At 36.4% G+C, this 128,639-nt stretch overlaps 9 protein-coding genes across 11 annotated transcripts; 3 read left to right on the forward strand and 6 right to left on the reverse strand.

Annotated features, from left to right (window-relative positions):
* Window positions 1-3,693: 3,693 nt before the first annotated feature.
* Window positions 3,694-8,312, reverse strand: LOC130243115 (zinc finger protein 501). Its single transcript, XM_056475172.1, has 3 exons — window positions 8,258-8,312; window positions 6,821-6,937; window positions 3,694-5,084 (listed from the first exon to the last, which is right to left on the reverse strand). Exons 1-3 carry the CDS (start codon window positions 8,310-8,312, stop codon window positions 3,694-3,696), a joined length of 1,563 nt encoding a protein of 520 aa, XP_056331147.1.
* Window positions 8,313-11,958: 3,646 nt separating this feature from the next.
* trim109 (tripartite motif containing 109) lies at window positions 11,959-21,049 on the forward strand. The gene is made up of 6 exons (XM_056475342.1): window positions 11,959-12,583; window positions 14,694-14,789; window positions 14,897-15,130; window positions 16,269-16,360; window positions 16,917-17,032; window positions 20,534-21,049. The coding sequence occupies exons 1-6, from the start codon at window positions 12,134-12,136 to the stop codon at window positions 21,037-21,039; spliced, it is 1,494 nt and encodes a 497-aa protein (XP_056331317.1). The 5' UTR covers window positions 11,959-12,133; the 3' UTR covers window positions 21,040-21,049.
* A 5,116-nt stretch (window positions 21,050-26,165) lies between these two features.
* On the reverse strand, window positions 26,166-56,448 carry rusc1 (RUN and SH3 domain containing 1). Of its 3 annotated transcripts, XM_056474951.1 has the most exons (12): window positions 56,293-56,448; window positions 52,160-55,274; window positions 45,962-46,960; window positions 43,046-43,165; window positions 42,872-42,948; window positions 41,195-41,212; window positions 40,796-40,970; window positions 40,364-40,469; window positions 40,199-40,245; window positions 34,341-35,097; window positions 32,492-32,656; window positions 26,166-30,712 (listed from the first exon to the last, which is right to left on the reverse strand). In XM_056474951.1, exons 2-12 carry the CDS (start codon window positions 55,179-55,181, stop codon window positions 30,547-30,549), a joined length of 5,652 nt encoding a protein of 1,883 aa, XP_056330926.1. In that variant the 5' UTR covers window positions 55,182-55,274; window positions 56,293-56,448; the 3' UTR covers window positions 26,166-30,546. The 3 variants fall into 3 exon arrangements, with proteins under 3 accessions (XP_056330926.1, XP_056330928.1, XP_056330927.1); XM_056474953.1 differs by lacking the exon at window positions 45,962-46,960; XM_056474952.1 differs by lacking the exon at window positions 41,195-41,212.
* A 1,967-nt stretch (window positions 56,449-58,415) lies between these two features.
* On the reverse strand, window positions 58,416-68,585 carry fdps (farnesyl diphosphate synthase (farnesyl pyrophosphate synthetase, dimethylallyltranstransferase, geranyltranstransferase)). Its single transcript, XM_056475749.1, has 10 exons — window positions 68,467-68,585; window positions 67,882-68,031; window positions 65,669-65,809; window positions 64,567-64,647; window positions 64,192-64,314; window positions 63,760-63,848; window positions 63,544-63,616; window positions 62,590-62,667; window positions 60,179-60,313; window positions 58,416-60,080 (listed from the first exon to the last, which is right to left on the reverse strand). The coding sequence occupies exons 1-10, from the start codon at window positions 68,467-68,469 to the stop codon at window positions 59,880-59,882; spliced, it is 1,074 nt and encodes a 357-aa protein (XP_056331724.1). The 5' UTR covers window positions 68,470-68,585; the 3' UTR covers window positions 58,416-59,879.
* Window positions 68,586-73,423: 4,838 nt separating this feature from the next.
* LOC130243083 (uncharacterized) lies at window positions 73,424-80,570 on the reverse strand. The gene is made up of 2 exons (XM_056475133.1): window positions 80,423-80,570; window positions 73,424-76,289 (listed from the first exon to the last, which is right to left on the reverse strand). Exon 2 carries the CDS (start codon window positions 76,274-76,276, stop codon window positions 74,210-74,212), a length of 2,067 nt encoding a protein of 688 aa, XP_056331108.1. The 5' UTR covers window positions 76,277-76,289; window positions 80,423-80,570; the 3' UTR covers window positions 73,424-74,209.
* Window positions 80,571-81,176: 606 nt separating this feature from the next.
* Window positions 81,177-89,887, forward strand: si:dkey-85k15.6 (uncharacterized). Its single transcript, XM_056475485.1, has 3 exons — window positions 81,177-81,225; window positions 87,580-88,064; window positions 88,144-89,887. Exons 1-3 carry the CDS (start codon window positions 81,215-81,217, stop codon window positions 88,653-88,655), a joined length of 1,008 nt encoding a protein of 335 aa, XP_056331460.1. The 5' UTR covers window positions 81,177-81,214; the 3' UTR covers window positions 88,656-89,887.
* A 7,968-nt stretch (window positions 89,888-97,855) lies between these two features.
* Window positions 97,856-106,721, reverse strand: zgc:162509 (uncharacterized protein LOC553299 homolog). Its single transcript, XM_056475134.1, has 2 exons — window positions 106,621-106,721; window positions 97,856-100,247 (listed from the first exon to the last, which is right to left on the reverse strand). The coding sequence occupies exon 2, from the start codon at window positions 100,232-100,234 to the stop codon at window positions 98,159-98,161; it is 2,076 nt and encodes a 691-aa protein (XP_056331109.1). The 5' UTR covers window positions 100,235-100,247; window positions 106,621-106,721; the 3' UTR covers window positions 97,856-98,158.
* A 588-nt stretch (window positions 106,722-107,309) lies between these two features.
* LOC130243573 (uncharacterized) lies at window positions 107,310-112,845 on the forward strand. Its single transcript, XM_056475791.1, has 4 exons — window positions 107,310-107,479; window positions 111,587-111,619; window positions 111,700-112,184; window positions 112,266-112,845. Exons 1-4 carry the CDS (start codon window positions 107,469-107,471, stop codon window positions 112,775-112,777), a joined length of 1,041 nt encoding a protein of 346 aa, XP_056331766.1. The 5' UTR covers window positions 107,310-107,468; the 3' UTR covers window positions 112,778-112,845.
* Window positions 112,846-120,529: 7,684 nt separating this feature from the next.
* On the reverse strand, window positions 120,530-121,148 carry LOC130242723 (transmembrane protein 100-like). Its single transcript, XM_056474604.1, has one exon. It carries the CDS (start codon window positions 121,045-121,047, stop codon window positions 120,628-120,630), a length of 420 nt encoding a protein of 139 aa, XP_056330579.1. The 5' UTR covers window positions 121,048-121,148; the 3' UTR covers window positions 120,530-120,627.
* Between the last annotated feature and the right edge of the window lie 7,491 nt (window positions 121,149-128,639).

Consider the following 128,639-nt stretch of genomic DNA (forward strand, 5'->3'; position numbering starts at 1 on the left):
ACCTCAACCGACCACTCACCTATCACACTCACCTCCTCAGAAGTCTACACCGCACTGAGTCGGATCAATGTGCGAAAGGCTGCTGGACCAGACGGTATCCCTGGGCGCTAAGCATGTGCAAAACAGCTCACTGGGGTATTCACAGACATTTTCAACCTGTCGCTTAACCTAGCCACCGTGCCAACATGCTTAAAAACCACCTCTATTGTGCCAGTGCCCAAACACTCCAGCCCAACATGCCTGAATGACTACTGCCCTGTAGCACTCACACCCATCATCATGAAGTGCTTCGAGCGGTTGGTCCTGGCACATCTGAAAGACTCTCTGCCATCCACACTGGACCCACATCAGTTTGCCTACCGTGGCAACAGGAGCACAGAAGATGCCGTCTCTATAGCACTGCACTCTGTACTCACTCACCTGGACAATAAAAACACTTATGCACAAATGCTGTTTGTTGACTTCAGCTCAGCATTCAATACTGTCATACCCTCTAAGCTAATGATAAAACTTAGAGACCTGGATATCGACGCGTCTCTCTGTAACTGGGTTATGGACTTTCTGACTAACAGACCTCAGAATGTTAGATCAGGCCACATCTGCTCAACCACCATCACACTCAACACTGGTGTACCACAGGGCTGTGTGCTGATTCCCTTCCTCTACTCCCTTTTTACCATCGACTGTAGGTCTGTGAACAGATCCAAAACCATCATCAAATTTGCAGATGACACCACAGTGATTGGTCTAATCAGCAATAATGATGAGACTGCCTACAGGGAGGAGATACAGCATCTGGCCACTTGGTGCACTGACAATAATCTGCTCCTTAACACCAACAAGACCAAGGAGCTCATTGTGGACTTCAGGAAGGGACGAACAGGCTCACATGATCCCATCCACATTAATGGGATGGCCGTTGAGCCTGTCTCATCCTTCAAGTTTCTGGGGACCCACATCTCAAAGGACCTTTCCTGAACCACCAACACCTCCAGCCTGGTCATAAAGGCTCACCAGTGCCTATTCTTCTTGAGGCAACTTAAGAAGGACCAGCTTTCATCAGCCGTCTTGGTGAACTTCTACCGCTGCACAATAGAAAGCATCCTGACCAACTGCATCACAGTCTGGTATGGAAGCTGCTCTGTTGCTGAGCGTAAGGACTGCAGCGGGTGGTGAAAACTGCCCAACGCATCACAGGGACTACACTGCCAGCCATTGAGGACATCCAGAAGAAACACTGTCTGCGCCGAGCACGCAGTATTCTTAAGGACACCTCTCACCCTGCTCACAGACTGTTTTCTCTCCTGCCTTCCGGCAGGCGCTTCAGGCTCCCCCGGACAAAAACCAGCAGACTGAGGAACAGCTTTTTCCCCAGAGCTGTCTTCCTTTTGAACTCTGCCCCTCACTGACTCTTTTGCCCCCCCAATACACCCCCCACACTCCTCTAACTTATACTCCTCACAATCACTGCACTATTTAACATTTGCACATTTAAAGTTTGCACATATTCATTGCACTGATTCACTTATTTGAACTGTACATACTCACTGCACATGGACATTTGTAATTGTTTATCTATCTGCCACTCCTGATTATTAATAGCATCCTGTACATATATTCATTTATTGTAAAATCTGTTCATAGCTAATACAACTTGTATATAATGTTCATAGTACATCCATCTGTAAATATTACCATAGTTTTTCTATAACTGCACTTTATAACTTATACCTGTATCCTGCATTTGCTGCTATTGCACTGCTGGTTAGACCGAAACTGCATTTTGTTGCCTTGTACTTGTACATGTGTAATGACACTAAAGTTGAATCTAATCTAATCTAAAATCTAAAAAAAAGTAGATTTTTCACCATAGGTGCCCTTTAAGGCAAAGTTGACAGTGAAAATGTCATCCAATTCCGCTGTGAAAAAGGTCTATTGGCCTATTACTATTAAACACGACTTGAAGCGAAAATTCCAACAGACATTCAGCAAAATTCGCGCCCTGCGTCCTCTTCTGCGCATGCGCTGTTTGTTGTTTAACATTAGATGATAAGTGCCAAAATTCTTTAATATAATGGTGCCACCCACTGGCTATACACACTAATTTAAGCAGATTCAAATTAGGGCAGGAATATATTAAATTACAGTAATATATATGATGTATCCTATAACTGACATAATTTGATCCTTTTAAAAAAAGAATAACAAACATCTAAAACTCTTACCAACCTCAACACTTTTAAAGGATAATGTAAAAATATCCCAGAAAATAAAGCTTGAGAACCATTTAAACAAAAGAATTTTCTTTACTCTACATTAAAGTAGCTAAAACTATAATCATAGACGTGATAACAGTATGGCTCAATGCTCCATGCTAGTATTTTCACAAGTGATCATCCGACTTTGGAAATATGATGCAACCATTTATTTTATTCTAAGTAGTTAAGAATTGTTGGTATAAATCCCCCAGACTTTAATAAAAAAAACTTTAGTAATAAAAGGTATTACTTTTTCATGTCAACAAGACAGGATTTGCAAAGAAACCGGACTTGGAGGGATACAAAGTTAGCGTTAGCTCTACTCAGTGATGGAAAGAGTACTGCTTGATCATACTTAAGTAAAAGTACCATTACTTGCCTAAAAATGTAGTGCAAGTAGAGTAAAAAGTATCGGTTGTAAATATTACTCAAAGTATGAGTAAAAATTAGCCCTTTCAAAAGTACTCATGAGTAGTGAGTATTACACTGTTAAAAACTGATGCGTTTACATGTAATTTGTGGATGTGTGTAAACGTAACATTCTGTAGTGCATTTAGTTATTGCCCAGCAGGCACACAACATCATAAGACGTTAATATTAGGTTAGATTTAGGTCGTGATGTCAGGTGACCAAAATTCAACGTCTAGCCAGCGTCTAAGGACAATGTTATTTTGATGTCCAATTTTGTTATTTTGATGAGAATGTCAATAGTGGTAATGTCCACACAACGTCAAGCTGTTACATCATTAGACGTTGATATTTGGTTGGTTTTAGGTTGTACGTTGGACTATGACATTGGCCTGACATTGAGTTCTGACGTCAACTCGATTTTCATTTCCAAACAAAATGCAATAGCATATTTATTTATTACCTGAATATAAGAAACAAATATAATATTTTACAGCTTCTATTGTTCAACTAGTGTGCAATCAGAACACAATATAATGGACATTAGTAAACAAATGCCATGAACACGTCTTACAAACATACATTAAAAGATACATTTACTAATTATTATTCACACTGTAGGAATTTCTTGTAAAACATATTAATTTCTGAATTAGGAACAAGCTTTTCTAGTTCTCAAAGCATCTCACTAAAATGACACTAAAATATATCACATGAAAACTCAGTAATGTGCAGTTACTGATTAACGTCTTACAACTCCTATAAGTTTAACTACACAAAGTAGTGGAAAATCAGAACACAATAAAAAAACTTAAAATAAATGAATTGAAATTATTCTAACAATAATAAAAAGAAAATGAAAGATTTTAATTATTTACATTACAAGATTTTTTTTGTGAAACTCATTAGTTCCGTAATCAGCAATAAGTGCTTCTAATGTAGTTCTCAGATCATTTCACTACATTCAGACTGACATTTTTTCATCTCAGTGTTTTTGAATGAATTTGATCTGAAAACTAAACAATCCTCACCGTGACGACTTGCATATCTTCATGTGTCTGAGAAGATTTGATAAGAATCGAAAACTCTTCTGACATGGAGGACAGTAGTAAGGCTTCTCTCCAGTGTGAATTTGCTCATGTGATTTCATTGTTGAAGATTGACTGAAACTCTTGTCACAATATGAGCACTTGTACGGTTTTTCTCCAGTGTGAATTCGCTCGTGTGATTTCATTGTTGAAGATTGACTGAAACTCTTGTCACAATATGAGCACTTGTACGTTTTTTCTCCAGTGTGAATTCGTTGGTGCCGTTTCACATTGCCAGCAGTAGTAAAGCTCTTCCCGCACTCTAAACACACATGATCTCTCTTGTCACTGTGTGTTTTCTGGTGCCTATTACAAACAGCATGACGTGAAAATCTCTTTTCACAGAACGAACATGCATAAGGCTTCTTATCTGAGTGAACTATCATGTGTTGTTTTAGACTTGATGCGGACATAAAACCATGACCACACTGAGTGCAGGTAAACGGCCTCTCTCCAGTGTGAATTCGCTCGTGTGATTTTATTGCTGAAGATTGACTGAAACTCTTGTCACAATATGAGCACTTGTACGGTTTTTCTCCAGTGTGAATTCGTTGGTGCTGATTCAGATGACCAGCTGTAATAAAGCTCTTCCCGCACTCTAAACACACATGATCTCTCTTGTCACTGTGTGTTTTCTGGTGCCTATTACAATCACCACGACGTGGAAATCTCTTTTCACAGAACAAACATGCATAAGGCTTCTCATCTGAGTGAACTATCATGTGTTGTTTAAGCTTTGATGCTGAGGTAAAAGCATGACCACACTGAGTGCAGGTTAACGGTTTCTCTCCAGAGTGAACATTTAGATGATTAGTAAGCTTGCTATTTTTTCTGAAGCTCTTTCCACACTGAGTACAGTAGTAAGGCCTCTCTCCAGTGTGAATTCGCTCATGTGACTTCATCTTCAACGAATCACTGAAACTCTTGTCACAATATGAGCACTTGTACAGTTTTTCTCCAGCGTGAATTCGTCGGTGCCGTTTCAGATGTCGAGCTTTAGTGAAGCTCTTCCCGCACTCCAAACACTCATGATCTCTCTTTTCTTTATGCGTTTCCTGGTGCAGTTTATAACTGTCGAGCCATGAAAAACTCTTTCCACATTCAGTGCAGACGTACAGTTTCTCTCCAACGTGAGTCTCTATGTGCATGTCAAGTTTCACTTTTTTTCTGAAGCTCGTTCCACACAGAGGACAGATGTGCGGACGTTTTGTCTTTGTTCCTTGAGTCTCGAAGTTACGTTTCTCATCCTCACCATGCAGGTCTTGTTTTTGCTCATTCATCTCGATCTGGTCTGAAATAAAGATCACGTCAGAGAAGGAGCAGATCGATCCTTATTTAATAATAAGGATTATAGAGATTAAGGTGAGTCTTTTGTTGATGGTTTGACTTTTCTTTAAAACTTTAGCATTTATACAGCCGCTTTTGTCCCAGAAACAAATCAAAATACTGAACTACAGGAGAAATATGTTGTCGCTAATATCTGAAGTCAGAGATGCTATACTGCAGCTAAAAACTGTTGTTTACACATTTGACTAAGATGCACAGAGGTCTGTGTGATGAACATGGTCAATTCTGTAGATATATGGAAAAGTACTGTGAACAACTCAGATGAAGAGATGTGGAGGAACACTTTTACATGTCGAAAGCTATGATAGAGTGTGTGCTGCTGCTTGTGAGACCCTCTTTGAAACAAAAAACTGACTCACTCCCCTTCAGGCGCAACACTTGCAGGAGAACTCAGCAGTTTATCATCAGCATTATATCAATAATTTTTTCTATAGTTGGCATTAAAAGGAACATAGAAATATTGTCTTATTAACAAGCAGCAGCTAAATGTATCTGAACACAGGGTTGAAAAGCCTTATTTTTCATAAACCGTGTGGTCGTGAATGCATTAGTTTCAGAATGTTCTGCAGCTACAGTAGAAGTTTTACATCACGTTGTACATGCTCATCTCAAAATTATCCATCTGCATTCACACAGAGCAGAACTCTGGGAATTTGCTGGTAATACTACAAATTCTCTTTCTGGAAAACTGGTGAAATGAATTTACCAGTATTTAAAAAAAAAGTCTGAAGTGTGTATGTGTGAAAGAGTGTAACGCCACGCCAGCAGAGAGAGCCTTTAATAAAACTTCTGCATATGAATTCTAACACAGCCTCAGCCTCCACATTACAAAGAGGCTGTAGACTTACACAGTATGTTCTTGTTCTGCTATTGGTGTTGATGGCAACTGGTTTCCAGCATTCTTTAAAATATCTTCGTTTGTGTTCAGTAGAAGAAAGAAACGTTTAGGCATAGATAAACCTTTTAGGTATGGTTTTCTTCAGTAGCACATGAAGAAAATTCTTAGATGAAACTGTGGTTAATTGTCGATTCCTTTAATGCAAGTAGAAGAGGGCGATAAAGCCTCAAAATTATTTTAAGAATATATGCGAGAACAATATTTCTGATAATATAAAAAAGGAGCAGTTAAACAATGTGTTTAATTTGATATTTCACTCACATGATTAACTGTTGCTCACAGATAACATTCATAATTAATGTTCATAAATTAATGTCAAAAACAGCATGTGTAGTTCCATGAATTGTATGTACAATACAGGTTATAGACAGTTTATAGGCAACAAGTTGTTTTAATTGTAGTATGGATAGTTGTTTGTTAGTATTAAATATTCGTGTCTGTTTTGTTTTTCTTCATTTACATTTATTTAATACAAGGCTGAAGGCATAAAATTACATGTTGATTATCAGCACAAAATAGCATTAAATAAGACCAGAACAGACTGTATGAAAAGGTATACTCCATACAATTTTACACCAATCAAGGGCAATCACAGTGGAGATTCCTGAATTTAAACTAATTTCCATTGAGTTCTTGTGTCGACTTGCATGTGATTTTACATAAAACATATTTTTTTAAGACGTTACATAATGTTACCTGTGAAACATCTGAGGAAGAACCAGTCACAGGGTTTTTGATAGATTGTGAGGTAAACACTGTTTCAGTTTTGTTTGAATTCATTTATATAAAACAGTAATAAAGAATCAAGAAAGGAGACCAACCTGTTTGTTCTTCAGCATCTTCATGATCCATTCTGGAAGATTCTGGATCTCTCCGATCGTCAGTTTGCTCTTCAACAAAATCCGTCTTCACCATGGAAATGCTTGGAGTTTTATTTCCTGTAGGACAAAATGAAAATTATATGAAAAAGTATGATGGAATACAAAAGGCTGGCCTGATATGAAATTTAGCAAACTCTAATTGAGAGAATTGATTCATTCTGACAGATTATGGTTATGATTTTGGTCTCTTTTAACTTTGCTATTTTCATTCATTGATTTTCTTTTCGCCTTAGTCCCTTTATTAATCAAGGGTCGCCACATTTGAATGAAACGCCAACTTATCCAGCATATGCTTTACACAGCGAATGACCTTCCAGCCGCAACCCAACACTGGGAAACACCCATACACTCTTGCATTCACACATGCACATTATGGACAATTTAGTTTATCCAGTTCACCTATATCACATGTCTTTGAACTGTGAAATTCAAAGACAATAAACTGAAAATGTATATTTTTTATTTTGCCAACTATTTATAAATAGTTATGACACCGCTCAGATAACTGAACGTAAACTACCAATAAATATCAGATGCCAAAATTTAAAGAAATAATTGTACAAAAAACACTAGCAAAACATCTGTTTGGTTACATAAAGCACTGAATGTTGTATTAATTATTTTAAAGAAATGCTCTGACAACTTTTTACAGTAAATCTCCACACATTTTATAGGCCTACATACAGTAAGACTCACATTTCGGTTATATTAATTATAATTTTTATGCGTTTGTATCATTATATTTGGTGAATAATTATCAGATTAACAATGGGTTTTGTTATCATTTCGCAATGACCAGCAACTTCGCCCAGAGGGCGCAAATCAGCTTTGAAAGCTAAACTAGTCTGGAAAAAACAAAGCTTAAATTTTCTGTTTGGTCATTGATATTTATTAGCGTCTATGTTTGATTACTTCCCAGCTTACTGCTAGCAAAGTAGTGTGCAATCAGAACAAAATTTAGCGAACATCTGTAAATAAATACAGAAATAAATTACATATAGATGTATTCAGAAATAATTAGCCCTAACCTTAATCAGGAACAAGTGCGTCCAGCTTCACCGTCACGAGTTTCAACAACTATAGATCAACTTTTGCTCGTTTAAATGTTCTTGAATGAAAACTAAACTAAACTTCAGACAGACATGGAGGACATATAACCTCTTTTCTATTGTTTCTGATTATAAAAAACGTATTTAACACTAAAAGTGTTGAGATCTTTGTAGATTATCTTTACAGGTACAGGTACAGTTTACATTTTTCACTATTAATATTAAAACCGCTTGGCACGTTTTTTTTTTTTTTTTTGTGAAATATTTTTAACATTAAAAAGAAAACTTACAAAATAGAATTCAGTCCATTTTCATCATCCCTAAATACCTTTTTCATGACGGTTCTTGTCAAACATTTGACGACATCCACCGAAATCCTTCATAGATTCGTCGATTACTATTAAACACGACTTGAAGCGAAAATTCCAACAGACATTCAGCAAATTTCGCGCCCTGCGTCCTCTTCTGCGCATGCGCTGTTTGTTGTTTAACATTAGATGATAAGCGCCAAAAGTCTTTAATATAATGGTGCCACCCACTGGCTACACACACCAATTTAAGCAAATTCAAATTAAGGCAGGGATATATTAAATTCCAGTAATATATATAATGTATCCTATAACTGACATAATTTGATCCTTTTAAAAAAAGAATAACAAACATCTAAAATTCTTACCAACCTCAACACTTTTAAAGAATAATGTACAAATATCCCAGAATATAAAGCTTGAGAACCATTTAAACAAAAGAATTTTCTTTACTCTACATTAAAGTAGCTAAAACTATAATCATAGACGTGATAACAGTATGGCTCAATGCTCCATGCTAGTATTTTCACAAGTGATCATCCGACTTTGGAAATATGATGCAACCATTTATTTTATTCTAAGTAGTTAAGAATTGTTGGTATAAATCCCCCAGACTTTAATAAAAAAAAAAAAACTTTAGGAAACTGTTTGGTCAGAAATAGTGTGTGTAGAAAAATGTGCAGAAATGTATGTAGAAATTGTGTGTACGCTGCCATTTTAGATTGGTATAAACTGGTATAAATATTTTTTTACATTAGTCCATAACTCTGAGGTCAAACACAGGATGACATAGCAGTGCAGCTATCTCGGCCCACCAAGGTGCATATGGGACACACATACCAGAAACGTAAATGATCAAAAACATAAATACAGTGAATAAAAAGTATTTCATCCCAAAAAATGTCTTAAATGGACTGATGGGGGATTTCTGTGAGTTGTTCAGTAAAGGAGTATGTCATTCATTTGGTTCTCAGATTTTTGTTCTTTATTAGAAACATTTTACAAACTTTCAAACACTGCCATTGTCCTTGTCCTCAGCCCAATTGAACCTACAGTTATCATTCACATCAGTTGATTAAAAAGATGAAATTAGAAATAAAGTCTACAAATAAATTCTGCAAATAATACAAATAAATGTACAATTGTGCCCATTTTTCTGTCAGTACTGTCACATTTCCATTAAATTTAACATAAAATGTGTTCAATACACCTTTAAGGCTATGACTTGGAGGTGGCATCATTTGATGGAGAAGCAGACAGTGATCAAGGTTGCCTTCTATCATTGAACTGTATGATTCTATGCTTGCTTTGTATGATTTTTCGAGGACGACAAACTTAAAGGTCGGGCCTCGTAACATTTTTTTTTCTAAGTGAAAATGTATGTTTTTGATAAAGTGTCCCATATGTCTCAGTATTACATTATCATATCAACAATATGGGATTTGCAAAGAAACCGGAATTAAAGGGCACATAGTTTACCTCTTTTTTTATGATTTAATATTAATATTATGGTTCTTCTGAGTGTGCCAGTTTAGGTTCAGTTCAAAACACAATTCAGATTTTTTTATTATAATGTGTTAAAAAGTGTCATGTTGGGGGCGTGTCCACAGTTCGCTGATTTAGGGGTGTGTTGCTTCACATGTAAATTAGTTTCGGCTTCCCGCCCAACGTAACAAGGGGGCGGGGCCATGAGCTCACCCGCTCTGTGTTTGCAACACAGACAGGCAGCCTGAGAGAAGGAGCGAGAGTGAGAGGATCAGCATTCACTCGTACATGTACGACTCGGACACAGACCAAGCAGAGAGTACAAAATCATATGTGTCTTTGTACAGTTTTACAGCCAACTGTGTGCTAGTTTCAAGTGCCGAGCTTGTACACAGAAACTAATAACCACGCACACTGAATTAGCTTTGACCGAGGCACCGGATGCGCCGCTCGAAGCCGCGACACAACACACCAGAGACTCTCTGTGGCGCGGCAGAAACATGAAGTGTCCCAAATCGTTGCGCCACGCATTTTTGAACTGTAAACATAGGTTTCTGCAGCGGTCCGCGGCGCCCAGCCGTCGACTTGAGTGTACCCTGATAGAAACCTATGTTTAGAATTCTAAAACGCATGCTAGTTAAGATCACAGGGAGCTTCTGGGATCGCGAGAAATGCAAACGGCTGAAGTATAAGGTAGACTCAATGAGAAGTACACATGTTTTAAACCTACCTAAAGATACAACCAATAATTCCGATTAGAGCGATAATGTGAAGAATATTGCTCTTGTGTTGAGCCCAATGAGCCTTGCATCTAAAAATAGAACAAGGGTGTTCCTTTAGTGATATCGCTTCGACTCACGCTGAAAATGGTGGACGGGAATCAACAAACTGAGGATATGATGACGTGCCTTTCAATCAATATTGGTGGGCGGGGGGACCGCTCCCCTTCGTAAAGTTGCGGTCGGTTTGAAAACCGCTCCAATTAGTCCACCGTTTTTTATGTTGTTAAATTGAAAAAAAAGCACTGGGTATGCTTATATCACCCCAATATGACGGTCTATACACCATACATGCACATATGTCTGTCCAAACAGCTTGAAAAGTTCTTTTTTACCATAGATTTTTTACCATAGGTGCCCATTAAAAGATCTGTTCCAACTATCTCTGATACAGCTGCACATCAAGAAGAACTGATACACTTAAATGAAGAAAATAAAAGCACTGTTAAATAAATGCTTGTATCACCACAGCTGCACAGTGTCAGTACAACTATAAACAAGAACGCTTCAATCTTGCAACAGGAGTCCAGGTTTGTGGTTCTTGAAGCAGGTTTATTTTTTACAGTAACATAATAGATAGGCAGTCCAGGAAAATGTTAAGGGTGCTGTACACTCACGGGGGTGCCAGAATTGGAGGAAGAAAAAAAGTGTAACTTCCACTATTCTTAAAACTAGTTGGTATTATGACTGGTATTATGGAATAAGCTCACATTCATTTAACTGCAAAGCCAACCAAGCAGTAGTAGTAGAAGTAATAATAAAAAGAATAATAGTAATAATAATAATATAGGCTACTTTGATGCCTTTTACTTTTGCCTGCTGCATCGTGGTCATTTTTATTTTTATTTTTTATTTTTTGATTGGTCAACAAGCGCAACATGTCAAAATGTCCCAAACTGTCTGGTACGCAGGAGATGAAATAAGAAGAGAAGAGGAAAAATGCAACACAGTGGACTTTGTAAATAGCATTTGTGTGTGGCTCATTCATTGTTTTAATAGGCTAAATAAATTCCACAACAAATCAAATAACCATTCAGAAACTTCTGAAATCTTAACTTTGGTATTTGTTGCTGCTTTATTATTGCCATTGTGCTGTGTTTATCTGATATCTAATGCTGGGTGTTATTATCTGAAGTGACATGCCCGAACAGTGGGTGCTGAGAACCTACTTTAAGTGGTACAGTAGGTTGCACAGGCACAAAACAGCTAAAATTCCTTCTGACCCAAAAATAGACATTTTCAGCCAGGTATAATAAATGATCTGATGGGTATTTTGAGCTGAAACTTCAGTCACATCATGGAGACACCAAAGACTTGTTTTATATCTTGTAAAAAGAGGCATAATAGGAGCCCTTTAAATGTGTCTGAGGCCAGCGACAGGATTTATAGAAGGAAGTTCATCTGTGCCTGGAATCAAATGGCCTCCTTTATTTAGCACAGTAGGACAAACATGTGCTAGTCAAGTATGGGCAGAGGAAGAGCTTAAAACACACTCCTGCCCCTGCACATGTGATGGACATGTGTTGTCATTTGTCTCTGCAGCTGTTGGGACAACACCTCATATCCAAGCCCCCCGTGCCAGAAAGTGTTTGGGACATTTAGGAGTCACAAGCAGCCAAACAAGTAGCTGTAATGGAGTCTCGGCTGTCGAAACAGATCCAGTGCTCCGTGTGTTTGGGAGACTTTACAGATCCAGTAAGCCTGCTCTGCGACCACACGTTCTGCCGGCAGTGTATAAGCAATCATTCCCAGAGCAGCCGATTGAGACTCTGTCCAGAATGCAGGAGACCCTACACCATGTGGGACCTCCGTTCCAACCGAGTCCTGAGGAATATGGTTAATGCCGTAAGGGAACACTTGAGCGAGCAACAGGCGCTCCAGGACATGACTGTAGGAGCTTCTGGAGTGGACGCCATGAGAGTGTTTGAGGAACCGGAGAAGTTGGTGTGTTCAGAACATCAGGAGAGACTCAAGCTGTTCTGCGAGACGGATCAGAAACTGGTGTGTTTGATCTGTAGGGACGGCGAGAAGCACCAAGGACACATGTTCAAACCTGTGGAGGAGGCAGCGGAGCCAAGAAAGGTCAGTGAGGACTGAAAAACATCACAAACTGACTGAGATACGTTCAGGAGGTTAATGCTACTCAGATTGCAGGTCACTTCCAGGTCAGGAAAAGGAAAGCCCCAGAAGTTTAGTTGGTTTCTATTTTGGATGTATCTAATTTCACATGCATATACAAGAAGAAGAGATGACATCACTAACTTTACAGTTCCAGGGGCGTAGCGGACATTTTAGAAGTTGGGGGGCGGGGGGGCGGGGGGGGGGGGGGGGGGTGGGGGGATAGCTGTATGAAATCCAAAGTTTACGTTCTTAATTTCTAAATGGTCTGTCTTTAAAAGTGAGGGGGTTGTTTTTTTTTTTTTGTTTTTTGTTTTTTGGCTACTTTGTACTTGTACTGAGTATAAAAATATAAGCAACTTTTACTCTCTACTTGACTACATTTTTGATTAAATATAGGCTACGTACTCTTTACTCAACTACATTTGAATGGACGCTTACCGTTACTCATTACATTGTGATTGTGCACAAGTCGGCATCTTTATCTACCACGGCTAATTTGTTGGGCGGACGAGGCGATATCGCCATCTGCAGGGTGCTGAAGGCACAGTATGGTATTTATGAGCTAAATCACATGAACGTGAATTAGCAGCTTGCCTAATACCAGGTGTTTAATTAGCGACATGGCTGCAGCCAGTAATGAAGCCGAAGTCGGCACGTCAAGCAGTGCCAGCACTGATGACCATCCATGGCCTTATCTAAAGAAATGTTTTCATTTGCCGATATACTACAGAATGGCTCTTACAGGATGTCCAGGCCATAAACAGCTAAAATAGGTTTCAAAAACTTTGAGAATTAGCTTTTGTTTAAGCTGAATAAAAATATTGCCGCCCTCTGAGACTGAGAGGTGATTCACATAAAAGTCAGCTCTGAATGTTATTTTACTACATTTTACTACTTTTTTTCTTTTTGGAAAAATTGTTTGTGCCTTTTTTGAACATTTGAGTTTAACTGACACTTTTTGTTCTATTTTTGTTTTCATCTATTTTGTTCTGCCATTTAGAAACATTGGGGTGTTAAATTTAATTTCTATATCAGGAAATAAAACCTTTCTTGGTGTTCTTTGAGCCTACATCAATATGAGTAAAATACTTAAGTTCTTTTAAATTCGGATACTTTTACTTTTACTCAAGTCTTATTGGAATTGGTGACTTGTAACATGTAATGGAGTAATTTTTACAGTAAGGTATCTTTACTCAAGTGTGGTTTTCAGGTACACCTCTGTACCTAAAAGGTTCATATTAATACATCAAGGGTACATATTAGTACCTAAAAATTACAAAAGTGTTCCTCTTAAAATCTTTAGGTACTAATATATACTTTTGAGGTACCAATATGGACCCTTCAAGTACAAATGTGTTCCTTTTGAAAAGATACCACCCCAGTGACAGCTTGCGTACCTTTATTTCTGAGAGTGTAGAAACAGAAACATAGTTACAATATCAGAGATAGTTTAGAACAGAGAATCAGAGGAATTAAGGAAAAGTGAAAGCAGTATTTTTTTATAACACTTTAAAAAAATCAATGATCATTGTTTGTTCACGTCAGTAAATACAATAACTAACATTAACCAACAGACCATAAGACTATCTCTTGATTTTAAAATGAGGTCAAGCAGTACAAATGGGGGTTGAGGCTAATTTAGGATGGGTAAATGGTGAGTATTTTTTTCATTTTTGCATAATCTCTTTAATTATTAAAAAAAACAGCTAAGAAAATAAACGTACAAAACGTTAATTTAAAATACTCAATAGACATATTTCATTTCTTACAGTATGTTATAAAGTTTTCAGTTATATATCTCTTGGTTATTAAATTATTACAAGAATGTTAAGGGACTGTACAGTAAGATTAGAGCATAAAAACAAGAAACCCTAAAAACAATAATCCCAAGTGTGAACATATGTAAAATATTGTAGAGTAGTTATTACAATTCTCAAATGCATAATTTTACATGTGATACTCAATACATGCCTGCTCAATGTCCTGTTCTGTGGGAAGTTTGTTGTAGATCTGAGATTGAGAATCGCTGTTTTGAGAAATGCCTGAAATCTGAAATCCTTGTGTGTTGTAGAACTTAATGTTGGAGCCTCTGAGTTTCCTGACGAAGGAGAATGAAGAACTGCAGGCTCTTGTCAAGAAACAGACTAAAGAAATCTCTAAAACTGAGGTGAAAAATACATGGCACACAAAAGAGTGAACAATCATGCAGTCCATCTAACAACTCCATAACGTCGCACAGAAGTTCACAACTCTCAATGACTCTTGTTTTCTCAGGAAAGGTCCCGGCAGCTCTCTGCACACATCTCTGCTCAGTTTGAGGAGATGCATCAGTTCCTGAGGAAAAAGGAGGAGGAAGTGAAGAAAACATTGAAGAAAGAAGAAAAGGATTTGATAGAAAAGATGAAAAGAAACAGAGCAGAAATAGAAGAGAAGCTGAACGATGGACGAGAGAAGGAAGGGATTCTGCACTCAGTCTTTGACACTGATCAGCCAGATGGATTTCTGCAGGTTTCATTCAAACATTTGTATTCAGGACAATTACAATTTTGGATGCTTACAACTTTTAGGCCCAGAAGGAATTTGTTCTGTTCTGTTCTGTTTATTTATTTACTTATGTAAATGTGTGTAAATATATATTTACTAAACTATTTTATATTCAAATTATTCAATTGAAACTTTACCCTGAGTACTTTCCCTTTACTTAAGAATCTTTTGATTTAATTACAATGAAAGAAACTAACAATCAAAGCTTTCAATAAAAAATACTAAACTTCATATACAATTTATACTAACACTATTTAAATAGTATATTACATAATACTTTATTAAAAAAATATTTTTTTTCCCACCTTTTGGAAGATTTCGAAAATGATTTAAAAATGCTATGCAGAATTTAATCATTATGTGATTGAATATGATGGTGCCAACACAGAAAAACTACAACTTTTGCATCACAGATGCTTAAAAGATTACTACAATGAGAAAGTACTCCTAAAAGGTGCATAATGGGTCCCTTAGAATATTAATATGTAACATTAAAATACATCTATGAACCTTTTGAGGGTAAATATTTCTGATGGTAAATACAATATCCCAGTTATTAGCTATTGTTCCACTTGGTACAATTTTTCCTTAAAGTCCCCATTAACCGGAAGCTGAGGCTGTTATTTTTCCTATCTTGATGCAGTTCATAGAAACCAAATTTTACATGACACAACAGTGGGCGTGGCTTGTTTTTCTATGGCGAGCTGATTGGATGTTGTAAAGAAGGCAAAAGTTGTTGGGGAGAATTAATACAACCTAAAGACTCCTAACAGTTTGTTGTCAAAACTGACAGTTGGAGCAGCTTAATTAAATATGTTAGCCACGCCCATTTGCTAAAATATACGCAATCTGACAATTTAACTGAAACCAAACAAAGATTTCAATTAAAATGAGGGAAAACTATTTTTTTCTTAATGACATGCACAGATTTGTTCACCACAAAACTAGTAAAGTGAGCTAACAAAATCATATGGTTAGTTTTGATTTCTTTAGGACTTTAAGCTAAGAACATAGTTGTGTTGTTTATGTAACACTGTTGATGCAGTAACTGCAGATATCTATTTAATAACCCTTTACTTTGTATATTTTTTCTCTCCTTTAGTGGTGGACTGAAAAAGGACTGGAATTTGTTGAAAATATGAAAGAGACGGAAAGCTTTGCTGAAAATATTGACAGCGCTACTCAACAAACTAAGTATGTAAAAATACCATACAGTAATGCTTTATTAGGCCTGTCACGATATCTATTTTTTGTTGTACAGTATATTGCACGAAAATATATTGCGATAAACTATATTATTGTCATTTTTAAACTATTTTATGCCACTCATTGCCAGAATAACAGTATAATAGCATCACAATGCAAGTGCACTCTTTCAAAGAACACATCGTATTTTATTCTTAAGAATATTTCATTCAATTATAGTCATTTTAACAATTGAATAATTAGGCATTGGAAACAGAATGTAAAAACGTATATCCTAAAGAAACAAATAATAATAAATTTTAACAAAAAATGCAAAGTAAAAAGTGACAGAGGCTGTGATATCTGCTACCAGATCTATTTTCATTTGTCAGGCACCCACATGAAAATATACTATAGTAATTTATAGTAATTAAATATATATATTGCATCACCAAAATTGATTGAGGTCTTGTCCAATTGTTGTGCGATAAGTCAATATATTGATTATTGTGACAGGTCCACACTGTAAATATCCCATCAGTAAATATCATCTCCTACATTTCAGGTTCAAATCAACAGTGAAAAGTGTGAATTTAATAGCTAATTCTCTGTTCCTCGGACTTCATGAGACTCACTTGCAGTTTATTGTTTGGAAAGAGATGCTGGGCTCTATCAAACCAGGTAAAAAGATCACTGATCTACACTGACAACACACGCACTGTTACACTAACCAATTCATTAAGTACACTTTATGTATTGTACACAAACTGTGTCGGAGAGACATGAACCTGCCTGCTTCCTGTTTAGATTCAGCAGTGTTGTCAGAGATTTGAGAGGGGATTTTTTATTGGATACAGCTGAAGTCAGAATTATTAGCCCTCCTGTTTATTTGTTCCCCCAATTTCTGTTTAACGGAGAGAAGATTTCTTCAATACATTTCTAAACATAACAGTTTTAATAACTGATTTCTAATAACTGATTCATTTTATCTTTGCCATGATGACAGTAAATAATATTTGACTAGATATTTTTCAAGACACTTCTATAAAGCTTAAAGTGACATTTAAAGGCTTAACTAGGTTAATTAGGTTAACTAGGTTAGGGTAATTAGGCAAGTTATAGTATATCGATGGTTTGTTCTGCAGACAGTCTGAAAAAAATATATAGCTTAAAGGGGCTAATAATTTTGACCTTTAAAATGGATTTTAAAAAATTAAAAACTGCTTTTATTCTAGCCGAAATAAAACGAATAAGACTTTCTCCAGAAGAAAAAATATTATCAGACATACTGTGAAAATTTCCTTGCTCTGTTAAACGTCATTTGGGAAATATTTAAAAAGAAAAAATTAGAAGGGGGGGCTAATAATTCTGACTTCAACTGTACACATGTAGCTATAAATATACAAACAACAAGGCATCGTATGACCAGGATCTTAAAATAGAGTAAAAACTCACGTCTCAGACAGTGCTGACTGTAAACAGGAAGCAGTTGGGTTCATCACTTTTTGGGGTCCCCTGGCATATTTTTGTTGTGGTCTGCAATATTTGTAGCATCTTTCTGTATTTGCTGTTTCTGTATGTGTTGTCAACCCAATGAAGAAGTTTTCTAGTTTGATAGTGTTTTTCTTGAAGCATGTGTTAAGAAGCATTGTTTATGGGGTTCAGTTTGGTACTAGCCGGATGTATTTACTTTAAATAAGGGTGCGTTGAGTGTATATAAGTGAGGTTTATTAATAAACTAATTTCGAGAGGATCATGTGCTTATGATTTATCACAGCCGGTCTCGTATTAAGCTAATCAGTATCATCCAATTATATGAGCCATAAGCTACTATAAATAACCACAGTTTTCAGTCCACTTTATCTTCGTTTGGAAGAAACCCCCCTTTCTCCCCATTCTCCTCCTTCACTTCAGATCGGGCGGCACGGAGGCCCAGTGGTTAGCACTGTAAGCCCCACAGCAAGAACACTGCCAACCCTGGTCCTGCCAGGTCGGTGGGTGTTTCTGTGGGGAGTTTGTATGTTCTCCCCGTGTCCGCGTGGGTTTTCCCCGGGTTCTCCGGTTTCCTCCCACCATCCTAATATATACATCATGCATAACAATGAAGCATTTGTCTAGCCCCCTTTTTTCCTCACGTGTTCCCTTAGCTACTGCAGATGGGGAGTTCTGAGATCCACCGAGCTCAGGCTCCCCTCTCGCTCTGCAAACGGGAGGAAGCCCCGGGCTCGAGGATCCCTTGAGCTCGGGGCTCTCTCCCGGGACAGCATGCCAAACAAGCTATTGATGAATCATCAGCTAAGTGTGAACTTGAAATTACAGTTATATGGAGAAAACCAAAGAAAAAAATATTTGGAAACTAAAAATTCTCATTTATACTGCATTTAGCTGGTTTGGGTTTTAGTTAATTTAAGTTATTTATATTTGTTTTATTCTGTACAGGTTTCATAACATTTCTTTCGTATTTCAATTATCAAAATAGCTTTTTAGAGCTTTTCCACCCAAAATTTGCAATTGGTCAAAATGTTTTGATCATATTCCACTCTAGGGATAATTTACAGTTTTAACCCAAAAATGACCAGTCTGTCGGAGTCAGAGATTAAATTAAAGAGAAAGTTTACTGAAGATAGTTTGCAGTCTCATCAGCAGAAGCCAACTTCAACACTCACAAAAAGTTTGTAGGCCACTCTGCTTACAATCTCAAAACAACAACAATTATACTCTCACATAATGTCATAAACTTCATCATACATAGGAAAATTTCCACATGGGTGTGTGCGTACAATACTGAATGATATTTCAAACATACAAAATTCAGACAGCCACTAGGCTGTTCAGAGCTGACCCCAGACCTGTGAAATGGTCCACAAAGGAATAGAACACACACACACAAAGTACAATCTGATTCTTACCGAAGGCTGAGTGTATTCTCAGCCGTCTTATCAAAACCGGTACAATCTACATACAAACTGGAAGCTTACATACTACACAAAGTCTATCTTGCACAAAAAGGAAATCACTTCAAACAGAATTAACACATAAAAATGACAAAGTCACTTTAGACAGCTCAACAAATTAACAATAGGAACAATTGTTTCCAGTCATTGGGTCCTGCAGTTCCACTCAAGAGGTCTCCATGACCAATGACTAGGCCCAAACAGAATCTGCGAGCGCAGAATTCCGCAAATTTTCTGCAGAGTTCCGCAGATTTTTAGCCCATCATTTTTTCTGTTTACTTGAGTAAATGTGTGTAAATCTATATTTATTCAGTTTTCTTTTATTAATTACAGTAATAATATTGACAAAAATGAAAATGTTCATCTGATTTATGTACAATGCAGTTTGTAAAATAATATTTTCTGTCTTTTTGTTGAGATATTATATGAGAGACTTGCTAATTGGATTTGCATTTTAAACATTAAATAAAAGTTTAAAAGATATTATTTTTTATTTCACATATTGAGGTTTTAGTTATGATACTCTCAAAATAATTCCGCAGAAATCCGCAGATTTTTACCAAAATTCTCAGCAGAAATAGCAAAAAACGTCCGCAGATTCTGTCTGGCCCTACCTATGGCTTGGTTTAGTAGCTTCTGAAAATACCGTTTTGAAAGACAAAGATAGGGACACAGACACTTCAAACGAACTTTCTTAAATTAGGTAATGTTTAAATTTATTCATCCGTCAAAAAATTATTTTGAAGATTAAATACTTATTCAAATAACTATATTAATAAAGTAATGAAAAGGATAAACGTTAAAGGATTTGAAGACAGAAATTCAACCCCGTCGCCACCTAAAATTGCTTTCTTAAATGGATAGTTCACCCCAATATTTTAATTCTTTATTATTTACTAATACTCTGCTTGTTCCAACCCTGTTTGATTGATATTCACAGTAATTTTTGTTCCTACTTTGGATGTTAATGGCTGTGTTTTTCCAGCATTATACAGATTATCTTGTTTTGTGTTCAACAGAAGACAGAAATTCATAGAAGTTTAGAACCACTTAAGCATGAGGAAATGATGAAGAAATGTTCATTTTTGGTTGAACTATTCTTTTAACTTATAACATAGTTATTATTTTGCTTAAAAATAAACAAAGATGTCTGAAAACATTGTTATTCTGATCATTTTGCATTAATTCGAAATGTATAAACCGTTAACCTTTCGCTATCTTTCAATAGTCCCTGATCGTAATGTGATTCATGACTGTCATGACCCGTACCTGAGGGTCTCGTCTGATGGACGCAGCGTCATCCGCACTTCCAAAAAGGGGATTTTCTTGCGTCAAAAAGACTACAGACCTCTGGCCAGGACCCACAAGACCTTCCAGTCAGGCCAACACTATTGGGAGGTGGACGTTGGAGCAAAGCTAGACTGGAGCGTGGGCTTTGATGGCGGTTGTATAAGCAACCTAAACAAGGACATTGGGCTTCACCTTAAACATGACCAAGGTTACTGCATTAAAGAGTATGAGACGGTGACAGAGATTGACCTTACAGTAAAACCACGCCGGATAGGGCTGTATCTAGACTGCGACAGGTGTCAAGTTTGTTTTTATAATGCAGAGGACATGACTTTACTGCACACCTTCACATATCCTTCATCCATACCTTATTCGCTCAGTCTCTCGCCTGGAGCTTATCTCGCAGGGAAGAACAGTGATCCACTGATGGTGACCTGGAACTGAAAAATGTTACACACTTGTCCTTTGACCAGTTACACAACTGGTCCATTTATGGTTAGTAAAGTGAACTTAAATGATGATACAGCAGTGTTTGAAATAAATGTTAATGGCTGCTGTGTTTACTTGCTCTGTTTGTTAGTGGATCATTTGCTATATTTTTGGAATATTTGTGACAAGCACTAGGGAATTTTACTTCATTTTTCATTAAAAAAAAAAAAAAAGAAGACAATTCAATTCATATAGCGCTTTTTCTATGTAGATTGTGTCAAAGCAGCTTAACATAGTTCTAGTAAAGTCCAGATTTCAGAGTTGAAGTTCAGTTTAGTTCAGTTCAGTTTGGTTTAAATTTGTCTGCTGAAAGTTCAAACACTGAAGAGCAAATCCATCAATGTGAAGCTCCACTAGTCTCAATCCAAGCAAGCCAGTGGCAACAGTGGCGAGGGGAAAAAAACACCAATTGACAAAGTGAAGGGGAAAAAAAGCCTATAGAGAAACCAGGCTCTGTTAGGCACGACCATTATTTTTCTGGCCAAACTTCCTGTGTTTAGTTGCAGTGTAGGCGCCGGAGGCTGAAGAAGCTGGACGTCCATCGTGGAGAAGTGCAGGTGTGAGTGGGATCAATGCGGGTACAGGATCAATGCAGGGACTCGTCTGTCACTGGGGTCTCATGCACTCCATTCCTCCATGATCACCACAGGTCCTGGTCCAGGATTATGGATACCTTAGCATAATTTCTCCACAGGTCTTGGATCGCATCAATGGGGCTGCATAGACTCTAGGGGCCTCGGGATGAATATCCCCAGGTGGAAACGGAGAATAAAGACGTTAATTAGCGTAGCTGCTGTTCATAGTGTATTTAAATGAGATGCAAACATGGAGTGTTATAAATGAAAATAGTATATGTAAACAAACATGTACATTTATGTAGCACATTTATGCATCATAGTGTTATGTGATGCATTGAGTGTATGCTTTACTAAACAGATAGGTCTTTAATCTGGTCTTGGACTGCGAGAGTGTGTCTGAGCCTCGGACATTATCAGGAAGGCTTTTGCAGAGTTTAGGAGCCATATATGAGAAGTCTCGACGTCCTTTACTTGACTTTGCTATTCTAGGTACTACCAGAAGCCCTGAGTTTTGAGATCTTAAAGAGCGAGTTGGATTGTAGCGAGACAGGAGGTTGGTTAGATAAAAAGGATCTTGATTATTTAAAGCTTTATATGTAAGAAGCAATATTTTAAATTCAATACGAAACTAAACAGGCAGCCAGTGTAGGGAAGGTAAAATTGGAGTGATATGATCATACTTTCTAGACCTGGTAAAAACTCAGGCAGCTGCATTTTGTACTAGCTGAAGTTTGTTAACAGAGGATGCTAGGCAAACAGAGCATTACAGTAATCCAGCCTAGAAGTCATAAAAGCATGGACTAGCTTTTCTGCATATGAGATGGATAGCATACTTCGAAACTTAGCAATATTTCTCAGATGAAAGAAGGCAGTCTTTGTAACATCGGATATATGATTTTCAAAAGTTAGGCTGCTGTCTAATATGACACTCAGATCTTTTACAGTAGAGCTAATGCTAACTTTGTATCCCTCTTGCAGGTCGAGTTGTGAGGTCTGCTGTGTACAGGATTTAGGCCCAATAAGTAATACTTAAAAAAAAAATACGTTTTCTTTTTCCTTTAATATAAAAAGAAAAATATGGAAGCCCATTTCCAACATAAGCAGCAAATTAAATAAAAATAAATAGAATAATATAAATTTAGGGGTGACGCGGTGGGTAGCACTGTCGCCTGACAGCAAGGTCACTGGTTCGAGTTTCGGCTAGGTCAGTTGGCATTTCAGTGTGAAGTTTGCATGTTCTCCCCCACGATCACGTGGGTTTCCTCCGGGTGCTCCAGTTTCCCCCACAGTCCAAAGACATGCACTGTAGGTGAATTGGGTAAGCTAAATTAGTGTATGTGTGTAAATGAGTGTGTTGGTGTTTCCCAGTGCTGGGTTGCGGCTGGAAGCCACTGCGTAAAACATATGCTGGATAAGTTGGTGGTTCAGTCCGCTGTGGCGACCCCCAATTAAACTGAAAAGAAAATGAATGAATGAATGAATGAATATATATTAAACAGCTAAATATATTTAATAATACAATATGTGAATTAATAATATATTATATTAAATTATATAATATTTCATCATTGTAATAAATGAAGTTGGTAAACTACTTTGTTATAAAACTTTAGAGAATTTATATTTGAATTTGAAGAGATCAGATGCAAAAACCTCTGCTGAATTTTCCTCTGCAACGAGCATTTTTCTCAGCCTCTTGTGTTTATGTTGAGTTATTTCACGTTAAAAGCGATGAAAATAATCTATTCTTTCCCATAAAAGTGAAATTACTGAAGCTATACATACAGTAGGAGCCTAAAAAACAACAAATTTTGGAATACATTTCCAGATGGCACAGAGGTTTTTGTATCAGGACTTGTCATTTGTCAAAGTTTTTTTCCTACCTTCCTACATTTTATGTGTTGTGATTTTTTTACCATTTACAATTATTATGGAATGTCTGACTTTGTAATGATGTCTAGTTTATGCACTACGGGATTGTTTCATATTACAAATTTTTGAAATGATAGACAAACTCATTTTCTGTAATAAAATAAATATGTTCTTGCAATAATCCTGTTTTTACAGTGTATTCAATATGGGCTGTTCTGCAAAACTGAAAAGTTTCTTCTTGTGCCCCAAGAGGGCAGTGATGCACATTTTCATTGAAATTATTTTTATTTGTAAAACATTTGTGAAGAAGGATTGAAACTCGTGAAAAGTTTAAAAAAAATGTGTGAAATAAGATCTTTATCAATCCCAAAACTACATGTTTTAAATTGCTTGATTTTGTTTGTTAATGGGTAAATAATACCTTTAAAACCTGAATACAAATAAAACACAGTACGCTGAATTTAACCTTTTAAAATGTATTTATTTAATAAATTTTGTATGATAATGATGGATGGTAAAGATACATCCTTTCACTCCAGAAAAATCAGTAATAGAGCTGGCACAATGCATAAATGTGCACTTATTTAACCATATACACGTCTCTGTTTCCTCATTACAAATGCACATGTTTGGTGACTCAAACACAAACAAACGAATGTTTCACAATACACACATTAAATTAACAAAACATGCAGTTAAACAGACCTATTGTCTCTTCTGAGTGGTGCTGAATAAACTTATTATCCGTCTGTCTTGATTTTTGCATTCTGACAAGCTGTAAATAAATAAAAATGCTTTTTTTTTTTTTACTTATTGAACCTTAAACTTGAGAAAATAAGCAAAATACATTTAATCGTTGTTATCTAACTTGCATACAATTACAGTGCATCCAAAAAGTATTCATAGCTCTTCGTGTTTTCCACATTTTTTAATGTTACAGCCTTATTCCAAAATGGATTAAACTAATTGATTTCCTCAAAATTCTACACACAATACCCCATAATGACAATGTGAAAAAAGATTTTTTGAAATTGTTGCAAACTTATAAAAAATAAAAAACCTGAAAAATCACATCAGTATTCACAGCCTTTGCCGTAAAGCTCTAAATTGAGCTCAGGTACTTTCTGTTTCCACTGCCATTCTTGAGATGTTTCAGCAGCTTAATTGGAGTTCACCTGTGGTCAATTCAGTTGTTTGGACATGATTTGAAAAGGCATACACCTGTCTATATAAGGTCCCAGGGTTCACAGTGCATGTCAAAGCACAAACCAAGCATGAAGACAAAGGAATTGTCTGTGGACCTCAGAGACAGGATTGTCTCAAGGCACAAGGCTGAAGAAGGTTACAGAAAAAATACTGCTGCTCTAAAAGTTTCAATGAGCACAGTGGCCTCCATCATCTGTAAGTGGAAGATGTTTGGAACCACCAGGACTCTTCCTAGAGCTGGCCAGCCATCTAAGCTGAGTGATCGGGAGGAGAAGGGCCTTAGTCAGGGAGGTGATCAATAACCCAATGGTCATTCTATCTGAGCTCCAGCGTTCTTCTGTGAAGAGATGAGAACCTTACAGAAGGACAACCATCTGTGCAGCAATCCACCAATCAGACCTGCATGGTAGAGTGGCCAGAGGGAAGCCACTCCCCGTCAGGAATTTGACAAAAGGCACCTGAAGGACTCTCAGACCATAAGAAACAAAATTCTCTGGTCTCATAAAACTAAAATGGAACTCTTTGGAGTGAATGTCAGGCGTTATGTTTGGAGAAAAGCAGGCAGCACTCATCATACCATACCATCATCCCTACAGCGAAGCATGCTGTGGGGATGTTTTTCAGCAGCAGGAACTGGAAGACTAGTCAGGATAGAGGGAAAGATGAATGCAGCAATGTACAGAGACATCCTGAATGAAAACCTTCTTCAGAGTGCTCTTGACCTCTTGGGGCGACGGTTCATCTTCCAGCAGGACAATGACCCAAAGCACATCACCAAAATATCAACGGAATTGCTTCACAACAACTCAGTAAATGTCCTTGAGTGGTCCAGCCAGAGCCCAGACATAATCCTATTGAACATCTCTGGAGAGACCTGAAAATGGCTGTACACTGTCGCTTCTCATCCAACCTGATAGAGCTTGAGAGGTACTGCAAAGAGGAAAGGACAAAAATTCTCAAAGACAGGTGTGCCAAGCTGTTCTGGTTTGTTTTTCATCTGGATTTTACACACAGGATTTACATAACAACAAGGAAACAATGATGTTTGAGACTCACTGTATGAAATTTCTATGTACTCAACTCTTTATATTGAACTATGCTTAGTTATGTCCTGTTTTTCATTGTATGCCACATTGAAAGTCCCAACTCACCCGAATCTGAAACACCTTAAAACATTCATAAAGAAACAAAAATAAATAAATAAACAAATCTAAATCTATTCTAATTTAGTGCTTAAATCAAGCCTTCTGAGAAGAAACAATCACTATGATGAAAAGGTTTTATTTAGGGCTTTATTCACATATGAACTTTGCCAAACGAATGAATTTTTGCATACCAAACAGGTCATTGGTCATTTTAAAATGAACTAACCCAGTGTTAATAAGCCCTACAAACAAATATCATCATAACCACACTTACACACTGTTCCTTTTAATGTTTTATTGAGTATATTTACAAACACCAACATGCATAGAGCTGATTCACAGGGAATTACAGAACTCAAGAGTTGGTACAGTACATATAATGCTTTAAGTGTGCTACTAGCGATGGGCAATACCACACAGAACTACGCAACTCATTACCACACAAAAGAACACACACACACAAGAAATAGATAGATAGAGAGATAGACAAGAGGAACAGATAAAAAGCAGATTAACTGGTAGAATTAACCACAAACAATAAGTACACTATATTTAAAATGCAACATTTCTTTCATCAAAAACATACTAATGATAATCAGATGTCACAATTAAAATGCACAGTTATAATGAACTGAATCTGAAATAATAATATAACAACAATGTCAAATAAAATGATATTAAGGTCATGCATCATTGCAGTTTGCCCTGTAAGGAAAGACTATATGACACAAAATATGATTTTGTTTTCTCTCTACTGAACCCCTGCTGCTTGCTTAACTCTGTAACCTTAAAATTTGGTTATACTTTTCTTTTTTTTTTATACAGGGACTTGAAAGCTAAATTACAAAGCTAAGTTCTACCATAGATTTTTTTTTAAAATATGGCTTCTATAAATCATACTCTAAAAACTGCCACAAACTGTACCTTGACACACTCATAAATACACAAATTCCAGACATTATGTTTCAATTTTAAGCTTTCATACATTATACATACAATAATGTGAATGCTCAGTGCTTTATGATTTTCCTGCTACTGTATCCAAATGCTTTTCTGCTATTGAATGTAATTGTCCAGAATGTGCTGTTATGAACAAAAGTGTTGCATCGACATGTTAATGTGGCAAGATTCATAGTTCATTATTTTTTTAGCAGCTGTGCTGAAAACAATATCAACTTGAAGTATGATAAACATGGATACGGCACATAACCATTCAGAAGTGGCAAATACAGAAAACTAATTTAAAGGGCCCCCATTATGTTTTTTTTTTTGAGATATTACTTTTCAGTAGTGTGTAATGTAGCTGTCGGAAAATGTAAAAGTTACTATAAAATGAGTTATTGGGCCCTATCGTACACCAGGCGCAATAAGGCGCAAGACATGTTTAGGGTGATTTGCTACTATTCTCCAACCAGCGCAACCGTAATTTTCCCGTTTTGCGCCGTTGTTTAAATAGCAAATCCATTTGCACCACTTTGTGGACTCATGGGTGTGCTGGTCTAAAAAGGAAGTGCGTTATGGCGCATTGTTGGCGCATAGCTATTTTGAGAAACTGAAATGGACTGCGCCACTGACCAACTGAAAGCAGGTCTAAAGTCCAGCGTAGAGCACGCTGGTTATGCACCTATGCGGTCCAAAAGCTTACGCATTGCTTAATACACACAGGATGTACAGCAATACACAAATATCTTTACATTTGCAAAAACTAAAGGATTAAAATGTTACAAAAAATATTATTTTTTACATAAATAAAAAAAACCCTGTCTCCATTTCTTCATGTCAGGGGGCTCTTTTCAGTTCATTCATGACAATTTGCATTTGTATAATATTATTAGTAGTAGTAGTAGTATTTATTATGTGCTCATTTATATTTGTTTAATAAAAACAAGTTTAGATTTGTCCACCTGTTTGGTTTTGGAGACGTATGTGTCACTATATGGAGCATAAGAACAAGAAGTGTGTTTGGATATAACTCAGTTTTTTACCACACTTCGTTAATATTGTTCATTTGTTCCTTTGCTGGAAATTAGAACTGAATTTAGAAATAGTTTTGAAACAAATCTTCGCGCTTAACAGAGAAAATTAAATATGTAGGCTAATGAATGTCTTCAGTGGAGTGCGTACAACACCGTTTCCTGACTCCACAAAAGTAAAGGAGTAAAGTGAAGAGTAAAAGTAAAGAGAAAGAGGAATAGGCCGAATGGAGGAGGCTCGTTCTTTATCCTCGCACTGCAGATGGTTTGTTTTACTGTTTTCTTGCCAGTGAAGCGTTCAGTTTTTTCAAAGTCCACCATGTAAATAGCAAATGCACCATGGCGTGACGCAACAGACTCTTAAAGGGAATGGGAGATGAGACTGCTCAAAACACACCCATAACTCATTAAGAGAATGAGCACAATCCTTTTAGATCATGTGCCGTACGTTTCCGTCCTTAAAATAGCAAAAGTAGATTCGGACACACCCTTAATGCTTTTGTGCCATTCGCTTTAGATTTTGCACCTAGATGGTTCAAATAGAGCCCAATATCCCCTAAATTAAAAAATTTTTATAAATCGCAGCTTTATGTTCTGCACAAATCTAGGCATGTTTATAAAAGATTTGCCTAATATCAGCCTGCAAACTATGTCTACTTAAACACAGTAATGTTAGCTGAGGCCTGGAAGAGTTAGCTTCCTGTTGTCAACAGGTCAAAAGGATGCTGTTGAAAGTGAAAGTGAGTACACTTTGTATGCAGCTCAAAATGATGAGGACCCAGGCTCAAATTGATATAATAAATAATTGAATCAATTGTAATTCAGATATGTTATGCACACTGCAAACATTCGACTAATCATTGCAGACTGGGTCATTTGACCAGTCAGGAATAGAAGGCTCTTGAAAATGTGGGGCTTAGTGTTGAATGGATGAATGGATGTAAACCTGTTGAAAGAGACCAAAGCTGTTTCCCAAATGACATACTATACACTATGAACTACACAACAGTGTAGTGTAAGCTATGAGTTGGAGCATCGTTTCAACTTTTAACAGTTGTTGAAAGTAGTGATATAAATTACCAAACTACTAAATAGCTCCTGTCAGGAGTAAAGCCATTCACCAATGGGACCTCATCATCAGATAGCTCCTCCTCTTCCACTACATGAGCAAATCTGCAGCCGCTGAGTGCATGAACTGTTCAACATTTCACACTTTTTTTATCGGTTCAAAATGTGCATCATCCAGTGATTTTAAGTGCACTTATTACAGTGTGAATGCACTACTTATACTACAAAGTGACGTAGAATAGTGGATAATTATGCGATTTGGAACACACCTCAAGAGACCAAAAAAGCATAAAAGGGGCACTTTAAATCACCTTTCCTTCTGCATCCACCAAAATCATGGCTTATATCTTTAACATGAAGCATTTGTAGTTTAGCTGAATGTATTCGTGCTCACAAAGTTTTATTGATGATTACCTGACACTTGCTACACGCATTCATACACATTCATGCAGGTTTAGTATGAAAACCCCCTGACAAAGCATTATACTGATGCAGAACATCCATTCAAAAGAAAATCATTGATGCTCTCAATCATATATACGTTTTCCCCAGCAACAAGCCTCATAAACAGTACAGAACAGAATATGCATAGTCACTATCAAGCTCATGGTGATACAGATCTTACCACATTAGCCATCACACAGTAAGAAATACAAAAGAATCATCTACACACTATCACGCTAATATATTTGACTGTTACCATTGAGAGTTACAATAATAACATTAAGAGAGTAATAATAACGGTCTTCAAAAAAGAACTTTCTTTTTTCTGGGAGGTGAGGTAATAAAGGAGTGTATATTAAGGAATCTTCAGGCAACACCAAGAACTCATGTATTAATTGTTTGGTGTATAATTCAGAAGTATTCATTTTTTGGGGGGAATAAATTGTCAAGCAATTAGTTTATAGATTGATTAATCAGTAAACCCTTATTAAATAGCTTGATTATAATTTAAAAAATCCAAAATATTAATTGTATAATAAATAAATCAAGAGTTATCTTGAATAAATCTTCCATTTATTTGCTAATGCAGCCCCAAAGTTACCAAAACTCATGCCTTTGTACTAATGAAGTCATGCTTATCTTTACAACACATCGCTGGGCTGATGATAGGACAAGAAATTTATGGGGTTTTACAGATGTAAAAAAAGCTGCATATGCATATTGGTTGTTTATTGAACCTAAACGTATAATGAAATGCTTTTTATGAATATACAGTTTCTTCTATAACTTTTCAGTGAGCTTTTAAGTGCATTTCTGGCCAAGCTATTTTTTTATGGCAGAACACCTAATAATAAATACAATATAATGATTTTATTTCGTGTTAAACTTGATTCCTAAGTATTAGCCATTTCTATTTCTTGTTTATCTGTCTATCTATCTTTGTAAAATCTAAATATATATATTTAAGATTTATACAGTAATTCATAGTGAGTTATTTCCTATATATATATTTATATATCACAGAAAATATTCCAGACATCACAAACCAGGCAATGAGAGTCAAAGAGAAACATTAAACACGGCTACTAATAACTACGTCTATATATGGTCTTGTTTTCCGTATATGTGATCCCCTGATATTCCTTCACACAAACATACAGGCAGAATAAAGATAAGTCACATGATAAGTGAAGCATAACCAATGGGAACAAGGCCCTCTCGGTGACCTTGGCGACATCGAATCCAGTCGTGGTCGACACCCCCCAACAGAACAAGCTCCTCCCCCTTCCTGAAGCTCAGCTCGGCCCCAATGCCAGCGTGATCACACAGAGTTCTGACCACCCTAATAAACCAGAAAACAACAGTCAGAGAAAGAAGGAATTGTGCTTTATGGGTCTGTCAACAAACACGATTGTTAAAGATAAACCAAATGTAAAGAAAATGTAGTGTAACATTTTAATTGTACCATAGAGTGCACTGATTCTATGATATCTACACAGTAGATACAGCCTGGTCCATAAATATTTTGACACCGACACAATTCTAACATTTTTGGCTCTATACACCAACACAATCGATTTGAAATGAAACTAACAAGATTTGCTTTAATAGCAGACTTTCAGCTTTAATTTGAGGGTATTTACATCCAAATCAGGTGAACAGTGTAGGAATTACAACAGTTTGCTTATGTGCCTCCCACTTGTTAAGGGTCCAAAAGTAACTGGACAAATGGCTTCTGAGCTGTTTCATGGCCAGGTGTGTGTTATTCCCTCATTATCCTAATTACATTGAGCAGGTAAAAGGTTCAGTGTTCATTTCAATTGTGCTATTTGCATTCGGAATGTGTTACTGTCAACTCTCAAGACGAGATCCACAGAGCTGTTACTATCAGTCAAGCGAGCCATCATTAGGCTAAAAAAAATAAAACAAACCCATCAGAGAGATGGCAGAAACATCAGGGGTGGCCAAAACAACTGTTTGGAACATTCTTAAAAAGAAAGAACGCACCAGTGAGCTCAGCAACACCAAAAGACAGGGTGTAGGGTGTGAAAAGCGGGTGGGGAGATGTGGGGGGTTTATAATTGGGCCTCTAATAGTAACTCTGGGGGCCCTAATATTGCGTAGGCCCTTATGGCCCGTTTCCACTGAGTGGTATGGTATGGTTCGGTACACTTTTTTGGCCATTTCCACTGTCAAAGGGTGTCAAAACGCAAACCGTACCGTACCACTTTTTGGGTAATTGTTTTAATCTCACTAGCAATTGTTGAGACCAATCAAGCGCTGCTTTAATAATCCTGTGTAACTTACTGTATAACTTAGCAGTTGGTGTTTTGTTCCAATTGGCCCCTTTTTAACCTGGATTTTACACTCACAGGATTTACATGAGAATGAGGAACCAATGTTTGAGGCTCACGGTGTGTCATTCTCATTACTCAATTTTCCCAAAGGTAGATGCAGATTTTCATTCTATGGAATTTTTAAACTGCATTTTTAAAATAAAGCACCCGATTTTAAAAGAAGCTGCACCACAGGAACTAGGAACAATTTAGTTATGGAAACTCCTTCCAGTGGAACTAGATTAGCTCTTACTTCACTGAAGGGTATAACCCAGCACAACAGGAACTACCAGTGTTTAAAAAAAGGTATTACATGACATTAGCATTGAGAAAGCGAGTGTTAGCAGCATTTACCTTGTGACCTTTATTGTGTTTTCTTCTTTATTCTCTTTGAATTCTGTAACTTGTATGTCTACAGTCAATCTCTATTACAATGAAACCCATCAAATGTAATGAAAACAGCTTCAATCACGGCATTCTCAGAGAATTTTCAAGTTATTGTTCTTAGAATTCTCTGAGGTTTTAATCATGAAAAATGTTCTTGTAATGGTCCAAAATTAAATACAAATTTAGAGTACATTGTACAGAGTACATACATTGTTCTTTATGCATTTCTGAATAAATAAACAGACCAAAATGAACATAACTTCACTGACATCAAATCACTTTACTTAAAAGATTTTTTTAAGAGGCAAAAAAGTATTTCAATATTATTCGGCTAAAATGCATAAAGGGAAATCTGTTCAGAAGAACACGAATAACCTACTGGAAAGTGGAAACTTTACCTTAGGGGCTTTGGCTGATCTCCGGGTTCATTAATATTTTCATTCTCATCTTCCTCCTTATCATTGCTTCTCTGAAGCTCTCTTTTCTCAGGCAGAGAACCCTGACCAAGATTTACTATCCGGGAAAGGACGGATACACCAGGGGAGAGCCACTGAGATGGGCGCCTATGTGAGAGAAATAGCACAGAAGACAAAATCTGTAAAACCTAAATAAACCTAATTCACCTATTCACATAAATAAACCTTCAAAATCTGAAACAAACTAAGCTAAGCTAAAGTAAAAAAAAAAAAATTAATACTGGGATGATAAACAGATGTACAGTGATTCGTGGATCGATGTTTAGTTTGTTGGAATGCATCGCGATTCTCTCTAAAATTGATTCTGAACTTATTTTTACCAGCAGGTGGTGCTATTGGCTCGTTTTTAATTGTACTCTCGAGTAGATGTGCTTTCATGTTCTGTGAGGCCCTGTCCATGAGAACTCAAAGTATTTCAAAACCACATATTGCGGTTTGGCTGTTCTTCCAAATGCAAACCCCGTACTGGGTCCCTGAAACTGAGATTTTTGGTTTCTGAGATTTTTTGATCATCCTCACCAGCATTTTCTTTGTGTGACATCAGATTGTCTGCCATTGTTTACAAGACATGCAGTTGAAATTAGAATTATTAGGCCCTCTTTGATTTTTTTTAAATATTTCCCAAATTATGTTTAACAGTGCAAAGAAATTTTCACAGAATGTCTGGTAAATATTTTTTCTTTAAAAAAAAAAGTCTTATTTGTTTTATTTCGGCTAGAATAAAAGTATAATGTATAGTAATTTAATTATTATTTTTGGCTGGAATAAAAGCAGTTTTAAAATGATTAGCATCTTTAAGCTATTTTTTTTTGATTGTCTAAAGAACAAACCATCATTATACAATAACTTGCCCAATTACCCTAACCTGCCTAGTTAACCTAATTAACCTAGTTAAGCATTTAAATGTCACTTTAAGCTGTATAGAAGTGTCCTGAAAATATCTAGTAAAATATTATTTACTGTCATCATGACAAAGATCAAATGAATCGGTTATTAGAAATGAGTAATTAAAACTATTATGATTAGAAATGTGTTGAAAAAAATCTCTCTGTTAAACAAAAATTGGGGGAAAAATAAATAGGGGGTCTAATAATTCAACTAATAATAATAATTCATACTTCAACTGTACATCTGTGCAATGGCCAAAGTAAGCAAATACTTCTGCTAATAATTGTGCTAACAGTAACATGTATACTGATACAAGTACAATTATTCCACTTAAAATCAGAACAGAAGAATCAGTGTGTAGTGCTATGCAAGATGACAGCCAATCCGAGTCAATAATAGCCCCTTTTTGAGGCTTCTGATAGACCAACATGACTTTGCCACCTGTTGCATTGGCATGCTCTTGACAGTGGTTCATATGGCGTTTTTCATTTTCTTGTAGATGAAGATTTTTTAAAACTGTGCATGTGTGGACAAGATTTTATTTTTAAAGTGAAGGAGGAAAAACTCAATTTACAAAAATAACCATGTTCCTGTGGACAGGGCCTAAGTGGTAAAATGTACCACAGGATTACTGTAAATACAGCTCATTATGAACACTCTTAATTCACTTAAACATTTTCATTAATCAATAACTTTATTAAAGATTGCTTTATGTTGAAGTGGTATGTGACCGTGTGGCTGTATATACAGTAAAGCACCATCTGGTGTTAAAAATTAAGCTCAGAATTGATTCAGAAGAGAATCGCAATGCATTCAGAATGCATGTCAATGAAAAATTTCTCGATTCATAATGCATAATTTCTTTTGAAAAACATCATCAAACCTGGTGGTTGGTGGGTTGTTGGGACTCTTAGAAGCACCAAAGAGCCGTCCGAGACCCCAAGGAATAGCAGCTCCACTATCCCACAGGGAAAGATCCTCTCTAGGTTGCTGCCTGTTTTCAAAAGGGCTTTTTGGGTTTGCTGAAAAGCCTGTCTTGAAATCATCTGGTGAGTTAGGACCATTAGCATTCTCGGTAGTGGTGGCTAAACCAAAGTTCTGCCCTAAACGCTCCCCCAAGCGCATAACTGCCCCCCAGCCTTGCTGAAGAGCTTGGCCTGCTTGCTGGGAAAGACTTCCAACATTAAGAGGTGCAGAGATCTCATTCCCATTAAACCATGATAATGGCGCATCAGCTTCCTCTTTGTTGACGCCTGATGACAGAGAAATTGGATTGCGATATGCTGACACATCAAGAACGTGACTCGAGAAAACTGAATTAGGGTTGGTGTCCAAACTCAAACTGTGGTCTTGTCCTAAGATGCTTCCAGTACGATGGACACCTCCATGGAAAAGGCCCTTGGGTGACAGGTGGAAGCTGAAGTCTTCATTTGGTGGGCTGTATATGTCAGACGTGTGGCTGGCTGGGGTGAGAGCTGGAGAGGAAGGGTCTAGATGATGATGCTGAAACAGCAGGTCCAGGTTGAAGGTCAGCAGAGATAGAGGCTGGAGCAGGAGGAGAAGCTCCTCAAAAAGAGACTGACAAGAAGTGAGTGACAGACGCATGAAGGAAGTGGGCCGATAAAAAGTTTCCAACACATCTGCAGGACAGAGAGAAAATGGAGTTGATTGTCAGACAAAATAAGAATTTTGATACAGTAAATTACAACAGATCTCATTTCATGCATTATATCCACACCTGTGGAGTTTTAATTTAACTTCACTTAAGGTTCATTTATCATAGTCATCTTCTCCAAACAACTTGAGGACAGTTTCAGAAGAGCGGTTACTATCTTGCATTCCAAATAATTATTGCTCGATGAAATCCTTAATACAAGATGGCTGACAGCTAAAGCCATGTGCGAATATAGTCTGTTAAAAAAAATTATAAAAGCAAGTCAATTGTGGAAAAAAAAAGTATTTGCAGTAAAATATGATGAAAATATTAACATTTAATTGTTTTTATTGGAGCGACGCAGTGGCGCAGTAGGTAGTGCTGTCGCCTCACAGCAAGAAGGTTGCTGCTTTGAGCCTCGGCTGGGTCAGTTGGCATTTCTGTGTGGAGTTTTCATGTTCTCCCCGTGTTTGTGTGGGTTTCCTCCGGCTGCTCCGGTTTCCCCCACAAGTCCAAAGACATGTGGTACAGGTGAATTGGGTATGTTAAAATTGTCTGTAGCGTATGTGTGTGAATGAGAGTGTATGGGTGTTTCCCACTGATGGGTTGCAGTTGGAAGGGCATGCGCTGCGTAAAACATATGTAGGATAAGTTGGCGGTTCATTCCGCTGTGGCGACCCCAGATTAATAAAGGGACTAAGTCGAAAGAAAATGAATGAATGAATGAATGAATGTTTTTATTGGGACATGTGAACATCAAGCAACAGTGGAGTCATTGCAAGTCTGATTTCTGTAACCTGCTAGTATATCCTTTAATTGTTTTTCAAATATCTGATGATTTGTCTCATGTTTCAATTAAATATACGTTTAACAAATACACCAACAAAAATAACCATTTAGGGCTTTTACACGAAAGAAGATTTTTTTGTGTGCTGTAATCTTTTTTATCCATTTCAGATGTTGATGTACTGTAACTGAGATGACTCAGCATGATGTCAGATGAGGATGAAATCATGATAAGTTGTTACAATCAGCAGTGAATATTTTGCCCATATTGCTAAAAGGCGCATTGCATGTGTTATTACGTTTATTGTTTTGATGTTTTATTGTTGTTATATTGTAATATAAATGTTCCTAAAAACTGAGCTGACATAAATAGCATAACATGCCATTAAACCCCCAACAAAATTCCATATTGTCAACTGTGAATTTTTTTTTAATCTTTTTTTTTTTTTGTATAGGTTAAATTAAATAATGTTAGTCCAAGTAATTTCTTTGCCTACAAACATTCCTGATTTACTTCAAGATATACCCTGTGATTGTACACAATTGATGTAAACTTTGTATAAAAAATATGAAAATTGCTGAGTGCTACAGTACATACAGTAAATAAATGTGGCAAATCGCAAAGCTTGTGAAAACATCCAAATCATTATAATCCTATTTTCTTCCCTAATGTTTTCAGTAATTTTAATTCAGCATGTTTGTTTTACTACTGAAAGTAAAATGTGCAGCACTTCCTGTACAGTATTTGCATTTTAATGTTGCCTTCAACGTCCCAGTCGGGAACATTGGGTTATTGACTTCATAAATTCTATTTTGAACTTTTTTTACTCCTAAATGAAGAACATAAAAGAACTTCACTTACAAATATATGGGTCTTGATGAAGGCTCTGCAGGTTGTTAAAGACTGAAAATGACGTTATGGTCATTTGTTAATTATGTTAATTATGGTTAACATAAGCTCAACATGTTTTATTTTCTTACATAATATACATTGCTATTATTTACCAAGTTGTCATTGTTTTGGGCTGTTATGTCTTTAACAGGGCATCTGTGCAGGTAATGGGAACTACTAACACGGGAACTTCTCACAGCAATTAGAAATTTTTTGATTTAGTGGCTAATTCATATGAATTCGTACGATCTCATTTGTACAATTTAGTATGATCTGCTCATCACCCAATTTAGGATTTAGGTGGATTTAGGTGCCACATCTCAACTATCATAATTAGCCTCAACTGACAAAACATAAAATAGTTATGTTTCCTCATGAGATCAGACTGGAACTACAGTACTATATGTAGTTTGTCTTGTTCATTTTTACAGCCTTGCTCAAAGAATTCTAATAAATTTTTGTTTTAAATTCTACATTTTAGAGCTGTCAGAAGCTTAGTGTAGTTAATGTCAAAGTCACATGTCTGTGATATAGTTCATTTATGGCCAAACCTTTGCTTTTTACTTCTATCAGCTGCATTTACAGTAGGCCTTAAAATTAATAAACCTTAATTCTTTTAAGATTATCCTGATGAACAAAATATATGAGAATCATAGACCTTTTGTGGTCACAGTGCTTAAACTGACATTGCGTTCTCTAGGAAATCTCCTACTTATTCAACTGAACAGGTTTCCTACTTCAAATGAAGCTGTGAGCACAAGCTTGTGGTATTCGAGTGTTTTGTTGTCAGAAAAAAAATAGAGAACATGGAGAACACCAGCTTTATTCTTGCCCATTACTATAGCAAAACAGCCAAACATGTAGTGAAGTTAATGCATATTGAATAAAAGCCTCTATTTTGTTAAAATGATATAAACATTCACATTATCTGCTATTCAGAATTCTGGACAATTCTGGAATTTCACATTTTAATGCCAATTTCTTTGTTTATAAGATTTTTAAGACTTCACGAGTGTTTATGTATAAATTATGACAATAATAATTTGGATTCTTATGCCAATAATTCAATAGAAGATGGAAATATATATAGGGATATATATAGGGTTTTGGTTGAGGGAACTGGAGTGATGCACAATACTGGGTTTGGCTATAAAGATACATCCCTATGACAGTTTACAGCTATGTTTCCATTCACTTATTTTAGTCAAATGTCAAGAAAGATGCGCATGCATTTTGAAAATGTGCATAAAATGCTTTTTGCACAACATCAACAGTGTAAAACAGCTGTTTTGGTCATTCTAAAATGCCTTATCCAAAATCCATCATCACAGTGCTTCATTACTATTACCCCCAGAACTGTCTTGAGTGTGTTGTCTTCTGAGGCTCAAGTCATTTATTATAGACAAAAAACACTCACGCAACAAGTTCTATTTTTCTTTTTGATATTTGGCAGTAGTTTATCAGAAAGTGAAGATATTGTTTTCTTTGAATGAAAACACTGCATTATTTGCGAATATTTTATGCAATATTTCTGTTTTGTGCATACATTTAATTCAGATTTTGGATGGAAACCAAAACCCCATTCCAGAAATTTGCCAAAATGACACATTTTGCATATCTCCTTAGTCAAACACCTGGTTTAACTCATCAGCTCATTAGCAGAGACTCTAAAGACCCCTGTCTGACACAAAGGACGCATGTGCTGTGTCCCAGTTCACCTAATTATAATATGCCCTAAAAGTATGCACTCTTCTGTGAATAAAAGTAGAAATTTTTCAGTGTGTAGCAGAAGAGTAGACAAAAAGCATAAAACTGTCTTTTTAACACACTCTGGGGTATAGTTATACACATCCTGATATGCTACCTGGACTATCAAGCACCTTGTCACAGTAAACCTCTTAAAATTTGTATTTAATGTCCTACTGTATTGGAGAGAAAATCAGTAGCATTGATCCGCCAATTGTGGACAAAACACAAACAAGCAAAGTTATCTGCCAATGGGGGAAGCAAAATAATCTTGTTTTTCCTTTCGACATAAGATTATATTGCTTACCCCATTAGCAGATTATTTTGCTTGTTTTAATAAAAAACTCACTTAATTTTTGCATATTATTTAATAAAACAAGACAAAATGTTTTGCTTGTCTAGAAAATGCTTCTTGATTTGTGGATTTTTAGATATTCGGACTAGAAACAAGACAAAAAATCTAAGTAAGAAATCATTTTTTGCAGTGTATGTACTGATCCAATTTTTGAAAATCCACCAGGAATAGACAATCCTGGTACTTTTGGCATACTCCAAAATGTTATGCTGTGAGACACACATTAATTTCACATACTATTTATGATGGATAGTACACTGTAATGCAGGGATGCAAAATGTGTTGATCTGGTGTAACACTGTAGAACATAACTGAAAACCATTGTTTATAAGACCAGTTTTTAGCTCAGCTGCTGCTTCTTAATACCATTTTTGATGAATTTGAAATTATTTTTAAAAATTGTTACAATTTCAGACCAATTTTTAGACAGTTACTTACAAATTTCTTTCTGGTCTAAAAATTAAAAATAGCCTAAAGGCATAGCTCACCCCAAAATCTCATCTTACTCATCCTCAAACATGTATGAGTTTCATTGAAGCCAAAAGAAACCGAAAGTCATTGAATTCCATAGTGTGTGTTTTTCCACTATGGATGTCAGTGGTTTCTGGTTACCAACTTCTTACCAAGTTCTTTTTGGTTCATTGGAAACTAAGAAACTCCATAATAAAAGATCTCATCTCATATTCGTCCGCTTATCCGGGGCCGGGTCGCGGGGGCAGCAGTCTCCAGAGAAGAGAACTCCAGACTTCCCACTCCCCAGACACTTCCTCCAGCTCCTCCGGGGGGATCCCGAGGCGTTCCCAGGCCAGCCGAGACATAGTCTCTCCAGTGTGTCCTGGGTCATCCCCGAGGCTTCCGCCCGGTGGGACATGCCTGGAACACCTCCCTAGGTAGGCGTCCAGGAGGCATCCGAAACAGATGCCTGAGCCACCTCAACTGAATTCTCTCGATGTGGAGGAGCAGAGGCTCTACTCCAAGCTCGTCCTGGGTGACAGAGCTCCTCACCCTATATATAAGGGCCGATTGTATCCGAGATCTTGTCCTTTCAAAAGCTCATGACCATAGGTGAGAGTAGGAATGTAGATTGACTGGTAAATCGAGATTTTTGTCTTTCGGCGCAGCTCCTTCTTATTTACCATAATGGACCGATACATCGACTGCATTACTGCTTATATATAAAAGATATATCAAAAAATGTAATAATAAAGATCTGAAACCACTTAAAATAAAAATGCTAATTTAAATTTTAGAGTAAACTATCCCTTTAAGGTGTATTTTTCAGCAATACCAGTAAATGTCAACACTTACCACTGCAGGACTGCAGATGTGAAAGCCAATAATCCAAAAGCTTGATACTGCATGACAAATTAGATGAGGGTGATAATAAATCAGATGAGAAAAAGATACAGTCAATACACACAGAGGTCAACAATAAAATAATTCGATTTTAGGCTGTGGTAAGTTCTATCTTACTTGAGAAGGCCAAACAGGAAGGCGTTGAACCTGTGCCTGCTCTGCCTCAGCTGATGAAGACCTGCTACTTTAGTCTGAAGGCTGTGCAAAGCCTGTGTGCTCGGGCCTGAAGGACAAACATAAATGACATTATCACTTCATCTGGCATCAATGGCAACAAAACGAATGTTCACAATTTACTAAAGTCACGCTAATGCTCCTGAAAATACTAGACAAGGAATATAAGCAGCGAAAAGAAAGAACATTGAGGGAGAAAACGGAGGAATATTTAAAGACTGGAAGTATGACAGAGATCGGTGAGTCAGTACTGCAGGGATTCACTGTGCCAGAACAGAAGAGAATGAAACAGGCCTCAGGATGAGAGATTGTGAAAGAGAGAGAGAGAGAACGAGTGATATAATATCAAACGTGATGTTTATGCCAGATGTCTACCTGGCTTGGTGGAGGCCTGAACCAAACCCCAGGGTGAATTTGGCCTTCTGCCTGCAATGAGGTCACTCTGGTGGGGCTTGAGTCCATCACAGAGCAGGCTGCGCAGGGCTGGGCAAAGGCACTGCAGTACCAGACGACCCAGAGAGGGATTTACACTGCTGTCTCCAGAAAGGCTCTGTCAACAGAGGTCAGGAAAGGGAAACGGAAGACAGACAAGAGGCAGAGAAAGAATAAAAAAAATGTGCAAAGCAATGGAACAACAGAAAACGTGATATAGGATAAGGTGATTCAAATGAATTTAAAATAGAGATGAAAATAGGAGAAAGAGGTGAAAAGGTGCATGAGGTTAGTGTGCAAATAAGTCATTCGCAAAGCTCATCGTCATGAACTTCGAAGTACCTTATCTACTGAGTGAAACTGGAGAAAGAAAAAGGTAGAGATAAGCCAAGTGCATGAAAGTGGCATGAAGATAGAAGGAAAAAAACAGGTACGGATTTACTCTCTTTATTTGTTCTATGTTTTTTTGTTCTGTGGAAAAGTTTTCAGCAAAATTGAACAATGATATTAACCCAATAATACAAAACATTTTATTTTAGTTAAACGACGGTTTCCATATATTAACCATGGTTTTGAAATAAAACTGTAGTTAAACAAGTGGTAATCAATATGCCAAAAAACATAGTTACTACATTTGTACCATAATAAAACTATGGTCAATTTGGGTAAAGGCTTATATTAAAGAGCCCCTATTATGGGTTTTTGAAACTGACTTTCCATGCAGTGTGTAACACAGCTCTAAGTGAATAAAAACATCCAGCTGAGGTTTAAATCTAAAAGTGCAATGTGTTTACAACTATTGATTCTTTAACAAAATAGTCGGTCAAATAAATAAATCATGTTGGGTTCGGATCTTTTGCTTGAATGCATCGACGTCAATACGGTACATCACCAAATATGAAGTACCGGATCTGGTAAAACGTGAATGCGCCTTTCCCTTCAGACACTAGCTGAGCACGGGGATTACGAGACTGATCGTGACATGAAGATCACTGACAGATGGAGATTCAGCTGCTGTGAATAAAGGGTTAAAGTTCATTTTCCCAACAACACCACAGTATAGCCAACCAAGTGTTGTGTTTGTTCCTTTCGTTTCTCTGATTTATGATACATTAATCTACACTGCTTCGCAGGACTCATTGGCCGTTTGCGATTGAAGGAAGGAGCAGCAGAGACTACTAATGTATGGGACTTTGTCAGACTTTTACAGGGACTTCGTCAGCAACTGTTACAGTTCATATGGATTAGTTTCTTCTTCCTTCAGATCATAACATGTAAGTGTCATTAAAATTGTTGCCTTGTTTTGTGTAGTTTGCGGCTTGTAATCATGTATCTATTAAACACCAGATCAGTGCTTGTACTGTATTCCTCAGGTCAAATCTGTATGGGGTTAATCACATATTGCATCCAAAACCACATCGAAAACAGATATAAAGATACAGATTTAAATGCATTTCTGAACTCGCGATCCTCTGCCATTTGTCTTTGCTATGGCCACCATCAGCTGTTTCTACATATGTGGCGTGGTCAATTTTCAAAATAGTTTAACTGGATTAATACTGAATGTGTAACATTGTTATTAGTTGGGGTTGTGGTTAAGAGTAAAGTAATATGCTGGTGTTTAACTGTATTGCTTTAATGCATTCCTGCATTGGGCTCTCACATACTCTGTGTGCTACTTCATAGCCTTGGTGGGCATTTCGCGCGGTACGCAGTCGACCAATCACAACAGACTGGGTCATCATACCAATCAGCGCAGATTAGCCTCACGCAAAGGAGAGGTTTGGGAACAAATTAATTGCTGAACGAATCGTATGAGAGTCGTTGGGATAATTAGGTATAAATAAATGCATATTTTAAGACAATGAAAGTGTTTTTTGACCTTGCATGCATATCAGCCTGATATTGGAGACCCCAAAAACCTAAAATATAACCTTTGATAATGCAAAATAGGGGCTCTTTAAACTAAAGTGGAACTAACAATGCCAATTTGAAAAGTTAAAACAGCACAACACTTACCTTCTGAACAACAGTCCTGGATGAACTGAACTGAGCCAAAATGGCCTCCACTGCCACACTGACTGAATTGACAAGAGCTTTGTGACAGAAACACATTAAATGACAATTATTTACAAAAGCAAAATAAAAAAACAATAAAACACTTTTTAACAGTAATCGTATATTCTAAATTACTTTTCTTTTCTAGCAGGCATACAGAAGACAGCCCTTCAGCACTCATTGAGGACCTCACATCCTCTCCCATCCAGGCCCCATTCTTCTGCTCAGAGCCGGCAAAAGAGAAGCTGCGGACAGCTATTAAGAGGAAAAACAGCAGGGCGGGGTTAGAAACTCGATTATTAGAAGATCATTGTATTACAGTTGATCTTGAGCCATCCAGTGCAGTACAAGATAGCAGCTTGTGAGGAACGTGTATAGGTACAAATATTCATGAATAAATGATGGAAGTGATTTATTCATTTGAGAAATATTTGGATTTACTTTGACATATATTGGTTGGCCTCATGCATTACTATAAGATAAAGGAAAAACAAGACATGCTGAGAAGCATTTTATAAAAATCATTTTCAAATGAACTAAATATAAATGTTAGGTTAGAAGTACAATAAATTACATAAAGGCCATTAAATCAAGATAAAATGTTAAACGAGAGCAATATGAATACATCTATATTTAAAAAAAAGATTTATAAAGCTACACTATGTAACTTTTCCCCTCATCGACAACATTTACATCATCAATAAATATTTAAAACATGGGAATTTTAATTGGTGTACTTGTCATGAGCTTTATTATTATTATTATTCACAATATTTTAGCGCTGCAGGATCAGATTTTATGTCATACATTTTAAATGTTAGAAAAGTAGTTCAGACACTACTAAAGAATACAGTGCATCCGGAAAGATCCTAAGACTTCATCTTCCAGCAGGACAATGACCCAAAGCACACCGCCAAAATATTAACAACTCTGTGAATGTCCTTGAATGGCCCAGCCAGAGCCCAGACCTAAATCCTATTTAAGATCTGAAAATGGCTGTACACCGTCGCTTCCCATCCAACCTGATAGAGCTTGGGAGGTAGTGCAAAGAGGAATGGGCAAAAATTCCCAAAGACAGGTGTGCCAAGCTTGTGGCATCATATTCAAAAAGACTTGAGGCTGTAATTGCTGCCAAAGGTGCATCAACAAAGTATTGAGCAAAGGCTGTGAACACTTAACAATTAAAAATCAAAAACGTTGTCATTATGGGGTTTGTGTGTAGAGTTTTGAGGAAATAAATGAATTGAATCTATTTTGGAATTAAAAAATGTGGAAAAAGTGAAGCACTATAAATACTTTCCAGATGCACTGTATGCAGAGAAAGCTGCATAAGCAGAGTTTATATAGTTCACAATCCAGGTATCTATACCAATTATTGCTTTGGCTTATTTGCCTTAAAGCTTACTAGCCAAAGTTCTAATAGTTTCCAGCATTTTGACCTCGAGCCATAAAATAATCTGTGCAAAATAGCACAAAAACCACTCACCACCTTGGAATGATCAAGGTCTGAGATGTCGAGCTTTTGTAAATTTCTTATTTACAAAAACGATATGGAAAACAAGTCTCTTTTATGTATGAAAATGGCCAGACCCTAAATGCACTATATCAAAAATCTCTCAAATTGAAAAGATTTTTTGAAAAAGGTCAAATTTAGATTGAACCATATAATTCTAAAAAAATATGGAAATGATTAAATGATTTCATTAACTGAAGCTTTTAACAGTTTTTATTATACCATTAGTATACAATAAATCTCCTCCTTTTCAGGCATAAAGCAAAAACTCTGTAGATCAGCTTAACCAAATGTTTATTTTTGTAGTTAAGACCTCATAAATTAAACTGTTTTAAACTGACCTTCAAAGCTGTACACTTGTATAACATTTTAAAATTTAAAATATCTCACATTTAAAATACTTAAGAAATTTGCTATATTAAGCAACAATAGAAAACATTTACATTTCATCTTACTTAATGTAATACAATGCATCTAAATCAATCACTTAATTTTGTTTATTATTATTATTATTATTATTATTAAACTCTGCATTTAAAAATGTACATCATCTTCATAGAGATGCATCTCTTAATTCACCTAATGTAAATATACAGTTGAAGTCAGAATTATCAGTCCCCTGTTTATTTTTCCCCCAATTTCTGTTTAACAGGGAGATTTTTTCAACAAATTTCTAAACATAATAGTTTTAATAACTAATTTCTAATAACTGATTTATTTCATCTTTGCCATGATGACAGTAAATAATATTTGACTAGATATTTTTCAAGACACTTCTATACAGCTTAAAGTGACATTTAAAGGCTTAACTAGGTTAATTAGGTTAACTAGGCAGGCTAGGGTAATTAGGCAAGTTATTAAATGACAATGATTTGTTCTGTAGACTATCGAAAAAATATCACTTATTCATTATTTTATTTCAAAACAGCATTATAATCATCCCTATCTGCTAGTGTCAAGAATTTAACATGGATGAATAATCAATCTGGGATGATTCTGTTTAGTCATCTTGCGTTCGTTGAAAGTCTGATTGGCTCACAGGCAGAATCTTATAAAATCAAGTTTACGTTTGTCTGTTCTCTAAATAAAAAAGTCCCAAAATGTGCAGAAGTTATCATAGAATAAAAACATGAGAGTAACTCAATTATCTAATTCCAAACTCACATTATAAGCAAAAAACAAAACAAAAAAAACGCAAGTAATTTTATGAATCAACCACTGGAGGGCTACAAGTTACCCACGTAGTGTAGCTTTAATTTAATTAAATTTAATATGGACATATTTTATAATAAAAAATTGCAAATAAAAGAAAACAAAATAAAATAAGCCATAATTTATCACAATCAGAAACACATTCTGAGGTCATCATGCAACAGACAACAACATATTTCACATTTTCACAAACACCGAGAGTGCTATAATATAAACAAGACATGAATGAGACACATCGGCAAACAGACATGATGCTTTAGAATCAAAGAATAGTAGAAAGAGGTGGAGGACGAAGTGAGAGAAATGAGAATGGGCTGATCTCTTACTGAAAGTGAGCGGTGGTGGACTCTGCAGAGAGTGAAGTATGGGGACCGGTGGCTCCCGCACAGGGGGTTCAACAGGGGGGGTGTACAGATAAGGGTAATAAAGGGGAGCAGCGAGGGCGGGAATGGTGTGACTGCGAGGGAAAAGGGGTGAACAGAGACGGGCAACATCTGTGCCAGGAACTGGAGGCCCGGACCTGTGGGGAGGAGAGATCGCACCTACGGGGGACAGCCGTGGTGGGGCGCCTTTATGCAAGGGACAGTTTTTAGGGTTATAAAGGTAGTAGGCAGGGAAAGATACAAGTTTGTCCTGTTTTGTGGGTTCACTGCTGTCAAAAAAGGGATTGTTAGTTAGTTTTGAATCATTAATGCGGTCCGAGTTCAAATCGAAAAGCGAGTCGGCTTCTTTATAACTGGATTTATTCGCATTGTGCTTATTTTTGAGGTTTCGCATTGTTATGTAAGTCTGCATGTCAATGTTTTTGTAAGGCGTTATGTCTCCTTCAGTGAGTGTGTTAATGTCAGTCGGTGGTTCAGGGTCAGTGAACAGCTTCAGGGGGTTTCCTGAGTATCTGCTATCACTGTAGAGTGAACCGTCATTTCTGACTGAATCAACTTCGTTATTATACACGGGACAGAGGCTGTTTTTCGCGTTATCAGGCTCATGCCCACAGACGTATAAAGAATCTAGAAAGCTGTCAGCATGATAACAGTGGTGATACTGAGAATCCATGCTACTGTTGAGGCCATTTTCTTGTTTACAGAACAAAAATGTATTGTTTTCCAGGCCGGCGGAGTACAGGGAGTCACTATAGTAGTGTTTGCTGCAGTCAAAAGTGGAATTTATGCATAAGGGATTCGAGATGTTTACGGAACCCTCATAATGGGACATGGCGTGATCACTGGTAGTGTCAGCATGATAAAACTGGGAGGCTTGTGACAGAGAAGCAGAGTGCAGGTAATAAGGTGAGGTCAAGGAAAGGGACAGGGGTGGTGAGGACACTTTAACAGGAGCATTATAGGTGCATTTAGAGTGAAGAAGGCATTGTAGGGTGAAGAATTTATGAATGTATAACATGACAGATTCAGAATGGAAAGAATGGGAAAGGATGGTAAACCAGCAAACAGTGAAGAAAGAGGGAGAAAAAAGAGAGAATGGGAAAATGTTAGTGTCATTTTGAAGAGAGAATGCACTTATGTAAATATGATGAAACATGATAGAGAACTCATTTAGACATTCAATACGTAATATTTAAGAATTTTCTATGTTGTAAAAATCATACTCAGGGGTGGATTTAACCAATAACAAGGTAAGCAGCCGCTTAGGGCCAAAGGAAATCTGGAGGCCCCCAATTATACCTATATATATACCTATATATATATATACCTATATATATATATATATATATATATATATATATATATATATATATATAGATATATATATATATATATATATATATATATATATATATACATATATATATATATATATATATATATACCTATACATATATATATATATATATATATATTTTTTTTTTTTTTTTTTTTTTTTTTTTTTTTTTATTATTATTATTTTTTAGTTATAAATTCATTTTAAGATAACTAATCCTTTAAAAATGTAGAGATTGCATTAATTTAAAATGTCGAAAATAAAATTGATATAAAAAAACAGCAATATACATAATTAAATATTAATTAAACGTTCAAAGGGTGCATTTCAGGACTTGGGCCTTATGGCTGGAATTGTTTAGGGCCTCAAAATCCCTAAATCCGCCCCTGATCATACTAACATTAGAACTTGGCTGAACATGCCATAGCCTATGAGGAAAATGTTTATCATTCACTGTATAAAGATGACAAAATAATAACACACTTGATATGATGGCATGTTATGAAATGCTGCTTAAAAAGTTTCACAGGTCAGAACAGGCTAAAAAAAGAGAATAACAATTTCAGCTTATAGAAATAAACACAAGTTATATTATAATTTCAATAAATTTTCAAATCCAAAAACTCATTAAAACTAATCAGTCAAGTGCACACATTTTCTTTTCTTTTACCTGCCAGGGCTTGGTTTTCTTAACTTTTCGATAGAATACTGATACTTTGAATTCAATACCGGTTCCTGAACGATACTTTTTTCCTATACCATTTTTTGCAGGTTGTTTAGTTTTTATTGTTATTATATATATATATATATATATTTTTTTTTACAAATACTTTGAATTCAATATCGGTTCCAGAACAATACTTTTTTCGCAATACCATTTTTTTTTTTTTTTTTTAACAAGATTACATATTACAATGCTCAACATATATAAGTACACACAAATCTATCTAATTCATTTTTAAATTCATATTTTAATAGAAAGCTATACAATATTATATTTGTGCATATACATTAGATTAGTCAGTATTGAAGCCTAATCTTGAGCTAATCTAACAAAACAACTTACGATAACGGTCCAAAAACTATAACACCCAAAATTATATGTTATAGAAAAATATTAAATACTAATTTTAAAAAGAGGAAAAATCAAGAGAAGCAATTTTAAAAATTTAGTTGAAAAATTCTAACTTGTAACTTATTTTTGCAATATTTTGCTTGAATTTAATTGTATTATTGTTCAATTTCTATATATGTTTGGTGACTAAAATATTATTTCAATAAATATATCTGTTTAATCAATCTGTTTTGTTTAAATGCACCAAAATACATTGCCTATATTCACTGAGAAATGGATATAAATATTCGTCATTTCCAAAATGGGGTGTACTCAATTATGCTGAGCACTGTATCTTTCTATAAGTTTCTATTTGCAATAGATTTGCCATCATACACACTTGGTTTGCTAACATTGACAAGAGTTACCCATCTCATTAAAATTCGGTACTAAATGACAAGACATTTTTCAATATGAGGCAATTCTGTCAATGCCTAAAAAAGTATTGAACTCGATACCCTGACCTAATAACTGCACAAAATGAGTGCCATATCCTTTAAATTTGTATAACTAAAACAAAAATCCTTTCAAAATATATATACTTCTTTTCTATGGAGGTATACAGTGTAAGCCTATCAGCAATACATCTGATTCCTCACCAATCAAACAACAACGGGTAAGCACGAACCCTCTCTCACAAAAGCTGCACTAGGATCACATTTCACCTGCAATGGCAAAGACCTTGACATACTGAAAGCACTTTCAGACATAGAACACTGACAATCACCTTCTGATTCGTAATAGTGGACTGCCTGTTGCAAAAGCCTAACAAAACTGAATCATACACTATAAACATTTTACACTTCATTAGGCTTCATTAAACAGCAAATATCACTTGAGTATTATCGTTTGCTTGCATGAAAATCATTCCACTTTACCTGAACTTGTGCTGATATCTCTCTCTCTCTCAAACGTCTCACTCCAAAGTAATATTGACTCAGCATTTCCTCTTTCTCTGTTGCTGTGTTGTGATTGGTGTAAAGGCCTGAGTCATACCTTTGCTACACTTAAAGGCATAAGCACATGTTCTTGTGCTAACTAGAAAAATACATGATTCACCAAATAGCAGTTTGCTAATAAAAACACACACAACTTAAAGAAATAAACACTAAGTGTAAAAATCGTGAATACTGATATTCATGAAAAAGGATTAGTGCTAATTAGCCAAACCATGCTTTTTAGCAGAGTTGTGCGATAAGCTAACCTTGTAAACCAAAATGAGGGCTTCCTCTAATGTATTTCCTACTCAATTTACAGGCACATTAGAGGCCATTTAAATTTGATGTCAAATGTGTTGTAACCCGATACAAGCAAATTTGCATTTTCCATTGGGCAGATAAACAACAAGAATAAGAAATAATAAGAAACGAGCACTGCAAAAGTGAAAGGGGCAATTGGAAATAATGAGGAGAGAATAACAAGCATAGGAGAATCAATTTTATAACTGGAGATAGCAATGCATGTCAGAAAAATGACAAAGGAAGGTTGAGGAGAGTGGAAAAGAGGTGTGTGGTAAGCATCAAGACTACTGTATAAGCAGGGGCGGACTTAACCAATAAGCGTGGTAAGCAGCCGCTTAGGGCCTGGGGGAATTAGGGGCCCCCGACCAATGCCAAGAAGCCCATAATAATCATAGAGCTCTTTTATACATTTTCTACCATATGTTGTAAAATCTATCTATAACTGTAAAGATTTTGACGTTATTACTTGTTTTGAATAATGAATGAATAATGTAACATTACGTCCGTACACCATATGCGTGAGGCTTGAGCACAGCGTTTCAATTAAAGACTCTGTTAGGCAGTTTTGCCAACTTAAAAACTTTTCAGACCCTTTTAGCACCAAATTTTAAGCGATTAGCGAATGTTTTAGGTGTTACTGAAGATTTTTAGAGACTCTCATGTGCCTGTGCTGTACCGATCCTAACGTTACTCTTCGAACAAGCTACGGGTGATGCCACACAGCTGTCTGCAGCATTGAGAGCAGATCATTCCTCTGCATGCCGATGGCAAACGTTTTAGCACTGGGACTGTGAGGTATTTCCCTGGTACTGTCAAACCGATCCGCTTCTTCACTGTTTTAAATGTCATAATTTAAATGGAAGGTTTATTCTTTTCTTGCTGTTGTTCACAATCACAGAGATTTTAGTGACACCAGTCTGCCAGCGATCAGAGTAGAGGCAGGTAGTGTGCATGAGTGAGAATTTACAGAACATTTGGGAAAAAAATTTTAATACGACCAACAACAAAACACAGCTTCCTCCGCGATCCTGCTGTCTGGCCAAAACAGCTGTCAGGTCATGAGCGCTGTGAGCTTCTTAAGAGAGGTTCTGTTCACATTACATTTCCCAGTGAAATGGCTACAGATTCACAAACAGCAATTACTCAATCAATATGAAAAATGGTGAAATTATTAGTTTGATGGATTGTGAATTAAATTTGTTTAAATGTTTTTTTATGTATAATTACTATTCACAAAAATCTAATCTCAAAAATGGCTAATAAAGGGCGACACGGTGGCGCAGTAGGTAGTGCTGTCGCCTCACAGCAAAAAGGTCGCTGGTTCGAACCTCGACTGGGTCAGCTGGCGTTTCTGTGTAGAGTTTGCATGTTCTCCCCTCGGTTGCGTGGGTTTCCTTTGGGTGCTCCAGTTTCCCCCACAGTCCAAAGACATGTGGTAGGTGAATTGGGTAGGCTAAATTGTCTGTAGTGTATTAGTGTGAGTGAGAGTGTATGGATGTTTCCCAGGGATGGGTAGCGGCTAGAAGGGCTGCGTGAAACATGTCCTGGATACGTTGGTGGTTCATTCTGCTGTGGCAACCTCAGATTAATAAAGGGACTAAGCCAAAAAGAAAATGAATGAATGAAAGAAAATGGCTAATTAACTGTACATTGGGGTGGCCAAACTTGGTCCTTGAGGGCCGGTGTCCTGCAAAGTTTAGTTTCAGCCCCAATCAGACGAAACTGTGATAGCTAATCAAGCTCTTACAAGGCTTTCTAGAAACATCTGTGCAGCTGTGTTGAAACAAGTTGGAGCTAAAATCTGCAGGATACCAGCCTTCCAGGACCGAGCTTGCACAACCCTGTGTACGTAGTTTGTGAACTTGTTTTTTTTACTTGTGATTTTTTTCATTTATTTGTGAATTTTTATAAATATACATATATTATACTTTTTGACAAGCAGTTTATTTTTCAAAAATGCTAGTGCCACCAAATCACTAAGTCCGCCCCTGTGAATGAGAATATTTTTGATGGTATGGTTATTTAGGTTTTGAAAATCTCGTTCTTTTGATTTCATTTCAGATAAATCACAAACGAGTGCCTGAAAAAAAAGAATGTTGATTGAATAAAGTATAAGAGAATGTGTGGCAGGGAAAGGAAGAGAGGATGAGAGAAAAGGACTTGGCCTGCTGAGAGGATGAATAATTAAAAGGCTTTGTGACATCATGAGAAACAACACAGCATTAAGCCTGCTGCATTCTGAGATTCCCTCCAGTCTTGCTCTGCTGATTCATCTACCCATCTGCCTGTGTGATTCTCATCTTGGCTCACCACTTTCCATATCATCAGATCATTGTTCTTTTATTCTCTTCTTAATATACCACTGAATTTTGCTATTTATGATGTGGATGAACTCTCTAAGACAGAACATGTCAGGGGAAAACAAATATATTTCTGAAATGCAACTTTACCTGTTGTCCTGGACTCCAAAGTCCACGCTCCATCTGCCATTCCCCTGACTTCCAGGTCATCTTCGTTTTGAATCTTTTTGGTGTGAGCAGCTTTATCACCACAAATAGTTCTAAGGCTGCCTTCACTTACTGATGAGCCAATGTGTTGGGAGACTTTGGGATCGGCTCGGCAATCATCTTGTATATTCAGGCGGCACATTTCCCTAAAGAGGGACAATGAGGCAGGAGTTGGCGGTGGCTGAAGAAAAGAGGCTTGTGCTTGGGAAGTATATTCCCAGCCATCTCCATCTGTCTTCTCTCTTCTCCATTTGAGGTTGTACAAGAAATCAGGGTCTGGGGTGATGACTGTTGGATCAGGTTCTGGTTGAATAGGAGCTGGTGGGGAGCTCTGTTTGCTTCTATTGCGTAGTTCTTTAAAGGTGGTGACTTTTGGGCCTGAAAATGATCCTTTTTGCAACATGCCATCATTGGATGGTTTTCGCATATCAGGAGGTGGTGGCTCAGCATCTGGGGTAAAGGCTATTAGCCAATCAAATCTATCAGGTCGAGATGCATTGGCAGGTAGAGTGCATGGCTTGAGAGGGGGAAGTTCAGGAGGATTGGAAATAACTGGTGGGCAAGGGGGTAATGGTCGTGGAGGTGGAGGAGGTGGAGTGTCTGAAATCACTGAAGTATAATCAAAACTTCCAAAGCTCACATTTGGGATGCTTGTATTGCTAAGATCAGTGCTGTAATATGAGTTGGGAGATCCAATACCACAGCTGCAGTTTTGGTTACAGTTTCCACCATTTCTCTTTCGCCGTCTTGCCATTTCTGTGAAGGATGTTGTCCTGTATGCTTCTTTCTGTTCGTCCTTAGAAATCTCATTTTCACTGAGAGTTTCTACCTTCTGTATATCTTTCCCAAATCTGGTTTCCTCCCTCAATCTGCAATGTAACCGCTTATCCACACTGTCTTCCTTGTGTGCTCTGTTTACACTGATTTCTCCAATTTGTGAGACATCAGACATTGGCTGCTGTTCATTCTCCACAACTACGTCTACACAAACACCCAATTCAGGACTAAGTTTAAGCAATTCAGCTTGGGTGAGGCCTGCTAGTGCAAGCAACTTTCGGATTTCCACATCCAGAGCATGAAAAGATGGAGGCGGTGGGAGTGATGGTGGAGGTGGGATAGCTGGGGGAGAGGACATAGCAGGTGGTGGTGGCAACGGAGGAGGTCTTGACGTTGGAGGTGGAAGGGATAGAGGAGTCTTTTCTCTTTCAAGCTCAGCAAGTCTTTGAGCCTCTAGTCGGGCTTTATGACGTCTTCTTGGTGGAGGGATGGGTGGTGTGGGGGAGGAGAGAGCAGGTCTGTCTGTATTAAGAGAGAAGTAGGGCACAGGCTGTGATGGTGGAGGTGGAAGGGCAGGAGGTTTCAAGGCTGGGGATGAAGATGCCATGGAAGGAACAGGGACACTTGTGGAAAAAGAAGTAGCATTATTGGTGGATGAGGCTGAGAAGGTATGTCCACTGATGTTCTCATAAGTGTGTGATCCCTGCTGCACACTTACATGCCTTGTTGGAGGTTTTGGGGGCCGGGGAGGAGGCTCTAATGGTGATGGAGCAAGTGAATCAGAGGAAGCTGTTTCATCAAGGTCAGAAGGAGCTGTCAGATCCACCCCCGCATCAGAAAATTCCTGGGAGTCACTTGATTTGTTGCTTTTATAAAACTTCCAAGGAATGTCAATGTTGCCCATTTCGTCCAAAACTCCAGTGATATCCTCATCGCCAAAGTTAAACCCTTCTTCTTGAAGTTTCACAAAATAAGCCAACTTCACTTCTTTATTGACCCTCTGAAGCTTCTGCTGGTGATCCAATCTATCTCTGAGAATCAGTTCTCCGTCAAGTTGCCAATGTGCCAGCCTAACAATGCGGTAGAACAAATCCATTTTACCCAACTCTTCTATCGAGTCTAAAAAATGGAGAAGATCCACTTTAATACATTTTTCTTCTTCTGAAAACTTGCTCTCTGTGTAGTCAGAAGGAGAGCAAGGTGCTGATGGATAGCCTTCATCAGAAGAGCAAGGTGATCTTGCAGAAATGTTGAGATCCAATGGTATGGCACTGGACTGAAAGGAAGGACAGCTGGAGAGTGGGGAACAAGAAGATGGGTAGCATTCAGGGGCCTCTTGGTCCTGGGATGACAATGAAAATGTATCAGGGCAGTCACACTCCAGATCTGAGCAGCTACTAATGGATGTGGAAGAAGATGAGGTAGAAGATGTGAGAGAGAAGTCCAGCATGGATTCTGGGCAATTGCAGCAAGAAGGGACAAGGGTATCATCATCATCTTCATCGTCATCTTCATCATCATCCCCATCACAATTGCCATTGCCATTCACATCAACCATGCCAATCACATTTACACTGCAGTCATCATTTTTTAGGTCATCGCCCTCTTTTTTATCCACATTACCATTTTCCTCCTCTTTCTCCTCCACTGGGAAAGGTAAGTCATCAGGTTGTTTTACTTCTGGCTTACACTTATCATCTTCAGTTTCTTGTTTTGGAAAAGGCAACTCATTCGGAGGAGACGGTGGCGGTATCTTCATTTGTTGCCTGATGTTTACAGTGTTATTGTTGTTATGGTTGTGATTAAAAAGGCTGTTGCTATCCTGAGGTGAATGGCCATCACAGCACAGACAAGGAAGGCTGGGCTCATTGCAATTTGGATCCACAGCCGGGGCTACGTTTGATACAGCACGCCCACTTTTTGGTTTTGAGACTGCTGGTATTGCGTGAGCACCATTCCTTACTGGCCGTGTCAGTTTGGACTGAACCACTGGGGCCCGTGCACCTTGACCAGGGCCTTTTAACCTGGAAGACTCAGGTGGTCCCCGTGTGCCACGACGAGGGGATGAAGATCCTGTGTTCATATTTTTGTCCTCTCTCTTAGCCCCTTGACTTGGTTTTGGCTCTGTGCGCTTATTGTCAAACCTGCGGGTGCGTGGGGGCACAGAGGGACGAGAGGAGGGGTGCATGGTGGAATAGTTTTTATGTCCTGATTTTTAAGTTGATGCTTTTCTTAAAAGTTTGTAAACATTTGGGGATCACATCCTGGATATAATTAGTGTCTGAAATATCAAGAAAAATACATTTTGTTAAGAAATACAAAAGTAAAACAAATGCATCAACTTAATCGAGGAGTGGGACATAAATTTAATATTATTTAATATATTTCGAAAATAATCTATAATTTTCCACTGCACTGATATTAGATGATAACACTGATATGTTTTATTATTTCCAGTGTGTCAGAGCATAATATAATGTGTCAGAGCACACACACACACACACAATTCTGATGAACTTGAACTGAAACACAGCATCTGTATGCACCAGTTTATTTGTAATCTTATGTAGACACGAGTACTCTCAGTACAGACGTTTATATCTAACAAATATGTAAAAATATGAAATCTAGTAACATATGCACTCCTTTAAATGCATTTTGGTATTCTTGTCCTGACCTCTGATGTGCATATTTGGCAATTTTCACGTTATTTACACTACACACTAATGATCATGCATAATGAAGACATATTTTTATCTACTCCACACGACAGAAGATAAGTGATCTCACAAAATGTGAGTTAAACATTTCCAAGTCTTTTTTATCCGCTTCAAAATAACATGTTCTTGCGGGAGAAATGTGGAGCAGAAAATCGTATCCCTGACTATGGCTGTTTCCGCTCTTCATGAACACCGTGGGCAATGCACTGCTCGCGCCCAATGTCCTTGGATACAGAGGATGTAAATCTAGGCCTAGCACGATATTTAGTAAATAAATGCATGAATCGTCTAAATACATATTAGAACATCACACATTTTACATTGCTGTAAATTATCGTGAATTTTGGACTACTGTAATCTTTCTAGAGCATATAAAAACAACAATATGCTAGGACGACACCTCCTCCGCGGACTTTAATATAGGCTAATGTATCGGTGCAGCACAATACAATTTGGACATTACAACGTATCAGTTTATGATGTATCTTCAATGCATTGTAAAATACATTTATAAGAAAAAATGGGAGTAAAATGAAACGCACAGAATGGAACAGACAATATAATACATAAGACACCTACCTAATTTGCGGAAGGATATTAATGACGCATTCTTCTCGATCTCGATCCTTATTCCATCGCATAAGCCATGATTCTGAAATAATAATAAGCCGTTATTCTCCTGTTTCCTCCTGTCTATCGCTCTGTCATCCAGCCCTCCTCCTCTTCCCTCTCACATCTCCTCATCTCATCCCGTCCCCGAGACCACACCCCTCAGCAGCATCTCATCTCATCTCGCTGCTGCTGCTTCACATATCAAGCTAGTTTTCACGACAGACTCGAAAAACACAATCGCATATTCTGCCATTGTTTTTTGATTTTTAAGGGTATAAACTCACAATTCTGACTTTTCTTTATTTTTTTTAACAATTGCTAGAATTGCTTAGACTATCTCAGGATTTATAAACGTGCAACTGCGGAGAAAAGTCAGAAATTGGTTTTCAAAGCTCTAAACTGAGAGTACAGTCCCATAGAGACCCTTAAAGCTAAATATCAAAATTTCGAGATTGAAAAAAAAGTAAAAATTGGACAATGTAACTGAATTCTGAGAGGGAGTGAATTGCCATTTGCATATAGGAGAGTTCACCCTAAAATGAACATTTGCTCACTATTTATTCCCTCTCAAGTCATTCCAAACATGAGTTTTTTCTTCTTCTGTTGAACACACAGAAATATATTTTAAATAAAAGCTGAAAACCTGTAACTATTGACTTCCATAGTAAGAAAAAAACAAATACTGAGCCATGTTTACAACATTCTGAAAAACATCTTCTTTTGACAGAAGTAGCTCATAGAGGTTTCAAACAGACACAACCAAATCGGTGTATAAATGATGACAGAATATTTATTTTTGGGTGAACTATTTAAACTTTAAATATAATATAATGCTAATAATGCTAATTTAATATAAATTTTAGAACTACATTTATATATAGTTTTCAGAATTGCGACTTTGTGTCTTGCAATATTAGCTCACAATTGAAAAAATAATAATGAAGCAACCTGCATTTAAAGTTCATCATTCAAAATGGCAAGATCTGAACTCTGAATTCTGTCTTTATGGTTGCAATACAAATTGTGAGATATGAACTCAGGTCTGAAAAGAGCTTCAAATAAAATATACATAAAATAAATGTATAGATGTTATATTATATAATATTATGTTGTGCTCAGCATCCCCTCACAAATCTATATTTCAAATTAATAGTTTTAATAGGAAGCTATACAACATTATATTTGTGCATATACATTAGATAAGTCAGTACTGAAGCCAAATCTGGAGCTTATCTCACAAAATAACTTATGATAACTGGCCAAAAACTAGTACGCCCAAATGTATATGTTATAGAAAAATATTAAAGTCAATATTAAAAAAATATTAAAATCAAGAGAAGCAAAAAATTGTAATAATTTTGTAGGTTGTAGATTTTTTTTTGCAATATTTTGCTCATCTTTATATTTCTAAATATGTTCTGTGACTAAAATATTATTTTAATAAATATATATGTTTAATAAATCTGTTTTGTTTAAATGCATTAAAATACATTGCCTATATTTACAGAGAAATGAATAAAAATATTCATTTTCAAAATGGGCTGTACTCAATTTAGCGGAGTACTGTATAATATATAATAAAGATGCAAATAAATGTATTTTTTTCCTCTCCAAATTGAGTCCATGAAATCTCACATTGAAGTTTATATTTCAATGTTCTGATTGAAAATCGACTTTGAGAATTCTAAAATGTGCAGGAAAAATGTCTGATTGTGAAATACAAAAAACACACAATTTCATAATTCATTTTCAATGGCAGAAATGGACATGCATACTATAATGCACTCTATTATGCATACTGTGTAGACCATTTCAATGTGGTGAAGTCATTGGCCCAAGAACATTTACGGCTTGTTGACAAACTATTTTATAACTACAACAAGAGGCATTTTAATCATACCTTAACAATAAATCAGCTATCAAAACATTATTTATCAATATGCAGAACTTTTTGGATTCTCGGAAGCTATAGAAATTAATAATGTAAAATAGGAAATACGTTGGTCTATAGTCGCTGTACAAAACACCTCTTAGACACACACACGCACGCACGCACACACACACACACACAAAAGTGAATGATAAAAGCATGCTGAATCTAATCTTTATTTAAAGCACACTGAATATCTTTCTATAATCCATACACAGCAATGATGATCACTCACTGAATGTGTGAGAGACGTATATACAGTTGAATTCAGAATTATTAGCCTCCATTTATTCCCCCCCCCACCCCCACCCAAATTGCTGTTTAACAGAAAGACGATTTTTTTCAGCACATTTCTAAACATAATAGTTTTAATAACTCATTTCTAATAACTGATTTCTTTTATCTTTGCCATGATGACAGTAAATAATATTTGACTAGATATTTTCAAGACACTTCTATACAGCTTAAAGTGACATTTAAAGGCTTAACTAGGTTAATTAGGTTAACTAGGCAGGTTAGGGTAATTAGGCAAGTTATTGTATATCGATGGTTTGTTCTGTAGACTATTGAGATAAATATAGCTTAAAGGGGCTAATAACTTTCACCTTAAGATTGTTTATAAAAAATTAAAAACTGCTTTTATTCTAGCCAAAATAAAACAAATAAGACTTTCTCCAGAGGAAAAAATATTATCAGACATGCTGTGAAAATTTCCTTCCTCTGTTAAACATCATTTCGGAAATATTTAAAAAAAGAAAAAAAAAATCAAAGGGGGGCTATTAATTCAGACTTCAACTGTATGTATCTGGTGTAGTGTATAAGCGTTCGGTACAATCATTCGGTTCATAACAATAAACAGTAACACTTTACAACTCAGTCTCATTTGTTAACATTAGCTGCAGTAACTAACATAAATTAATATTAAATGTTTTTGTTTCTTTGCAGCATTTGTTAACTAACAAATGAGAGCTGTAAGATTAAGAAATGATTAATGACTATTGTTCATCTGTGACTAATTTGGTTAACAAATATTCCCAAATGTAGACATAAAGTGTGACACACAAGAAAAGAAGCAAACAGATAGAAGGATTCTGAATGAACAGCAATCCCACTGTGTTCCAGGTGGGCAAATATTTTATATAAAAACACTCTTTCAATGAATGTGTGCGTCTAGATGCCTTCAGCAGTTGGTTTTCAGCCTTAAACATATGATGTATATCCTTTTCCAACCATGCCCTAAACATTCTAGATCTCCTAGTGATGTTGAAAAGACAATACAGCAGTCAATCAAAATATATTTTTCATACACATGTACTCCAATTAAAACACTGACAAATGATGTGTTGTCCATGTACGCTGTTTGCAGTAAACTGCATCATACTACAGTAAATCCACAATTTATTGCATTTTTGCTGCACTTAAAGAGGAAAAACACAAATAAGTAACATAAACTAAACTACTTCTTTCTTGACTTCTTGAAAGTATATTTAAAGTGCGGTTAAAATCTATTACATCCATATTTATTTAACTATTAAAACCCCTCACTGCATATTTTGTTGACCCTAGTCTACGTATCTAAAATACCCGGTTTCATTGAAGTCCTTACAGTTTCTTGCAGCCCACCTCATTTGTTCCTCTTGTATATTTTCTTGGCAAAATTAAGAAAAACAGCATGAGGCAGATTCTTAGCATGAAGCTGGATCAGTTTTTGCAGGCGGTGATAGCTCTCCTCCTCGTGCTGATGATATCGCAGGGGCATTTCCAGAGTATCATACAAAGCCTTGACCCTTTCAACACTTTCAGCATCACTACGGCCGTAACATGCCTGAGGAAATAAATGACAGCGCAAGTCAGAAAACTGTCAAGTCTAGCATACTGCTTGCTCATATTTGTTTGTCATTCAGCCGTCATACACTTTCTGACCTCTAGCTCTGCCCTCTGTTCGGGTGTCATGATTCCCAGTGCCTTCACCACCAGCCAGCTGCATTTATTGTCCTGGATATCTGTGCCAATCTTTCCAGTCACCGCAGGGTCACCAAAGCAATCCAGGTAGTCATCCTGTCAACAACACACATGTTGTGAAGGCTTTGGCATATTACAACTACAACAAAAAATCTGGGCTCTCGCTTAGAAAACTCTGCATAGAAACTTTCCTAAAAGTGAATGTATGCCACTAATGATTATGGCCTACATGCTGATTTAAACTGGCTGAATTTAGTCAGTATTTCAGTTAAGTATATATTCTCTTACAGCTGCGAACATTCATGTCAAGTTTGTTTGACACAACCTTTGTTTGGGAAGTGAAAGCTTTGTGTGTACGCTAAGTTAATAAATGAGACCCCTGATACCATTGAATAGGGCCAGAAAAATCGGTTTTATTATTTATTTTTCACAAAACAAATAAAAATCATGTGTTTACATTTTTCTGGAATCAATTTTCATTGATTTATTTATTATTGACACTGTATTAATGATTTAAAAAAAAATCCCATTTTATTAATCAGAACAAACAAACTTAAACTTGATTTTATAAGATTCTGCCTGTGAGCCAATCAGACTTTCAACGAACGCAAGAGGACTAAACAGAATCATCCCAGACTGATAATTCGTCCATGTTAAATACTTGACACTAGCAGATAGGGATGATTATAATGCTGTTTTGAAATAAAATAATGAAAAAGTACATCCAGTTGAAGTCAGAATTATTAGCCCCCCTATTTTTTTATATTTTTCAAATGATGTTTAACAGAGCCAAGACATTTTCACAGTATGTCTGATAATATTTTTTCTTCTGGAGAAAGTCTTATTTTAGCTACAATAAAAGCAGTTTTTAAAAAAACATTTTATGGTCAAAATTATTAGACCTTTTAAGCTAGCTAGCTAGCTAGCTAGCTAGCTACATACATACATACATACATACATACATACATACATACATACATACATACATACATACATACATACATACATACATACATACATACATAGATAATTAGATTTTTTTGCTAGTCTACAGAACAAACCATCATTATACAATAACTTGCTTAATTACCCTAACCTGCCTAGTTAACCTAATTAACCTAGTTAAGCCTTTAAATGTCATTATAAGCTGTATAGAAGTGTCTTGAAAATATCTAGAAACATATTATTTACTGTCATCATGGCAAAGATAAAAAATTATTAGAGTTATTAGAAATGAGTTATTAAAACTATTATATTTAGAAATGTCTTGAAAAATATCTTCTTCGTTGAACAGACATTGGGGAAAAAATAAACAGGGGGCTGATAATTCTTATATATACATTTTAGTAATCGATGTAACAAAATATATTTTCTTAGAATTTTGTTTTTATGTATCCGTGTGCATCACATGTGCATGATAAATCTATAATACCCATATATTATGCCAAAACAAACTTTTATTTTGGATATTAATCTTTGCCCAGCACTATTTTACGGCTTGCATAGTTTCATTATTAGGAACTGTATCAAATATGTTTTGCTTAAATTCCACTTCATGTTTAAATTTAAACAGAATTTTCTAAATTATTATGTAAAGAAGCAACTCAAACTCAAAACAAAACAAAAAAGTTTGACAGGCTGTTGTGAAGAAGCTTGAGCAACTGGGTGTACATAACTTACTAATAATTTCCTTAAATAAAATTATACAATTTTGTTCATACGTCTTCATATTCTCATTTAGTTTGAAAGTGGACCCTGAAAACACCACAATCATCCTTAACAGACATGCTCTTTTTTTTTCAGAGATTTAGTGGTTATATTTCACAGACACTCTTCCATATTGCCAGACTTCATGTACAGTTGAAGTCAGAATTATTAGCCCCCCTGAATTATTAGCCCTCCTGTTCATTTCTAATAACTGATTTATTTTATCTTTGCCCTGATGACAGTAAATAATATTTGACTAGATATTTCTTAATTAGGGTAACTAGGTAGGTTAGGGTAACTAGGCAAGTTATTGTATAATAATGGTTTGTTCTGTAGACTGTTGAAAAAAAATATATAGCTTATAATTTTTTTTAAAGGGGTGTTTTAAAAAATTAAAAACTGCTTTTATTCTAGCCGAAATAAAACAAAGACTTTCTCCAGAAGAAAAATTATTATCAGACATACTGTGAAAATTTCTTTGCCCTGTTAAACATCATTTGGGAAATATTTAAAAAAGAAAAAATAATAATCAAAAGGGGGCTAATAATTCTGACTTCAACTGTAAATATTCTTTGCTATACAGTAAATTCCATTTTCACTACTGAATTTATGACAGAAAACATTGAGCCCTACTTGAGAATATAAGTGCTGATTTAAACCAATACCTGTATCTGAAAGAACTCTCCCATCTCGAGTAAAATTGTTTTAGCATTGTGGTGTTCGATCTCATTCTCAATGCCAGCCTGTAATAAATGACACATGATCACAAACAGAATTATTTAAAGTTCAAAACACACACAGCATCCATTTGAGAGCATTGGCACATCATCATTTAGCATTATTAACTGTACACATTATATTAATAATATTAAAAGTTTGACATGAACATTTGACAGTACCTTGAGTTTCAAGTAACCGATATGTGATTTGGGATACAAATAAATTTAGTTCATCAAGAAAATTGTAAACAGCCTCATCTTACATATACAACAATCTAACTTATGCTTTATATGTCATTTACTGTGAAAAAATAATAATAAAAAAAATAAATAATAAAATATATATATATATATATATATATATATATATATATATATATATATATATATATATATATATATATATATATATATATATATATATATATATCCCAGCATGATTCCATTAACGTTAAAACCATGTAAAACCATGGTAAGACGATGAAAATCCTTCTAACCTGAATAGTGTTGCACAATGTTTCGGCTGTTCTCTTCATCAGCGTGATGGAGAATTGGTTTTATTTGGCTTTAAATTGTTTTATTTGTGGTTCATTTTGGACAGCACTGTAATGTACTCAACTGGTCCAGCAAAACACATTCACTTTAGCTCAGTCATCACTCTTTTCTTTGGATCAAAGCTCCTTAATGATCCAGGTATATACTGTAGCACATGGTTCAAACTAGTAGTAAGCTTTTATTTAGCTTTTTATATGTGTCAATGCTACAGAATGTCACTGATTAGTGGAACCAGCGCTATTTATGTTATTCTGATAAAATTGTCTTACTAACAATGAAAAAGGTTGCAAAATGACAATTTTATCAGAGTTTAAACACCTGCAATTTATGTTATGAAAAACTCACCATGTACATAGCAGCAGCCACAGGAAGATAAAAGGAGTAGAACGCTGTCTTATACTTCACAATGGCTTTGTATCTGAGGTGAAGACAAGTAAGTTAATCAGTTGTTAATCAGGCCACAACACTGTAGTAAATTAGCATAAAAAGTTTGTATGGCAAAATTATAGCTACTTCAGAGCCAAAGTGAGGCCTCTCTTTCAGCATTACAGACAATCTCACCTCTCCATCGTAAAGCGGTTGAGGTCTATTTTATGTGGAGGTGCTGTCATAAGATCAAGAGCTTGACCCAACTCGGTCTGAAAAGATGTCTTGAAGAAGAAGAAAAAGAACCAAACAAAAAAGTTTCAGTGCACCCTAGTTAGAGTCTATAGCAGGGGTGTCCAAACTCGGCCGGTGTCCTGCATAGTTTAGCTCAAACTTACTTCAACACACCAGTCTGGAAGTTTCTAGTATACCTAGAAAGAGCTTGACTTGCTGGTTCAGCTGTTTAATTGGGGTTGGAACTAAAATATGCAGGACACCCCTGGTCTACAGGATAAAAACAATATGTAACTAATATGGTAGAATATGCATGTTGTGGACATTTGTATCAGCAAGCCAAGTTTAAATGTCCATATATGTGCTCAGACTAATGAAGCATTTGTTTGTTACCTCTGTAAATAGTTCAAGCAGATGGACATAGTAGGGTTGTCCTCTGCAATGTCTGCGAAGAAGACGGTAAATCGAGCCCTCCAGAAGGAAAGCATCATTAATAGCATCCAGACCAATAGCTTCCTGACAAATACAAAAAAAAAAAAAACATAGATTTTTGCTGGTTAGTCACAAATGAAATACTCTATATAACACATTTCTCCTATACTCTACTGTGATGAACATAAGCTTGCTGTTAGATCACTACAGCTTTGACTGGAATATATTTATTAATTACATTTCTAGTCAATGTACACATTTATCAATATGCAATCCTTTTAATGCAATTTTAAAGCGTCATTAGTACATTTGTCGAAGCAAACACAAAATAATCACCTTCTTATACCAGCAGGGTTGACCTCTTCTTGTCACGGATGAATCCATGATGTCATCAGCCACCAAGAAAAAAGCTTGAAGCTGTGGAGAAAATCAAATGTTTTCAAGACATTTTCCTCTCTTTCATTTGATTCACAACCGACCTTACGAATCATGACAAATAAATGATGTAGGTTTGCATGTTCTTTTTCCATAATCAGCCAGTATTCAATAATGCACAGGATGGATCAGACTTGTTATTAGCTACTGAAATAACCTAAGAAATGTTATTTATGTTAGAATGTAAGAATTTTTATTTATGCAAGGCAAAATGCCCACATTGATTTCTACTATAATTGCCAATTCCATTTTTTCTTTTTGATGGTTTTGTTGTTTTGACTGACTGGATGGAAACAGTGCTTTATTCACAAATGTGTCATGCAACATTTCAGATTTGTGCACAAGTCTAATTTGCACAGATGGAGGGAAACAGCTAATGTTGCACACTTCTGCATTTCATTTTGCGTTTCATCATTTTATTCTACATGTAATAAAAAATAAACGAGATGCAAATGAAGATACAAATAAAGGTTGTGGGCCCTTTTCATTATTTCTTTATACAATTTAGATTATACGAAATTTTGGTAAGACCAAGGTATGTACCAATCAATTGTCAATATTAACTAGGGGTTTACTCCCTGCCTGTTATTAAAATATTGGCTGTTTATTAGTACTTCTAAAGTACATATTCTGCATGATCTTATGCCACGTCCCTACCCATTTAAAGCCAAATACTAACTTAAGAACTATTAATAAGCAGCAAATTAAGAGTTTGAGGCAAATGTCATAGATAAAGGTTTGTTCATAGCGAGAATTGTACATCAAAATATTCTGATTATTGTCAGAATATTTAGACGTGTAGATCATTTCCAATGTCAGTCGCTACAGTTAGATTCTAAGATTGATAAACTGCATTTGAAGTAATAAACTCAAAAATTATTTAGTACACCAGAGTGGACTGAGAGAGCTTAATCATTTGGTATTACAAATCATTTGGAGTACAAGCACCTGCTATTAAATAGCACTGGCCTTAAGTTGATTAAATAGTAGCAATTTTACACACCAGTTCAATGCACCATCCAACCAAAAGAGCTCGATGAACTTCCTCAGTTGGCAGCTCAGATGGAGACACCAGCTCCCGTAGTGAACCAATCACAGACAAGCCTCGGTTTCTCTTGCCTCCAGGGGCATTGTACTGAAGAACCTAGAAGAGGCAAAAGACACTTAAAAAAAAATAAGTTTAAACTATTCATTCATTCCTTCAGCTTAGTCTTTTTATTCATCAGGGGTTGCCACAGCAGAAAGAACCGCATATAAATTTTTTTTTTCCTGCATATGTTTTACACAGTTGATGGCCTTCCAGCTGCAACCCAGTAGTGGAAAACACTCATACACTCTCACATTCACTACGGCCAATTTAGTTCAATAGTATTCAATTTGCCTATACCGCATGTCTTTGGACTGTGGGGGAAACTGGAGCACCCAGAGGAAACCCACGCCAACACGGGAAGCACATGCCAACTCCACACAGAAACGGCAACTGACCCAGCGGTGACTCGAACCAGCGACCTTCTTGCTGCGACGCAACAGTGCTAACCACCGAGCCACTACGTCGCCGGTTTAAACTTTAATAATAAAATGAATGAAAGAGGTCCGTTTGTTGTACTTGGATTACTCAACTAGCTGGATTCGATTATTGATGATTTGACACAATCCAGGAAAGTTTCATTCTTCAGAACTTATCCTGAAGTTGTTGTCATAGCAACAGCAGTTTTGTGCAATGTACTTTTAAACACGTTTTTATTTTTTGACGCACACTCATTATCTTTCGGCATGGGACCTCTTTGTTTCTTTTTCTGCATTTAGTTTTGTGAGTTATAATTTAACAAGCAATGTCAATTTATGCTTATTATTTTTCAGTCCATGAACTTGATACATTTGGTAGGAATTTGATCGCAAAACAAACTCCTGACATTTTATAATCATTTTTTTTTTAAATTGTCAACTCTGCAAGACATTGGCCCTCCAGAACGGAGTTTGGGTTAGGCATGGGCCATATAAGTTTCTGACGGTATGATAACCTTGGAAAAGTTTTTTTTTTTAATGCCACGGTATTGCGATTACTGCTCTAAAATAAGTTTTTTTAAATTTCAGGGTAAACCAAAAAACTAAAATCCTTTTTGAACACAAACCCCATTGAACACAATATATACATATATTTTAAGAAACATTTATAATATTTTAGAGCAGTAAACATGTCAGGCTAGATAGTTTAAAAATCATTGATTTCTGCTCTCTTCATTAGTTTCAAAAACACAGAACACATAAAAAATACATGAAACAAAACCTTACATATACCTTGGGAATGATATAACAGGACATTTTAGCGATATTAAAACCTTGACTTTTTTTTTTTTTTTTTCAAACTGTGGTAAACCTTGAAACCGGTTATTGTCCCATGCCTAGTTTGGGCACCCATGCTTTAGGTAGTATTTCTTTGAAATGTATAATAAAAGACAAGGACAATATTCTCATTCAGAGATTTCTGGGGGGGTTTCGGAAAAGGAATAGCTACATAATTTACAAAAATAATGCACACGCAACACTGAGCTGTAATATGCTGGTAATTTGATGCAGCCAGGGACGCAGATGCTTCTTAAATATTAAAACACAACATTTTAGATGCAAAGTTAACTTAAATTGACAGATATGTTTTATGCCACATGATTAAAGAAACTTGATATTTTCCTGAAGAAATTCAACTCTAAAGAAACCTATATAAATCGCTAGATTACTCTTTACTATGGATTTTACATAATTTTGCTGACATGGCTGATAACTGAAAATTAATCAGGTGATGTCACGCTTCTGTGCTGACAGCCAAACCTTGCATTGATGACCATTATTTCGAGAATCAATAGATCAAAACAATCACAAGCACACATATCTGCAAATTGGTTCTTCCCACTGAAGTTGCATAATTAAAGTTAACAATTAATCAATTCATTGGGAAATAATTTCAATCACTCATAGGAATTTGTGGATAACAATATAATCACTAGTTTCAAGCTAACCCAGATAATCCCCCAGTTTTAAGGGAAAGACATTTTCAGAACATTGTAGATACATTGTCTGTAGGTATCAAAAAAATAACTAACAGAAAGATGTTCTGAATATGTATACAAAACTCATGGCTACAGAAAAGTTGGGATCAAAAATTTGATTAAATCTTCTTTATGTGAATCCCTCAGATGAGGCTGTGACGGTTTACTCTACCTCTCGGAGTCTGTTGAGGGCATCACTGAGAACTGGATCAGTGAAGTCCTGCTCTGTAAGTTCAGACACAAGCCTTTCAAACTCTGCATCGAAGAGCTGAGGGTCCGACAACATTTTCTTCTGGACACCGTTACTGCAACTGCTGTCACCCTGAAGTGATGGAGCACACATGAAGTCAACATATAGACAGAAATACAGGAGCAGGCTCACATTCGACAATATTACTACTGTGTCACTTTGACAAAAGTGAAAACAATATTTAGAATTATCCTCACAATATCATAAACAGAAAAAGCATATGGTAACATTACAACTATTTACAAACAACACTTTAACGCTGCAGCGTTTTGTTGCCTTGTGTTTAATCTGCAGTTTAACGTTAAATGTTAAAAAGTAATTATATACCAAATTTTAGACAAATAACAGCAATCATACAAGCATATATGGTCGAACGAACTTTGCTAGCTTCGCTAAGATATAAACAAAGACATAAGCAGTAAAAGCATTATGCGCCACGGGACATTTGCAATTACGTTAGCTGATTTACAGCACAATGTAAAGAGGAAAAGCTTTACTTTTACTTACCATTATGGACTCGTCCTGGCTCAAATTACTGTCCCAAACACATACCTGTGTGCTTTTATTTCATCTGCTGTGCGAATAGCCGAGACGCCCCATAAGACCAAAGGCGTAGCACAGAATGTAGTTTTTCTGTGCATTCGCTTCAGTCCAAAGGCTTCATTTTAGACTTCAATTACAGAAATGCTTTGCGCATGATATGTTGGGGCGTGTACGCAAAAGCTCATATGACACCATGACCGTCCAATTGGTTTAAGGAATCGAACGAGGATGGGCTCTAGAGGAATCAGCCAATGAGAAATGGCTAGCTACGACGCAAGGGGTGGAGTGAATGTAAGGGAACCTATCAGATTTGGTAAACGATGTCGTTGCATGATGTACGGTCTATGTTACGGACCCCTCAAATGAGAGTGGTATTAGTATGTGGACAGTTTCCTAACTGTTTTTGACTGTTTTGAACAAATGATTGATTTACGTGTTTGCACTGAAATTCAGTCTTTTTTTGTTTTCCTAAATGCTTAAAATAATAGTTATATATTGGTCTCAGTTATTCCAACATCAGTGGATACTTTCTGCACAGACTACTAATGGAAACACGTTGTTAACGCTAAAAAGATAGGCTATTTTAAGAACTCTACTTTAAAGTAGGAGAAACTAAACAACTGAACCATGTTTGAAACACCATATAGACATCTGGTGCTCAAAGCCGTTCAAATCCATGCTGAAAAAAAGCTTAAACCAGCCTATGCTGGTTGGCTGGTTTTAGTTGGTCGACCATCGTTTTAGAGGAGTTTTGGCCCATTTCAAGGCTGGTTTCAGTCATTCCCAGCCCAGTCCTAGCTGGTCAGACTGGGAAATGATCAGCTAAAACCAGCTCGACCAGCCTGGTTTAAGCTGGATATACAGACCATTTCAATGTGGTGATGCGAATGGCCCATAAACATTTCCCGAATGTTGTCAAACTATTTTAATAACTGTAACGAGGCAATTCAATTATTTCTCAACATTAAAACAGCTGTCATAACATTATTTATTAATAGGGTTGAGGATTAGGATTTTCAGGGGCTATGAAAAATAAACGTGTTAAACAGGAAACACATTAGGAACATTGTTATTGTTTGCATCCCTCAAAATGGTCTATAGCTGGTTTTCAGCCTGGAAATGGCTGTAAATAACTGAGGCCAATATATAACTTTTATTTTAAGCATAACCTATAGGAAAACAAACAAAAAAACATTTACTTTCTATGCAAAAAAGTAAATCAATCATTTGTTCAATTCAGTCAAAAACAGTTAGGAAGTCAAAATACTAAACCACACATTGGATTTGTATTCAAACATATAGGGTATGTGCAGAAGTATGCTAAAGGAATTTTAATTTGTCAGTAACCTGGGTTAAGCGCTTCCGGTAAACTGTATGCCATGACAAAATCAGGGCGTTTAAGGTCTGTTTTCTGTAAAAATCAGTTATCTCCACTGGCTGAGTGATATCTGATATAAAGTGGGTCTCAGATTTTACAAGAAGCACTGCATTAAATTACATTTTTCCCCATCATGTCTAAAAATATTTATTTTACCCCAGTATATTTAATGGAGCTTCTGCGCTAGCCTGCAGATTCCGACGGGCACATGCAAGTAAATGGCTTTTTGTCTCGTCTTATGCTTGAGCAACTAAATGAATGCCAAAGTCTATTTAACTGATTGTATTTTAATTACACTACAACATCGATGGGGTCAAAGGAACCGTATAAAATGGAAAAAGCCACATTAACCGTTCACTGGAAGTTTACTAAAAACACTAGATCCACACATACCCTATTGCGAGCTTGACATGAAGTGTCATGGAGTGCATGCAGGCATTCTTTAATACGTTTTCTATATTGCTCCATGGTAGCCTACTAACATTATTCATTTTCATTTTACAAACGTCTTACTACAGAGGTGTCAAACTCTATTCCGGAAGAGCCGCAGCCCTGCACAGTTTAAGTTCCAGCCCTGCTTCAACACACTACCGATGTGATCAGGTTTGTTTATTTAGGGTTGAAACTGTGCAGAGTTTGACACCTGTGCCTTACTAAAATGTAAAACTGATCCGATATCATATTTAGCGATCTGTGGTTAGGGGGCAATCTGAGTGACCTTCACCATTTAAGTGTAGTGTCACTACACCAGTTTCACTGTAGAATTGCTGAAGGTGTAAAGACGCTTTAGTGTATAGTATATCCCATTTATTTTGCTGTTAAAAGTGATTCTGTCGGATCTCCAGTAAGCACATAAAACATTACCTTTTTTAAAAGTAAATTTACTTAAGGGGCGACGCAGTGGCGTAGTTGGTTGTGCTGTTGCCTCACAGCAAGAAGGTCGGTGGTTCGAGCCTCGGCTGGGTCAGTTGGCACTTCTGTGTGCAGTTTGTGTATGGATATTTCCCAGTGATGGGTTGCAGCTGGAAGAGCATCTGCTGCATAAAACATATGTTGGATAAATTGGCGGTTCATTCCGCTGTGGCGACCCCAGATGAATAAAGGCACTAAGCCAAAAAGAAAATAAATGAATGAAAATTACTTAAACCAAAAAGATTATTAATTAATACATGTCTGACAGAAGACTATTTTAGAAGTAGCCTATAGCAGATCAGCAAATCTCACGACTAAACAGACATCTGAGTGAGTGATGCAGAATCTGCTGATGTAGAATAATCCACTGTTGTCAATTCTGCTTAGATACATGTAAACTTAATAAATGTAAACAAATGTATAATTTATCTATTTAATTGATCTCCTTCATACCTTGCAAACTTGTTTATATCACCACACCTTCTCTAACACTCAGGTCTTCTTCTTCTATTCACCTCACTGTTCCACGCCTTGTCACCATGGGGAACAGACCCTTCAGCCACTCTGTTCCTCAGCTTTGGAATTCACTTCCTCCTGATCTCCGTAATTTAGACTCTCTTTCACAATTTAAATCCAAACTCAAAACACATCTGTTTAGAACAGCTTTTTCACTTTAACCCGACTGCGTGTCATGTAAGGCGCCTTTAAATAAAATGCATTATTATGATTAATATTCTTATTATTATTATTTGTCCAATTATATAGTTGATTAACTGAGTAACATTTGTTACATCAGCAACTGCTTCAACATGTTTTTTAAGCATGTAAATCACATTTACTCCAGTCTCGATGTTACAGGGAGGCTTTAGTGAGTACAGAACAGGAACTAAAAAAAGCATCTTTTACATTTGTACTTTTCTTCTTATTAAATATTGTATTTTCAAACAGCTGTTGGATCAACTTTCTGATTGTTGATTTCTCGACTTCTCTGGCTTTTGCTGCAGAGCTGTTGTGGTGGAGCTGGACATGAAAGGCAAGGGAACCAAGACATTTGTGGAAGAAAGGTAAAAACCTGAATCCAAAATATATGGTGAGATGATATTACTAGCACTACAGAAATCAGATAACACATTGTGCAGTAAAAATGACTGCTTTTTATGTATGTTTTGTATGATCTGAAATATCTGCAGACTGGTGTGCGCACGGAGAATAAAGAAGTAGAACGTGAGGAACTGTGCCTGATCATTGCCTGAGATTCCACCCGGTACCTGTGTGAAAATGAAACTGGATGATGAAACAGACTGGGTGAAATCCAACACTATATTGGAAAGGCATGAGACACCGTGGTCTTACCTTGTTCAGTCCGAGACTGAAATACTCAGACAAAACCGATGACAACTAATGACCCCAGGCAGTCAGTGATAGGGAACAGTCACTGGTACACATGGAAACTACTGTTTAAGATCAACATGTGACCACTGCACCTAATAGTGCCAGAGATGAACAATCAGAAGCTTGCTTGAGTCTGATTCTAGCCACATTACAATAACTTCGCAAAAGAAGCTGAAAACCAGGTCTGGATGTACTGTCACTGTACCACAGAGATTGTGAATTAGAAAAAGTAAAATTGTTTTTTGTTATAACCTACAATAATTCCCTGTTCAATGTTACTAATGTTAAGTAACTCATAAGAAGGCCTACACAGATACTGTGTGAGCAGAAATCTGCAGATTTACGTTGAGTGTTAGCCAATCCCTGAGTCTGTTTATGTACTTGTGTAAATTTTTCAATTTGATTTCAATAATATTATTGACTAATATGGAAATGTTCATATGATTTATTTACAATACAGTTTGTAAAGTAATATTTTCTGTTTTTTAGTAGATATATTATATGAGGGACTTGCTTTGTTTACCAATGAAGTGGATCTAACTGAATTTGCATTGTAAACATTAAATAAAAGTAAAAAAAAAACGTATTATTTTGAATATACTCCCAAAATCATTCCGCATGAATCCACTGATTTTTTTTTTTAACAAAATTCTGCACAGAAATAGCAAAAAATGCCTGCAGTTTCTGTCTGGCCCTTCTCATAAGGAAGAGTGATGTGGTATAATCAGTTAAATGGTGTTACTGTCAATGTTCCTCTTTTCCAATAGATGGCAATAGAAGGTTATGTTACTATGAGCACCAGTGGTTCTCAATTCCCCTCCCAAGTGGTGCTCACTGCAGAGCCACTTGGGCAGAGCTGAGCTCCAGCAAGGGGAAGCTTGAGCTCCAGCTCCTCCTTCCTTGCACTTCTTTCACAAGTGATGTCACGGGGGGTTGGGGTTAGGGGTGGGGTGGGTGTACGCATTAAAACAGCTTACAGGAAGAGGACAAGAGCTCAAGCTCCCCCTCGCTGGAGCTCAAATGGCTCTGCAGCGAGCAGTGTCCACCCCCCATGTATATTATGCAGCTAAATAAGGCATACTTTTATTTTGGTCTACACTAATTTTAGTATATATCTGTAACCCCATTTGTTGCAAAGGCTGCTTATTATTTGATGACTTTTATAAAGTAATTTTTGGACCACAAAGTTCCAAAGGTTAGCTTAAAAAAGTAAAAGCAGTATGGAGATACAGAACAATCTGAGTAGTAACATTTTTATTAGTGTGGGAAGAATTTTGTAGTCAGTGCAGAGTGCCTTTATTAATTAAAAACGTGTAATGCACAGCCAAGTAAAATGTTTTATACCAAACAAAACATGAAAAAAATGACAAAACATTGAACATATTCCTCATATAAAGATCTTTCTTATCTTTTTAAAAATATTTCTTGTTCAATTGTAATTAGAATAGCACACATACTGCTTTGGAGGGTGGCACGGGGTTTCATACATTCAGTGGATAGCACTGTGGCCTCACAGCAAGAAGGTTTGAGTCGTGAATCGAAGGTTTGCTGGTTCGAGTCCCAGCTGGTTTGAGTCCTGGCTTTCTGTGTGGAGTTTGCATGTTCTCCCTGTGTTCGTGTGGGTTTCCTCCAGGCTGTAATTGGCTGTAAGGTATGAGTAGGTGTTTGAATGCAAGAGTGCACATGTTTAATGCAGCGGATGTCCTTCCAGCCACAACCCATCTCTCGGAAACATCCATACACACTCATTCACACACATACACTAAGGACAATTTAGCCTACCCAATTCACCTATACCGCATGCCTTTGGACTGTGGGGGAAACTGGAGCACCCGGAGGACACCCACGAGAACCAGGGAGAGCATGCAAACTCCACACAGAAACGCCAACTGACCCAGCCGAGGCTCGAACCAGCAACCTTCTTGCTGTGAGGCGACAGTACTACCTACTGCGCCACTGTGTCACCCTATATCCTTATAATATGAGGATAATTATCTTGCATTTAATGAGCTTGTAAAATATATATTATACAAAATCGTTTTCAGTGAATCCAGCTTGAACCGCCTCTTGAATGCTCTTGATTTGCTCTGGAGTAGCAGCAGGCAGAATGGCAAGCAATTCCCGACTGATTGTTTCCTGTCTCTTTTTAGACTTATCGTAAAACTCCTTTATATTCTTCTCCACAAGCCTTGAGATGGCTTTCTGTGCCACATCACAGGCGTTCTGGAGCTGTTGTCGCTCATGCTCAAATTCTGGCTTGTTTTTATCCATGGCCATCAGTTTGCCCAGTGAGCTGACTCGATCCATCAGGTACCTGCTGGAAACATCTGTGTATGTCGTAGAGATCATATGGACCAGACTAGCAATGTTACTGGCTTGGAAGGCCTGAGCGTAGAGCAGATCTTTTGAGAAGAGCTTGCTATTGTAGGAAAGGGTTTGTGTTTTCTCAGATGTGGAGACAAAGTTTTTGAGAGTTTTGCTCAGTCTGGTTTTCACAATGGCAGAAACCATCTGAAAGAAGTGAACCATCTTCTCCCACTGCTCCTTCACTCTACCCATGGCATCCATTCCTTTGGCCAGCATCTCTATGGTGGTTTTGAAGTCGATCTCTTTCAGGTCACAGTTTCTCATCGTGATCAGGATTTCAGTCAGTTCTTTCTGGTTGTTCTCAAGGTTCTCCACACATTTCTCATAGGTCTCTCTGGTCTTGTTCAGCTGAGCTTGGGTCTGCATTATGGTGAATCTTGCATTCTGTGAGGCTTTCTGTGCAGGACTCATGTTCTCTGACTTGATTGCTTCTTTATACATCATTGGTGGCTTTGGAGAAATGGCTGGAGAATTTGTCGCATCTTTGCTTTTGCAGTCAAAAACCCGTGCAAGCTGGATCAGTTCCAAAACCTCCTTTATAATCTTCTTACTTTTGTTTTTCTCACATTCGCCATCACGTGCATAACGTTCCAGCTCATTGCATATTTTCATGCCCATGCAGCACAGCTTCAGAGCCTGAAACTTACTTGAGCAGTCAGAGACTTGATTTAATTCTTCACTGATTCGTACAAACTGTTGTGCCATAAAATTAGTTTTTGCACAATTGTTCTTCTGATCAAAAAGATCTCTCCAGGCAATGTCATCATCCTCATGATTCACATTCATTAGCTGCTGGATAGTCTGGACACAACTTAAAATTGTAGCAGACTTACTGTATGCATTTATTTCAGCAACTACATCTCTCTCCTGATCTCTAATCTGGTTCACGGTACTAGCAATCTTTGTTGTTGCAGAACACACATTGCTGACTGGGTGGGTAATAAGAGATGCCATTCCATTAATCAGGCCTGTAACGCTCTGTGCTAATCCACCAACAAAGTCCATGCCAATCATTTCCCATCCACCAGGAAGAGAATCCAGAGCTTTCTTGTAGCTCTCTTGAGCCTCATCCAGTTGCTTCTCCACAGCTTTCGCTGCCTTCTCAGTCCTTTTCTTTGTTTCTTCTGATGACTGCTTCCTCAGTTTGCTCTCCTCAGTCTTCTTCTTGATTGCCTCCATTTCTTCCCCATAAAAGCAATTTGCATTCATACAGGCTTCCAGCAGCTCTTGGATGATATTGATGACATTACCAAAACTCTTTTCAGTAGCAGCAGACAGCGTCAGACATTCATCTGCGATCTCTCTGATATTGTCCATCTGATTGGGAAGAAGCGCTCTGACAACCTCATCATCATCTTGGAACAGAATCTTCACAGCATTCTTCATGTAATCTGGAACTTGGGCCGTATAAAGACGGATCTGATCCATGCTCGTATGGGCTTCATTAAACGCCCACCAACCAGTGTTGCACACTTGCATGAGGCAAGCACGGAAAGAATCGGGGTATTTGATGAATTTATAACCCTCTTTAGGAGGATTTTTATTGATAGAGAAATCTGTTAAGGATGAGATGAAAACCAGCTCTCCCAGAATGGCTATAGATAGAGGCGCTGGAGTCAGATACTTTCCCCAGTTGACATAGGGCTGCATTAATATTTCGATTTGCTCCCTCATGTCCTTAGCAGTGGTGAGGCTCTGAGTAGATTTTGATATTGCAGAACTCATGGCTTTCTTGTTGCTGCTCAAAACAAATGAGAACAATTAAAAAATACTCACAAAAATGACTAAACACAAAATTATTGGACAGAATATTTATGAAATATGGTACAATTGGACTCCACAGTTGTCAGACTTTAAAGTGTTTAACTTTAAATGTCAGTGTTGATATGTAGCAGATGTGTGACTCCATGCCCATGTCCATTAGAGTCACTGTCTTTAATTTTGACTACTGCCAGCAATACAAGCAGCTCTCCATTTGCAAACTCTAAACTAAAACCTGTTAATTCAGAGGCAAACAAATAATTATGAATAGCCAGCAAATCTTTAGCCATCTACTAGGGACAGCTAGGCTATTAGAGGAGAGTTGACACTCTCAAGTTCAAGCAACTAAAAATAAAACGGACAGATGGCTTTTAAATACCAGAGACAGTTCACTAGGTAAACCATCTGACAAAAAAGAAGAGTGCCCAACTGAACTCTTATGACTATAAACCCTTCACAGGTCAAAAGGCATTTCTACACACTGCAAAAACCAAAGGCCTGTGTCCATCAAAACAACACCAGTATGATGCGCAGTGCATAACAAACAAATTTATATGTCATGCATCACAGTTAGCAACAAACCATGTCCACAGTATATGTTTTACAGTGCTTGCAAACCTGGGAAACTGCTGCATCACTTACAAAACCAACATCCAAGATAAACTGGTTGACTTTTTTCACCAAGATTAATAAATCAAGAACAAACTATGAGCAGACCAACTGCTCTCCCAGTCAAAGCATTGTTTCATATGAACTGTTTCATGTGAAACCTGTGACACTGAGTGTGTATGTGAAGTTTCAGCTCATTATAACCCAAAAATATTTTCATAACTCTTTAAAACTGTCCCTTTTAAGGCTTTGATCCAAATTGTGCCGTTTTGGTGACTGTCGCATTCAAACGAGATTGTGCTCCCAGCCCTCTTTTTGAAAGAGGGAGGAGCGAAAGCAAAGTGGCTGCTTTTCACTCAGGGCAATCTCTGCTAATAAAGGAGAGATCGCGACTATTGGGCAGGACTTTCCCCCCTCTGATGAGATATACAAAGGGAGACTGTCAATCTGGTTTTATCAAGTGTGATTATAAAAAATTTAATTTATGAATTTTTACCCTTAGTGGATGGCTATATTCACACACTGTTACCACACAACTGTGTTTAAACTGGGGCTGTGCGATTTGGGGAAAATATCTAATTGCAATTTTTTATTTATTTTTTGGACAGATATTGTCATTGTGATTTGATTTACAATTTAATTTAGTAGTCAAGCTTCATGTCAATTATCTGTAAACCGTGGCATCAATTCTGTGACAGCTCTTAAAAATGACCTGTTTTTGTTCAGTGTCTGTGACTCTGAAACCAAAATATTCCCATAATACAAATGCCGTTTTTCTTTGATATTAATTTGTCTATTAATCCTTCTGAAGCAGCAGATGCCATAATCCCACTTGTCAGCGCTTTCCCGTTTGTTTTTTGTTTTTTTTTATCATTGTGGGCATTGTTCAGTTGCTCAATTCTGATTGGGCCGAATGAAAGTGTGCTTACTAAATTGGCTGGTAAGACTGTCAGACACGCATTCGCTCTGGGTGGGGAAAATGAAATAATACACATATTTTATATTGCAGCCTCTTGAGATTAACTAATCGCAATGTTTCAAATTGGGATTGCGATTTGATTAATCGCACAGCCCTAGTTTAGTCCCCTTGCAAAAGTGGTATAAGTGCATAATATGTCTGTCAAATAGGGTGCTTATTATATACAAACAAACAAACCAACTGGCCCTGTTTCAGAAAGGAGGTTAAGTGAAAACTCAGAATATGTTAGCCCTGAAATCAGAGAAACTCTGGGTTTTCCATTTCAAAATGGCAGGTTTGTCAAACTCAAGAAGGCATGGTAAGTCAAGCCTGTTCCTGAAAGAGAGGTAACTTTAACTCAGAGTCAGTTCTTGTGGTAACTTACTTTGTGAACCTAACCTGGTCAGGAGCAGAGTTTATTCTCTAAACTCTGAGTTTCTGTCTCCTCACCTTTTTTAAAGATGAAGCGGTATTTCTCGCCTTAGCCTTACATTTCCACCCACCTATTTTTCCTCATAAAAAAATCGGTTCATAGAAACGCCAAGATGCACATAACTTTTGAAAATAGGCATAAAAACATATGCGCATAACGGAGTAGGAGAAACACTTTTACTGAACACATTCCAGTATGTGTATTAAAAATGGTTTGTTATAAGAGATCATATGATGATGAAAATGTGTGTGAATGGACAGACCAGCAGGCTGAGCACATTGTAAAACATCTGAAATGTTGTTTTGGTCATTGTAAAATGCCTTGGAGCATGTCAAGAGCGTCTGTTCTCTGTGTCTCATGGTTTCAAACGCCACCATGCATTCATTGTGTGTCTGCATTGTATTCTGAGGTGAAAGTAATTTATTAAATAAAGAAAAGATTCACGCAGCTTCTTCTACCGCAGTAAATTCTGTTTTTACTGTTGATATTTGATGCCAGACAATAAGGATGTGTCAATTTTGTTCGTTTTGACTCGTTGGATGGAAACAATACCTTCGACAGGGACATGTACTGTAACCAGATTAATGAGATTATTACTCATTCTAAAACAGTTTTTTAGTACTGCTTACATTCTAAATGTCATATCAACTTCTCGATCAATAATAAAGGCAGAAACACAAGTGCACTTTTAAATCTATTAAAACTCAATTTTAGAAAGTTTATCTTAAACTGATCAATGTGTTTTCCCAGTGATGGGTTGCAGCTGGAAGGGCATCCACTGTGTAAAACATATGCTGGATAAGTAGGTGGCTCATTCCGCTGTGGCAACCCCAGATTAATAAAGAGACTAAGCCGAAAAGAACATTTATGTATTTAGTTTTTTTTTTAGTAAAATAATAAAGAACAGGTTGTAAAATAAAAGCTATCACTTAAGAAAAAAAGGGGTGAATATGTTACAATTTTGTCCTATATTGCAAACGGGTATTTTTGTAATATTATTTTAATGTATTATCTTAATTAAACACATTCATTTAATGCAAACAATTTTCCTGTTCTCCAGTGGTGTTTTATGAACACAGTATTTTAGTGAGGAAAGAAACACTTTATTATTACCATTTATCATAGCATTTGGCATAAAACTTTACAGAATTTGCCATTCACTTTGCCTTGTATCAGTTAAACCAATACAATAGTTTTTAATTAGAATAATCAAGCTAATGAATATTGAATTCCCTATATTGTTGTTCAGTGTGTGCGTGCAACACCACTGAGTTTGGTGTATACTAGTTTTGACCAGTTTTAATGTGGGCAGCATCAGCACTGTTATGTTCTGCAGTTTTACCTAAAACCGAGGACGACAAGACGTTTCATTCGCACTTGGAGAGCTGCTTGCATTATAACACAATTACAATAAGGCAAAATTCAATGAACAACTTTAATCTACATTTTTAAAACAGAGCACAAATAATAATCAAATTAATAAAATAATAATATAAATAAATACACTTAAACCATAGAATAGAAACACAAACATAACTAAAAGAAGAAAAAAAAAACATTTACACACCGGGACTTGTATTAGTTTACACGAGAGTCTTCTTCCACATTTTGATTTAGCAACTTTAAAGATTTACAGTATGACCAAAATTCCTTTTGGAAAACTAAAAACAGTGATTTAGTTTTAAGGCACTTGCATTTATGATTATAAAATTTCTCCAAAATTACAATATTGTTCAATACAAACTGAGTATCAACATCTTTCCCTAATAAACTAAAGAAAATGTAATTTTTCGAAAATTGGGATGACAAATTGAGAGAAACCTTTAACCACTTAAATGAATCAGTCCAAAAGGTTCTGCTAAACATTCAAAAAATAAATATGCAGTCGTTTCATTCAACCTCACAGAATGTACAATTGTTGTGATCAAAATTAAATCTATGGTGAATAGTGTATATGCAAAAGCATTTAAATAGCTACAGTAGTTTTGATTTCTCTTTTAAAATATTAAACTCTCAGAACTAAAAAGATTCGAATTATTTTATCTGATTACACGATTACAAAAAGTAAAAACAAATAAATTAAAAAATAAAAAGTGCAATAGTGTCTTACCCTGCCGAAGTGTTTAATGCTCTGGTGTGATGAAATAGAGGATGTGCAGATGCTTTAATAGTCAACAGAAAGTTTGATATATTTATAAACACAAACACTCGAAACTAATATACGCAAACGGACGTGTTTTACGTTCGCATTCCCAGTATGGTCCCCTAGCAGTCTATTTTAATCTCAGGACCATGTTCGTTTTATTTGATCGTAAGTCACGTGTTTTTATATAACTTGGATATTGCTGAATTTAATTACTCATCTACAAGTCATTTGAATTATGCTTGATTGACATCATTTTTAGCACATCTATAGAGGATTGGGCATTTCTCATCATAGCCTAATGTCGGGTTTAAATGGGTAGCAGGAAAAATAGAAAAATAGTTTAATAAAATTTACTGAAATAGCCCACTGACTGAAATCAAATGATAATTTCAACTTCTAAAAGTTGTAGTAGCGAGTGATAGTATTTTTATGTAAAAAATGATGTACACATTTTGTAATTGCATCTTTTTAAGGGATTTTATTGTAATTTACCTGTCGAATGACTATAAATTACGATAAAACTACGACGTGTTTTAATAATGATTCGAATAGTAAACATATAAATGTCAAATATCAAATATCTGTTTGTGTTCAGCACTGCACGAACCTTTTTTTACACTATGGGCTCGTATCAAAACATGTGAGTCTTAGAGGGGCTGTCTGTTTCGTTTCATCATGCTGGATATACAAGCCTCCATCCCACAGATTTCATTCTCACATATGACAGCAAAAGAAAAATACTGAAAAACAAAGAACATGGCTGTAAGGTAAGCTTTGTGAACGAACTTGCATATGGCCATATTCAAACATAACATGTTTCATGTTTTATAAAGTAGCCTACTAACCTCTGTTGTTATAAAAAATAACAGGACCCAGGGGCAAAGTAGGGAAGAGTGAGGACGGATACAAGGGGTATTTGGACTAAACCAACAAATTCATAGACGTACAATTAAAGGGGCAGTTCACCCAAAAATGAAAAATCTGTCATCAGTTACTTTTCCTTTCCAAACCTTTTTGACTTTCTTTTTTGTGTTGAAAAGAAAGAAAATATTTTGAAGGAAGATGCTGTAGTCATGCTATTTTACTCTATCTGTTTTCCTACTATGGAATTCAATGGTTGCAGGTTTTCAGCTTTCATCAAAATATATTATTTTGTGTACAACAGAAGAAACTTAAAGCCTAAAGGATGAGTAAACATTGAGTACATTTTCTACTATCCGTTTAAATAAGGAATGTTTTAATGGATAGTGTGTTTAATGTACTTGTCACTTGGAAGGATTCGTGTTTGCCTGTAAATGTGAATTTTGTCCGGTTAATCTGGGAAGGAAAAATATCGTTTTTGGTCATTGTGTTGTTGCTTTTTTTGTTTTCTTAGCAAAAGTAAGCAAGTCCCTCGGTAATGCTTTACAATAACAGAACATGAATAATGATGTATCAATATGTAAACTAAACATTATTTTATTATGAATCAATGATCAGTTAAGGCGTTCACTGATCAACTAACCTTAACCTAACCTTAACTACAACATGAGTCACATGAATTCATGTGTGAATAACGGCTACCTTAATAACTTGTTAGTGCATGTTGTTAATTACTGTATTAATTAACATTTACAGTTTTTCATGATTGCCGTCACACTTAAATGAAACTTTTCCCATAATTAGCAAAACCGAGTTCAGATTTTAAAAAGGAGGCGTGGCACCCAACCCCGCCCCTAAAACCTACCATTATTGGGTGATGAGCAAATCCTACCAATCAGATCGTAAGAATTCATACGAATTAGCCACTAAATCAAAAAGTTACGAATTGCCTTGAGCAGGGATGGGCAAAAATACATTGAAATGCATTTTAAAATAAAATACCAAATACATAAATTTAATGTGTATCAAAATAAACTACAAAATACAGCAGCCACCAATGTATCAAAATAAAATACTGCATTTTGAAAATTCTACAAAATAGTTTTATAGGGGAGCCTGACATTTTTTCACAAACCTTCCATCAATAGCCGTATTCGATCCATCCCTTCACCATAAACTGACTTAGTGACGTAAACTATATTTGACAGCAACAGCATTTCTCTGAGTAAGTTTACGTCAGCTTCTCTGCCAACTCATTCACCCCTACATTTGTAACCAGGGGATTGTGACACTGACAACAGAGTTAGGATCCAAATGCAGGTTTATTGAGGCAGTCAGGCAAGCAAGCAATGGTCAACACGGGCAAACAGATGCATTAAGGCAATCCAGAATCGTAGTCACAATAACAGGCAGATGGTCACAAGGCTGGCAGCAGGCAGGAATGAACAGAATAACAAGGCGAGGGTAAATACAAAGGAAAACGCGTTGTAATGTCACATGATGTAAACAAAACTCGGCAACTGGAGTGAGTGTGTGTGCTGCTTAAATAGTGTGTGTAATCAGTCCTTGACAATCCTCCGGTGGTGCATGTGTAATCAGTCAGAATGAGGAACCATGTGTGTGTGCGCGGAGTGCATGTATGGGGTTGTAGTCCATGAAATGGCTGTTTTGTAGTACATTAGTGATATTGCATGTTTTCCAGCGATCTAAGGAGATGGTGATCATGACAACATTAGTCTAAAGTTTTGTTTCTCTTTCATTTCAGTAAATTACTAAAGAAAGTCCTGTCTTTAAGATGCTCTCTTTAATCACTGTAAAAACCATGTAATGCAGATAATGAGTTACTAAATGAATGTGGACCATACTATATCTCGTCATTGTGTTTCCATCCATTGCGTGGCCAGTAAAATTAACACCATCTTTTAACAGTCTTATATTTTAAAAGGGTGATATATGAAGTGGTTATTTAATTTTTTTGTTCACATAATTTTTTTAAATAAATAGTTTTTTGCAATAAAATCTTTGAAAGAATCAAGTAAAAACATGATTTCTGAAAACAGCTAAAATCTACAGTTTTAGTACTGTAATTTCCATACAGCATGTTTTTGCAAGTGTTCTCTTCAATGCACAATATAACATATGATATCTCAAAAAATTGAGTTATCAGTTTTTGCAAAGTCTGGAGTTTTTGACCAGTCTGTATAGACTGGCGTATATTAATGTATATTTACTGGATTGTGGCACTTTGACATCTTTAGACAAGCATCTTTCCTCATCATTAACTATACCTGCAGATCAAATACTGGCATTTGAGACAGCCAATGAAGTAAATATATCACCACTGTATGATGTATTTTTATGTTCTTTGTCTTATTTTCTTGGCATCTACATCAGCAATCCATCCAAAACAACTTTATTTTTGCAATTTACTTATTCCCCCAGGAGTTTTTCAGTTCTTCTTTAACTGGAGGTGTCTTAGTTTAAACCCTTTGTGAACACCAGTACAGCATCTTTCAGGTGTTTATATTTTTATTTTTAAACTTCCTCTGAATTTCCGCCTGCAGCACTGAGACTGAGAATGATCATGTTCTGAAGCTCCACATCCTGTTCTTAAGGACTGATATTTTATTCCATCTCATTTCTTAAGCAAAGATGCTGATGCCGAATTGTACATTTTACAGCCATTACATATACTGGTATTGTTCATTCATTCATTTTCTTTTCGGCTTAGTCCCTTTACTAGTCCGGGGTCGCCACAGCGGAATGAACCGCCAACTTATCCAGCATGTTTTTACACAGCGCATGCCCTTCCAGCTGCAACTCATCTCTGGGAAACATCCACACACACTCATTCACACTCATACACTACGGACAATTTAGCTTACCCAATTCACCTGTACTGCATGTCTTTGGACTGTGGGGGAAACCGGAGCACCTGGAAGAAAACACTCGTGAACACAGGGAGAACATTCAAACTCCACACAGAAACGCCAACTAACCCAGCCGAGGCTCGAACCAGCTGTGAGGTGACAGCACTACCTACTGCGCCACTGTGTCGCCTACTGGCATTGTGCAGTATGCTATTTTCAATGATTGTTGTCTTGCTCTCAAATATACCCATGCCGTTTGTCTCTTATTTTCTTTATGTGTTGCATAATCTCCATCCATACTCCAAGCATTGACCACCTTCTTAAGCAATTTTCTGTTCTGATCTCAAGCATAGGCAAATAACTGAGAAAGCCCCAATCTGAGGTTGCATTTTAATGATGTCATCATTTAGACTTCTTACACAGTATTTTACAGTATTTTAAAATTCAAAAATACAAGACACTAAAGTATTTTGATACAAAATATTAAGCTATTTTCATAAACCCCAGCAAATACGAAGTCCAAAATACTATTTTGTATTTAAAATACGTATTTGAAATACATGCATCATCAATACTGCCCATCCCTGGCCGTAAGATTGCTTTGGTTTTTTTACACATGAACTCATGTCACTCATGTTGTAAAGTTAGTTCATGATTAGGGCATGCATTAACTCATCATTAATTTATTTTGTTTAAACAGCACTTCTCTCTTTTCCTTGATTTAGAATTGTCCTCCAAATTGAGAACTCATCTATGAGTTATTAATTCTCTGTGTAAACATGGTTTCTCCTTTTTAAAAGTTCAGTAAGTTATTTTTGAAAATAATACTGCAATGTCCTACAAGTCGGGGTTCGGGTGGATTGGAAGACCCACCCCTCAATGACAAAGGTCCAGAATTGGTCCCATCCATGTGCTCATTTGTCCCATTTTGACTGCTATGGCATCATAAATTGTGAAAATAACCCATTAAAAAGGCTTTAAGACCAAGCGGAATCTTGGTGGGACTTCAGTTAATCAGTTTTGGCCAATGCGAGTGATTATTTGGATGTCCAACATCCAGCTGTGCAAGAAAACATCCGACATAAGCAAAGTCATCTTTCACTACTGTATTGTTTTTAAAAAGAGAAAACTTTTGACAAGTAACTTTTGTTCTATAAATCTTAGACCTTAATCTTGAAAGAAAACATGACTAATAAAAAAGTGTGAAGCACATCTACAAGACAGGCTTGAAAAAGTGTGAAGCTCTAAATTATTATTATTATTATTATTATTATTATTATTATTATTATTATTATTATTATTATTACTATTATTATTTTTATTATTATTATTATTATTATTATTATTATTATTATTATTACTATTATTATTATTATTATTATTATTATTATTATTATTATTTTATTATTACTATTATTATTTTATTATTATTATTATTATTATTACTATTATTATTTTGATTATTATTATTATTATTACTATTATTATTATTACTATTATTATTTATTATTATTACTATTATTTATTATTATTTATTATTATTATTATTATTATTATTATTATTATTATTATCACTATTATTATTTTTTATTATTATTAATATTATTATTATTATTATTACTACTATTATTATTTTTATTATTTTTATTATTACTACTATTATTTTTATTATTATTATTATTATTACTATTATTATTTTTATTATTATTATTATTACTATTATTATTTTTATTAATATTATTATTGTTATTATTATTATTACTATTATTATTTTTATTATTATTATTATTATTTATTTTTTATTATTATTGTTATTATTATTATTACTATTATTATTTTTATTATTATTATTACTATTATTATTTTTATTATTATTATTATTATTACTATTATTATTTTTATTATTATTATTACTATTATTATTATTATTATTTTGATTATTATTATTATTACTATTTTGATTATTATTATTATTATTATTATTATTATTATTATTATTATTATTATTATTATTATTATTATTATTATTATGTTTAGTTTTTTATTATTCAAATGGCCAAATGACTTTCCTCCGACTAAGGAAAGTTGAATGTGGTGGCCAGTTTGTTATTTGCCTAATAAATTACACTAGCCTTTAGTTTTTAACAAATTTTTTTCTAATGATATGTGATGTAATAAATTTGTGCTTTAAAAATAAATATTGATCATATTTCTTTATCCAAAATATTTAAGAAATATTTTTGGTACATCAAAAAGTGTGGTAATGATGACCATCCAACAAGCTAATTCAGCTAAAAATGCTTAAAATGTCACCTAAATTCAGTATTTAAATCTCATAATCAAATGGAAAAGGAGGCGAATAACTGCAAAAAGTTGCACTTTTTGAGAAAAAATAACCACCCCTTTTACCAGGCTGGCTACAAGCCTGTGTTGGAGGGAACCAGAGTCAACAAACACACGCTGACGCAGGGCAAACATGCAAACTCCACAGAAAGAAGAGAAGAGATCATCTCAACAACCAGGGTTTTAATGTCACTGCACAAGTGCGCCATCTGGCTGTAGACAGTTCAGTTAAAAAAAACACACAACCAAAAACGTGAGCAAAGTGCACATTCCAGATAATTGTAAATGTATGGAAGAGGTTTTAGATACAATATTTATTATTGATTTTTATTTTTAATTTGTGTGTGAGATGTCATGGTGGCGCAGTGGGTAGCACGATCACCTCACAGCAAGAAGGTCGCTGGATCAAGCCTCAGCTGGGTCAGTTGGCATTTCTGTGTGAAGTTGCATGTTCTTCTGGTGTTTGCGTGGTTCAAAGACATGCGCTATAGGTGAATTGGGTAAGCTAAATTGACCGTAGTGTATGAGAGTGAATGAGTGTTTATGGATGTTACCCAGGGTTGCCACTGGAAGGGCATCCGCTGCATAAAACATATGCTGGATAAGTTGGCGGTTCATTCCGTTGTGGCGACCCTAGGTTAATAAAGGGACTAAGCTGAAAATAAAATGAATGAATGAATTTGTGTGCGTGTGTGATTTATTCTACTAGTAAAAACAATTACAAACAGAATCAGAGCAGAACCATTCTGGTGTTTCTTAGCAAGTTGTCAAGGTTGTGGTTATCTGATGTAGCTGTTGTGGATTTTATTCAGCCTTTCTCCAATGATAAACGAGCTACATACACACACACACACATACACACGCACACACGTTTAACATTTTGATTTGTTTTTGAACATCTACTCACTGCAGTGTAACATAATACCCACCATACAAGTAAATATATGCTGTTGTATAGAGATCGATTATAGCTACTCTACAAAACAAAATGATTGAACATCCTTTACGTTTGCTATAATTTCATTTGTGTTTTATTTTCTCTGACAGGGTTAGGGATCTGCAGTCTATGGAGACGGTTGTTGAGCCTCTAAATGATGGAATTATCTGTATTTGTTACATCTGCAAGCATCTTTTGGATGCACAAGTAGATCCGAACACTGGCATGTGCTCCAATTATAGACAAATCAGAAGACATATCGAGCACGCTGAGCAGTACATTGCAAGATCAGAGAAAACTATTAAAGTAAAACTGCAAAATCTAGATGAATGTATGGAGCAACTTATTAAAGAAAAAGGAAATGCTGAGCAGCAGAGGCGGCAGAAACACCAAACCAAGAATGAATTACATATCGAGAAGGATTCTGCTGAGGAATCATTGGAGAATTCTAGAGAAGCTTTGGAGCAGGCCAAAAAAAATGTGGCATCAGATAAAAAAGAAATAGAAAGAGAGAAGCTCAGCATGATTAAAGGTGGAGTTGTAGCAGTTATAGCACCATATGTTAGTGTGATACCAATTGTTGGATGGTTTGCTGGTGAGAAATCCTCTACTTTTGAATACTAGCAATTATAAACCAATTATTGTGGCTGATGTGATTGCTTGAATTCCTTTAGGTCCAGATATGATGACTGATGGCATATTTACAATGGCATATGCTTATAAGGCTATGAAGGAAGCTGAAGATGATCTTGAAGAAAATGAGTCCAGAGTGGGGAAGTACAGGAGAAAAGTGTCTGATTATCAGTCCAAGATCTCTAAAATAGAGAGTGAGATTGAAGAAACTGATGAGTTGCTGGATAAAATTCAGTGCGAGATTGAAGAGGTGAAGCAGCATCTGGACTACACCGCTGATATTCAGGAGATGGTGAGAAAAGCTGTGAATCTTCTGAGTGTTGTCAGTGGAAGAGTCACTGCTCTGGAAAGGCAAACCCGACGCTTCATTCTCTGGGAGCCTGTGATAAAGGTGATGGAAGAAGTGATGGAGGCAGTCACAAATGTTGCCGATAATCGTCTCCTTTATAATCACGGTGTGGGAGGCCTCATGCGTATTTTGTTGGAGAATGTTGGAGAATTGCTGGCTTTGTGCTCCTCACCCCCACATTTTGAAGATGAGGACTTTTACTGATCAAACTTAACGGTCACTCTTTATTTTGATGGTCCGTTTGTTGAATTTAAGTTACATTGCAACTAATTCTCATTAGATTATAAGTAGACTGTTAGGTTGGGGTTAGGGTTAGTGTAAGTTGACATGTACTAGCAAAGTTTCTTATAGTCAGTTAAATGTCTGTTGAAGGAGCAGTATAAACAGATATTAAGTAGACAGTCTACTTATACTCAAATGGACCATCAAATTAAAGTGTTACCAAGTTAACTAAATATTACTGATATAGGAATACAACCCAGGCCCATTTAATACACTATTAAACACAAAACCTTATCTTCAAGCAGCATTAACAAAACTTCTCTTGCAAAATGAAACTTTTGCTTCAAAACCAATAACTGCTCTCAAATAATAAACAAAGCGATCAAAATGATATATACTCTCAAACAGTCAGTAAACGATACAACAGAAAAAACATTGTTCAAAACATATAGTTCTCAGGGAGAGGTACATTTTAGTCTTACAGTTTTTTCTAGCTGCTTACACACTTTTTCAAAACAGGGTCACCTTTTTTCAAATGTCTACACACAATTCTCAAAACTGCACACACAAAAGGCAGAATGCCTCACATTTCCTTTAAAATGTAACTCTGCATTCAAAATGCCATAAACACCCGTCAGAATGAAGCATTTTCATCAAATGGCAAACACGTCTTTTATAATTTAACACTTTTCTAAATCTAAAGCTCTTTGCTCTTTCATAAGTTTATATCTACATTTCAATACAATGTTCTACAGAGACAGAAATCTGCAGAGAGGAGTAACAGGTACACTGTAAACACCAACGGCATGAAGAAACAGAAAATATTTACCGTTTTTTCCAACTGCATACACACGTTTTTAAAATAGTGTCTCCTTCTTTCAAAACTCTATACACAATTCTCAAAACTGCACACACAAAATGCCTCACATCTCCTTCAAAATGCGACACTGCATTCAAAATGCCATAAACACCCGTCAGAATGAAGCATTTGCGTCAAATGGCAAACGCGGCTTTCATAATAGTAAATGTTTGGGTACACCATGTAAACACTGTTGCTCTAAATCTAAAACTCTTTGCTCTTTCATAGACTTATATCTACAATTCAACACAATGTTCTATGGTGAAAATAACAGGTAACAGAAAGTACCAGGTACACTGTAAACACTAATCACATGTAGAAACTGAAAATATTTATTTGGCCAAAAAAAAAAAAAAGTAAATATATATATATATATATATATATATATATATATATATATATATATATATATATATATGTAAAGCAAAAGTACATTTCAAGAGTTCATACTTAGATATTGCTTGATGCTATTAGCAGATTTGGCATGCTATCCCGGTAGAGAACACTGAGCTCGGTGATATTTGAGCCCAGGGCTCCCGCCTCGTCAATTAGCATATAAGGGGGTCTGAGATCAGGTAGGTCTCGAAAGCTCTCCCTGGTAAAGGGAGGAAAAGGAGGAGATGGGGTGGAAGGGGGGATTCTTCCAAAATGAAGATAAGGCAGTAGGGTGAAATTGCTCTATTCATTGTAAGCTTGACTCAATCTGCCACCGCGACCAATCATATCACATGCTTCTCTCGAAATTTGTTTGTAAAGCTTTACTCTGTAGATTACAGCAAAGGACACAATTGTGTGTGTGTGATGGGGAGTGGGGGTGGAAGCATCCATTGCCCGGGGAAGCATCATGTGGGCCTGTGGTTTGCCATCATACACTCTCCAGAGCCAGGCTGAGAAGAAGAATTCCTCTATTTTTTTCTAGAGGAATTTTGGAAGTAGAAAAGGTGAATATGAGTTTGGTACAAAACTTTAAATTGTGAATAAGGTGGCAAACCAGTTTTTTTTTTTTTTGGACCAGAACAGCCCAGTGTCCCGACACTCTTGACCTGACAAGCTGCATGTAAGCTGACAACGTGCTTACAGTTGTGCAGATCTAGCCTTGTGTTTTGCTCCTTGAGTGTAAGGTTTTGCTAATTGTGGGAAAAGTTTAATTTTAGTGTGTTAGCAATCGGAAAAAACTGTAATCCATTTGAGTACATGAAGCAATTTGAGTACAGTAAAACCCAATAAATGAAGAGTACTCAAACCAACTGAGTACTGTAAAACCCAATAATTTAAGGCAACTCAAACCGTTTGAGGAACCCGATTGCAACAATTTGAGTAACAGTTTTTCTTAGTTGTTTACACACAATTACATGTACTTCAGACACAATGACTACAACATGTAACCAATGCTCCAACCCCCTGAACAAATTCTGCTAAACTATAAGCACAATTCCTGCTTTACACTCAAATTGCTGGTATAAAACACACTTTTTTCAGGACACTACACACAATTCTCTGCATTTGGCACAATTTTCATGCAGAAAATCTCTTGTCTTTCACAAGGAACACACTGTCATTCAAAATCGTAAAGTCAGTTACTCATCACATGAGTAAACACGTCACACAGAATTGCAATTTAGAAATCAGAGCTCATCTGGTTCATAACTGGTTCACTGCCCACTCACATTTTCACCTCCATATTCTCCATTCCTCAAACCTATTGAGGAATTTTTTATGCCTGGGGATGGAAAGTGTATGACCGAAATCCACACACACGTATACCCTTTCTCCAAGCTATAGCAGTTGATGCTTTTCATGGCTGGATTTGCCATGCAAGGTGACATTTTCCCCGCTGCTTGGCCAGACCAAAACAGAAAAGGATGCAGTATAGTTTGTTTAGTTTTTTTTTTTACTGTAACTAGATTCTGTAAATACTTCTGTTGATGGTATATGTAGACCATGTATATTGATGGTATATGTAGACCACGACCAACTTTGTGTTGGTTGGGATGAACACTGTACACTGTTTTTGTGGGAAAAATACGGTAAAACATATTTGGTACTGTGTATTTGTGTGTACTGTATAAAAACAATATTCTGAAATATTAATGCATCAGTTACATGTTGTAGTCACTGTGTCTAAAGTACAAGTATTTGTGTGTAAACAACTAAGAAAAACTGTAATAACAATTGATTGTCTATCATTTGAGCTTGAATTTTATTCTTAAATATAATCAAACAGTTGTTCAGCTTTGAAATGTGCATGTATGTTGTACAACAAATAAATTTTCTCTAGACACTGTGAAAATCTAGAAATACCAAAAATGTATTCATAATGTAGTTTTTGATTATAAATATGCAGTTTGCTAAGTGTCCACTAGTGGCTCCACATTAAACAGCTCTGTTTCATAGCTTTATAACTATGAGGGTGTGCGGATTACCTGAAGCCTGTATATAATCTCTCCAATCAACTGGCTGATGTCATGGGTGCCGTTTTGAGGATCTTATGTCATTATAAGAGCAAATATAATACAGCAATATCCACACCATTGATGTAGAAGAGGTATTTTGCACCTGTTGTCCTATTTGTTTTTTCTTCCATACAGAAACATTCCTTATAGTGGCATAGTACAGCAGCAGTGTTTCTTGACTTTTAGGCCAGAATGAGAGTATTGGGAGCACGGGGCACAAAGTAACGCAGGGTAAAATGTAACAGGGAGTTATTTACTCAGGGTTAACCATGGCATGCTTCCAAGGTTTTCACCACAGTGTCGGCAGACGTCTTCCTGCCAAGTATTGTAAAAGTTTGGTGAAATTTGGATGAGAAACACAGGAGAACCCATTTTTGCAGCATAAAAGATTTTTTTATTAGAGTCAATATTTTTTTAATTTAAAAAAAATCTGTGAAAGTATGTTAGTGAAATCTTATATTGTTGTGATTACCGTCCTCTAGGCTAAAACAGGGTGTTATGAATAAGCCACACATTGTTGGACACCAATGAAACTAACAAAATAATTTTTGAATTTGGAGTGTAATGTTGAGAACTTTTTAGAAAATATTTTTTTAATAGAAACATTTTTTTTTATTTCTAATAATGCAAATAAATGCATTTTATAATAATATAAATAAATCCAAATGTGTTTATCTAATAAATAAACAAACAAATAAACATACTGTGCTATTTAGAATAAAAAAATTGAGCCAATTACTGAGGAAATATAGCTACTATTTAAATTAAACTGGATTTCAATTAATTGTGTGAAATCTGTCTTTATAAGCATGGGTTACAACTAACCCTCTGTCTGTTACAACTTGCCCTGCAGGAGGGGTAAATAGTAACATTTATACTGGCCCTTTTGGCAGTACTGCACAGAAACCATAGGTCCGGCAATCACTGCTCATTTGTAGGAGAGGTTTGTGTGTTGTTGGTAAAAAAATAAGGTTTGTCTAACCCCCTTGTCTAACCCCCCACTTTGGTCATTATCTGGCCAAAACAATAAGTGTTACTTTGTGCACCGCTTTCATAGTTCCTGTTCCTATTGGGCTACAAAATAGTCATTTTTCATTATCCGTCAGTTTTATGACATTATGTAACTACAGAAGACTCGAGCTTTAAATAGGAACATTGTCCAAACTTTTTTTTTTAACAAAATGCTTATGGTCAAATCCGATTAAATTCATTATGCTAAGCTAAGCTAAAAGTGACCTCGCCAGAAACTAGTAATCAGCTGAATGTTTTTAAAAATGGTTCAAGTCAACTCTTTAACTCTAGGAAACTTGTAAAATGAGCCTTTTTCAAAAAAAAGAGTAATTTTCTTTATTCTTCCTTTAACAACAGCATTTGGCTATGAAGAATCAATACTACAAATCTTTTTTTTACAATAATTGCTTAGTGATATGACACATAACTGTGTCATTGTGATTTAAAAGCTATAAAGCTCTGGATAAAGTCTTAAATTATACTACATTGATTACATATAATATTTTACATGTAATACTTCATTGATTACTACATTAATATAACATATTTCACTCAAACACTCAAGTCTAATAGTCTGCTCTTGTGTGTTTTGAAATCACAATGTTCAGAGAAATGTTAAGTGTTTGCATTTAGTGTCAACATTGAAACTAGCATCAAAACAGTACCTTATATGCTGTTTGTTTCAGCAGGAGCTAGGTTTAGTACACTGAGAGTTGTCAGATTACTATTAATTTGTACTTAATTTTATTAGAAAGTTTGTAAGCTTAAAAAAAGGTATTTTAACACATTTTAAATATAATAGATGGGTGTTAAAAACAAATTAAAATTGACTGTTTTAACTGTTCACGTAGTGTTCTGAGGTTTATTTATGTAAATGCTGCATGACTTGAAGTGGTTCACCTATTCAACCTGGAGAGGAAGGAGAGTTGCTATAGAAATGTGAAGTGTTTCCTGAAGAAATGAACCCAATGAATTTCCTGTGACATACCATCATGAATACTCAAATGGTAATACAGATAAACAAAGAGGAAGCAGCAGTCTGAGATATTCAGAGCGAACAAACCTGCAAAAGATCCAATTGTATTGTATACTTCTTGAAAACTTTTGCATAATCATGAATCATTTTCATTTAGAGACAGAGGACAAAGATCCCAGATTCAATCTGGTAAGCAGCAGCACCTACAACCTCCTACAAACTACTACTAACACAACACCCAGAATTTTCTCAAAACTATACAATATTTAAACATAAGAAACCTTTGGCTTGATGAGCAGACAAGATAACAAGGAGTAACCATGGAGTAGGCATGGGACGATGACCGGTTTCAAAGTTCACAGAGGTTTAATACAGTTTTATAGAGTTTTTACAGAGGTTTTTACAGTAGCTTTTTTAGAGCAATTTTAAATGTGTCTTAAAATAAAGTATGTGTTTAATGTGGACAAAGGTTTTACCCAAACATTTAAAAAGAACATATTTAAGAGCAATAATCACAACATGATATCCTGATACTGTAATATTTTTATCCAAGGTTATCATACAGTCAGAATCCTATAACGGCCCATGCCTACAATGGAGGAAACAAGGGTGTGGCACAGAAAGAACATGGAAATAGTGTGGACACCAATGGTGGGTTCCAAATGGGACAAATTGTCCTCCAAAAAAAACCAAAAAGAGTTTATATGCAAAAACCTCTAAGTGCTCTAAATGTCTGAAATTTCTATCAAAAACGAACATTTTTCTCAGCCTCCTTTGATTATGTTGAGTTATGTTGAAAGACCATGAGAAAGGACTTATCCTCTGCTGTAAAAGTGAAAATACTACACCTACACACCAATAAAAGCCTGATAAAAATGTTTTAGAGGTTTTTGCATCTAAACTCTTCAAATATATCAGAGGGTTGTTCAAAACTGGTCACTTCTAAGGGCCCTTCAGAAGGAAGGATTTCGAAATATAACTGACTGACTATTCAAGCACACGTGGTCATTTGCACAGGGAAGTTGTTTGGTGTTAGATTGACATCTGGAGGATCTGAGTTTAAATTTACCTATAAATGTATGCATAGTATTGTTCTATAAGCAACTATTGTAATATTCCTAAATCAAATTATATAATTGAAAATGAAAAGAGTTATAAATAATTGTTTTAAATAAATAAAAATTATAAATAAACGAATACATGCATAATATAATATAATATAATATAATATAATATAATATAATATAATATAATATAATATAATATAATATAATATAATATAATATAATATAATATAATATAATATAAGCAGCCTCCACAACTGTTCCAAGTATGTTTTGTGGTCATCACTTAGTGGACACTTATGCAGAACTGCATTTAAATAAGTAGCTTTTTTGACTCTAGACCCTTTATCTTTCGAAGCACCAAAGGGTAAACCCTTTAAAGGATTTTGACAATAAAGTACACTGAAAAAAATTATTCAAAGATGATTTCTTGGATTTACTCAGTTTAATTTGTTTGTTTAAATTCAACACAAATAGTTTGCAACAGTTTTGCATGCACCACTTTTTTTAGAGTATTTAGCTAATCTCTAATTGATTTATAAATGCTTTAAATATAGGCCTACAGTTGAAGTCATAATTATTAGCCCCCCTGAATTATTCGCCCCCCTGTTTATTTTTTCCCCAATTTCTGTTTAACGGAGAGAAGATTTTTTTTTCAGCACATTTCTAATCATAATAGTTTTATTAACTCATCTCTAATAACTGATTTATTTTCTCTTTGCCATGATGACTAAATAATTTTTACTAGATATTTTTCAAGACACTTCTATACAGCTTAAAGTGACATTTAAAGGCTTAACTAGGTTAATTAGGTTAACTAGGCAGGTTAGGGTAATTAAGCAAATTATTGTAAAATCATGGTTTGTTCTGTAGACTATCAAAAAAAAAATAGCTTAAAGGGGCTAATAATTTTGTCCTTAAAATTGTGTTTAAATAATTAATAACTGCTTTTATTCTAGGAGAAATAAAACAATACTGTGATAATTTCCTTGCTCTGTTAAACATAATTTGGGAAATATTTAAAAAAGAAAAAAAAAAATCAAAGGGGGACTAATAATTCTGATTTTAACTAAGTATTTAAATAACTTTTGAGTCTTTAGTTTGTATTTTTATGAACCCAAAAATAATCAAATGTAATTTCTATGTTAAATTACCTTTGAGTTAAATTTTTTACTATATTTTGTATTTATAAATATATTAAATTCTTAGTCAAACATGAAGTTCTATTCTCAAACATTACAAGACATTGTATATTTTAATATTTAAAGTGTTTGTATTTTCAAATATGAAAATGATGTTATTAATTACTCACCCTCATATTGTTCCAAAACCCCCTGAGACCTTTCATATTTGAAAACACAAATGTTGTTCAGCATGGCTACAGGTTGAAGGATAATGGCGTAAAAGTACTGATACAGCACTAAAAATGTACTTAAGGGAAAGTAAAAGTACACATCTTTAAAACTACTTCGTAATTTTCAATTCCTGAGAACAACTACTCATTGACAGTAATTTGAGCATTTGTAATTTGTTACTTTACACCACTGCTTATAATATCTTATAATGAATTGATTAAATTGTCATAATTTGTAGATATCTTTAAAGATAACACATATTTACAAATATAAAGGCTAAAGGTTTTTTCTTCTGCTGCAAAAAATAAAAAGCACTCTCACAGGCAGGTGCATGTTTTATTTCATGTTTCGGTTTGTTGAACTGCTGCACTGCAATATCAGAGAGATCAGATTGTTTAGTGCCCTTAACATAACCCTTCAGGGCTGCTTGTAAATCTTAGGTTTTCCAACCACAAGTAACAGAACTCAAACTACCCACCATGATAATCTGAGTTCATGTATTATTGTGGATAACCTGTGGTTATCCGCTGCACAACTTTGAAAAGGGAAGTCAGTTTTGAGCAGATATTACTAGCCACAGAAAACAACTGAAGGTCTTGCATGATGAGCTTTATTTTGACTACGTGACTGCCAGCACGCAATATGTTGAGCAATGCTTTCTTATCTGTCTACCTTTACAAAAATGATACTTTGAGTTAATTTCCAGCACCCCAGCTGCCAGAAAAAAAAAAACTTAAAATAAGAGATTTTTTTTACAGTGTAGTTAACACATGTAGCACATTATTAGTACAAAGTAGATTTCCAATAGATGTCTTGTAGTCTTTTTAAAGTACGATTGTAAGTTTCCTCTAAGCAAACATATCTGTAGTTTATAGCGCAACATTTATTACACAAATTAAAGTTGGAACATTGTTTTTAGGTTCTTTTTAAGTCGTTACCAAAAAAAAAATAAAAGAAAATACTCCCTGCAACGATCTGAGAAGGTTATTTTTTGTCACATCCCATCACTTTCCAACTTCCCCAAAGATAAGAAAACGGAAACCAAACAGCAATCAAACACTGTATGGGCATTAGACAGATGTTCTGTGTTTTATGGGACAGATTACATGTTAATGTTTAATGGCCCTTTTATGCGAGACGCCGCATTGCTATGAGTGATGAGTGTCTAACGGCACACATAAATTGGGGGATTTCCAGAATTTAGTTTTGAGTGATTTAGATTCCTTACACTTTTGTACACTTATTCTAATTCTGTTGATCTCTTTTAATGAAGTGATACCTTACTATGGTACTGTACTTATGGCATTAATTAGTCACTGATCTGAAAGGTGAATTAAAAAAAAAGCTAAAATATCCTAGTATGTTTCCAAGTGTTATACATTTTTATAAGTCTGTAAATTGTTGACTTTATTTGGTGAAAAGGAAAGTGGACAGAAAATATTCAAAGTCTAGATGTATGTAATGCATGTATGTTTATTACTTCAACAGCCTCATAATTAAACATAAGAACATAAGAGATTTACAGAAAAGTAACCATAAAGATGAAAGAGATAAAAAAAAAAACGTAACTATGGCATATTGTAAGGCTGTTTTTTCTACAGTTGTTAAAGCTCTATTGCCAAATGACTAAACAAGCTATAAGTGCAGTTAGAATATCAAAATATGTGGAGATTTTTTCAGACTCTTTAGGGAAACTCAAAATATCAAGTTACTTAACTGCAAAGCTTAACTATCATGTACTTGATGAGCTTTTTAAACACTTCAGATTCAGTAATATGCTGCTGCTTCATCTTCAGTGAATCCAGCTTGAACCGCCTCTTGAATGCTCTTGATTTGCTCTGGAGGAGCAGCAGGCAGAATGGCAAGCAATTCCCGACTGATTCTTTCCAGTCTTGCATTGCTCTTTCTGTCAAACTCCTCTTTATTCTTCAGCACAAGCCTTAAGATGCCTTTCTGTGCCGCATCACAGGCGTTCTGGAGCTGTTGTCGCTCATGCTCAAATTCTGGCTTGTTTTTATCCATGGCCATCAGTTTGCCCAGTGAGCTGACTCGATCCATCAGGTACCTGCTGGAAACATCTGTGTATGTCGCAGAGATCATATGGACCAGACTAGCAATGTTACTGGCTTGGAAGGCCTGAGTGTAGAGCAGATCTTTTGAGAAGAGCTTGTTATTGTAGGAAAGGGTTTGTGTTTTCTCAGATGTGGAGACAAAGTTTTTGAGAGTTTTGCTCAGTCTGGTTTTCACAATGGCAGAAACCATCTGAAAGAAGTGAACCATCTTCTCCCACTGCACCTTCACTCTACCCATGGCATCCATTCCTTTGGCCAGCATCTCTATGGTGGTTCTGAAGTCGGTCTCTTTCAGGTCACAGTTTCTCATCGTGATCAGGATTTCAGTCAGTTCTTTCTGGTTGTTCTCAAGGTTCTCCACACATTTCTCATAGGTCTCTCTGGTCTTGTTCAGCTGAGCTCGGGTCTGCTCTATGGTGAATCTTGCATTCTGTGAGGCTTTCTGTGCAGGACTCATGTTCTCTGACTTGTTTGCTTCTTTATTCATCATTGGTGGCTTTGGAGAAATGGCTGGAGAATTTGTCGCATCTTTGCTTTTGCAGTCAAAAGCCTGTGCAAGCTGGATCAGTTCCAAAACCTCCTTTATAATCTTCTTACTTTTGTTTTTCTCACATTCGCCATCAGGTGCATAACGTTCCAGCTCATTGCATATTTTGATGCCCATGCAGCACAGCTTCAGAGCCTGAAACTTACTTGAGCAGTCAGAGACTTGATTTAATTCTTCACTGATTCGTTCAAACTGTTGTGCCATAAAAATAGTTTTTGCACAATTGTTCTTCTGATCAAACAGATCTCTCCAGGCAATGTCATCATCCTCATGATTCACATTCATTAGCTGCTGGATAGTCTGGACACAACTTAAAATTGTAGCAGACTTACTGTATGCATTTATTTCAGCAACTACATCTCTCTCCTGATCTCTAATCTGGTTCACGGTACTAGCGATCTTTCTTGTTGCAGAACATGCACTTCTGACTGGGTGGGTAATAAGAGACGTAACTCCATTAATCAGGCCTGTAACGCTCTGTGCTAATCCACCAACACAGTCCATGGCAATCATTTCCCACCCACCAGGAAGAGAATCCAGAGCTTTCTTGTAGCTCTCTTGAGCCTCATCCAGTTGCTTCTCCACAGCTTTCACTGCCTTCTCAGTCCTTTTCTTTGTTTCTTCTGATGACTGCTTCCTCAGTTTGCTCTCCTCAATCTTCTTCTTGATTGCCTCCATCTCTTCCCCATAAAAGCGATTTGCATTCATACAGGCTTCCAGCAGCTCTTGGATGATATTGATGACATTACCAAAACTCTTTTCAGTAGCAGCAGACAGCGTCAGACATTCATCTGCGATCTCTCTGATATTGTCCATCTGATCAGGAAGAAGCGCTCTGACAACCTCATCATCATCTTGGAACAGAATCTTCACAGCATTCTTCATGTAATCTGGGACTTGGGCCGTATGGAGACGGATCTGATCCATGCTCGTATGGGCTTCATTGAACGCCCACCAACCAGTGTTGCACACTTGCATGAGGCAAGCACGGAAAGAATCGGGGTATTTGATGAATTTGTAACCCTCTTTAGGAGGATTTTTATTGATAGAGAAATCTGTTGAGGATGAGATGAAAACCAGCTCTCCCAGAATGGCTATAGATAGAGGCGCTGGAGTCAGATACTCTTCCCAGTTGACATAGGGCTGCATTATCAGTTTGGTTTGATCCCTCATGTCCTCAGCGGTGGTGAGGCTCTGAGTAGATTTTGATATTGCAGAACTCATGGCTTTCTTGTTGCTGCTCAAAACAAATGAGAACAATTAATGAAATATGGTACAATTATGGTATAAATATGGTACAAATATGGTACAATACTAATGAAATATGGTACAATTAGACTGTCAGACCTTAAAAATGTCAGGGCTGAGATTTAGGAGTTTATTTTGACCAAATGTGTGTTACAGAACACATCAGGGCTATTCAGTTGGCAGCAGGCGGGCCAAGTTCAGCAATTTGTTTCGGCCCTCGAAATAGTGTGACCAAGACATCAAAAATGAATTTAGTTCAGTCGAAAAAAACAGCCACTATAGTTCTAAAGTGACGTGCGTCTGTTCAATACAGCATGTGCTACAGTTAAAAGCTGCACAGAGCATGAGTCACCTGACATTGAGCGAGTAGCTTATGGATACTTAAGCTTAAAGGCTTCTCATCGCCGCGTTTCTGTTGCAGGAACGAAACTGCTGCAACTAAAAAATTTATGCCACCTGTGCGCTAGTTTAAAGTTCCGAGCTTATAGCTACACTAAGGCTAATGCGCACGCACACTGGATTAACTGTAACTGCAGGCCGTTCACATATTGCGTCTTTTCCGAGCGCAAGTTCGTTATTTCCAATATTATAATATATGCCAATATGCGTGCGCAAGATGCGCTCTCCTTCCAGACGCACCGAGTAGAAAACATCTCACATGGTGAGAGTTGTGCATGGCTTTCAGTGCAATGTAAACAAAAAATACGTTAGACGAATTATTACAGATTATTAAAAATATTATGTATGTATGCAGATGATAACAACCGTCCATTTAAATACTTACCTAATGTAAAGCTTAAATAGACATTAGACGTGATAACCATAAAACTATGACTATCCTTTAGACTATATAATCGCACAATCAAAATCTATAATTATTGCATCCATAATTATGCAGTTCAAAACATAACATATGAATGTGTTTGAATGTAGAAAAAGCCTACTTAAGCAATACACTGCTTTTGTTGTGCGTTGAAATACATCAAACTAATCAAACTAATCGAATAGCCCTGCAGTACATGAACGAGTAATAATCATTGAAATCAGCTCTCTACTAGCAAGCTCCAATGATGCGAGAACCTGTTAATTTCAAGATGTTCTCGCTGCAGTGCCATGATGACATACTGGATCAGGTCCAATATGTAGTGGACATTGTAACTATGGTAGCAGTACTGTGACGGTTGGGGAAGTGTTGATGTTGATAACTGTGAGGGTTGGGGTAGGCGTAGATGTTAACAACACACAATGTAATGGGCAATTTAATAATTAATATAAATAATTCTAGTTTCTGGGCATCACACTGGCTCAGTGGGTAGCACGATCACCTCACAGCAAGAAGGTCGCTGGTTTGAGCCCCGGCTAAGTCAGTTAGCATTTCTGTGTTGAGTTTGCATGTTCTCCCCGTGTTCGTGTGGGTTTCCTCCGGGTGCACTTGTCTCCCCCACAGTCCAAACACATGCGCTATAGGTGAATTGGGTAAGCTAAATTGGCCTCAGTGTATGAGTGTGAATGCAAGAGTGTATGGGTGTTTCCCAGTGTTGGTTTGCGGCTGAATGGGCATTTGCTGTGCAAAAACATATGTCTGTGGTTCATTCCGCTGTGGCAACCCCTGATTAATAAAGGGACTAAGCTGAAAAGAAAATGAATGAATTCTAGTTTCTAGCAACAACTGCTTGTGAATGCACGTCCACTGTATATTAGACCTAACTCAGTACATCGTGCTATAGGCTGCAGCAAGGACACGCTCATTAATTAAGAGGCACAAACATAATTTTAAATAGCCATACCCATACATTTACCAACCCTGTTCTTGAATGCACACCAACTGTACAGATTTTCAACCTCTTGAGGGAATGATTCAGATAAAAGAGACATCCAAAATACGTACTGTTGGTGTGCCTCCAGGAATAGGGTTGAGAAACACTGCTCTAGAGGACAGCTAATCAAGTGTCCATTCCTGTGTTTGTCACAGCCACTGTTGAGAGTGTCAAAATTCACTCTGACCACCCTGCCAACAAAGCTGAGGTCTCTCAGCATCACAGCATCGGCAATGTGATGATCCAACATGTTTACATGTTTTATAATACATAATAAGTGCAAGTCTAATTTCATTCATTCATTCGTTCATTCATTTTCTTTTCGGTTTAGTCCCTTTATTAATCTGGGGTTGCCACAGTGGAATGAACCATATTCAAAATTATCCAGCTGCAACCCATCTCTGGGTAACATCCATACACACACATACACTACGGACAATTTAGCCTACCCAATTCACCTGTACCGCATGTCTTTGGACTGTGGGGGAAACCGGAGCACCCGGAGGAAACCCACGCAAACGCGGGGAGAACATGCAAACTCCACACAGCAACGCCAACTGACCCAGCCGAGGCTCGAACCAGCAACCTTCTTGCTGTGAGGTGACAGCACTACCTACTGCGCCACCACTAGAGCGAAGTTTAATTTCAACATGCAGTTAATAGGAGATATTTACTACACTTGGTCCTCGAGTTAATGTTAATTTGTGCACAGCCTACATTACAACTCAGAAACCCACAATAGAAATAATCAACCTCTGCTTTATTTTGCTTGGGAACTAATTTGGTTGGAACCAAAGTTTACTGAACTGTGTTTTCGAATCATCTCATGCATTGGGCTTGCACATTCTGCCGAATCACAAATCTTACTGATCCACAGGTCAACTGGTATTTCCACACAGAGAGGATTAATTGCTAAACCCAAATTCCAGTGTGCATCAACACAACAGCAGTATGATGCACAGTGCATAAAACAACAAATTCACATGCATCACAGTTACTGTAATAACAAACCATGCTCACATTATGTTCTGATGTGCTTAGAAAACATTAGCTACTGCTAATGGAGTGGAGACGATGTGATGTGAAATTTACCTAAATACATGCATGACTTTATTAGGTTATTAAAGGTGTTTTCTGTCACCTATTTCTATTGTTTAGCCTGCATTGATGCGTTCAGTGTAGGGCCTGTAGCTGCAAAAGTATTTGTTATAAGATTATCTCAATTCAAGCACCCATTTGATCTTAATTTTGCTAACTGGTCATGTTCATGTTTATTAATTCTTTGATTATGTTTTTACCAGTCCTTTTCATAAACTTTATGGTAAAGATTAAAATCGGAAGCTAAGATTGTTTGCTTTTTGTATTGTGACAAAGTTTCAAAAGAAACTGAATATTAAATGAGAAAACAGTAGGCGTGATTTGTTTTTCTAATGCCAACTGATTGGCTGTAGTAAAGTAGGCATTTAATTCTAAGGGCCCTATTATACACTCGACACAATAAGCCGCAAGACATGTTTGCCACAATTATGTTTGCTATTTTCAGACCAGCGCAACCCTAATTTTCCTGTTTTGCGCCACGTTGTTTAAATAGCAAATCCATTTGTGCCACTTTGTGGACTCATGGGTGTGTCAGTCTAGAAAAGAGGTGTGTTAAGGCGCATTGTTGGTGTGTTGCTATTTTGAGGAACTAAAACAGACTCTGCAATAGAACAGTTGAAAGCAGGTCTAAAGTCTAGTAGAGTGCGTTAGTTATGTGCCTTAAACATTTACACATTGCTTAATACACACAGGATGTACAGCAGTACGCAAATATCTTTACAATTGAAAAAGAATTTAAATATTACAAATATATATATTTGAAAATATTATAAATATTATATTTATATTATAAATAAAAATATTATTTTCTACATAATTATAAAAAACCACTGCCTCCATGCCTTCATCTCGGGGGGCTTTTTCAGTTTATTCATGACAACTTGCATTTGTATAATGTTATTATTATTAGTAGTAGTATTTATTATATACATATTTATATTTATTTTATTAAAAACAAGCTTAGATTGGTCCACCTGTCAGGTTTTGAACTATATGGGGCAAAGGACGCATGTTTGGATATAACTCAGCACTTCATTATTATTGTTCATTTATTCGTTTGCTGGAAATTAGAACTAAATTTAGAAATAGTTTTGAAACAAATCTTTGCGCTTCACAAACAAAATTAAATATGTAGGCTAATGGATGTCTGCAGCTGAGTGCGTACAGCACCGTTACCTGACTCCACAAAAGAGAGAAAGAGAAAGTAAAGAGGCCGAATGGAGGAGGCTCGTTCTTTATCCTCGCGCTGCAGATGGTTTGTTTAAATGTTTTCTTGCCAGTGAAGCGTTTAATTTTTCCTTTTACAAAGTCCGTCATGTAAATAGCAAATGCTCCATGGCATGACGCAACTGACTCTTAAAGGGAGATGAGACTCTAATTGGTTTATTCTCAAAACACACCCATACTCTTTAAGAGAATAAGCACAACCCTGTTAGACCAAGCACCACGGCACAGAGCATATTTTCCGGCCTTAAAATAGCAAAAGGGGATTTAGACACACCCTTAATGCTTTTGTGCCATGCGCTTTAGTCTCTGCGCCTATATTGTTAAAATAGAACCATAAATGATCGTGAAGAAGGTTTCAGGAGATTTATTACAAGCTAAAAGACTCCTCCTCACCATTTCTGTTTGCTGTTAAAACTAACAGTTAGAGGGGTGTGGATAAGTGTGTTAGCCACGCCCAATACCTCAGACAGACGTCAATCTGAGAATTTAACTCAAAACAAACAGCAAGTGCATTTTCAGATGTCAATTAAAGATTACAAGGGCAAATGTTTTTCTTCCTAGAACTGCCCCTACACAGATGATTCATTTCATGGGTTGTTTCATCTCATGTAGTTTGTTGTGATGCATTCATAAATTCATCTTACTGTTTATGCATCATTTGTTGTTTACTCATCTGGATTTCATTTTATACAGTTGTTGTCAAAATTACTAACCTTATACAGTGCCATTTTTTATTCTTTTAAATATTTTTCCAAATTGTTGTTTATGATTAGATTTTTTTCAACAAACTCTTATAGTTTTAATCATTCATTTACTTTCTCTTCGCATTGTGATAGTGCTTACTTTTTTCTACTTATTTTGCAAGATACCTGTTTTCAGCTTAAAGTGCAATTGAAAGACTAGACTATTATGTTAACTAGGCAAGTTAGGATAATTAGAATAATAATTGGATTTTTTTTAAATAATGTATCACAGGCAGGAAATTAATAATCTTAATGTACCTAAAAGTGCATCTACATGTAAAAATAAAAGTAGGTTATCAAGCGAAAATATAATTGCCAAAGTGTAGCTAAACTCATTGATTAATAAACAATAAAGCAAATAACTTTTTAACATTGGCCTATATGTGACCACAAAACCATCGCATGAGTATATTAGATACATTTTTGGCAATAGCTAAAAATACATTATGGGTCAAAATTCCAAAAGCCATATTCATTAAAGATCATGTTAAAATTAAGATATTTTGTACATTACTGTATATATATTAAACCTCAACTATTGATTAGTAATGTGCATTAACATTGCAAATGACTGAACTTGGACAAAAGGTGATATTTAAATTGTACCTCAGCCAAGCATCCTGCCCTAACAATGTATTAAATAATAGAAAGCTTAGACGTTTTATATGCTTTCAGATAATGCATAAACCTTAATAATAATAATAAAAATAAAAAAAAAAAAAAAAAAAAAATATATATATATATATATATATATATATATATATATATATATATATATATATATATATATATATATATATATATATATACATACATACATACATACATATATGTATACATATAGTTTTTTTTTTTTTTTTTTTGGTCACATATTGCAAACGTGGGTCAAACATTGGTTTCTAATGCGAAATATATATTTTTTCCAGTTGTGAGTTACATTTTTGGTGGGCTGGAATAGGCCGCTTTTGCTTTATCTTACCATTTATCATTCACACTAACAGTAGGCATTAACACTTAACATAATTTACGTCAGTTATTTGCAATGCATCACTTAGTAGTCAAGCTAATTTTCTAACAATATTATTAGAATAAGCAGATTGAATAAAACAAGTTGTTAGCCTGTGCTTCTTGAACACGGCTGAAGGCTGATTGCCGTCAGGTGTCTCGCGTTTGCTTTCCGCTATTTTAACCAGATTTAGGTAGTACCCATAGGCAACAGCACAGTTATGTTCTGCAGTTTTAGCTACACCCGAGGAAGACGAAGACAAAGACAACACTTGCATGTAACTGGCTGTTAAACGGTTCGCTTTATGTGATGTTTTACTTTGAGTTTATTACTTTTTAAGAGTGATTCTAGTAGATATAGCCTATTTACGAATTAGTTTCGCTTTAATGGCTCTTTAAAATATTTAAACCCTAAAAACTAACGGTTCCAAATTATTTTAATCTGTAAAAAAGTGCAAAAGACTGGTCTTACCCTGCCGAAACACAGTTAGATGCTTCAAGCTCCGATGTGATCTGATAAGGACAATATGACCGCAGATGCTTGAATATAAAGTTTCTTCAACCCTTATAATTGGCTACTTCAAACTAAACGCAAACTGACTTCCTGTTTTGTCGCATTCCCAATATGGACCGTCCTGCCTCTCTGCATGGGTGTTTCATGGGAGAAGACCACTTATGATTTAGCTGTAGCAATGACAAATTCCTGTTTGTTACTGGATATTCGCTTGCTGAATTTAGTCATTTACTTAATGTTCAAGTAAAAAAAAAAAAAAATCCGCCCCCATTTTAAGCATAGTTATAGGGGCATTTCCCAACATTATAACAAGGAATTATCTTAAAAATAGCCCGCGGTAATTCAATAAAACTGGCTGAAATATTGACTGAAATTCATTCAAATATAATTTCACGATCTAAAAGTTGAATTGGTGTGTAATTTTCATGAAAATGTCATGTTAAATGACCGCATCTTTTCAGTGATGTTATTGAAAGTTACCTGTTGAAAGATAAATTATAATTTGCGCATTAATAGGCTGAGAGATTCAGAATGTAAAAATATCAATGCATGTCTGTGTTTCTATAGCGGTTATACAGGACTGCTAACTCCTTCACTTTTTTTTTTATTTATTTATTTTTATTTTTTTAGACCGCTGAATTTATATTAAAGCACGTGACTACCGGAAGGGCGGTCGGTCTGCTCTCTCTTGTGAACTAGGGAGAGGGGTTCATCGTGCTCCTTAGACAAGCCTTCATCCCACAAAGACTTCGTCCTCACTCACAAATCGGAGAACAAAAAAAAAAAAAAACTGCAAAATAAAGAATATGGATTTAAGGTATGTTTTGGTTCATGTTAATTTGCATACAATATTCAAACTTAACATCCAAGTTGTTAACTGTTCTCTAAAGTACTCAACAACTTCTGTTATAAACATAATTGTTTAGAGGTAGGGACGAGTGAGGAAAGATGCAAGAGACCTTTGTATTAAGCCTACAATCTTGCAGAGATTAAGGAATGTTTAAGTGTATTTGGCAGTCAACAGGATGCAGGTTGGCCTGTGAACGTGGAGTTGTGTGCAGTCTGGGAAGAAAAAATATCCTTATTGGGCAATGTGTTGTTGCTCTTATTTAACTATTAAATATAATGCAAATTTGTGTAATGTATAACATCAAAACAACTTAATTTATTTATTGTTTATAAGGAACTTCACTCTTTTCCTTGATTTAGAATTGTCCACCAAAGAAAGAGCTCGTCTATGAGTTACTGAATTGTTTTCTGTGTAGCTGTGCTTGACTGAGGCATGGTGTCTCTTCTTTTTAAAAGATCAGTAAGTGATTTTTGGAAAAACGGCAGTGACCTGCATGTCTTTAAGCTGTAAGAGAACCAGAGTAAACATGCAAACTCCACACAGAAAGAGAAGAGATCATCTCAAATTAGGGTTTTAATGACATTACAGAGGCTGTAGACGGTTCAGTTCAGCTCTGAGTAGTAGGTCTGAGTTATAAAAAAAGAGCAATGTCTTGCACAGGCCAGAATAATTGTAAATCTCTGTAAGACAGTGAGTCCTACTCCAACTTTATTGTGAAAGAGGGATTGGTCTACATCCGACTGTCAAGAATTCCAGATTCCATGGAGACAAAATGTGTTTTTCTATCTTGCGCCAAAGAGACAGAGCTGGGAGGGTCACTTAAACCATTACAGACTGAGGCCAGAAGAACAAATTACTAAAAATAAAACTTACAATTAAGTACTGCTAAAGCTGCAGTCACACTAGAGTTTGAGCATGTGAAATTCTGTCGTACAGCGCTGCGAAAATGGGTGGGACTAAACAAGATGATTAGACCTTTTAAAAAAAGTGAGCGATGGGTCCATATTTTAAATTCCTGTCCAGAGAGGTCCTGTTTTGATCTTCGATTGGTCTCACGCAATCAAGTGGTTGTTGCTAGATCAGATACGTTTGCGGCTGGATGTTAACGAGAATTATTAATATTATTTATAAAACTTCCCATTTATTGTATTTTATTAACGTCTACCCCACCCCAACCATCACAGTAATGGAAAAACAGTAGTTGTACCGAGTATTATTTATTTTATCTATTAATTTACCCAATAAATTGTATTTTTTTTTTTTAAGCCTACTCCCACCCCAATCCTAAACCCAACCGTGACAGTACTGTAAAAATATTAATTATTGTTATACAGTGTCGGAAAAAAATTCTGCTATATTGATGTCCAAATCGCACTTTCCAGGCTGGCCGCACATCCGATCTAGACTTTACTCCGTCTCAAGTGATGCGATTTTTCGCAGGTCAGAGTTCACCAAGCTTTGCAGCTTAGCGACTTGTGAAACTTGCCGCACGACCTTACGTTTCCGGTTTGACGCATTCGCATGCGTATGAATGGAAGTCTATGGGGAGAAAAGTGCAGTGTGACCGCAGCTTGGTGTATTCTTTGTAATTTTATTTCTTTTGTCTATTTAGTTTAGTTCCAGCCCTGCTTCAACGCACCTATCTGTAGGTATCCAACAAGTCTAAATCACCCAATAAGTTTGATCAGATGTGTTTAATTAGGGTTGTCAACAGAGTTGCGACCCTCCAGGAACGGAGTTTGACACCTCAGAGGTCTGTTCCTCGCACCTCGCTTAAATGATCTAAGATGATTTGGCAGATCCTGGACGTTTTGATCTTGATAACTGATCTCTGGCTAATTTGGACATCATCTGAATAATATTTAATTCTCCATGTGAGCAAAATTATATTAAATTTATAGTAAACGGTTTGTTAAATATTATACACAAAAACTTTTCAACTTTGTTCTGGGCTACAGGCTTTACAATTTTATTTGTCAAGAGTATTTAGCTTTTAGTTTTACAGTTAGAGCGGATTTTCTTTATTATAGAAACCATAGTTACACATATATATATATATATATATATATATATATATATATATATATATATATATATATATATATTATATATATATATATATATATATATATATATATATATATATATATATATATATATATATATATATATATATATATATATATATATATATATATATATATATATATATATATATATATAAATATAAATAAATAAATAAAAGTAAAAAAAAAAAATCATATTTACTATTTTCCCAAGTGTAGATAACCACTACGGTAAGAAAATATCAGCATTTGGTACATACTTTCAGTATTACCTTTGCTTGAACTGAGCCGATCTAATCCTGTTTATGTGAAATGAGCCTGCTCCAGAGCAGGTTTGAGCTATCAGAACTGTTGCTGTGACAACAACTCTCGGAAGAGTTTTGAAGAACGCAACGATCCTGGATCTTGTCTAATCGTCAATAATCCTTACTGAAAAAAACAGCTTAAACCAGCCTAGGCTGGTTTTAGCTGGTCGACCAGCCTGGTTTTAGAGAGGTTTTGGCCATTTCCAGGCTGGTTTCCAGCCATTTCCAGCCTGGTCTTAGCTGGTCAGACTGGAAAATGACCAGCTAAAACCAACTTGACCAGCTTAGCCAGGCTGGGAGCCCAGCCAAAACTAGCTATGTCCAGGTTAAACCAAGCTGGTCAAGTTGGTTTTAGCTGGATTTAGCTGGTCATTTTCCTGCCTGACCAGCTAAGACCAGGCTGGAAATGGCTGGAAACCAGCCTGGAAATGGCTAAAACCAGGCTGGCCAACCAGCCTAGGCTGGTTTTAAGATGGGTTTTTTCAGCAGGGATTAAATCCAGCTAATTGAGTAATCTGCATACAAAGAACAGACCCCAGGTCTACAGAGATTTCCCAGTATTTCTCTATTGCAATTGGGATATTACAATAATTAACGCTGAAAAAGCCAAAGCAAAAACTAGCAGAATACGCCCTACAAAATACAAAACAGAGAGAGCGACTTGGCATCACTTACCTGTTCTGTAATGATTTGTTCAGCTGTAATTTGAAATGTTTTCTCCCCTAAGGACTGATGTGATCTCTGTCGCCATCTTGTGGTGGAACGTCAACTGTTAATTTATTTGCTCTGCTCAATGAAGGCTGATGGCCTCCGACGCGCTGAATCTTTTATAAATATTTATAATCAGCACTACTCTTTTAAATAAACTGCATGGTTGCAATATAAATAACTACATTCTCAGTAAAAAGCCTCAAAAGTAATGTATGTTGTCCAACATCTGCAATATTTGTCAAACTGTATTGGGTTTCTCTGCTTGTCACTCTGTGGGTGGGTAATACACAACAGTGAAGATGCAGTACAGCATTCCTGTGTGACTCAGGTGATACTTCTGGGTTTCTATCCACCGCAGCCTTAATTTCGCTGTTTAAAATGGCAGCCGTGTGAAATCAGTCTATAGGGCTCTATTTTATTGATCTAAGTGTGATGTCTAAAGCGTATGGCATTAAGGGCATGCATGCCAGCACATGGTCTAAAAGCATTGTGCTTATTCTCTTAATGAGTTATAGGAGTGTGTTGATCATAACATGGATTAAACCAAACAGATCTCCCATTCCCTTTAAGAAGGAAAATGGCTAAAACCATTTCTGTGCGTACTTGATTACCAGCCACAGCTGTTCCTATGGAAAGTGGAACCCTCCAAAGTTCCAGCTATTGATTACTGATTCCGAGAGAGTAAGAGAATTTGGGACTCAAGTGTCCAGTTGCTATGAGCCATCCAAAAGATGAAGAGATTTCACAGATTATCTGAGATGCCTGCTTTCATGCTGGTGACACGATTTGGTTGTCTACAAGTGATCTGTGTCTCTACCTCCTCCTACAATGCTATTAATTATGATTATTACAATTATGTGCTGATTTGTTGTCTTGTTTCTGTGACTGGTTATGAATTTCAATACAATATAAAAATGTCTACAACTAAAATAATAATCAATTGCATATTATGTATCACAATGTCACTCATTTCCTTTGTTTTGGTTTTTCAGTATGAAAGCTTTGAGACTGTTCTGCTCCTCTAGGTAAGTTTCTTTAAATCTAGTCTCTATTCACAAAGTATTGTTGTTATTATATTTGTCTTTTTTTTTTTTTTCTCTGACAGGGTTGGGGATCTGCAGTCTATGGAGACGGTTGTTGAGCCTCTAAATGATGGAATTATCTCTATCTGTTATGTCTGCAAGCACCTTTTGGAAGCACAAGTAGATCCGAACACTGGCATGTGCTTCAATTATGGACAAATCAGAAGACATATCGAGCACGCCGAGCAGTACATTACAAGATCAGAGAAAACTATTAAAGTAAAACTGCAAAATCTGGACGAACACATGGAGCAACTTATTAAAGAAAAAGGAAATGCTGAGCAGCAGAGGCGGCAGAAACACCAGACCAAGAATGAATTACATATCGAGAAGGATTCTGCTGAGGAATCATTGGATAATTCTAGAGAAGCTTTGGAGCAGGCCAAAAAAAATGTGGCATCAGCTAAAAAAGAAATAGAAAGAGAGAAGCTCAGCATGATTAAAGGTGGAGTTGTAGCAGTTACAGGAGTAGGTGTTACCTTGATTCCAGTTGCTGGATGGGTTTTAGGTAAGAAACCCTTTTCTTCTGAATCCTAGCCTCTATCAACTTCTCTCCTTTGTGCTGATGTGATTGCTTGCTTCCCTTTAGGTCCAATGATAGTGTATGATGGATTAAGTACAATAGGGGATGCTATAATGGCTATGAAGGAAGCTGAAGATGATCTTGAAGAAAATGAGTCCAGAGTGGGGAAGTACAGGAGAAAAGTGTCTGATTATCAGTCCATGATCTCTAAAATAGAGAGTGAGATTGAAGAAACTGATGAGTTGCTGGATAAAATTCAGAGCGAGATTGAAGAGGTGAAGCAGCATCTGGACTACACCGCTGATATTCAGGAGATGGTGAGAAAAGCTGTAAATCTTCTGAGTGTTGTCAGTGGAAGAGTCACTGCTCTGGAGAGGCAAACCCGACGCTTCATTCTCTGGGAGCCTGTGATAAAGGTGATGGAAGAAGTGATGGAGGCAGTCACAAATGTTGTAGAGAATCGTCTCCTTTATAGTCACGGTGTGGCAGCGCTCATGCGTACTTTGAGGGAGAATGTTGGAGAATTGCTGGCCTTGTGCTCCTCACCCAAACATTCTGAATATGAAGAATATTACTGATCAAACTGAAGAATGCACACAGGAACCACCACATATTGTATGTGCAAAAAAAAATACAATGAGACACGAGACAATAAAACAAGTACAAATCTTAAGTATAATAGATTTATTATAATTTAATGTATTATAATATAATTCAATACCGTTTTGTATAATTTGTATCTTTGTTATTTTTTAGTATAATTAATGTTTGAGAAATTTTGGAATCAATTCTGAATACTCTAAGCACGTTTAAATAAAAACTTAAAACACATCTGTTTGCTTAAAACACCGCTATTTGTGTCGCATATTCTTCTCATATCTGTTTTGACACATTTTTAATGTATTTTTAGTCATTTTAATCCTTTGTTTTTGTTTCTTATACATAATGGGCCTGTTTCAGTAAGGGGGTTCAACCAACTCAGAGTTGATGTACTGAGAGATTAAAAACTCTGTTTTCGGTTTCAGAATAGCGGATCTGAGTTAGGTCAATCAACTTTGAGTAGACCAACTCAGAGTTAAGCGCAACTTTAAAAAGGCATTATCAAGGAAGCGCAGATATTACGAGTGACCATGGCAACATCTGGAAAAAAAAAGATCAGCATTTCTTTCTCCAGCTGAACTTGATGTGCTCGTGCAAAGTTAGAGCAAATATAACCATATATTTTAAAAAAGCAACACCACTGCATCAGTGAAACCGTTAGTGTGAAAACATAGCTGCATAAATGTGTAATTTTACATTTAAAGTATTTAAATAAGTTTAATATTTAAGTATAATAAAATAAGTAATGTTATGTGTGACGTTTCTAAATTTTACACACATACACGTTGATCAGCTTTTATAGATTTAAAAGTGCACTTGTCTGCCTCTATTCTTGATCAGGTGATGGAGGTTGATATTACATTTAGAACGTAAGCAGAACAAAAAAAAATGGTTTTTAGAACGAATAATAATTCCATTAATCTCGTTACAGTACATTTCGAAGGTCAGTGAATATGAGCTAAATTATTCATTTAAAAAAGTAAAAGCCATTCTCGTACGTGACTTTGTTCGTTGTGTGACTAAAATGTAGGCAATAGCTCTGTTTTCATTTAAAAATATTAATAAAATTTATGTGCAAAACTGGAATAGTGCATAAAAGATGTGCGAATAAAGTGTTTTTATCCAACGAGTCAAAGAGAACAAAATCATTTCCTTAATAACTGGTGCCAGATATCAACAGTAAAAACAGAATTTACTGCGGTAGAAGACGCTGCGTCAATCTTTTCTTTATTTAATAAATGTACTTGCGCCTCAGAAGACAATGCTGACACATAATGAACGCGTGGTGGCGTTAAGCCATTAGACGCGGAGAACAAATGCTGCTGACATGCTCCAGATGCTCTGGAAGTAATTAATAATATACATTAATACTGAAAAGGTTAAGGCGTTTTAAAATGACTAAAACAACATTTCAGATGTTTTACAATGTGCCCACCCTGCTGGTTTGTCCGTTCACACACATTTTTCATCATCATGTGATCTCTTAACAAACCTTTTTTTAATGCACACACTGTTAAATTTTTTTTAAATTTACAGAAAAATACCGGCAGCTGTGGTTGCCAGAAATTTTCCGTAAAAAATACGAAAGTTTATATAACTATTAAAATTTCCGGAAAAGTAACCGTATTTCATCAACTGATACAATGTTCAGTTCGCAAAAACGTAGCTCAATGATTACTCAATGATTTCTCAAAAGTCACTCAATGCATAGTGTTCATGTGTGTTTACAATTAGCAAACAGATGTTAACTGCATTTGTAACTACACAGTTACATTTAATCAAAAGAAGATGCAGCGTAAGATCAAATACTCTGAGTTAATCTTGGACTTGCACCCAGATGCTACTATCCTCCACAATGGTGACACAAAAAACATGACTCACCGAAATCACGCTCAGTGGGTTATATCACTTATCAGTTAAAGTTATATCAGTCAATGTTGGTTAATGTATTAACTAACATAAAAAATTATATTATAATTTTATAAATTATATATATATATATATATATATATATATATATATATATATATATATATATATATATATATATATATATATATATATATATTACAGTATTTATTAATCTTTGTTAATATTAGTAATGAAAACAGTCGTCCCTTGTTAAAGCACATTGTATCAACTAATGATATCAAGCACAAATTAAGATTTTTGTAATGCATTACTAATTATTAAATTAAACATTTATTGATAAACACTATACAAGCATTGTTCATTCTTCATGTTATTAAATAAATCAACCACCCTGATTGTGTCATTTTATCTGGGTATTTAGAGTTCACCATATATCTAAAATGATGAAATTACCTATTTGTAAAGCAAGAAAGGTAGGAGGCCTGGGTCTTTCATGTTTTCAGTATTATTATTAGGCATTAATGGATTAGCGGACGGCATGTCCTGAGAAGTCCAGTGAGACCATTTCTGCATGGCTGGCTATTGAACGAGACATTCATGAATCCTCTTTTTCTTCTTAGCTTTTTACAGAAAACAAACCTATTAGAACTCTCAAGAAGAAATTCTCTTAAGATTTGGTATTAAAAAATTTTTAAACTCTCTCTGACCTGTAATCTGACCCCTATTGCTTGCAATCATGCATTTACTCCCTTACAGTCAGAAAGAATCTTTTAATCATGGAAAGACAAAGGAATTATAGCTGTGTGTGATCTTCATAAACAAAATCTTTGCTTCATTCACTTTTCGTAGAGAAAAGTTTGGGTTACCGCTCAGCGTATCAGGTCTTGTTCCATTAACACTAATCTCCAATACAATACAAGGACAGCACTATTCTCCCACTAAATTGTATACTTTATATCCTTCTGCAACATCTCGATGTGTCAAATTTAAGTCCAAAAAAGGTAACCTGGTTCACATACTTTGGTTCTGCCCAAAAATGTCTACGGTTTGGACTGAGGTCTTCTCTTTTTACTCTAAAGTACTTAGGACTTATTTTTTTCTCCTCACCCTGTTATTGCCCTCCTAATATTAGCCTGGGCTCCTTCCTTTTTTATTTTGTATAAAATCCAGACAGTTCAATATGGGATGACCTTAGCAAAAAAGGTCAAAATGTTGATGTGGAAAAGAGTTTAAACCGCCTAAAACAGAAAAGAAGGTCTTTCCTCAGGGGAATATGCCAGGGAGGGGCCGTTAAAATCAGTGTAAGTTCGGAAAAACCCAGGTCTGGTTGGACCACAGATGCACAACAAACTAAACCTGCTCCTCGTTCTCCCTGACCTTGCACAAAGTCTGTGCGAGAAGGCTTACTGGGGAAAACACATATTTGTGCATACCCAGGGACCAGTTGTGAACCAGCGCATCCATGCCCATGGGGGACTCGGTCAGCATGTGACTCGGTTGTCCTGACCAGCATGTGTTGATGCTCCAGCACCAGTAAGAACTGGCAGAGAGAAAGGAACACTGCCAACAGCTCTAGGCAATTGATTCGCCAATGCAACTGGAATTCAGTCCACGAACCCTCTGCTGCATGCTTGTTGTGTTGGAAGCATGTGATGACAACATGCCCTTGTGATGTGGAAGTGCCCTTGTGATGACAACATGCCTGGACACTTGTTCTAAGGGCACCCTGGCCCATAGAAGGGCAAGGTCTGTCCAATGACTGAGGGTGCAGTGACACATCAGGGTGATTGCAACCTGTTGAGTCCCTGGGCACCATTCCCATCAGGTGACCCGATCGTGAAACCAGTGCTGAAGTGGTCTTATATGAAGCAATTTGAGTGACATGAAAACGACTGCCATATGTCCCAGGAGCCTCTGAAAAAGCTTCAGTGGAACCACTGTAAACTTGTTGAATAGTTTCAGACAGGCCACCACCAGCCCATCATGGAGATCAAGTCTAGCTCCATCCCGGGATAAGAGATGCTCTGCGTGGGGGATCAGTTGCAGATTTGACCACCTTGAAATACACGAACTTAATCGCATAGCCGATTCTGATTGTCAGAATTAGCCACTCTGACAGGCTGGGCAGTGCTAACCAGACTGGCAGAACCCACAGGAGTGGCACCATCTTGTGCAATCACTGATGCACCTGCTAGAGATAGGAGTTACTGGGTTAGGAGTACTCCCCTGTCACTCTGCATCTCGAAGGACCCAAAAATAAGAGATTATCTCTTACCTCCCTTGCTGGATCCTGCGAGTGGTCTGGAGGAGTAAGAGAAAGCAGTCCGTTCTTTGATCCTCTCGTAGTCTGTGGAGAAGTGCTTCAGCTATATAAGCTGGAAGACGGTGCATCCAAGAGTGCCAATGCTTGGGTTTGCACACCCGAAGAGAAGGAAATATGTTCTTTTTTCTAACATGTTGTCATTACCAGCCAGTTGGCTAGCTGGATGTTGTATAATAATGATGTATAATTGTTTCCAATAAAGAGCAGCTACCCTCTTCATTGGGTGGCCCATCTTAGGGTTGCTTTGTGGTCTGTTTACTGGACTTAATGGCACCCTGGGGTGGGAGTGTCTGCTGCCTGACCTGCCCCATCGCACTTGACTGCTCTTTCACTGCAGTCAAGTCCTGGGTAAAATTCCTGATGCTGTCGCCTATCAGGCTGGCCTGGGTTATGGGCACGCTAAGAAGGTGAGCCTTGTCAACATTGCACATCTTGGCCAGATTCAGCCAGAGGTGGCCAAATGCAGCCAGAGGTGGCATTGCTGGATGACTAATGTGGCCATCGTTCTTCCCAGGGCACGAGCGGCTGACTTGGTGATCATAAGAGCATAGTTGGTCACCGTGCGGAACTCATGCATGGTACCTGAGGTGGAACTGCCCTCGTGCTGTTTGGTCAGCGGCTGCTCATGGTAGTGCTGGTAGGTGGCCATAGCGTGCAGAGTGGAGGAGGCCTGGCCTGCAGCGGTGTAGGCTCTGGCTGTGAGAAGTTCAGATAACCTATATGCCTTGGACGGGAACTTCGGCTAACCCCTCCAAGTGCTCCACTGTGGGGATAGCTTCATGCCTCCTGGCTGCTCCACCATCAAGGTTGGTGAGGGCAGAAGCACATGAGGACTGGGCGGACAAAGGCACCCTCCATCCCTGCATAAGCTCATTGTGCACCTCCAAGAAAGAAGGGGACAGGGGCCTTAGAGGGTCTGGTCTTCTTGTTAGCTTCCACCTAGCACCCATCTATTTGGTCCAGTGAAGTGATTTCACCTCCAGCCCTACCAGCGAAGCAGCCTAGGAAAGTACGGCCATCATGTCCGACTCCAAGTCCGACTCGAAACCTTGCATATTACCCTGGAGGGAGAAAGCGAGTCCGAAACATTATCCGAACATGATAGCCCACTTTCTGATGCCATGATTTACATCTGGTCCCCAGTGTCATCAAGCATAAGTGTGGCCATCCCAGAGGATTAACTGTCACACACGCTTGAAGCTTGAATGGAGCGTTCTGTGGTGGAGCGAGGGGTCTGCAAGCCCGAAGGCGATACATTAGCCCCCACTGTGACCCTCAGGCCTGCTATAATCATTTAGGCATCCAGCGAAACATTTAGGCACCCAGGGTGTGGGAGAAAATGTACAAAATAGTTGATAGTTTGATTAGTAAAAATGCCTGTGCAGATAACGGCAGTGTTAAATATAAATAATAACTGAATAACCTAAAGTTTTGATCTAAATGTTAATTATAACAAATTTTCTTGATTGGTAGGAGTATAACATTCTGTAAAGTAAATATCTTCCGACAATAATAAAGGTGACCAGCAGATGGAGACATTACTGTCTTTACAGAGAACAGTTCATTTTGTCAAACCAAGATCGAGGGAAAAGCTTGAATGTAGTTTACAGGTTTGTGATTGCTGTTTAAAGTAAGGTATAGTGAAAAGTAGTGGCATGTTTAACAATTCCAGTAAATACATTTAAAAAAGAAATGAAAAAATATAGTACATTTATTAAAATTATTTATTAAGTCTTTCATCTATCATCTTAGAAAACCCAGCGCTAGTATATGACTTGACCAGCTAAATGCACACATTAATAACACAATGCAGGTATTTGTAAATTCATGAGCTCTTATATGCCTTTCTTTCATACATTCCTTCTGTCTTTCTTTTACTCTTTACTGTTATATTTTTATTCCTTCTAAATATCTGCCAATTATGAAAATGTAATGCATATACTACAGATTTACTGTTTTGCGTTGTATGTTTTTGGAAACATCATTGGCAAACCAGTAGCACTATTGTATTTATATACTTTATGTTTAGCATATCAAAATTAACATACAAAATGACGCTTTTCAATATATATAATATTGTAATGATACGTTCATATGTATAAAAAGAGAAAAAAACATGACAAGCAATTTTAAAGCAGGAAATAACTGTCTATAATAGCTGTATAAAACTATATATAATCAATGACAGGAATGTACCAAAGCTTTTTATGTACCAAAGTTTGTTCAAAATAATTAGAAATTACTTTTATTATTTGCACTAGATGATGTTTACTATTGAGAAGTTGCTTTTTCATCTGAGATCTTACAAAAGAGTAAGACTGTCAAAACAGAACTCTAAAAACATTCTAACTTCATAAAACCACAGAGATGAATATGTTTTTCCCCCTGATTAGACAAAACTACATAATAGTATATAAACATGAAGTTAAATAGGTAAAATTACTCAAACATTACATCATTGAAAAAAATTAAAGCCAATAAACATCCTACTTATACATTACATAGTATACATATCGAAATACACTGTTAACGTTTTTTTGTTGTTGTTGTTGTAGATTTAACAGTATTTAACTGTAATATGAACTATTTTACTGTTGGACAGTTATGCAGTATCTTACTGTATTTTAAAGTTGCATAGTGTATATTTTACAGTAAAGATATACAATACTGAAAATACATATGCAGCAAGATAAATGGTGCTGTAGATGTGAATACAGTATTTTTGCTGCACAGTGGTCCCTTGTTAATCGCGGGAGTTACATTCTACAAATAGCCCACAATAGGTAAAATCCGTGAAGTGGCCAGCTTTATTTTTTTACAATTATTAAAGATGTTTTAAGGCTGTAAAACACCTCACTACACTATTTTCCCAGATATGCATTAACATTTTCACACTCTTTTTGTCTCTCGTTTAAATGCTCGCGTAACTTCTACCTTCCTTTAGCATGTCCAGAAGTCCAACCTTTTGTGCGATGGTTAGCATCTTCCTCTGCCTTTTGGGTGCTTCCGTGGGTGCCTTTGATGGTGCAGAATGTTCCGTGGACATTATGGAGTTTGTTGGAAACATACAGTACAGCACTTCAGAGTCACACTGCCAGCGATCAGAGATTTATGTAAATTTGGCAAGCGGAACACATTCTGTACTATACAGGTGACATGGCAGGGAAGAGATTGATTGACAATGGTCTACAGCTAATCAGGACGCAGAACAGAATGCATAAATCAGATCGCAAAACAATGCGCTGTAAAAAAAAACATGTCAAATTGCACTGAAAAAATCTGCAAAACCACAAAAGGTAAACTGTGTTATAGTGACACCACTGAAACTGATTTACAGTAAGTTACTGTAAATTCTACAGGAAATTGTCAACAGTGTATCTTGTCCGTTTCATAGTTTTATAAGTTTCATAAATCCACTGATTTCAATAAAACATATGACTGATATGACTGAAGGGACAAATGTGTCCCTGTGTTTTCTGAAAGAACTCAGGAAATAGCAAAATGGTTCTTATACCGCTGGATCCAGATTATTTTCTGTCAGGCAAAGTGTAATGGAGAAAATGAAGCAGAAGAGAATCTGATATATTCAACATTCAAAAATATCACAACATAGGTTTTCTTTAATCTGCTCCTTCACACCGTGACTCTTTTTAAAATAACTTCTGCATAATCATTCACCAGCACTAGGTTGGCTTCTGCCCTTTCTCTTCTGGCTGCCATTCTTCTCCGTTTCATTAAGAAACGAAGGAAAAAGATCACAATTACCAGACTGAAGCTGGTGAGAAGCAGCACCAACCCAAGTGCCAGAAGGTGTGACAGACCACTGTTTACGTGCATCGAGTTGTCCCACAAACCCACCGACACAACACTCAGTCCGACCAGAGTTCCCCAAACCCCAAAAGCCAACATACAAGATCCGCAGGACAGCTCTGCTCCCCCTGTCACCACTGTAACACCTGCCACGGACACCAGCCCATTGGGTAATGTTACAGTTTCTGATTTTGGATCATATTTCACGGTTTGGGGCGGTTTAGAATCTATGGGTTCTTCCATTGTTAATGGTCTCCACAAAAAATGTTGATCTTTTTGAAGTTGCCTTGCTCTCCTGTTGATGTATTTTTCCTTCAGTCCTTCACATTTAACCAAATCAATTTTCAAAACCAAATCAAAAGCAAAAGATTCTAATAAGCAGTTTTCCGGTCTAGTCGTGAATCTTCTGTAATTGATCCTCTTACAACTTTCTGTAAATACAAAACCACAAGTGATATAACATCAGCATATTATGCAAAAAAAAAAAAAAAAAAAAAAAGAAAGAAACTTCTACTTCAATGATATAAAAAATTAAGTTATGGTATAAGTAAGGTATGATGTACATCGAGCCAGTTGTTTTTGCAATATGAAGCCCTTTCAAGCCCGGCTATCATATACTGAAGGGTGTTATTCCGCAAAAAAAAAAAGAGGCTGAATGTACAGTGAACTATCCTATTACTTTACATACTTTAGTCCTTCTCGGAATCCATGCGTGGAGAAATCTGCAGATTTACACAGATTTTTTTAGCGCATTGTGTCTATTAAATTACTCATTTATTTGCTAATTGTGTGAATGTATATATTTATTCTTAGCGTTTTTTTATTAATGTCTCTATTAATGTAATATTATTGACTAATTTGTAAATGTTTATTTTTCATTTAGTTTTTTACAATACAGTTTGTAATGTAATATTTTTTGCCTTTTAGTGTATATAACAAATAAAAAACTTGCTTTGTTTACCAAACAAGTGGATCTAATTGGATTTGCATTGCACACCTTAAATAAAGGTTAAAAAGTTATTCATTTTATTTCATTTTATAAGTTTTAGTTATTATATTACCAAAATCATTCCACATAAATTTGCAGATGTTTTTGTAAAATTCGGCACAGAAATGTCTGCAGATTCTGTCTGGCCCTATTACTTAAGAAAAATTTAGACACAAAAGTTTAATCTGGGCTGTAATATTTACTAGCTCTTTAATTAAACGTAAAGCTTGCACCTTGCAGAGAGACAAAATGGCAGGATATAGTCTCACAATTAGCTTAAATATTTGACCTTTTTAATGGAAAAGTTGGAATTCAGAAAAATTCATTGTGAGCTGGAAAGATCAACATATTAAGCACAGAAACTGCCACTGTTATGATAACAAAAAAGATAAAATACAAAAGAACAATATTACTAATATCTATTTCTGAAAGTGCAGAATATATAAATGTAAAAAAAATATATCTTTACAGATAGAGTTTTTTAGCTTTAAGTGAGGTTTTTCAACGATTAATCTCATAATTATTTTGTTTGTTTTTGTTCTCACAAAGGAAAAAAATCCATTTTTGGAGTCTTGTAAGATGTAAACACCAATTGTCAGAAAATTGTCAAAATGGTTAAATGTAATCCCAAGATAAGTTGGTAGGGAATATAAACTGTTAGCTAAAATTCAGATTTTTCTCAGAATTATATTAATCATTATTGTTTATCCAAATAAGTTTCCATACAGGAAAGCTTGTTTATGCCATGGAAATAAAAATATAAATCTTACAATGTCTTTTTCATAAACCCACAACTGTGACAGAAATAAAAATAATTGACAATTTTTACTTTGAGGTAAAATGTTGCAGTTATTATCATTTTATTTTATTCTGTAGCTGAAACAGGTTCCTGTTAATTAAATAAAATTATCTAAACTAATTAATAATAAAAAAAAGTATATATATATATATATATATATATATATATATATATATATATATATATATATATATATATATATATATATATATATATATATATATATATATATACAATTAACAAATATGTATTTGGTATAAATTTCTCACCTTTTTTCCTTGTATGTAAACATTCGCACCAAGAATTCTGTATTCCAAAACATGAAGAAAATCATTTCTTTGACTGATTATTCTAAAATGCTTTTAATCCAGTATGTTTTCAAATGTTTTTCCAAAATGTTCTCTCAGGCTCAGGCATGCTGAATGCCAGTGCAATGCTCTACAACAATTTATATAGCGTTTCACTACTTGCAGAGTAGCCTGTACCCACCACAGAGTCGGCGGACTGTTGTTTTTATTTTCCTTATCATTTGTTTGTTTCCATTACCCTTTGTGTCCCAAAGGAAAGCGATGTCTGTCATTAGACATCATTATGACCCATTAACTTGTATTTATCTAAGACTCCCTCCCTTCCTCTGCTCCCACCCTCACTGCCTTTGCTCAAGAACCCACTGGCTTTTTAAAAGAGGTATTGTTTTCTAACCAGAAAGTTTGCTTTTCCCTTTGAAAGCAGTTTCCCCTTTGGTCTCCCCTGCCCTTTTTGACATTTCAATCGCTATCCTGTCTACATGCCTCGTTCTCATGAGTGAGAAATGGTTATTGTGCTAAATCACCACTGTCGTTTATCATAATCAATTCCAAGCTCAAGAAATATCTGCTGTCAGTTGTGACTTTGAGTCTTGTCGGTATTCAAATGGTAAATTTCTTCATCTGTAGCTATGTTTACATCCAAAGATGCAAATTAAACAGGAATATCACATAAGACATTTGTGAATAAAGCATCGTTTCCATCCAATGAAGAACAAAAAGCACAAAATCGTCATTTCCTGAAAAATTGGCAGCAAGTAACATAAAGGAAAGTGAAATGTACTGTGGTTAGAGAAGTCACGGTGGGCCTTTCTTCTTTTATAATACATTATTTGCACCTTAGAAGATGAAGACAAAACATAATGAACGCACTGTGGCTTTTGGAGGTGTGAGACAATCTTTGGGAGTGAAGCAACTCACGAAAGTTATAGAACACAATAATACCAAAGCACTTTGAAGATGGATCTTAGTTAAGAGATTTTAGAATGACCCAAACAATATTAAAGATGTTTTACAATGTGGTCGATCTGCTGGTTTGTCCATTAATGCTGTCCCATAACAACTGTTTTTGTTATCACATGATCTCTTAAATAAAACAACATGACTTTTGATGCGCATGCTGGATTTTATTTGGTAAATGTGCTTCTCTTTGGATAAAAAAAACATGTTTTATATGCACATTTTCAAAATGTAAGCACACATTGCCATTTCCATTAATTGTTTTTATGCGATAGTCCAACACAATCTCACAACAATTCGTAACTTTTTGATTTAGTGGCTAATTCATATCTATTCGTACACCATTATAATTCGTACAATTTAGTACGATTTGCTCATCACCCAATGACGGTTGGGTTTAGGGGTGGGGTTTGGTGCCACGCCTCCTTTTTAAAATCGACTTAACTCATAAGAATTAGCCACTAAACTGATAAAACGTAAAATACTTACGTTTTCTTGTGAGATCAGGCTGGATAGTCACATAAGAATACACTGTAAAAAAGTTGACTCAACTTAAAATTTTAAGGCAACAAACTTAAATCGAGTCAAGTGATGTAAATGGGTTGAAGCTGAGTCAACTAAAAAATGTTCTGATGTTTGTTGCTTTAAAATTTTAAGTAGAGTCAACTTTTTTTTACAGTGTCGGTTGATGGAAACGTGTTCAATGATATCCGTCTCCATAAGAGATTTTGATGTGTATGATGGTGTTATTTGCAATTTGATCAGATTCACTCCACTGACACAAAACCACACTCAGCCAGCACAACAACAACTACACTAAATCTCTTCACCAGTCCCGGCAATCCTTCTACACCACATCCCACAATTTGCTGTCAAGTTGGGCGCAGTGTAATTCGCTCTGACAGGTAATCCAATAAAAGTGCTCTTGAAATCCCTGGAATAGCGCAGAGAAAATCCCTGTGCTAAAAGAGAGAAGAGTGAGGTGTGTCTGGTGTTTCCAAGGGAGGTAAATAAATCCAGAGATTAAAGGCAGGCCAGACCTGTATATCATGAGAGTGTTTTGGAAAGTTACAGCTTAAGATCTAAATGTATGTGTGATCTGATGAGGGAGAATTTATAGGGACAAAGGGAAAAAAATCCAGACTATTTTTTTTCCTGGTCAGGAGAGAGTTTAAATGCTTGTATACGGTGTAGGCCTATAATATGAAACAACTATCCCAGATCTTACATATTTAATGTGTTGAAATAAGTCATTCACTCACTCATTCATTTTCTTTTCGGCTTAGTCCGTTTATTAATCTGGGCTCGCCACAGCGGAATGAACCACCAACTTATCCAGCATATGTTTTACGCAGTGGATGTCCTTCCAGCTGCAAACAATCACTGGGAAACACCCATACACACTCAATCACACACATTCACCACGGCCAATTTAGTTTATTCAATTCATCTATACCATATGTCTTTGGACTTGTAGGGGAAACCGGAGCACCTGGAGGAAACCCACACAAACATGGGGAGAACATGAAAACCCCACACAGAAATGAAAACTAACCCAGCCGAGGCTCGAACCAGCGACCTTCTTGCTGTAAAGTGATTGTGCTACTGTCACTGGATCGCCTGAATGAAGTCAAATTTTAGTAATTATTTTTGGTAGCTAAGTAAATATTTTTGAATAGACACAATTAAAAAATTGGCATGAAATCTAAATTTACTCTTTGCATTTTTATATGTATTTAACTAGCAAGGCCCACACCACACTATGAAGTTAGGACCCACTTTATTGTATGGATGTAGGGATGAAAGGGTAGAGAAAGAGGGATGATAAGGGGAAGGTGAAGGCAGGATGAAGGGAAATGGGCAAAATGAAATAAGGGGTGGGATCGTATATTGATTTGTGCATCCTATGATGATTGTTCTATAAGACTCAGGACAGGGTATCATTTCTGCAGAGTGATTAGGACCACAATTCAACCTAGGAGGAAAAAGAACCCAGCAGGCACAAGACGTCAACATGATGTCAGACTGACGTTGTGGGGACATTGCATTTTGTTTGGAAATGAAAAATTAGGTTGACGTCAGAACCAAACGTCAGGCCAACATCAACGCCAATGTCCATTACCACTATAGCTGCCTTTCCACTGCACACGACAAACGACAAGCGACAGACCGGAATCATTCATTTCCAATAGAGAGTAGTTCGGGAGCTGCATGGAGTTCCAATCATCTCCCTATGCTGTAAATTCAGTTCCGATTTGAGCTGCGGGTACATTGAAATATTTGAACTCCTGCGACTAGAACATATGCGACCAGCCTACCGGATGTGATGCATCTCAGTGTTGTCCAAGCAGACGCGCAAGATGAGAAATACTATTTTTTTTTCATTATTTTTTTTATACAAAACAAGTCTATTTGAATTGGGTAACAAAAAAATAGGATTTTTTATGTTGTCTCCACATTCCCTCCAAATTTTTTTTGTGGTCAATAAGTTTCAAGTATTGCATTCATTCATCCATGGTGAACAGACGGAGAATAAAGACTCTTGTTTTTGCACTTCTTTATTTCAAACACTGCGAGATCAGCTTCTCTCCCCTGGTGCATGACAAAATTGAAAATTCTGTGCGACTGCCACAATGGGGCGTATTCTGACAGTGGTGTTTAAATGTCGTGTGCAGTGGAAAGATGGCTTATGTCAGTATTTGCAGCCTAATCTCATGAGAAAACGTAAGTATTTTACGTTTTGTCAGTTTAGTGGCTAATTTGTACAAATTCGTACGAGTTCAGTGGTACGAAATTGTACGATTTTAAAAAGGAGGCGTGGCACCTAACCCCACCCCTGAACCCAACCGTCATTGGGGGATGAGCAAATCGTACTAAATTGTATGAATTAGATCGACGAATTCGTACGAATTAGCCACTAAATCAAAAAGTTACGAATTGACGTGAGATTGTGTTGGTATTTGACGTCAATATGACGGTGGTTTAAGATGTTGGCTTGATGTTAGATTTTGGTTACTTTCCTTTGACGTCATTATTGGACATCAAAATAACATTGTCCTTAGGCGCTGACTAAACATTGAATTTTGGTCACCCGGCGTCAAGACCTAAATCTAACATCTTATGACATTGTGTGCCTGCTGGGAAGGGTTATAAGGATGCCTATCAGAAAACAAAAAAATGAATGGAGGGGGTGGGTTTGAGAGAGTGAGATGAACGGGGTGGGTTGACCTGTCTTAAATAAGTTTAGGTAGTCTGTGATTGAATGAGATAGCAGAGTGAGACAGGGTCTTGCTCCCGAACAACAGTTAACTAGTTAACTCCATATAGTAGAGCTTGTTATAAACAATATGTGCCATTCATAATTTTCTAAACATTTATTTGGCCTCAGAATCTTTAATCAAATGCCTTAACATTCCCTCTTCCTCAAACTGATTTTCTTCACTTCTGGTCACATGGAAAGCATTTAGTTATCAGTGCGTGTCTTGTTTCTGCCCTGCCTTTGTGGGAGGCAGTGGTTTAAATGAATATGACAGAATTCGATCTGTAAAATCTAGCTCCCCGTTCTTGTCATCGTCATTGTCATGGTCATCAGCGTTCTAGCCCTTGTATATTGCTGGAAACACTCACTGTCAAATCCGCCACCAAACTGCACTACGTTTCCCATCAGCCTCACTTAGACACCAGTTTCACATCACCCCTGATTACGTACAGACAGCTGGAGGCTCATCATGGACTGATATCCTGGAATATTCATAAACCACACTCGCACACACTCAGGGCTGAGTCTTGTTTATCTGTAACATTACAAAGTGTCATGCGCGTCTAATCTTGCAGTGCCTTTTGATCCTTCCCTTGCTTCTTGCTTTTAGTGTTTGTTCCTGTTTGTCTATTGCCTGCCTGACTAAGCTTCAATAAACTTTTCAAAAAATAAATGATGACTTATGGGTCACACTTCAACAACTTTTATACACCTACCTGAAAAATTCATTTAATTTCATTAATTTTGCTTTGGCTTAGTCTCTGATTTATTCGAGGTCACCACAGTGGAATGAACCATCAACTATTCCAGCATATGTTTAACGCAACGAATGCCCTTTCAGCCGAAACACAGTACTCGGAAACACCCACAAACACTCACACAGATTCATACACTATGGCCAATTTAGTTATAGCGCATGTCTTTGGACTGTGGGGGAAACCGGAACACCTGTAGGAAACCCGGGGAGAACATGTAAACTCCACACAGAAATGCCAACTGGCCCAGATGGGACTCGAACCAGTGACCTTCTTGCTGTGAGGCGACAGTACCTGAAAAAATAAATAAAACCAAAATTATTTAAAACAAGTGAACAGTTGACCTAAAGCTGTGTCTGTGAGTCAGTTGTTGTTGTGCTAAGGAAAAGGTGTGTGTTTGGCTAGAGAAAGCCTGGAGTAGATCTCAGATAAACATGCAGCTAAAGCGCTGCCAGCATTTATTTAGATTGACCCGACTGAAGGGAGGCTGTATTTGTCACAGGTTCAACAATCTAATGATATTTACAAGCGAACTTAAGCACAGCCGCTAGAACAGCATTAGCCAATGAGCCAAACATGACCTGATGATTTTATGTGCAGTTCTCTTAAGGCCTTTACGTGCCATACTCGTACAACTACAGTGCACTTAAAATAAAATAATAAAATAATTGAAAAACAGATGTCCAGACAGAAAATTATCAGTACATTTTTCTCTTTAAATTAAACCTTGCTTGGAAATGGTTTAGATAATATGGTGTTTTCATAATAA

The sequence above is a fragment of the Danio aesculapii genome, chromosome 16 (assembly GCF_903798145.1).
Source record: "Danio aesculapii chromosome 16, fDanAes4.1, whole genome shotgun sequence".
NCBI lineage: Eukaryota > Metazoa > Chordata > Actinopteri > Cypriniformes > Danionidae > Danio > Danio aesculapii.

What these genes read in the sequence shown, in the direction of transcription:
- zgc:162509 (XM_056475134.1), bottom strand. Translation starts at nt 100,234, where the DNA reads ATGAGTTCTGCAATATCAAAATCTACTCAGAGCCTCACCACCGCTGAG.
- LOC130243573 (XM_056475791.1), top strand. An exon ending in AGACTGTTCTGCTCCTCTAG is followed by an intron (nt 111,620 to 111,699) that starts GTAAGTTTCTTT and finishes TTTCTCTGACAG; the next exon opens with GGTTGGGGATCTGCAGTCTA. An exon ending in AGTTGCTGGATGGGTTTTAG is followed by an intron (nt 112,185 to 112,265) that starts GTAAGAAACCCT and finishes GCTTCCCTTTAG; the next exon opens with GTCCAATGATAGTGTATGAT.
- LOC130242723 (XM_056474604.1), bottom strand. Translation starts at nt 121,047, where the DNA reads ATGGAAGAACCCATAGATTCTAAACCGCCCCAAACCGTGAAATATGAT.
- LOC130243083 (XM_056475133.1), bottom strand. Translation starts at nt 76,276, where the DNA reads ATGAGTTCTGCAATATCAAAATCTACTCAGAGCCTCACCACTGCTAAG.
- si:dkey-85k15.6 (XM_056475485.1), top strand. An exon ending in AATTGTTGGATGGTTTGCTG is followed by an intron (nt 88,065 to 88,143) that starts GTGAGAAATCCT and finishes GAATTCCTTTAG; the next exon opens with GTCCAGATATGATGACTGAT.
- rusc1 (XM_056474951.1), bottom strand. Translation starts at nt 55,181, where the DNA reads ATGCACCCCTCCTCTCGTCCCTCTGTGCCCCCACGCACCCGCAGGTTT. An exon ending in ACATCTGCAGTCCTGCAGTG is followed by an intron (nt 35,098 to 40,198) that starts GTAAGTGTTGAC and finishes TCTGTCCTGCAG; the next exon opens with ATGTGTTGGAAACTTTTTAT. An exon ending in GATCAGCCAAAGCCCCTAAG is followed by an intron (nt 30,713 to 32,491) that starts GTAAAGTTTCCA and finishes CTGGTTTATTAG; the next exon opens with GGTGGTCAGAACTCTGTGTG.
- fdps (XM_056475749.1), bottom strand. An exon ending in CCCTCAACAGACTCCGAGAG is followed by an intron (nt 65,810 to 67,881) that starts GTAGAGTAAACC and finishes TGCCTCTTCTAG; the next exon opens with GTTCTTCAGTACAATGCCCC. An exon ending in AACAGAGGGCAGAGCTAGAG is followed by an intron (nt 60,081 to 60,178) that starts GTCAGAAAGTGT and finishes TTATTTCCTCAG; the next exon opens with GCATGTTACGGCCGTAGTGA.
- LOC130243115 (XM_056475172.1), bottom strand. Translation starts at nt 8,312, where the DNA reads ATGAAGGATTTCGGTGGATGTCGTCAAATGTTTGACAAGAACCGTCAT. An exon ending in CAAGAACCGTCATGAAAAAG is followed by an intron (nt 6,938 to 8,257) that starts GTATTTAGGGAT and finishes TTTGTCCTACAG; the next exon opens with GAAATAAAACTCCAAGCATT. An exon ending in AGATGCTGAAGAACAAACAG is followed by an intron (nt 5,085 to 6,820) that starts GTTGGTCTCCTT and finishes TTATTAAATAAG; the next exon opens with GATCGATCTGCTCCTTCTCT.
- trim109 (XM_056475342.1), top strand. Translation starts at nt 12,134, where the DNA reads ATGGAGTCTCGGCTGTCGAAACAGATCCAGTGCTCCGTGTGTTTGGGA. An exon ending in AGCCAGATGGATTTCTGCAG is followed by an intron (nt 15,131 to 16,268) that starts GTTTCATTCAAA and finishes TCTCTCCTTTAG; the next exon opens with TGGTGGACTGAAAAAGGACT. An exon ending in GCTGGGCTCTATCAAACCAG is followed by an intron (nt 17,033 to 20,533) that starts GTAAAAAGATCA and finishes ATCTTTCAATAG; the next exon opens with TCCCTGATCGTAATGTGATT.